Source organism: Toxorhynchites rutilus, chromosome 2, assembly GCF_029784135.1.
Source record: "Toxorhynchites rutilus septentrionalis strain SRP chromosome 2, ASM2978413v1, whole genome shotgun sequence".
In the NCBI taxonomy this organism is placed as follows: Eukaryota; Metazoa; Arthropoda; class Insecta; order Diptera; family Culicidae; genus Toxorhynchites; species Toxorhynchites rutilus.
The window spans coordinates 313821271-313965449 of record NC_073745.1 but is presented as its reverse complement, the minus strand read 5'-3'; the positions used below and the strand labels follow the sequence as shown (position 1 = coordinate 313965449).

General features: G+C 38.5%; 3 protein-coding genes across 8 annotated transcripts; 1 reads left to right on the top strand and 2 right to left on the bottom strand.

Annotated features, from left to right (window-relative positions):
* Nucleotides 1–56612: 56612 nt before the first annotated feature.
* On the bottom strand, nucleotides 56613–123264 carry LOC129765106 (calcium-binding mitochondrial carrier protein SCaMC-2). 6 transcript variants are annotated; one of them, XM_055764975.1, is made up of 7 exons: nucleotides 122614–123264; nucleotides 106811–107052; nucleotides 106641–106752; nucleotides 106081–106485; nucleotides 61872–62030; nucleotides 61232–61799; nucleotides 56613–57572 (listed from the first exon to the last, which is right to left on the bottom strand). In XM_055764975.1, the coding sequence occupies exons 1-7, from the start codon at nucleotides 122809–122811 to the stop codon at nucleotides 57361–57363; spliced, it is 1896 nt and encodes a 631-aa protein (XP_055620950.1). In that variant the 5' UTR covers nucleotides 122812–123264; the 3' UTR covers nucleotides 56613–57360. The 6 variants fall into 6 exon arrangements, with proteins under 6 accessions (XP_055620950.1, XP_055620951.1, XP_055620952.1 ...); XM_055764976.1 differs by having other exon boundaries at nucleotides 106811–107025; XM_055764977.1 differs by lacking the exon at nucleotides 106081–106485 and having other exon boundaries at nucleotides 122614–123261.
* A 3073-nt stretch (nucleotides 123265–126337) lies between these two features.
* On the bottom strand, nucleotides 126338–130537 carry LOC129767049 (uncharacterized). Its single transcript, XM_055767663.1, has one exon. It carries the CDS (start codon nucleotides 130535–130537, stop codon nucleotides 126338–126340), a length of 4200 nt encoding a protein of 1399 aa, XP_055623638.1.
* A 4044-nt stretch (nucleotides 130538–134581) lies between these two features.
* On the top strand, nucleotides 134582–136163 carry LOC129768463 (adenosine 3'-phospho 5'-phosphosulfate transporter 2). The gene is made up of 3 exons (XM_055770143.1): nucleotides 134582–135598; nucleotides 135656–135837; nucleotides 135895–136163. The coding sequence occupies exons 1-3, from the start codon at nucleotides 134807–134809 to the stop codon at nucleotides 136067–136069; spliced, it is 1149 nt and encodes a 382-aa protein (XP_055626118.1). The 5' UTR covers nucleotides 134582–134806; the 3' UTR covers nucleotides 136070–136163.
* Nucleotides 136164–144179: the final 8016 nt, after the last annotated feature.

Sequence of the window (144179 nt, the reverse complement as noted above, 5' to 3'; positions counted from 1 at the left end):
TGCTTTCAGCCACCACAGCAAAGAGGTATACTAATATTATAATTCATGCAACAATTCATCAGTTCAAACTTTTTCTAAACGAAGTTTAATGTCTTGTGAACTTATTCACAAAACAAAACGGTGCTACTAGGAATAATGGATAACGGTACTCAGTATAAACAAAAATTGCCATTCGTGCGTAAGGAAAGGACTATTCGAAAACTCCATGTATTGCGGTACTGTGTAGATGTAAAGAGCATTGTTCTGTATGTTCAAACAGAAAGATAAATGGCGAAAGACGCAAAATTGATTATTATTTTTGTGTTACACACGAAAGATATTACACGGGAAAGAATTAAAGCAAATATTTTTAAAACATAAACATAAAAATATTGCTCAGTAAATACTTATCAGAAGTTTCCAAAACATAAAGGAATCTTGTTCATACTTCATAATCTCAGCTGTGAAGCTTATTCGTGTAAAAATAATTGCGACCAGTACGACAAACATGTCGAAATTTAATACGACCGCAAAGGATTAAATTTATAAGTTCATATAAGTTATAAGTTCAATTGATTGGCATAGTTATTATGAATTTGACGACGTTGATAGTATCCACGTAAAAATTCGTATTCACTATGCTTTAATAGAAAAAATGTTATTTATTTATTGAAAGGCTAGCCGATGACGCATATTTTGGCATTTTTCGCCTTAGATTGAACATGAGAAAGCAGTACTGAACGCTTCATATGAATGATATAATGGCTCTCATTCAGACTGATTCGAATGATATGTCATTTTCATTTTCTTCACACTGTTTCGCAAAATTATTGATTTTTGGGCGAGGGGTGAGGGAGGGAGATGAAAGAAATGAGCGCTATTGTGGCAGCCATTCGTGGCTAGCTTCCACCTTTACCTTAAACTGGAGTGAATGTGTAACATCGTTACACACTAGTTGAGGTAATGTGCAAATTCGTTTATGCCGATAAATTCGCAAGAAATTTTTGATCCGACAAGGTATTTGGAGTAAATAAGACTATAGATTCGAAAATGTATAATGACAATCAAATGGACCAGCAAAGTTTTGGGTTGATTTGGCAAGCTGCCACTACAGCGAGGAAACACAACGGTAGTTTCGAGACAACGCATAGTGGTCCCTGAGAAAATTTAGTCGGTCAAAACTATTAATTTGTAACTGAAAACCCAATTTTTGGTAGACTGGGGTTTTCGGATACGCTGAGTTCATTTTTCAACTCTGTTTCACCAAAAAACCAAAAGGGGGGGATGTGGTCAAAGGGGCAAAGGTCAAAATTTTCGTTTTTGGTATCAAAATGTATGTTTTCGGAAACGCAGAGTTCATTGTTCAATTCTGTTTCACCAAAAAACCAAAAAAAAAATGGGTGGGTTATATCTATGATATAACCGCAAGGTTGACGTGGGACTACCTTAGCTTAGCAATCATTTGTTTGTATTGATTTAATTTTTGATTGAACAATTTTCTTTTCTTTTTTTTCTGAAACAATTTCCGAATTCAATTGAATTCAATATTTTTGCTTTGTGAGTAAAAAGTTGTATAATGCCATGTGAGGTCAATTCATGCATTTGGATAGATTATGTTCTTCGTTACAAGTAAATTTAATGACAGTCCATTTACTTTTGGTATGATGACATCTTTGTTTTGAAGTCTTTGTTAGACAAACACATTTCAGTCGGAACAAAAACGCCCCCGATTTGCATGTATTTGCAATTCCGAGTTCCCCAGACACCTTCGTTTAGAGGTCTGTAATAGGTAAACACATTTCAACCGGAATAAAAATGCCCTGGAATTGCATGTATTTGCAATGTCAATTTCCCCACGCTCCTTGGATTTGAAGTCTGTGTTAGAGAAACACATTTCAGACGGAAGAAAAATATACCCGACCTGCATGAATTTGCAATGCCAATTTACCCAGACACCTTGGTTCTGAAGTTTGTGTTGGGGAAACACATTTCAGTCTGAACAAAAATGCCCCCGACTTGCATTTATTTGCAATACCAATTTTCCCACGCTCCATGGATTCGAAGTCTGTATTAGGGAAACACATTTCTGTCGGAATAAAAATGCAGCCGGCTTGCATGTATTTGCAATGCCAATTTCCGCACGCTCCATGGATTTGAAATCTGTGTTAGGGAAACGAATTCCAGTCGGAACAAAAATACTCCCGACTTTCATGTATTTGCAAAGTGGATTCCCCCAGGCACATTGATTTTGAAGTCCGTGTTAGGGAAAGACAACTTGGTTGGAACGAAAATACCCCTACTTGCATGTCTATTTGCTAAGCGGATTCCCACAGGTACATTGATTTTGAAGTCTGTGTTCGGGAAACCATAAATCAGGCCAATCAGAACGAGGCAATTAGGGCGTTTAGATAACGCTTGACATTTCACAGTTATTTAATTGTTTATCTAATGAAAAATAACATTTTATTGATTGCGATAGAAGCGTAGAAATATTCCGTATCAATTGATGCAAACATCTTTCCGATCCAGTAAGAAATATTCGAGTTATAAGCATTTGGAATCTTTCATTTTTTCCTGCATGTTCTGTGTTTAGGTTTCCATTTTACCCCCCATATACTCCGGTTAGACGTAGTCCCACGTCAAAACAGGAAAAATCGATTTTTCGACCATCGGGTTAAATTTGAAAAATCATAACCCAACGAAAAACAACGCCTTTCTGGTTTCGACACATATTAAATATGTGAGAAATCCTCAGCTTTTCAGAAAAAAACATGAAAAAATATAGCGCTCTTGATCCCGCGACTATGAAAACAATAAAAAACGAATACAATCAATAATAACGAGAAGAGATTTAAAATTTTCTACAGGTATTTTTTCAAAAAAGACCATTGGGCTTTATTTTGATATGTCGATCATCTGAATCGGTTTAGTAAACACGGAATGGGGTGAAACACGTGATCCTAGATGCCTTGGACTGTAGGATTTTTTGTTTTTATGCAACTTCATTTTTTGGGTTTTGACCGTCTAAATTTTCTCAGGGACCACTGTACAACGGGGTGTATTTTTTCGGTATTCCGATAATTCTAGATCAACATGCCAAAAGGGCCTATCTTCTATGATCGATTTTCTTCATCTACATTCTCTTTCATTAATAACTCAGCATTAACAGCATTTCCTGATGTGTTCAACGACAACTAGTGTGAAAAAGAACCTCGTCTATCAAACTACATGGCAAAACTGGAGCAAAATCTGTCTGAAAGGCCGTGATTATCGAAAGAGAAAATCGATGAAGAGCATCGATCAAAAAAGATAGACCCTTTTGACATGTTGATCTAGAATTGAAAAATATTGAGCAGTTGTCTCCTGGCAGTATTCTAGTCTAGAAATTTGAAAAAAACAAAAAATTTTCCTGCATATTTCTGTAGTTTAGATTTAGTTAGTTTAGATAGTACCCTGGAAAGGACTTCCTATTATTTTCCGAGTTAAAGCCATTTTAGTGAGGCGGTATCTAACCTTTTACGGCCATAAGCAAGGATGGTTCCAATCGTATCAACGAGCGCTCGTTACATTCTCTTATTTAATTCATTCAACGCACACAATAATATGTTTTAAATCACTCATGAAATAGAAAACTGACGTGTCAACGAAAACACTGAATGAACACAGCGTGAGAGTCATCGTTTGGTATCTGTGCGCATGTTCATCGATGCTCGCTTGTATCATTTTATGATTCGTTCGTTAGTTTCTGCTGTCGCTCTACTTTCGTTTCCTGATCCGATTGGGTGCTTAGCCTCGGAGTTTTGGATCAAATCGCATTGTGATAGAGTGTTGTCGCTCTCAGAAAAGAATTGAATCGCAAGGCAAAAATGCGATGCGATGAAAATATAACTTTTCGATGTGCTAATGCTCGCAGGTGCGCACCTAACAGTTGTCGTCTAATAACTTTTAAAAGGAAAGCCAATAGGGTTCAGTTTGCTTACCAAATAGTACCTATATATAACCTTCGAAACGCAATTTATAAATACTTCGAGTTTTGCTTGTCCAATATTTATTATAATACAAATTGTCAAATGCGGACTTTTCGGCACAAATTCGCAGCCTATGGGGCAAACGATCGTACTTATTGAAATAAACTTGTATCAAAAAGAAATGATTTATCATTAGTAGCGTGTGTAGGCACCATCTAAGAGGGGATGGGTAGTAGATTACTTGCTGGCTAGACTGATTTGTTGTAAATTTCGAAAAGGCATACGATGCATCCTCATGAAGCTAGATCTCGTCCCTCTAGTTTTGTAACCTGGTTGTATCCACGCTGGACTTTGATGGCTTTCGCAAAAACACCAAATCCTCGAAGAAATCGTTTTGTCCAATGGTCTGCAATGGATGATCAGTTTCTCAGACTACTCACTCTCGACTAGAGATGAAACGGAATGTTGATTTTATTTTCACTCCGGATGATCAAATTTTCCGGATAATCGAATCATAAAAAAATTAAAAGGAAATCTCCCGGTAAACGTAAAATAACTATGATTTGCACTGACTTATTTGTATAATGCAGTATCTTAGCCACAAATTGACTAGCGCCCCATAAGGGAGCAGTAATGTTTTGAAATTCGAAAAAAAAAATCATTGCCTTGTTACAGCTCATGAACCGAAATATTATTCAAATGATCAAGTCCAAATACAAGCAAAAGCTTGGTATCCAGGAGCCAAGGAGAGTTCGATGAGATGGTTAACCGAATCAACATTAGGGATGCTATGTTTCGGGTGGCCGAGGCTTGGGACGAGGTACCGACTGATTGCATTGTGAAGTCAAGGAAAATGTTGATATCCCGTTGTTGACTGTAAAAGAACGCATGAACGCATTAACGGTGATTTTGTGGTTTTCGGAAGACTCAAACTTTGGCGTCTTTACGACAATAGTAACTAAAGTCTGAATGAGCTAAAATGTTGTATAGTGTATTTGTTCGAGGTAATCAATACTTTTCAGGAAGTCCCATTCGTAAATTTGAGATAACCATTCTCACTGGAACTCTAATGCACATCGTTACTCATGAATTTATTTTTAAACCGAAATAAATAATAATTTGCAAGAAAAAAAATTAAATTAAATTAAATCTATTCTGCGATAATATCGTAACATATGAAGATGCTAAATAGACATCTTTTGAGAATCCAATAAATCAAAGGACTATCCAAGCGGATTCAAAGATTTATCACTTATTTTGTATTCTTTGCAACAATCTCAACACTCTTACCCCAACTTTTACTTTTCTTTACTACATCCATGATTATTCGAAAGATCATATTATATATGATGCACTGTGGATAAACAAATTAAAACATACTAAACAGACCCTTCTCATCCTAACTACATCCATGTTTCTTTAAATTATCATATTAGGTATGTTTAAATATTAAATCGATGTATTCATTTAAATTTGGAATTTCCAACGTATATAAATCTACTGCAGATAATCGAAACTAGTTGTATTGACCAACCCCTTTTACAGTCCTCTCCTCTATCTAGCTTCGTACAAATTTGTTCAAATAATCATATTTATAAAGTATATTAACAAATTATTCAAAATTTTCGATAAAAAAAATCAAAACCAAAATACTCCGGATGATAGAGTCTAAAATTCCGGATAATTGAGTCCGACCTGTGCTTACTCTTTCTTAACTAATATTAAAATTATTTCAATATATCCCCAAAAAATCATAATTGTAACCTTTTCTGTTATTAAGTTCTTAACAGAAGAAAATCTGTTCAATATTCCTTGCAGAAAACGTGATACTCTATTAATATGTGTTCTTCATCTTCACTCAGTTTTTAAAGTCAATTAATTCATCCTCTTTAAAACAAAATTATTGATTGTCGGCCTGGGAGACCATTTGCGCGAGTATATTAGGGTTAAAAACAGGTTAAAAACGTTTTGTTGGGAAAAGTAATGAATACAATCTGGAACGTAACGTCATTTGATTGTGTGAAAAGTTCTTTCGGATTTACATTAGAACTTCATTTCTTTTCTGAAGAAACATTCCGCAAAAACTGAAATATGTATATTCGGAAGATTACTGTATCGTATTTATTTTCCATCGATTGGTGAAACGCTATAATCCATGCGAAAACTGATAAATATTGACCATCCGGATAACAGAAAAATTCTTGCTATCAATTTCATATCACATCTGTGTGTATATTCGCATGCACCAGACTTTTTTATTCGATGTTTTCTTCTTTACGTTAGCCATGTGGTCCTGATCTTTTGTCGTTAAAAGTTACCTACTGGCGGTTTTCCAATTTCCTTTAATGCTGCAAACAAACAAAAACAGACAACTGTACCACAAAAACAAACTACTGTACCACTAGCATTTACAAAACATAACATCTTTTATCGCATATACAATTAGCCCACATTAATCTAAAATATGTATTACACCTGATAAATTTTAAGAATGAGTAGGGGATATTCAAAAACAACTGATCGAATAAAAATCACAGCTTTGTTCCCTGCTTATAAATTTTTGTACGGTATGCATCACAATATACAGACATTTGCTGCATTGACCCCTAAAACGCTTGCTGTCGGTATGATAATTGTTCAAATGAGTGCAATCACGGGAAAATTATCGCTTGGCGGTCCTTCTCTGTCTCATCCACACACAAATCCGATCGATGGAGAGTGAATCATTGGTCGACAGAGCTGCTGTTCTTTCTACTTACGAGACAGAATGAACTTGTCTACCACATGTTTGGATTCGCTCACTCACTGAGTGGTATCGTATGATGCGAGACCAACACGTTGATTGAAGAAGCTGTTTTCAATTGCTGAAAAAAATTGGTTGCTATCGTCGATTCTCTCGTCAATCACCAACATTGGCCATAAGAATGAACTTCAAACACGTTTTTCTCGAAACTAGTTTTTTTGGCGTACACGATACACAATATCTCAAGCTCTACTGAACCGATTCATATCGAATTTATATGAATACAATCTGCATGCATCTCTCTATCGCATGAATCTTTAAAAAATCATATTGTTTGACGTAGGATTACGTCTTTCGGGAACATATTGGGGTACAAATTGAAAATCGAAAATCGAGCACATCGTGAAAATTGTCCAATTTCAAACACTTATTGCTCAGTCACTTCATAATGGATTGATGAAATTTTTACGTCAATCGATTTCGGTACTCCATAACAATTTTTTATATTAAAGAAAAGAATATATGTCATGAAACTAACTATCGAAAAGTTGAAAAATCTCAACCCCTATCCTAACGGAAATACCCACTTTTGATTGGTCGAAATTGACGACACATGCGGAGGGTCCCTAACAGAGACATCAAAACCAAGCTGCCTGGGGGAAATGGACATTTCAAAGACATGAAAGTAGGGGGAACTTTTGCTCCTACCGAAATGTGTTCCCTAACAGAGACATCAAAACCAAGCTGCCGGGGGGAAATTGGCATTGCAAATAGCCTAACGGATTCCTACGTCAACTATGCAGTCGTGTCTCGGACACAACCTTCCTGTGAATTTTATTATTTTTTAAAAATCGGGAAACCTTTTAAACCGCATTTCGTTTTTCAAATGGACGCCATTTTGTCAAAAAAGAAGATTTGGACTTGTCCGAGGTTCATGCGATAGCGGCATCCTTACTGATTCAGAATATGTTCGATTTTTTGTTTCAGATAACCAGAAGGGTTGAAATTGTGTACGCCATGGCACAACTTTTTTTTGAATCTCCTTACTTCAACAACTCTCATGAATATTTGTTCTCCGTTCATTTTTTTTTATTTTTCAAATATAGATGAACAAATAATGATATAATGGATGGTAAAAATATTCTTTGTTTTTGTGTGGATGGTGAATGTAATCCTCTCTTTTACATCTAACATATTTCGCATGAAATGCGCTGCCTACCCTTTCATACATACCGTGTCTATGCGACACAGCCTTGTCACCCATATTTCGCCTGTTTTGAGGTTCGTGCTAGCCCTGCATCATTCAACCCAATCAAGCAGCACGAGTTCTCGGCCTCTTTCGGATTCGGATTGCGGTATAGGTAAGTCGTGTTCTCTGCGACTCTCTGAAACATTTCCAAAATGGCTGGTGTCTTGGTGGCCGGAACCCCACAGTTTTATTTTTACGGAGCTCGAAAAAACGTCCGAAAATCGTGTCTCTACACTAGAACACCCCTCAAACAAGAGAGGAAAGGCGACTCGAGGATGCGACATAGATAGAAAAATGGTGGATCAAAATGGACACTTAGGTTACCCAACAGTGTGTCCAAAATATGACGAGTGGTTGTTTTGCCTTTAAAATACAATGAACTACCTTAGGTTTAAATATTAATCATTCTTATTCCAACTACGTTAGGTTCCGAGATAGATCCGTTTGTTTCGCGTTCAGGTATTAAATTACTCAAGCTTTACATACCACAGTGAAATCGAGTATTCAATTCTTCTTGATCTCAAGATTAAGCCAGAAAACCAACGTTGAGAACAATTTGAGATTAGTAAGCGTCCAACAGTCGCATTGAAATTGTTCTCTAGTGAAAGATACGCTAAACCGGCTTTCAACAAATGCTGAATTAGATTTCTAGCATTGATTTGCAACAAATTTTACTGTTAGACTCCAGACTTATCACAAATAATGGAGAAAAAAATAACCAACAGTCTAGAACAGCCTTTCACCGTTCTCTTCATTCTTCAATGATTCGATACACTGTTTTGCATAGAACTGTTGATTACTCACCGGTATATTTAACGGACAGTTCTATAGAGAGTACGTCAGACTTCGTTCACTACAATCAATGTGCCTTATGATTTATTTACGTTAGCGAAAGTAATTGATTTAATGATGGCACATCTGGGCATACATCCAATTCTTGTTCCACACCAGCGAACCTCCAGTGTGTATTGCGAATCAATCTTAGCCAAATTAAAACCGTAAGAAACATTAGATCATTCCATCTAATTTATGCAAAAAAAGCAACCACCACTCAACGACCCTTCGTTTGTTTCCTCATATCGAAATGAATATTTCACGCTCGCTAAGTCCCGATTATTCAAAATGAAATTTCCAAAAAGGTAATGGGGAAGAAAAATCAAAATAAATTACGCCCAAACCCGAAAACGAGATCCCCCATCAATCATTCCTGCTGATTCGTTTGGTTACAAATTGGTAGACGCGAGGAGACGCTCAAAGCGTAAGAAAGCATGGACTCCGGGATCATCACCGTCGTCGTCGTCGTCGATGATTCCTCCCGGGTGAAAGCGTTACCATCCAAATAATCATTCCCATTTGCTGCCGCCGTGTCTAATATCCAACATTCTAATATTCCCTAACAGGCGAAACGAATACACCCCGAGTTATTGCTGACTTTCGAAAGCGCACGAAATTAAGCGCCGAAAATTGGCTAATAACACAGCTCATGGTAGGAACCAAACAACAATAGAACTGCTATTAAGATAGGTTAATGGAAATATACTTTTCTCCGTTGTTGATCCCAGCAACTAACTGACCGGGGAAACAGGCGGCATGTCGTCTCTTCCCGTGGGGCCGGTGATTCGATCCGATGTGTAGATGGAACCGCTCGAACTCATTTGGACTTTTAATTTCAAACGCCACACGCTGACCAAACTTTCCATTTCTTCCTGACACCGCGCGGAAATCGGTTAATGAGTTAACCACCTAAGACAGTTCTCTTTCTAATCTTTCTCAGCCTAAGGTGATTGATTGAGGACTTCATCGGGCCCCACCGAATCCGAAACGGCATAGTTGAAAAATCGACCAACGGAAGAGTGTAATAATATAATCAATCCAATCCTAAGCCCAATTTGAATCTCCCGATTCGATCGGGGCCAGAGCCAGAAAAGCGAAATTCGCCAACTCATTCGCGAAATAAGTTCTGCCATCGACAGATGGCCCGATTGGTCACCAATTTCGCCTGACGTGTGCGTGTGTTTGGGTGTTCCAATGTGTGGGTTGATTAGTCTCTTTTATTGGGGACACGTTCGTGACCGCGTGACACCAGGTTCTTCAATTTTATCTTTTTGAATTTCTGGCCCCGTTATAATTCCCAATTGAGCGAACCGAACTCGGGATGAAAGGGCACAACATATTACGGAAGGAAAGTGACGGAACATTTTTGATATGCCGTCACAGGTCAATCAGTGGCTGACCACCCGTGAGGGCGCAAAAATACCGTGGAGTCTTTTCATCACCACGGCAGAGAGTGGGTCAGTTGGGAATTAAGTCATTGCCGGAAATCAGCCGTGTAAATCTAATCAAGTACCTGCGCAAAGCGTGTGGGAACTCTACGCTTGTCAATGGGTTGTACCCATATGTAATGTATGTCAATGAATACTAATGTTATTCGACGGATCATTTGCTGGACAGCCGGCAGTCGATTCAATGGGTCAAGCAGAATGAAAATATGATTACGACGACTTTTGAGTCGGTTGTCGGAAAAAGAAAGGATGTGCTTTGTATGTCATGAGCTGGAGATTTCCGCAAATGTTCATTTCCCCACAAATTAACAGCACAATATTTATTGTTCAAATTTCCTCCTCAAGTAAACAAGCTAATTTCCATACATCCATATCCGCCACACTTATTATTTAGCGCTTGTGATATATCTTCATATTTATTGGTATGAAAATAGAAGAACGGCACAGAACAACGAGTTGGTTAACCTTAATTTGAATACTGATTTACAGTGCTTTATATTGAACCAAATTTTCATATTTTATATGTTAATTCGATACCACAAAACGTTTCAAACTTTGAAAACGCTTTTCAGGGGTATCGAAAAAGATCTAAATATGTATTCGTAGGATAGAATGGAACTGAACTTATTTTTGAAAATGTGTGACAGGGCGTTGTAATGGAACTTCATATAGTTCCAGAGCCATCTGTTGACATATAATCATTCTAATCGCGTTTATGATTTCATTCAACTTTTCAATTCAACATCCTAAATTATGAAGTTTGTATGTTGTCGTTTACAAGTCGCTCAACGGATCTAACACGTTAACGACAAAAAATATTTTTAACGATGGCTTTTTAAAGCCATTGGTGTAATTTTGATTGTTGGCGCTAAAGAAATCCCAATGTTCTTCATCAGTGAGATGGCCTACAGAATCATTTCATCAATATTTTCAAAATTAATTGATACTTATAAACATTCACAATTGGAAATGCACATAAGAATTTGAAAATATACAATCTGTAGATGTAAACAATCATGAATACGTTTTGGAACTCAGATGTGATGGTTAGTATTCAGTAGAAGAAAAAGATTCTTATGATCAATGTTCGATTTTTCGACCACTTTATATCCCACTCATTTTGACGTGGGATTACGTCTAATTGAAATATATGGGGGATCAAATGTAAACCTAAACATAGAACATGCAGGAAAAAATGGAAGATTTTAAATGCTTATAACTCGAAAATTTCTTACTAGATCGGAAAGATTTTTGCATCAATTGATAGGAAATATTTCTACGCATCTATAAATAAGATGTTACTTTTCATGAAATAAACGTCAAGCGTTATCTAAACACCCTAACTGCCACGTTTTGATTGGCTCGATTTACGGTTTCACCAACACAGCCGTCAAAACCAAGGAGCCTTGGGAAATCGGCATTGGAAATACATGCAAGTTGGGAATGTTGTTGTTCACACCAAAATGTGTTTCCCTAAGAGCCCCCGCAGATTGCAGACTTTTGTCGGCCGATAGATTGGTCGGACGACTTAATCAGTATGGAGCGATATGCATATGCGCACACCCCACCGATTCTGTACCGGCCGATAAAAAAGTTTGATAGGCTTCCCGATTGCATTCAAACTATTCGGTCGGTCAACTATCGGCCGTTCGTTCAGTCAGTACTGGCTAGCATCGATCTACGCGCACACGACGATTTTTTATCGACTGATAGTTCAATTCGCTCTCAATTCGTTCTCAATTCGCTCTCAATTTTGGCATCCGACATACGTGTCGTGCGAAATCATTGAGAATGGGATGCATCCAATGCTCTCGGAATCTCTTTTTGATTTTCCTTCTCCGTTCTCTCCTCCATTGTCAAACACAAATTTAATACCGTCTTTCGAGAATATTCGGCCGACAGTCGGCTAGTGTGCGCACTCTTGACCAACCCGACTGTTTGGTTGGCTCGGTGTGAGCACTAGTAACCCAATCCGGCCAAACTATCGGCTGAAAAAAAGTCTGCAGTATGCGGGGGCTTTAAGACGAACTTCAATACCAAGGTGCCTGGGGAAATCCGCTCTGCAAATACATGCGAGCGGCGAGCACTTTTGTACTCACTTGTCGTTGTGCAGATCGGAATTTGTTTCCCTATTATCCCTAACTTCTGTTCACTGAATTTCTACGTGTATGATTATTAGACAAAATGCTGTCATCAAAATTACTTGTAACGAAGAATATATTCTATTACAATGCAGATTGGTCGAGGAGGTGCATTTAAGTGGAAATTAGAATCTAGATCTCGACAATTATTCTCTAAGCAAAAACTGTCATAGACAAAGTTGTTGCATACACAAAAGCTAGACCAATAAAGCAGTTTTTTCAATGGTGACCCTAACGCAACTTAGGAAAAAAGGGCTATATCGGTTATTCCAAGATATAGAAAAAATCTTTGTCCCACAAAGTTGTTTACAATAACTGGGCCTACAACATTGTAATACATACAACGTATAAAGATAAGAAAGTTAGATTTTTTATTTCATCGATAATTTTGATCACCCTATTTTTGACATCATAAAAATGAGCGCTCTATGATATGCAACAACTTTGTCCAAGACAGTTTTTGTCTAGAGAATAACTGTCAAGCTATAGATGCTCAGTTCCACTTAAATGCTCCTCCTGGACCATTGTGCAATGCATGAATCGTTGTTACATGGCATTTGTTCAAATTCTTTACTTACAAAGCAAATATGTTGAATTCAATTCATTTCGAAAATTGTTGCAAACAAATTAGTTCTAAGCCAACGGTAGTCCCACGTCAACCTTGCGGTTATATCATAGACAAAAGCCACCCATGAGGGTCCAAAATCAGAAAACAGGTCGCGTTTTTATTAAATAAAATTAACGTTAAGAACAATTTTTGCTTTTTATATACCAATCGAATCGGGAATGCAATGACCCATTCCAGCGTGACGTGACAACGGTTTGACTCACTAAAAACAGGTTTTTTCTCGTTTCCATGTATACATCACACGATTTCCAAATGGTAAACGATTTTAAAGTGAATTTGATTTCCTACTAGAATCTTCAGTTGGAGAATATTTTGCAGTTGAATTCGCTTGTTTGCCAGCCCAATACTTTTGTGACGTGACAACACCTGTCTTTTTGCGGATTCCGACTTTTGAAACTTAAAGTTGTATTTTCAGTTCCGTTTCAATACATACAAATAAACTTTGTTGAATTCATTATCGTTAGATTGCAAGTGGAATGTAATCCAGGACCCCAACGGTAGAGATCACTTGCCAATCAAAATTTCTATCACCATTGGGTCGAATTCTTCTGAATCTATAAAAATGGCATATGACGTCACAAGACACATTGACTGGAAAAAATATGCGGACGCAATTGCTCTAGCCGTCAATTCCAGAGATGGCTTATCTCCATTGACGGAGTATAACTTCCTTTCTCGTTTGATCTATGACAGCGCGGTTCGCGCTCAAACGAAACCCATCCCAGGTTCCACTATTCGTCGAAGGCCTCCCAATCCATGATGGGATAGCCAATGTTCCAAGCTTTATGTAGAAAAATCGAATGCATTTAAAGCTTTTCGGAAACGTGGAACCCCTGAAAATTTTCAAACGTATTTATCCCTTGAGAATCAGTTCAAAAATTTGATCAAAGGGAAAAAACGTGCTTATTGGCGAAATTTCGTGGGAGGTTTGTCACGAGAAACGTGGCTCGAAACATGAGAAATCGCTCTTCAACGAATGAAAGCGAAGAATATTCACATCGATGGTTTTTTTAATTTTGCACGGAATGTTTGTCCTGATTCCGCTCCTGTGCAAAAAATAGTTCGAGATATACCACAAGATAGGTGCGATCTTGATTCCGAGTTTTCGATGGTAGAATTCTCTCTTGCTCTCCTTTCTTGTAACAATACTGCCCCAGGATCGGATCAAATTAAGTTCAACTTGCTGAAAAACCTCCCTGACGTTGCGAGACATCGCTTGTTGAATTTATTCAATCGGTTTCTGGAGCATAATATTGTTCCAGATGACTGGAGACAAGTACGAGTTATAGCTATTCAAAATCCCGGAAAACCTGCGTCCGACTTCAATTCGTACCGCCCAATAGCAATGCTGTCTTGTATATGGAAATTGTTGGAGAAAATGATCTTGTTTCGCCTTGATCGATGGGTTGAAACGAATGCCCTACTCTCAGATACACAATATGGGTTCCGCAGGGGCAAGGGGACGAATGATTGTCTTGCGTTGCTTTCTTCAGAAATTCAAATGGCTTACGCCGAAAAAAAAACAAATGGCTTCAGTATTCTTGGACATAAAGGGGGCCTTTGATTCTGTTTCAATAGAGGTTTTGTCAGACAAATTACACTCTCGGGGTCTGCCGCCTCTATTGAATAATATGTTATATAACTTGCTTTGTGAGAAACATTTGAACTTTTCTCACGGAGATTCGGCAGTAAGTCGGTTCTCTTACATGGGCCTCCCCCAGGGCTCATGTTTAAGCCCCCCTTTGTACAACTTCTATGTAAGCGACATCGACAATTGCCTTACACAAAATTGCAGCCTAAGACAGATGATGCAGATGATGGAGTGGTGTCTGTCGTAGGATCAAACGAATACGACCTGCAAGGACCCTTACAAGATACTTTGAACAATTTTTCAACCTGGGCCATTGGGCTAGGGATCGAATTCTCCACGGAAAAAACAGAGATAGTGGTTTTTTCTAGGAAGCATAGACCAGCAAAACCAAAGCTTCAACTTTTGGGTAAACCGATCACTCATGCTATGTCATTCAAGTATCTTAGGGTCTGGTTCGACTCCAAATGTACTTGGGGGCCCATATTAGGTATCTGAGTAAAAAATGTCAACAAAGAATAAACTTTCTCCGTACAATTACCAGCACCTGGTGGGGAGCCCATCCCGAAGATCTTATAATGTTGTATCGAACAACTATTCTCTCAGTGACGGAGTATGGCAGTTTCTGTTTTCAATCAGCTGCCAAAACACATCTCATTAAACTCGAGCGAATTCAGTATCTTTGTCTCCGTATTGCGTTGGGATGTATGCCCTCAACGCATACCACGAATCTCGAGGTTTTGGCAGGCGTACTCCCACTAAAAGATCGTTTCAATTTATTATCTCTTCGGTTCCTCATCCGGTGTAAGGTTATGAACCCATTGGTGATCGGAAATTTTGAGCAGCTTATCGAGCTAAATTTTCATTCTGGATTCATGAGCTCATATCATGAATTCATCTCCATGCAGGTTGATCCTTCTTCGTATACTCCCAACCGTGTTTGTTTTCCTGACTACATCAATTCCTCTGTACATTTTGATCTGTTCATGAAGGAGAAAATCCATGGAATTCCAGATCATCAATCGGGTATCGTTCCTACGATCTTCAATGCAAAGTATGGGCGTATCAATTGTGATAATATGTACTTTACTGATGGGTCCTCTATGAATGAGTTCACAGGATTTGGAGTGTTCAACGAATTTTCTAGCACCTCCCACAGTCTTCAGAATCCTTGCTCAGTGTATATTGCTGAATTGGCAGCAATTCATTGGGCGCTGGACAGCGTCGCCTCACGTCCTGTTGAACACTATTACATTGTAACGGATAGTCTTAGCTCTGTAGAAGCTATCCGTTCAGTGAGGCCGGAAAAGCACTCGCCGTACTTCCTTGAGAGAATACGAGAAATTTTGAGTGCTTTATCCAGACGCTGTTATGTCATCACCTTTGTCTTTGTCTTCACATTGCTCGATTCCGGGTAATGAGAAGGCTGACTCATTAGCAAAGGTAGGTGCGATTGAAGGCAACATTTATCAGCGTCAAATCGCCTTCAATGAATTTTATTCTTTAGTCCGTAAAAATATCATCGCTAACTGGCAACGCAGATGGAACGAAGATGAATTGGGCCGGTGGTTTCACTCAATTATCCCTAAGGTTAGCCTCAAACCGTGGTTCAAAAGTCTGGACTTGAGTCGGGACTTTATCCGCACCTTCTCCCGACTCATGTCTAATCACTGTTCGTTAGACGCGCTACTTTTTCGTTTTAATCTTGCCAACAGCAATCTCTGCGTTTGTGGCCACGGTTACCACGACATCGAACACGTTGTTTGGTCGTTCGAGTTATATCTTGTCGCCAGATCGAATTTAGGAAACTCCCTTCGGGCTCGAGGAAAGCAGCTCAATGTGCCGGTGAGAGATGTGTTGGCTCGGTTAGACCTTGATTACACGTCCCAAATATATGTTTTCCTTAAAGCTATCGATCTTCGAGTGTGAGTGTTCATACATTCTTTTCCCCTCCTTTTTGTCCTTCACGAGCTATTCCCATCCTACTAACATTAGAATAAGTTAAATTGTAAATACATATTAGATGTAAGGATAGTTTTAAGAATTGAGTGTGAAGTGTCAGTGTGAATGAGAATGTGAATGTGAATGTGAGTGTGAGTGTTAACACATCTCCTTACATTCCATCCTTTTCCTAATGAGAATGTGTCACCCTTCTAAACTCGAGTCGACCGCGAGTAATCGGTTTCCTATTTTATTAACCATAGAATTAGGGAAACATGTTAATATATGCTAGTAGAAATATAGTCAGGAGTATGGCTCCTTGAAACTTATGTAACTGAGCCTGTAAAAATAAACGGATTAATGAAAAAAAAGACGGGTGGGTAATGTCGGGGACATAACCGGAGTGACGTAGGACTATACAAAGGGGACAGCTTTTGCTAAATATATATTTTAAATATATTGTTTTATTTTCTTCTCCTACGTGAATACCTACCTATCTACCTAAAATATGGATTAGTTTACTGATTACTCTTTATGAACATGTTGGGGGTTCTGAAAAGAACCTTTTGTGTTGTGTTTTTGCTTTTTTTTTTACAAACTTTCTCTATTTTTTCTCACTATCTCATAGTTGATTCTTGATTTTTTTCTGAAGGCTGTGTACTTATTAAATGTTCAACGCCGGGCATCTTTTGGCGTATGCACATATCTTACAATCAAAATGATGGCTGTGATAGGGAATGCATAGGTGGTCATCAGCTCATTCACTATCATATATTTCACTATTGAGCACATTACCGTACCTTACACTGTGGTTTCGGAGACGAATGAATTGTAAGATTTGTATCTCCGCAAACAAAGTAAATAGAAATGAAAAAGAACTGAGGTTTTGGAGACGAACTCTACGATCTGTCAAGAATTAAACGAGCTATAAGCGTTCTGAAAAACCAACAGTAAACAGTAAAAAACCAACAGTAAACACAGGATTAAAGTCCTTTAAAATAAGAACAGAGCAGCAGGAAATACATAGCTCATCATGTTGCTCCTTAGTTCTGTTTCTATACAATGCAGATGTAACGTCAGTCAATTTTCAACATCAGTTATCAACCAAAGAAAGCAGTTCTTGGTACCGAGAAAATTCGTTAATGCCATCCTGCATACAATGTGTTGTAATTTGAAGCCACTTTTAATTTGGAAACCATGCATGGGTTTGTGAAAACTGAATGATCAATTTAAAAGACCCCAAACCAATAAGTTCAAGAACAAGCATAAACGAAATAAATCAGTTTATATTATATGTCATATTATGTCACTTTAGAATGCATTGGTATTGTGAAAAACTTTTAATAACTCTTCTTTCAAAGGTTTAATGGCCCTGAAAAGCGCCGTGTTTTACGGTGGCTGGTTTTTCCACCAAAGCAGTCTGTATAAACAAACTTTTTCCTTCTTCTACCTGCTGCCGTTTTGCGATTGCGTTTGCCACTCGCTGAAACTAGTTGTTGCCACCGATCCGAATGTGCTCTGTTGTGTAGGCGGGTTTTCTTATTGTCGTGAGCAGCTTTGCAAGCCAACTCGAGCACTCCGGCGGCCGAAATTCTATAACCGATATTAGGTATACTGGTGCTCCGGCACCAATCCGTTGATGCGATGTGATGTGAAACGATGCCGTACAACCACACGGTTTGAAAGAGAATGATATATTTTTCAGCGGATCCGCGCGTTTTGTATTTTAGCGGTACACGGTCACAGGATAGAAACAAATCGACAGACTCAGCCAAAGGGGCGAGTCCAACGAGACGAACGAAAGAGCGTTAAAAGGCAGCGATGGCAGAAAAATACATTCATTACGATTTGTTCGCTCGTTGGATTCACATGCAGGCTAAAAAGGGTCGTTTTCTGGATCACAAAATTATCTTCAATCTAAAAAGTTTATTGTTTTGTTATTACTCGATATCCCCATCTTGTTCGGCTAAACCTTTCTGTTTAGCGATTGCGTTTACCACTCGCCACAGCTTTCACAGTTGGAAAATTTCTTCCCATCCGGCTTGTGACATGTTGTACAGTAAATTACATTTATTACCACCACTCAGTGTCGGATTGGAGGTTATTTTAACCTGTAATTGAACATTTGCGATGACAGTGGTACAGTGTCGACTTTCAATATGGGGTCATGATTTGGAACCTGCACTCTATGTTTACAAAAATGTCCAACTAAATATGTCGCATTACATGTCCGTCCAATTAGCTAAATGTGGAACTAATTGTAAATTACTGTACTTTCAATTTGGAAACAATTTAAGAATTGGTGAAAATTGAATAATCGGGAAATTCTCCAACCATCAATAAGCTCAGAACAACTGCCAAATTCTCATACTCATCATATCCTGGAAAACAAATTATGAAAAAATCAATTTGTGTTTTATTATTATTTTGGATATTGTTTTAGAAAGCATTGAACAGTATTTCGTAAACTCTTTTTTGAAAGGTTTAATGGCCCTGATAAGCGCCGTGTTTTATGGAATGGTTCCAATTTAGAAAACTTAGTACTCGTGGTTTTGAAAAAAAAACCATTTCGAACGCCCTCGATGCCGCCTTGTTCTGGATTTACCACCAAAGCAGTTTGTATGAAGAACAAACTTTTTTCTTCTGCTACCTGCTGCCGTTTTGCGATTGCGTTTGCGTCTGCCTGTTGTTGTCTTGATGTCCACCGAACCAAAGCGCGAGCAGTTTTTCCAGCCAACTCGATCACTTCGGCAGCCGAAACTCTATAACGGCGGCTAGGTGGACTGGTGCACTGGTAATAACGCGCTCGGCCTAGCTACCCAATTGCGGAGCAATTGGCGAATACACCTACGGGAAACTGCAGTTCAACACGGTTCGAGCGGGATTTTGCCTTTCCCTTCACTTTTCCTCCTTTGCCATGTCCAGACATGGCTGCTTGTGTTAGTTTGTTGATGTGATGTGATGCGAAACGATGTGGTGTACGGTTTGGATGAGAATGATCGTCTGGCTCGCCCGAGAATTACGCATGTGTGAGACTGCGACCAATGTTTCGTTTATTTTTTTATTTTTCCTTTCCAATCGTGCTTCATTGTATTTCGCTGCTGCTGTGGTTGCCCGTTTTGGTCGGTACGATTTGAGGAGCACAAAATGGACCAATGAAAAATGGGCACATAGTGCATTTGGACAACGCTTGATATTTCACAATTATTCAATTGTTTATCTCAAGAAAAATGAAATGTTGTTCGTCATGATAGATGCGTAGATATATTTCCTATCAATTGATGCAAACACCTTGCGATCTATTGAGAAATTCTCGAGTTATAAGCATTCCAAATCTTGCATTTTTTCCTACTTGTTCAGTGCCTAGATTTTCATTTCACACCCTATATCTTCCGGTTAGACGTAGTCCTACGTCAAAAAGTATAATTCTGTGACTAAATACCGGACGAGAAAATTATGAATCGTGTTCAAACTTCTGTTTTACAAATAAACAATATTGTTCCTGTTGATAACACATATTACATCAATCACCTGAATCGTGATGTACGGCAGCTTGTCTTCATGACACCGACTTAATCCGATTTCGACACGCCCGTTTGCTAAATTTACAATTCTTTAATCAGGCGGCGTGACCGACAATCGCATGTACGCGATGTCACGAATTTGGCAATTTCGCGACCGCCCATGTCACCCCAACCTGCTCGAACCAATATTAAAAATGTTTCGCGCTTATTAAAATTACAAATGCATTTGAACCTTTTTCCGTTCGGCTAGGAGCAGAAGCTCCCTGTACCTTCAGTCCGCTCTTTAATAAAGAAAGAAAAAAAACGGCTCGAAATGGGTGACATGAGCTAAGAAGTGGGCCACTTCACCTGTAGTGTCACTACCGGCGCGCTGTCAACATGATGATGTAAGGATTGCCACCAACTGGTTGTTCGACCTACAACGATTACTAATTTGCGCACAGAATTGTACAGTTTTTTAATACACTTGCAGCGTGGGTGGATTATTTAAAAACTCATCCATTTTCGGGTTGGAGTCTACAAGAGTTCATCGGTGTGCACATCGAAACTGCCGAATCGTGTCGAGTGTCTTAAAGAAGCGGAATTTTGTTGGTTTATATCCGCGTTTAATACACCTTCCCGATAAACAAATCGTCAAAAAGATCGCCAAAAATGCTAGAGTTGAACAAAAAATCAAATTCATTTTCGGGATGCCAATATTCTACTGTACGATGTATTATAATCTGAAGATTATATACTTGAAGTATTGTACGAATTTGTCATATATCCTGTTTAATTTCAAAACTTATATCCTGTCCTTTGTTTATTAGTGAAAGTTAAATACAGGGAGACCCATATATACAAAGTATAAGATAGCTAACCCAGGATCATTGAGCAAATTATAGAGGTTATTTTATGAAAAAAGTAGATAACGTTCAAGCTGACTCTAGTTAAAAAAGTACACTACTTAGAACTTATTTTCTCCCATAAATACAAATAAACTTCATTGTTTAAATCAGTCAAATTAAATTCTGAATTAATAAAAAACATATTTAGTAAGCGATCGATCGTGAGTGCAAAACTCAGGGCCCTCATTGACCATCCATGTGTTGTTATAGAATAGCTACGTCCACGCACCAATCAACAGCGATGGAGATCGATCCTCGGTCGAAATTAGATCGATTCATCCATACAACTGCTCTGCTCTGCAAGACACATCGGGCTGCTGTTCTATAAATAACTCAACAATGATCAATCAACTGTCTCCGCTGTCCGGTGGTCCAACTGGATAATGGAAGAACAGAAAGAATACTCTTACGCCTAAATGGCTACTGGTGAATTTACCATATGTAATGGTATAGAAGAAATACTGGCGAATGGCAACTTTGTAATGTGCTTATTATAGATATGGTAACCATGTGACATGTACACGATTAAAATTCGGCTCTGTTACAGCTAAAATGCTAATGAGCCTTACATAAATAAATGGGATTTAAAAAAACGTATGAAATACGCAAAATTTTCGGTTTTATTATTTTATTTCATTAATTTCAATATTTAATAACTGTATTCAATATTTAAATCAATTTAAGGAAAACAGAACTCAAAACAAGGAAAGTTCATTAACTGTAATTGTTGATATATGACCATATGCGTATAATTTTTTTCATCAAATATGATCATCTATCCCCTCCTGAAAGGTTCTGGTCAGCAATCTAACACCCTGTATATACAAAAACATCCGCAATATTATGGAAAGGTTTTCTTTAGAACTTGTTTTTCTGAATCGTTAATTTAAATACGCTATTTGTGTTTTCTGCAATTTTACACCTTTTCTTAGACAGCTATCACTCAAGTCAACTGTGCATAAATTATCAATCCACATCTGTATATTGACTCAAGTGAACCAATAATATAGTATCGAAACAAACAAACTGCAATATCGAATTCCCTATAAAACCATGAACCGTTCCATCCACAGTTATCAATCAAGCATTCTAACCTCCCACAAAGAGCAAAATGAAACTGCTGGTGATTACACTCGTTGTCTTTGTGACCTTTGCTATGGCAGAGCCTCACCGTTGGTATCGCCCCGGTTGGTGGGGTCCCGGTCCAGAAGAACCAGGAAGAGGACCTCCTCCGAGTAGCTGGAACCAACAGCAACAGCAACAACCCGTCAACATAACGGCCATTATTCGTGAAATTTGGAGAACCATTGCCCAGGAGATTCGCTCTGCTGTTGAGGCTGCAAGGAATTCTACGGCGTCAAATTCCTCCTCCGACGCTCAAGCTGTCAATGCCTCGGAAACAATCAATTAGAATCTACAGCTGTATTCTGGACGCTGTGACATAGTGCAGTTTAATGAACTCATTGAATCATAAAATTGAATTAAATAAAAATGTCGTCATAAAAAAAAGTGCTGCAATTTAATTGTAATTGAAAGGCTTGATTTAATTGTTTCGTTTTATTCAATATTACACATACAGGATATCAGGTAGCTGACCCGGGACTTACCAGGAGGTGATAGTGAATCACATTTAATGAAAAAAACTCGTTCTGAAGATATTCTCAAATCTTTATGAGAATTATTGAACTTTTCTTGTTTTGGGCTCCGTTGCCTCAAACTGGCTTGAATCTGAAAAGTGCACTCTTAAAAACGGTTCTGTTTCTTCCATTTGAAAAATAAGAAAATTTGGTACTGGATACAGTACAACATTTCAATGAGTGATGGTGTAGTTTTTGAATTATGATTAGTTTGAGGGTTCAAAGCAAAAAAGATCAATAGCTCTGTCATAGTTCCGCTATCATCTCTTGAAAGATTTCGGGTTGAAGGTAAGATGAAAATCATGAAAAGCGGTCAAAATTGAAGCGAAATACAATTGGAATACACCAATACCACTGCGAAAATAATCCACAGGATATGAATTCAGGAAATTTGCATCTAGAGCTCTACACTTATTCTCTAGACAAAAACTGTCTTCGACGCTGACAAACGACGACTGACGAAGCGCTCAATTTCTTGTTGTCAAAAAATGGGGAGACTTAAACTTTCGATGGAATCAAAAATCTAATTTTCTTATCTTCATTGATAGAAATAAACATAATCTGACAAGGTTGCAGCCCCATTTATTTGTAGCAACTTTGTAAAATCTATCGTTTGATATGACAGATATCGCTTTTTCTCTAAGTTGGATTAGGGTGACCATGAAAAACTTTTTTTTTGCTCTAACTATAAATATCTTTTGAAACTCCACTTATTGCATCAATTTGTAATCTGTATTTGGACGACTTTTAGAGCTTACCAAGACAAACACTTTGCAATAGAATTAAGAATTGATCATCAATATTTTTATAACCTCGTTATATCCCATCCTTGTCCAGATAACAAAATGTCACCCTTCTAAACTCGAGTCAACCGCGAGTAATCGGTTTTCTACCTTACTAACCATAGAACCATTTATATATAATTAGAAAAATATAGCTAAGAATTCGGCTCCTTCAAACTTATGTATCTGAGCCTGTAAAAATAAACGAATTAATAAAAAAAAAACACTTTGCAATGCAGAACCTGTCGATGGGGGTCTCCGTAGCCACATTGGTTGCGCGTTCACTTAGCAAGCGATCGATTGTGAGTGCAACACTCAGGGCCCTCATTGACTATCTTTGTGTTGTTACAGAATAACTACGTCCACGCAACAATCATCAGCGATGGAGATCGATCCACGGTCGAAATAAGATCGATTCATCCATACAACTGCTCTGCTCTGCAAAACACATCGGGCTGCTGTTCTATAAATAACTCAACAATGACCAATCAACTGTCTCCGCTGTCCGGTCTAACTGGATAATGGAAGAACAGAAGGAGAACTCTTATGCCTAAAAGGCTACTGTGGAAATGTGTACCATATGCAATGGTATAGAAGGGAATACTATAACGCCGAGAAATGGCAACTGTGAAATGTGCTAATTATAGATATGATAAACATGTGACATGTATACGATTAAAATTCGGCTCTGTTACAGCTAAAATGCTAATGAGCCTAAAATAAACAAAAGGAATAACAAAAACCTGTCGATATCTTATTGATTGATGTTTTTCCCCAAATTTTTTTCTGCATAAAATATGTTTATTGGTGGCATGAGTTTTTGGTTAAAAAACATCAAAAACATTGAGTAGGAAATAAGATATTGTTCTATATTGCAAAATGTTTGTCTTGTTAAAGTCGTTCGAAGACAGTTTTAATATAGAATTTGAAATATAAAAATTATATATAAAAATATATTTAATATTGAAATATGATTACTTTTTTCAAAAATTGCTTGAAAACAACATTGTCGAGTGATGTTAACCTCCATCTATAGAGATAAAAAAATGAATTTTTAATTTTATCCAAAATTTTGGTCACCCTATTTTTTGACAACATTAAAGCACTCCATTTGTATCCATCGTATGTAGCAACTTTGTCGCCGACAGTTGTTGTCTAAAGCAGGGATTCTCAAAATGGTCGACATCAGTTTCCCAGGGGTCGACAAGATACTGTATAAGTTGTGTTACATGAACTTTTTATAAGAATAAATAATATTTTAGTGGAAAGTATTATTGTTGAAACTTGTATTAATAATTATCAATCGCACTTCATTTTTCCAGATTTTTGTGCCTATTTATTGATGAGAAAATTATATCAAACCACAAAGTTTTTGGTGGAATCACTTCATTCTGGAAAAGGGATTTTCGAACTATTTTTGGGCAAGAGACCTGCCCAAAAAAGTTCGAGAGTCCCTGGTCTGGAGAATAACTATCGATCTCTGGATGAATATTTCCCCCATGGATACTGTGCAATCATAGCTATCAACCATGCATATCATTCAATTCAAAATAATTTTTAAAAAATAAGAAGACGAAGCTATTTGTCCCACTCTAGTCAACCCCAGTATCATATTACCGAAGCAGCCAAATGAACAACAACAGCAACAACAACAACATCAGCATCAGCTACAGCAGCAGTAAAAGAGTTTTGATTTTCCTGTCACAACCTAAACGAAAGTACAACCCGTATGTTAATGCTTCGCTCCTGTCGTAATGTGTTTTATTCCGTCGTTTAATTTATCAGTTCCTTATTTATCAAGAGTTGATTACTCAGTTCTTGACAGAACTATTTTACCAAAAGATTTGCCGCTGTGGACTTGCATGTGCAAACATCCAAAGGCACGTTTCCATCGGAGAACCGTCAGCTTCCGTTCACTTGCTATCGATCCAACATACACAGTAATGCAAGTTTGTTCGGTTGAGACACCACGTCGACTATCTGGTGGAGATGCTTCTGTATTTTTGCATCACACGCACACATTGTTGTTGTTTTCATACGTTGCCAAAGGTAGATTAACTCCTACACGTACAACATCGAGTCTCACTCGACGTGAAATGATTGTGTCAAAACGTACAACATCGAGTCTCCCTCGTGGTGCGCTTGCATATCACAAGGCGCTAAGACGCTCAGCAGAATAGGGAAATTGCCCGATGCGTGACCCATCGAAGCGTTTGCATTTGATTTGCTTTTTTTGAAAATTAAATCGTACGCGAACGGGTTAAGGTGGTTACGAAATGTAGTGGAACAAAATATAATCGCTTCATTCACTATTCATCAGTCATTTAGCTAGCGTCCGGAAAGCTACAGCAGTGACACTCCGGAATGGTCGATAGCTAAAGCCTTGGACAGACCTGTAATGCGACACGAATAATTGCACATTTTCGTTTGGGACCCAAATTATGGTCCCAAATTTAAAGTCGCCACCAGACGTCGACACTGTACCACTGTCATCGCGTATTTCCAATTACAGGTCACAGTCACCTCTAGTGTGACATTCAGTGTGCCTCGGTATGTCGGATTAGAGGTAATTTACTGTATTTCAATTCAATATTAGTAAACATTGTTTTGGGAAGAGTTTGTTGCATGCGTTACATGCGTGTTATCGCTTCACTGGTTCACTGCATCAAACACTACGCTGCCACGTTGTTATTCGCGTTGACGGCGGGATGGTGTCGACATCTGAATACGACATTAGTTTGTATGAGGCCAACTATTCGCTATCAGATGAGTCGGCGCTAAGGCAATTTTAAGTTGCTAAAATTTGTATGAAAATGTTTTGTTGGCGTTATATACCTACCAGAAGTACATTGTTCTGACCCTAATTTAAACTATTTTCTATGAATTTTAAGATATATATTTTTCTTCAAATATTTTCAATATTTAAATATTCGGGTGGAAAAGTCAGGAGAGAACACGACAATGTATGTGTTGATGTTTATTGAAAACCATTTTGAAGTGTATAAAATATATTTACAGCTTTGAAGCTGCGTAAAAACTGCTATCAAGTTGCGTTTTGTCTGCCTGAAAACTTATCCGAACAATGGTAATCTTGGAAGAGTTGGAGATGTAATGTTGCTGAGAAATACTGAGAAGCTACTTGGATATTCTATAACTTCAATGTTTCAGTGTTGTTCTAGAGTCTAGAGTCTAGACAGCCAACAATCAACAGCAGACATTAATATTTTTAATGTACATGTTGATTTGACCGTTTGTTCAAATAGTCATTCATCCATCGGTCCTTGTTAGTGCTACCATATATTTGTACTAAAGCATTCATTATTAATTTTCTATAATGTAAATTCTCATCCACAATTATTTCGTAGTCCCACATTAATAATGCGTCATGTCCTGGACACCACCCTACTAGTCTTTCTACAAAAATATAGTTAAACTCGTCGATCAAACGGTTCCATGGTCCTTCTTCGTCATCGGAATTTCATCTGAGTACTAATCTTAAAATGACGCAAGTCATACAACGTTGAAAAGGCGAAGTTGCTCTAATGAACGCTAAGTGGCATTTAAGAACAATCGATTGTGTTGCACTAATGCTCAACGAACACCTTCCTTATGGCCTGCCCCTCAAGAAGTAGGATTCGGTAGAGTTCAAACGACGGAATACAACCGAAAAAGTTCTAAAAATATTGAACGAAAAGGTTGGGATAACAGATGAAATTGACACCATTCCGAAAAAAGAGCCTAAGAAATTCGAGGTGTGTAATAAAAGCCAAACTCAGCCCTTCAATAGTATCGAGGATTTATTGCAATGATCTTCAATTTCCAGGATAGTTCCTTTCTTGTTAACGTTCAGTTACCGTTGGGTACAGACAGATCGTCACTCGTTGAGAATCTCACAACGAGCATGGCACCATGTAGTCTATTCTACCGCGGTTCCGTTGGCGGATTGATCTCCGCGATCATGATGGCCGCGACCACGGCCACGACCACGACCGCGACCACCAACAAGCCGACCGAGCCGGCCAAATGGGATACGAGGATCGGCGATGACCATAGCCATCATAGCCATAGCGAGTATGAGAACGAATAGTTTCATCGTAGTCGTAATCGTAGGTTCAAAATCCGAGTTATTCGAAAACACAGGGTAGTTGGTGGTTGTTCCGGAGATGTAATGACTTATATAGCAATATTGTTTTGTTCTGTGGCGCACTTCATCTACAGCTGAGTCAACACAGATTGCATTCTAAATAATTCAGTTATTCGCATTGGTAGCCAATATTTGCTGTACTTCATAATTCTAGCAATCAATAACGACGCAATTCGTTATATCATTACTCTAAATATTCATCACACTTTTTATATTGGTGTTGCCTTTCACAATGCATTAAAAATTGTAACGCATCAATACGGACCTGTGTGTTCGAAAACCTGGTTGAACAACTCACCCTCCCTTGAATCAAATCTGCAACATGACACGACAAACTGGTATATTGTCAGAAAAATAGGAACAATTTTTTTGTGACTCATTTCAAATCAGGTACGAAGGTAAATACCTGTGTAAACGAAATCATTTCTTGTATTTGTAAAATGTAACATTCCACACTTTAATTGTATTATATGTATACTATTGGGTGTGCAAGTTAATTAGTTCCGTTTTTTACATGAAAAATACAGTTATTTAAATAATAAAATGAATTAATTAATACCTTATTCAAAGTATTGGCTATCACTAGCCACTGCCTTTTCCCATCTTTCTGGCAATTTACAGATTACGTCGCGGAAGAAACATTCATCTTTTGCTTTCAAAAATTCGTCCAATTTCAGATACCCTGTTCTAAAGTAAAGTGTGATCCACTCAAAGCGTTCTGCATCGATCGGAACGGACGGTAGTCGGAAGGGACTCTAATTGTGACTCCCAGATAAATTAAAAACAAATTTCTACATTACTCGGGAATTAATCAAGCAAATGAAACCAAATTATGCATATTGAGGTTTTAGGGGGCAATAAATGTTCCTATGGTGGTTAGACTCTCCACCCCCCTTTTTAAGGAGAGGGCTACCATACAAATAAAAATTTCTGCATTACTCGACCAAACCAAATTTTGCATGTGAAGAATTAAGGGTGCTATGAATGTTTCTATGAGGGTTAGACTCTCCAACCACACCCCCCCCCCTTTATAAGGGAGGGACTGCCATACAAATGAAACAAAAATTTTTGCATTACTCGAGAATTAAACAAGCAAATGAAACCAAATTTGGCATATTGAGGTTTTAGGGTGCAATAAATGTTTCTATGGTGGTTAGACCCTCCACCCCCCCTCTCTAAGGGGGGCTCCCAAATTATGCATATTGAGGTTTTAGGGTGAAATAAATGTTTCTATGGTGGTTAGACTCTCCACTCCCCTCTCTAATGGGGGGCTGCCATCCAAATGAAACAGAAATTTCTGCATTACTCGAGAATTAATCAAGCAAATGAAACCAAATTTTGCATGTGAAGGTTTTGGTCCGATTTAGGGCTGTCTTTATTCTATCATATTTTCTGTATAAAAAAATTATTCCATGTAACGGAGAAACATGTTATTTGCAAATGATTGAAAAATCTTGAGCTACACCCAAAGTTACAAGTCTACAAAGTTATGTTTCAGCACATTTTCTGGCATCCCGATTTATTACATTCAATGAGCTGAAAGATAACATAAAATATTCTACTCCCCAATACATGTATATCATTTGTATAATATATATGCTAGAGCCAATATGAGGGAGCGGAACAGGAGACACATTTAAATGAAAGCTTTTCGTATAGTTTGCCAAATACACGTGGCAGACAGAGAAAAATATATTCTAGTTCATGTTCTTCTTTATCGGCTTAGAAAACACCTTCCAACTTCATTTTATGATGAGGTGTAGTATTATCACGCTCCTTTATAATAGCGCTGGCAACTATATGGATAGCGTGATCGTGTAAAGTAACTTCGCATTCCAGCCGGCCTTGGTTCGATCCCCATTGACGTCGTATGGACTTTTTTTTTGCACAATCCCAAATGAAAAGAGAAAAGAAAACAGTAAGAGATGTCTGCACGCATACATACAAACCATTTTTAAGCTTCAAAATAGCTCATTATTTGCACATTTGACTCTCATGACCAGGAAATGGCATGTTTTCTGCCAACGCTAGTTTGGGTGTAGAATTGTGTCTGAAAGTAATCTGATATTATAATGATGAGTTGAGCTCTCTAGAGCACTGCTCTCTGATGATGATGAGCTCTCTAGAGCACTGAGAGCAAAAGGCAGACAATCAGATATCCCCGTCCGGGATATCTTAGGTAGCCGTGATCCTGATCTTCTGCTTCATCTATACCTGTTCCTCAGAAACGCCGATGTCAACGATTAATGATGTTTCCTTCGTTGTGTCCCTGTTTCATATCCCTCCTATCCGATCTATAAACTTTTACTTAGTCGCGGCAATACATACACACACTTTTTACAGATACACGGGCCAAAGGTTGTGCAGTCCACTGATCATTCAACAAGAGCCAAAGGTTGTACCGCTCATGACAACTCAAAACGAGCTGATGTTTGCGCCGGCTAGTGACCATTCAATCCTGGATTCCTCGAGTCGAGAAGACGCACCACGCTAGATATGGGGTACAGACTAGGGGGGTGTTGCTGATTAACGGCCAGCTGCATCCCAATAGGAAGTATCCCGTGTCGGGCACAGGTACAGAGCATTGGAGACAACAACATCACAATTACGAAAACACTTGTAATACTAACCTCGAGCCAACCGCGAGTAACCGGTTACATATTACTAACATAGTTATTTTTTTTTCTTTTCCTTTTATTTATTTCATTTTCATCTGTAACAATTCATAATCTTTTCTCTGAATTAGCATTTTCGCTTGCTAAAAAAAAATAGAAAACCTTAACCTAACTTAATCTACTTTAACCTAATCTAAAGTTAAGATTACCAATACCGATTACCCGCGGTCACTCGGGGTTAGTACTTAAAGTATAACGAACCAGTGAAACCCTATTACTCCAAGCAAATCCTAACCGACCTTAGCAGATATTCAGAAACCTTTTGAATTGTTTTTCAAATTTTATCTTATTGTTCCACCGTACTTCTCGTATTCCCTCTTTGAACGCTGTCAAATAATCATTGCGAGTCTTACCAAAGTTGTTCAAATTGAATTTAATTGCCTCTACAGTAAGCCAGAGGGCAGCTTTCGATCTGTAACATTTTTCAGAAATTTGTGACGCAATCAACTCCTCTGGATCACTGATTTCTAATTTCATTCGCAAATGTATTATAGACTTGATCCACGACCAAACCGTCAAAGCTGAAGTACAAAGTTTTATCCTGTGTTTCAGTGTGTCGAGATTACCACAAATGCTGCAAAGAGAAGAATCTATTCCTCCTATTCGGTGATTGAACATTTTGCCACGCGTAGGAACTAAGTCGTTATACATCACAAATAAGGCCGTTTTTGCAGTGAAGCTCAGACAAAAACCCAAGGAACCGTCCCTCTCCATCAATGTTTTTTTCGTTTTCGTTGAACGTATGCTGACGGGTCGTTACGTTGCCGGTGTATGTGAATGTTTTTATAATAATTGCATGGTAGAATAACTGACGAAACGTGACGTGTACGTGACGTGGATGTTGTATGTGAATCGCACTTAATACGCCAGTGAAAAGTTTTGAAGGTGCTTTATTGTTCAACAACTCATGAAAAAGCTGAACAAATACAATTTAAGTCTCAAATATATCTTTTATTCGACTATTTACACTCTGCCCTACCGACACTAACCGATCATTAGCAGTTTAATAATGATCATTTAATAATGGTCGAACTATAGCATTAAGTGCTCAATATTACAATATTGTTGTATTAAAGCTTATTTAGACCAAATTGAAGCTTTTGTTCAACCATCGATGTTTACCTGGGTAATATGCCAGAGAAATGATTTGAAAACGTTTATTCAACTGCAAAGCAGCTTTTGTACAACACATGACGGACTACCAAAATGAGCATTCTTCGACTGCTTGGCATTACATTTTTAAGTGTTCTAACGGAACAAATAGTTTGAATTAGGATGAATGATGCAAAAGTTGTAAGTTTGAATCTTGTCCATTTTTTTTCAAAGGTTCATCACAGGAACAAGTTCTATCTAGTAGCTGTAATAGACTCTAACAAGCGGTGGTAAAAAAAATAATTCTATCTATAGAAATTTGGTAGAAGAAAATAAGCAGTCAGACAAAGATCTTCTTCGATATCGCAGTCTGAGTAGAGCTAACCAAATCTGGACATGGTCGAAAAGACGTTTCCACCACATCTTGGAGTTGGATAACCGTTTATTAATTGACTTTAAACTGCATTCAACAAACAATGTTGGCTAAAGCTTAATCATTTCTCCTAATTTGCTTTAACAAGTCTTGAATAGAGAATTTTATGACAATTAGTTCAGGCATTATTAAGTATAGAGCTGAATAAAACCATCATAAAAACGTCACAGTGATGGGGAATTGTTTGTTGAGATTCATTATCTATTCATGGTTTTGTATCCATTGTGTTACCGCGGAGTACCGTAATTGATACGCATACCACGATCAACTAGCATCTTCATTAATACTTCATCGCAATCTGTTGATCGCTAAACAATCTAGAATTGTTCATTCGATAGTTTTGAGGTTATCGTTCAGACTTTCGATAAGTGATAAAGAGTGTCCCACTTCAAGTTACATCACGGAAAAAGTGCTGTAAAAAATTACCTATTAGGTATTTTCTCTTGAAAATTTGGGTAGAAGTAGTTTAGAATATATTGTTTACATTATATTTTCATCACAGTCAATTTTTCGAAAATTGAAAAAAATGCCGTCACCCGAAAAACAGCGTTGTGAATTGATATTGCACAAGCACCTGGAAAATTTTCAACTCTGACGGTGAGTCGTGTGATTAAACGTTACTACGAACTCTGAGCATCGTACGGAAGGAGAAATGCGGTCAGAATGGATGTTCTTTTAGTGATCAGGATCACTAGCGTGCCGTGAAAGCGTTTGAGCGGAAGCCCAATTCTTCGGTCAGGGATGTGGCTAAAAAGTTGAATCTGTCCAAGTCTTTCAAGTTCAGAGAGCCAAAGACCAGGAGGGACTGCATACGTACCAAGTGCAGTCATAGCCATTGCCTCATCGTGGATAATGAGACTTACATCAAGGCGGACTTCCGGCAGCTTTCGGAGCTACTGTAGTTCACCACCCACCACAAGTTTAATGCTCCGGAGAAAGTAAGGAAGCAAAAATTTTCAAAGTTCGCCAAGAATTACATGATTTGTCAAACGGTCTGCTCATGTGGCAAACGGAGTGCGCCGTTCGTGATCACTGGCGGTGTAAACGGGCAGATCTACCGCAAAGAGTGTCTACAGAAGCGTCTGCTTCCTCTGTTAAAGCAATACAAGGGCCCTACGATCTTCTGGCCGGATCTAGCTCTGTGTCACTATTCAATATTTTATTCGTACCCAAGTACATGAGCAACATTATACAATTTTCAACATACTCATAATTGAAGAAAATTAAACAAAATCAATCAAATCCAATACGAGTATTATTTGTAGTGCAGTAATCGTTCGCTATCTTGGCCTTTTTCAACTGGACTGCTTTTCAACACGGCATACGTGAACTAGGCTGCAGCCCAATTAAGTACCAGTAATAGGCGTTATATTCAATTTAAAATTTAGCTTTGGTTTGAATTTCCAGCCCAGTTAGCGAACGAGTATTGTACTATTGTCCATAAGAAAGAAGATTTTCTGATGATACTAATTATACGATTTCATTCCTAACAATTTCCATATATGCTATAAATCAGGGGTGGCCAAACTTTTGGTCATTACGGGCGACTGATTGTTCAAATGACAGGCTTTGGGCTACCAACCTTGAATGTATTATCGAATCATAAGAAAAAGAATATAGTACGAAACGATAAAACAATTTTTCATCATTCTAGTTAAATCTATGAAAAGAAAATGATTATCGAGTACTAAAAAAAATTGATAAGTAGATGTTAGTCAATATCGTAGAATGTTTAAAGGAAATTAGCATTTTGTATGTTCATAAAGCAATTATTTTTCAAAAAAAAATACACCCAAGTAGAGTTGTTGGTACGATTTACGGATGAATAAGAAATTGAATGAAGGGGAAAACTGTTATTACATCGAGATAAAGCCTGTCCACGTCAAATTTCGGACACCAAGATGATGCCAGTAAAACAAAAAAATTCACGTAATACAACAAAACCGATTGTTTATTTCAGTAAAATAGACTTATATCTAAAACAAGGAAAGCTTACTTCGATGTTAATAACGTTGTCTGTAAAATTCACGAACTTTCTTAGGAACATCTGCCATTAGGTTCCGTACAGATATGCTGGCGGCGGCGCTTTTCCATCTCCTCCGGAAATCATTAATGCCATTCGCTTTCTTCTTAGTTTCGAATAGTTTTCGCTTAATCAGAGCCCAGTAATTTTCCACTGGGCGAAGTTCTGGACAGTTCGGTGGATTTGCTGTTTTTGTCACATATTTGACCTCATGTGCATTATACCATTCCAGGATGGATTTTGCACAGTGACAAGAAGCCAAATCTGGCCAAAACAACGCTGGAGAGTCGTGGCTTCTTATGAACGGTAGCAACCGCTTCTGGACACATTCCTTCTCGTAGACATCTTTGTTGATAGTTCCGGTAGAGACGGACGAAAGATTTGGATTTTCGGCCACAACTGCATATGGCCTGCCAAACCAAGTATTTTTTGGGGAATTTAGACTGCTTCTTGGTCCGGAAACACTCGACTACGGCATTCCTTCGCATTGCAGTATAAAAAGCGAGACCCAGAAGTTGTTTGAAGTCTTCGAGAACATAAGTTTCATCGTCCATTATGGTACATGAATATTTTTGCAAAAACTGGGTGTAGAGCACCTCAGCACGGCTTTTTGCAGTGAAGTTTTGCTTATCATCACTATTGGTCACTTTTTTCACTTTGTACGCCTTCAGTCCATGCCTCTGCTTCACTTTTTGTACAGAAGATTTTGATTTTCCAACCTTTCGAGCCACATTTCTAACTGAAAGGTTGGGATGTTTCGAAATAATGGCAACCACCTTTCGGTTCCGCTTCCAACCTTCCAATCCACAATTAAGCGCTGGTCAAACAATTTGCACACACTAAACCGGGTTTTCTTCGACAGTTTTAGCTTTTTGGCGAGATCGCGTACCGACAGTGTTGGATTTTGCTGCCGTTCGCACAAAATGCGTTTGCGTACTTCCACTTGATTCGACGCCATTTTACCAAACTGAAGAAGAATGTAAACATGTTGTACATCGAGATAAAGAGGAGGGTTTCAGCTGTCATGTAAGTGAAATATTTCATTGATTAGTGAAATATTTCATAAACTACACTGAAAGAAAAGTGTCCGAACGTGGACAGGCTTTAATCACCCGTATTCTGGAATCCGATCGATTCAAAACTAATTGAGTTGTGCGAATGGGGCAACTTTGTCACGCAATTCGACATTGTGAACTTCTGTGAAACGAAAATGGACTCGAATTTTCGGGTGGAATAAACATGCTCTCAAAATAAAAATTACGAATGACAGTTAACCTTTTTCAAATAAGTGTAACAGAGTAACTTTTTCTTCTGCAAGGAGCAACAAAATCTTGAATGAAATTTGTGTCCGATTATGATTTTATATTATTGATAAACTGATTTACAGGACATATTGTGGTAAAAGTCAGAACTACGAATTCAAAGAATTTAAAAAAGAAAGTAATAATTTTCATTCAAATTTCAGTCATTTAAAACTGCCTGCCGACCAGGTAATTTGATCAAAAAGTATATAGCTTCACAAATATGGATGAACTATTTTGACGTTTGTTTTGCGTCAAGGCAAGGTTGGAACATTCGCATATGTCGATTGGATTTGAATCGAATAGATTGCAGGAATGTAAAAGTCGATCTCGATCGAATTTTGGCATCCGGTAGTTCGGTAGTCCGGGATATCAGATCGCCTCCACACTTCTAGTTATGTGATTTATCTCGAATTTGCGTTCGTTAGGTAATGGGTAAATTTTCTATAAACGGGTAAATCTATATATATAAAAAAAAGATTTCTGTCTGTCTGTCTGTCTGTCTGTCTGTCCGTCTCTCTGTCTGTCTGATTCTTATGGATTCGGAAACTACTGAACCGATCGACGTAAAATTTTGTATGTTGGGGGTTTTGGGGAAGGTTTTTACGATAGCTAGGGGGGGGGTCTGCCATACAAATGAAACACAAATTTCAGCATAACTCGAGAATTAATCAAGCAAGCGAACCCAAATTTGGCATGTGGAGGTTTTAGATTGCAATAAATGATTCTATGTTGGATAGACACCTCTCCCCCTTTCTAAGGGGGACTGTCATGCAAATGAAACACAAATTTCAGCATAACTCGAGAATTAATCAAACAAGGGAGATGCTGCAGAACTCGAGAATCAATGAATTATAATAAAATAAGGGACAATAAATGTTTCTATCATGGTTTGACACCCCTCCCTCCTCTGGAATGGAGAGGGGGTCCCATAAAAATATTACACATATTTCAACCACACATGACAATTGAAAATTTTCGGAAAACTCTGAAGGGTAAATTCGGAAAATTCGATTCCTATATGTTCTATAATTACATAGTGACAAGCGTCATAGTCCGTTTGATGGTTGCGCCAACGAAATTGATTTGGAAATGGATTTTGAAGTGATAAAACGCACTACTATATCTTCTTCCATCTATATAAATAAAAATGAATCGCCAAATGTGTTGATAAGAGCAAAACTCGAAGAAGGAATTATCCGATTTAGGGCTATCTTCATTCTATCATATTTCTGTATCAAACATTTATTCGATGTAACGGAAAACATGTTATTTGCAAGTGATTGAAAAAACTTGAACGAGAATTGTGTCTGAAAATAATCTGATATTATAATGACGAGTTTTGATAGAAGTCCTAGGAAATTTATAATTAAAGCAAATTGTAAAGGATGAATAAGAAGATGAAGCAATGAACAGTTCTGCGATTGGACCCATGATCGTAAGTAAGAAAACGTGAATGTTTGTTGGTATTGATAACAAAAAATAATTTTTTGGCGGGACGAAGTTTGCCGGGTCAGCTAGTTTCCTATAAATCTTCTCCAGAACATATTCAAGAAATATATTAGAAAACATTTGCGCTGACATACGGTTGAATATGTTGGATTGTGAAGATATTAATTTGCTATTACTATTCAATTTTAGAATCTTCTGTCAATTCATCACTGCTGTTCTATTCATGACTATATTTCTTGATAGCAATACTGTTTTATTATGTTTATTTCAACCGGCTTAAACCCTCAGGTCATTCGCCGTCAATATAGATAGCAATACTGGTATGTCTGCTCTCAGCCACCACAGCAAGGAATCATACTAAATACTTAATCCAACCATATTTAATAGTTTACATTTCTTTTAAACGAATTTTAATATTTAATAAACTTGTTCACGAATTAATACGCAGTTTCTCCGTCAAAATTCCTCTCGCCCAAACTTTATTTTTTCGTTATTACATCCACGTTTACTTATTAAACACACGTTAATGGGTCCAATCGCAAAACTGTTCATTGATTGATCTTTTAATCTACCCTTCAAAATTACCTTCTACTATGAAATTCTTAATACTTCCACCAAAACTCGTCATTATAAATTCAGATTATTTTCAGACACAATTCTCGTTCAAGATGTTTTGGCGATCCATTTTTATTTATATATATATATATATATATATATATATATATATATATATATATATATATATATATATATATATATATATATATAGAAGACAATATAGGAGTGCGTTTCATCACATTAAAACCCATTCGCACTTTCGAACGAAGATCAATTTCGTTAGCGCAAACATCAAATGGACTAATAACGCTTGTCAATATGTAATTGTAGAACATATGCGAAGTGAATTTTCCCTCACATCCCAAATTTGGCTCAATTTGCTTGATTATTTCTCGAGTTAGGCAGAAGTTTGCGTTTCATTTGTATGGTAGCCACCCCTTACAGAGAGGGAAGAAGTGTCTTTTCACCATAGAAACATTTCGTGTTCTCTAAAACCTTCACTAAAAAATTTGGCTCCATTTACTTGATTTGTTTTCGAGTTATACATAAATTTGTGTTTCATTTGTATGGCAGCCACCCTTAGAGAGGAGGGAGGAGTGTCTAACTACCATAGAAATATTTATTGCCTCCTAAAACCTCCACATACAAAATCTGGTTTCATTTGTTTAATTAATTTCCGAGCAATGCAGAAATTTGTGTTTCATTTGTATGGCAGCCCCCCCTTAGAGAGGGGGGAGGGGTCTCCAACTATCATAAGGACCTTCTCCGACCCCAAAACCCCTACATACCAATTTTCATGTCGATCGGTTCGGTAGTTTCCGAGTCCATAAGAACCAGACAGACAGAAAGACAGACAGATATCACTCTATATATATATATTTATATATATAAGTTAACGCAAGCAACATCATTTTCCCCACAGCAACAGAACCGATCACTGTGGAACAGTTTATCGGTAGCATCAATTCGCAAACGCAAGCGAAACAACAATTTAGGACACCAACGTAAAACACTGATTCGGACTCTGTACCTGACGCGACAACGGACTGGATAGAATGTGCAGCGTAAGGGCTTTAGGTAAATGGCTAGGCTTCATGATGTAAAATTGACAATAATAAAATCAGTCTAACTTGTACTCCCGGCGAAACCGGTCTTTCCTTTCTTTTTAAAAACTCTTCGATATCCTCATGTAACTTAATTGGCGCAGTCGGTAGGATCGCTCGTTCAAGTGTTCACGCGTAGATCCAATTCGCGAAAGTGATTTCCCGCGCGAACGAATATCGAGTGGCTGACGATTGGAGAACTACAACGGACGCACGAGTGATACCTTTTTATCAAGTAAGTAATTAGATCTTAGTCAAATTAACAATCATTTAATCGGAGTGGTACAAAGCTTACCCGAAACAAAAAAAGCTGTATCCACATCCATAAAATATAACAAAAAACTACTAATTCAGAGAGACGAGCCCGGGTAACACCGTAAGCCACTCTTTTTATATCACAAAAGTGAACTACTAATCTAAAACAAAAACAAACGTTAAATCAGAAAAAAAAAACTAGCTAATCTAACAAGAGTGATTTAAGTTTTACCTTGGAGTGCTTTGTGAATAATCGCGAAAACAATGAACCCAAACAGTTTTAACATATCCCCTGAATTACCGAGGAGCAATACCTCAGCACAGGAGGAAAATTTAAATGAACACGAAGAAGCCGCCAGAATTGCTCAAACAGCGGTAATGTTCGACAAGGCGGAGAAAATCCTAAAGGCGATGCAAACGCCCCAGGCAATCCGCGAATTGCCGCACGGTAACCCCGTCAAATTACACTGCTTCATTAGAGCAGTGGAAAATCTGTTGCCCTTTTTAGAAACTCTTAAAGGGACACCCTTCGAGCAAGTATGGCTTCAATCCATACGCTCGAAAGTAACCGGAGATGCGGACCGAGTTTTAGAAACATACGGGACACCGCTAATCTGGGAAGAAATTAAAGCTAACCTGATAGCTTACTATAACGACAAGCGTGATTCTGTCACGCTTACCCGCGAATTGTTCCAACTGCAACAAGCTGGAACAATAGAAGATTTTTATAGTTCGGTTCATCAATTGCTTTCGCTTTTGATAAACCATACAAATATTTCAACATTCGATCTCAACTTGAGAACGGACAGAATCTCGACACACCAGGAGAATGCTCTTCAAGTGTTTTTAGCAGGACTAAAAGAGCCCATCGGCGGGAACGTAAGAGCCCGCCAACCAAAAAAATTAAAAGAAGCTTTCGATGCTTCTATTGAAGAGAGAAACTATCAAAATAAATGCGGTCTTAATAAGATGGAAACTACAAATCGATTCCAAAAACCGATTGTTGTAGCACCACCTCCCCCACCAAGGCAAAAGAACTGGAATAATTTTAATCATTACCAAAGAGCCCAGTATCAGCCTCAAACGAATCATTTTAATCCACAGCAAAATTTTTCGAGATTACAAATGAATCCTTTTAATCAACGGCAAAATTTTCAAAGACCTCAAATGAATCAATTCCACACACCTTACCAACAACATCAGAACCAAAGCTTTCTAAATCAACCGCAAGTTCCTCCGCGAAACGTATTCGCCCCAAGACCAGTTCAGATGCCGAAGCCTACTCCCATGGATGTAGACCCTTCAATAAGATCTAATAAAATAAACTATATGAATAGACCTCGGAGAGCAATCAATTACCACGAAGGCACAAATATGTCTGATCCTTACGGCCCGTACGAAGGACCAAATTGTGAATACGAAACCTATGATGAAGAAAATTATGAGCAGGATAATTATCACAATGAATCGATGGCTAGTACATCTTTTCAACCTGTGGTAAACAATCAGGAAGAGAGTGTCGAAGAAAATACCACTTCCACTGATGAACTGAATTTTCAGATAATTACGGCCCAAGAAACTCCTCCGTAAACAATTTTATACCGTACATACAAAATCATGCTCGGACCCACTCCGGACCCAAAAAAGCCTTTAGATTTAATACATCTAGATATATTCTTAAAACAACCTAATATATTCCTTTCCTTTTTAGATAAATTCTCGAGATACGCTACATTGATTCCCATCAAATCTAGGAACATTCAAGATGTACGTAAAGGATTAACTAAATACTTTTCCATTTATGGTACCCCAAATTTGATCGTTACTGACAACGAACCTTCAATGAAATCCATCGAAATTAAAACTCTTCTGGAAAACTTAAAAATAGACATCCATTTCACTCCTCCAAACCATAGTTCAAGTTCAAGTAAAGTGGAGAGGTTTCACTCAACTTTGGGCGAAATCTATCGTTGTACTAAGCCTAATTATCCCGACATAAACGAAAAAGAAGTTTTTAGAATAGCTTGCACCATATACAACAACACAGTCCACTCTACCACAAAAACCAAACCCCGGGAAATATTCTACGGAATAAGGGATGGAGAGGAAAGGCCTCTTGATATGGAAAAGATTTTAGAAAACAGAAACAAATTTTACAATGAAATTATTGTACAATCAGATAAAACTAAAAATAAAAATTTGGGTTACCATAATAAGAAGAGAGAACACCCACCGGTCCTTCGAGAGGAAGAAACCGTATATAATAGAAGACAAGGAATAAGGAACAAAGGAAAAGAAATGCATTTCCCAGTCAAAGTTGTCCAAGATAAAGGTAGAACGTTTCTGGACCACTCTGGCAGAGAAATACACAAAGAAAATATTCGGCGAAAATGAAACCATACAAATTATTTTTCTAAATTATAGATGTTGCGGAGCCAACTTTTAAAACTAATTACGCTGACGTTCATCACGACCTCATCATCGAGAACGATACAAATACATGACCTGACCAGAAACCCAGGACTAGTGACGTTACAGACCGGAAACGTACTAATTAAGACTGGACGTCACAGGATATATCACACAATAGACTTGGAAGACTATAGACCATTACTAAACAACATCGCTATCACTATCGACGGACTTAAAATATTCACAGACTTCAGCGACGTTTATATCATATTACAGTCCAAATTTAAGAAAGCCCAAAACACGTATATGAAATTGTTACCAAATAGAAGAAACAAGAGAGGAGCATTCAATTTTCTAGGCTCAGCCATAAAGGCGATTACAGGCAATTTAGATGAAGAAGATCGAATCCAAATAGATAACGATATAAATGACTTAAAACGAGGCAACCAAGAACTTATAAGACAAAATAATATTCAAGTAACTATCAACAAACATCTAGGAAAACGTATAAACAAATTAATAGATTCCGTTAATGAACAACAAAGAATAATCAAGCAACAAATTATATCAGCCAGACAATCTCTAATCACCAACAAACTTGTCAATCAAAATTTCACAGCAATCCGACAGGCATTTAAAATTTCTTATCATGTCGACCTAATACAAGAACACCTAGACTCAATTTTCGAAGTTATACAACTTGCAAAAATAAATATCATTTCTAAGAATTTTCTAGAAGCAGAAGAACTAAAGTTTATCTCAGATAAGTTAGAAGAACAAAATATTACCATTCTACATCCAGACCAAGCATACGATTACCTAGACATCAGAGCCCTCTTCAAGGAATCCATCCTCTACTTCATCATCGGCGTCCCGCAGATTTTACCACATCCATTCACCAGTCTTCTCCTAGAACCACTTCCAATCAACGGTCAAATCATCAAACTCCCTTGGCATAAAGCAGCAATCTACGGAAACTCCACCTATTTCATCAAAGGCAGTTGCCAAAGTATCGGCGAAAATTCCATTTGCGAAGAAGATAAATTAGACGATACCTCAGACGACAGATGCTTCTCCAAAATCATACGAGGCTCCCCAGGAAAATGCACCTTTACGAACTATCGGAATACAACCAACATAAAACGATTGACAGACAACCATATCATCATCATAATCACAACAGTCACACTATCAAGCGACTGTCTACATAACAACAGAGTTTTAACAGGAACGATGCTGTTGTTTTTCGAGAACTGTACAATCTCACTGAACAACAAAACTTTTAGCTCCATTACGTTTCCATCGAGAATTATCCCAACAATAGTGCCTCTGGATGGCGTGAAAATTGAACAAAACGAATTCGAGCAGAACCTGGACTTTCACACATTAAAGAAATTACACTTCCAAAACCGAGAACAACTGGAGATAATTAAAACCCGATATTTCATCCAAACATCAACAAGTTTGGGCCTCTCATCTATATGCTTCATTATAGGCTTGATCGTCATAGTTTACCATTGGTACCAGAAGAAAAGGACACCCAATGAAGAAAAACCAAACATCAGTTCAGCAGACAACCATCATCCCAACACAATTGTATCGGGACGATCCAAACTTGATGAGGGAGTAGTTAACGCAAGCAACATCATTTTCCCCACAGCAACAGAACCGATCACTGTGGAACAGTTTATCGGTAGCATCAATTCGCAAACGCAAGCGAAACAACAATTTAGGACACCAACGTAAAACACCGATTCGGACTCTGTACCTGGACGCGACAACGGACTGGATAGAATGTGCAGCGTAAGGGCTTTAGGTAAATGGCTAGGCTTCATGATGTAAAATTGACAATAATAAAATCAGTCTAACTTGTACTCCCGGCGAAACCGGTCTTTCCTTTCTTTTTAAAAACTCTTCGATATCCTCATGTAACTTAATTTATATATACTAGCTAACCCGGCAAACTTCGTCCCGCCCATTTACTTGATTAATTCTCGAGTAATGCAGAAATTTGTGTTTTATTTGTATGGCAGCCACCCCTAAGAGAGGGGGGAGGGGTATCTAACCACCATAGAAACATTCATTGCACCCTAAAGTTTCCATATGCCTAATTTGGTTTAATTTGCTTGATTAATTCTCGGGTAATGCAAAAATTTGTGTTTCATTTGTACGGCAGCCCCCTCTAAGAGAGGGGGAAGGAGTATCTTAACACCATAGAAACATTTATTGCATCCTAAAACCTCCACATGCCAAATTTGGTTTCATTTGCTTGATTAATTATCGAGTAATGCAGAAATTTGTGTTTCATTTGTATGGCAGCCCCCCTTAGAGAGGGGGGAGGGGTCTCAAAATATCACGAAAACCTTCCCCGGCCCCAAAAACCCCTACATACCAATTTTCCTGTCGATCGGTTCAGTAGTTTCCGAGTCTATAAGAATCAGACAGCCAGACAGACATCACTCCATTTATATATATATATATATATATATATATATATATATATATATATATATATATATATATATATATATATATATATATATATATATATATATATATATATATATATATATATATATATATATATATATATATATATATATATATATATTCGAATTTTTCTATTCATCTCAAATATTTTCCAAAGTAATCTATCATTGTGATTTGGGTGAAGACAAACTCGCAAAATATACGGATGACGCAGATCTGTTCAGCCGTTCTCCCGTGATGATGTTTTACACGTACGTGGGAAAATCCTTCTTTTATGTATAAAGATATTTTCAAAATTTAAATAACAAAGGTTTATTGAAACTGAAAAAAAATAAAATTGTGCGGTGTGATAATTTTCAGATTTAATATAAGTTATGGTTGAACATCAGGATGTGTAAAAATCAAATAACTAGCAATCAAAATTCAAAAAAACTTACTAAAAACAGAAACTTACATTAACAAATATCGCTTCTTTCTACTAATAAGCTTTATTGAGATGAATATAAACACTTTATAAAATGATCACGGCAAAATATGAAGGGTTATTTATCCCAAGACATTATCCTAGATCAGCTGGCGGGCACCGAGGAATAACTACGCGGGCGACCGGTAGATCGCGGACTACGCTTTGATCACCCATGCTATAAATCATTTTAAATTGACTGTTCGTATTCTACAAATGTGAGGAGGATTTTCACTAAAATCAATAGCTCCATCATTCTGAGATTCAAGAGATTCGCAATTGTTCGGGATAAATTTAAAAACACAGTTTTGCAATGAAATCAATAATTTATTCCAAGGATTGCCATAGAGTCACAGGGTCAATATCGCCTCGATAAGCACTATCGGTGACGTTTTACGCAGCATCTGACGAGTTCCTCGACACGAGAATCGCCTGACGGATCTCCTCCCGGATTCTTGCCCACGTGTCAGACGGAATGATTCCATCATTTACATTGGTTCCGTTAACAGTATGGTTTCCGTGGGGTCCGTGATGATGTCCGTGATGTCCGTGTCCATGATGTCCAGGACGACCGCGGGGCCCCCGAGGTCCAAAGCGCTGCGGGTCGGCCATGACTATGGCCACCATCAGAGCGAGTATGAAAACGAACAGTTTCATTTCAAGCGATTGTCAAGTTCCAAGTTACTCACAAGCACAGGATAACGATTGAGGGTGATTGCCGGAGTTGTAAGGGCTTTTATGGTGATATTTTGGTGATTCACAGTGAACTATAATTGCAGCTAAATAAACATAAACTGAGTTGCCGGATCAAATGATACAGTTATTTGGATCGCTAACAGCAAATGTTTGCTATATTTGTTTGTTCTATAGAAGAGTGATCATCCTTCAAATTTGTGTATGTTATTCAAAACATCTGCTAACGTTTAACGTTGAGCCCCGGGCCCACGTCAATTCATGCGGAACGATAGAGGACTTTTCTAAAAATTATTTTATAACTTTGTTATTGTCGTTCCCAGTACCGGCGCTTTCCAAACGAAAAGTCCAATATCGGTTCTAAGAGATCGGCGCAAACCAGATAAAAAAATCCAGTGTCAGTTCCCAGAAACCGACGTGGAACTCATCGTATTAATCAAAAAGCAAAAAAATATTGGTGTACGCTAAAAAAATAAAAAGGTATTGCGTCATGTGCACCGAATATTTTCTCTTCCGATCACCAATTACTTACCTATTGAAGATTTTTTGAGAAATTTATTGTTTAAATTTCAATTCTCTTTTTTTGTTCTCATATTTTCGCACTTATTTCAATACATGCTCAGTTTTGCATAAGCAGGATCCGACCAAATTATGGCAGTGTCATCGAATTGACAAATAAGGAACAAGATAAATGTTTTCAGGCACCGGTTAACGTAAACATCCGCCTTCATTCATTTTTTTACGATAAATGGAGTTCGGAAAGTTTGCTTATTGCCCACTTACTTACCAAAGTTTTCAGTGGAATCGATGTGTCCACCTTATCAATATCTTCCTCATGGAAGGTACACTCTCAAGGTCACAAGATTCATGATTTATACTCCAACTTAACAGCATGTCTCTTCGTCCATTATGATGTGATTTTTGGGAAGAGGTTTTGTCACACAACTTTCAACACACTCAAGAAACAAGACACTACGATACAATGCTTACAATTTTCACCCGTTAAAATTAACCTCAATCTACGGGACAATGTCCGATAACACAACTTTGGGGCTGTCCACATACCACGTGGACAGACAAAGCATGATTTTAGACTCCCCCCTCCCCCACCGTGGACAAGCGTGGACATTTACTAAACCCCTCCCCTCTTGTCCACGTGGACATTTTTTGCATTCTATCGGATCAAGGAAATAATTGAATTGCGCTTTATTAAATTTTATTTTATATAACCGGAACTGTAACGTTAATCTCGTTTTATCGTGATTGTAATATTAATTCCAACGATCGGCTTTGTAAAGAAAAAAGGAAATTGGATTCATTAGAAGTCGTGTTTTTCCTGTCCTTTGAGTTTTTTACTAACATTACCCAAGAATTAATTCGTATCGCTCTTCGGTTTCTTTCAAACTCCACATATGTAGTCTTGATTTTTCCGTTGTCGATTTCCGTATTAAAACATCACTTATAGGTTTCAAACAGATTGTTTTGAGATTTGGCACATGCTATCATTACATACGAGGGTCGTTCAAAAAATAAGTTTCAGTGCCTCAGAAATCGCGGAAAAATAAAGTTAGGACAGAAAACAAGGCGATTTTCGTAATCTACGTTTTATTTTTTTATTTTTCTACATAATCGCCGTAACGTTCGAAGCATTTTTCATAGCGTGGCACGAGTTTTTCTATTCCGAGCGCGAAGTGCGTAGCGTCCAACTTTTTGAAGTACGATGTAACTGCGTCACGAATTTCTTCAGTGTTATCGAATCGTTGACCGCCGAATGCCTGTTTCATCACCGGGAATAAGTGATAGTCGCTAGGGGCGAGGTCTGGGGAGTAAGGAGGATGCTCGAAAACAGTCCATTTGATTTTTTTCAATTGCTCTTGAGTTACGCGAGCAGAATGGGGCCGCGCATTATCGTGGATGAGGAAACTGAAACTTATTTTTTGAACGATCCTCGTATCTTATGACAAATCCTAATACAAATTCTTAGAGAATCGTATCTTGGAAGCCTGTCTGATCAAAATACGATGTTTGACAAAGTTTTTGGAGAAACCATTATATTAAAAAATATAGCAGTTTGCTGGGAAAGAATGAAACGTAATGCAGTATGAGAATATAAATTTATTATTTTAAGTGTCAAGATGAGTTTAATTGCATATATCATGCCGTCCGGGAACTAGCGCATCGCGAATCAATGAAAATCTGTTCAACTGTCTAAAACATCACGGTATTTCAAATCCTGTTACGATTTGAAGAAGGTCTAACCACCGACAGAGAACCAGGAGATCGAAGCAAAGGTAACTGATCCCAAAACTCACTCGAAAGTGGTTGCTCTTTTCAAACGGACCCCGGATTTGTCACCGATAGATGGGGAGAAAATGGTACGAGCTTCACAATCCTAAATTCAAAAAACAAATGGTGGTTTGAAAAATGTCGAGACAAAAGTTGTCGTTATGGATGATGGAATGTACTGTAAGGCCGTTGTTTCCGAAAAGACTGGACAAAAAATGTAATACCTCGTTAACATAGATCTGCAAAGTGCCCAGAAAAACACAAAATAATAAATTGTCAACTTCCAGAAAAAGCTGCATACTGAAAAATGAACCTTTCGTAACTCCTGAAACAATAAACTAGGATTCTTTTTTGAAAGAAGTCCTTTCAGAAGATGTTGTCTTTTACTGACGTGAGATTATATGCCTTTTTGACCCGTCTTGGTAAAACCGTCACTATTCAGATATGACCAAACGTTCATGAAGTACAACAAAAAATACTTGCTAATTAACGACTTACTTGACTTACTTGGATTTCGGACAGTTTCCTGTCCAAAAAATCTTACCTAGATGGTGTCCCTGGTAGATTTAAATTCACATTCATGGATAAATTTGCTCGTTAGTTCGTGATTTGGCAAGGTATTTGCCCTGGTGGAGCGAAAGTCAAGATATTTGTGACAGTCTTGTTTGTTTGATGGACTGTTCCGGTTGTTTTGGTTTGAATTTAATTGACAAGAACCTAGATCCACCCAACTGTCCTCAATTCCACCCAATAGAAAAATATTAGGTAATTTTGAAGCGGGGGATAAAGAAGATTGGAAAAATAGCCAAGAACACTGCACAGACAATAAAACTTCGGGACATACTATCGAAAGATATTGATACCACAGCTGTGCAATGTTGGATTGCGGGTATCACAAGGAAAGTACGCAGATATATCAGAAATGAAGAGAAATGCGTAATGCGTACTCTTGCTTATCTAACTCATTTGATCCCGAGTGATTTCTATCTGAGTTAGTCTCAAAGTACACATTACAGTGAAGAAATTCAACAATATGAGAAAAAGATGGATGTTCGACCGGGCATTTTTCAATTTTTTTTATTAAAAAAATACAAATTACAAAGGGTGGACAGTTTAAAAAAATCTGATCTGAAATTTGAATAAATTCTGAAGGTAGGAAGGTATTGTATTATAGAGACTTTAAACTTTTGCAGTTCATTCGTCTCTAGCCTTGAGAAAGGCCCTTTGAAAACTCTACTCTATTCTACTCCAGCGCTACCACCTCCGCCCTCTTGCCTTGAGAAAGGCACTCGATCCCTCGCCGTCCAGCCCGTCCAGCAACGATGTTGTCCAGTCGGTGTCCACACAAAGAATGTAAATTCTGAACAAATTTCAGACTTCATTTATACTATACTCATTAACCGTGTCTACGTGGACATTGTTCATAACCCCTACTCCCCTCACCATTGACAAGCGTGGCCATTCGCGTACAACCACACCCCACCCCCCCTAAAGTTGTCCACGTTGTATGTGGACAGCCCCCTTTTGTACAGCAAAAATTTGCTCAATTTTATTGTCAATTTTTCTGGGTTTTCCGTGCATTTTGAACCACGTTCCGAATTGTTTGATCATCCCAACTTCTCCGGGAGGCAACGAAAAAGTGTAACACCGCTTCGGGTCAACCATTCTAATACGCCTAGATGTAGTCCAAACAGCGGCACAGGGAAATGTGATACTGTCACAGTAAACCACCAATTTTTAGACCGTAGGATTTTTATTCAAGACGTTTTGCATTCGTTTCATTGGGTCTATTTGCTAATCTGGTCAAAGATTGGATTTGAGCAATTAACCATATAGAAGCGTGTTCGGTTGTGGATTCTTCATTCTGTAATTGTTACTGTGTGAACGATAGGTATTGAGTTTGGTTGGTTAAATATCGTTATATGTTGTGTCTGAACAAGAAGCTTTCATGTTAATAGTAAAAGTAACTGTTATAGGTGGAAATTTAATGTCTGGTAAGTAGTCAGAATAATTTTTTCTCTCATGATTGTTCGGATGATTCCTGTTGGTTTTACAATCGGTGAATTAAATTCGGATCTTCCGACCTACTTTTTAAGATGTACTTTTGGATGAAAAAAAACTTTTTAGAATTGATCGTGTATGAAATTCATTAACAACTACGACTAAATATAGTATAGTTGCAATATGAAAATATAATGAATTTCAAAGTGAAAAAAGTGATAGTAACACGTATCAGTAACATTCTTGAATTATCACATAGTTTTTTTTTCTTTTTTTATTGTTATATTTGAAAAAGTTGTGTTTGTTCTTCATGTCGGCATTATATTGGAGTTTAGATCCAATTTGCAAATGTGTTCATTTGTTTTTAATGTATCTCCTATCTAGTTCTACAAAATCTAATCATCAAAAAATAAAACCACTAAAATAACCTGCCATGTATTGCAAAACAATTACAAATCCAAAAAGAAGTAAACTGGAAAAGTAGTATTAAAAAGTAAGTCAAAAACAAATCACTACTGCAGAGATGGGAGAAACATTTCAGTAAAAAGGTTGCGTTACCAAATCATAGCATGACGTTCAATTGCTGATCGAAATATTTACATTCTCTAAACCGATTGAACTTTTCACTGTCGATGAATACAACGATGGACTCTGTTGTGAAGGGTCATTGTTAACACGTTGAGCCCCGTGTCGGTCCCTAGAGACTGACATTGAACTTTTCGCTAGAAAAACGTGGATCACTGGGACTGACAGTTACAAAATAATAAGAACATGGTTTATTTTCGGAATTTCTGACTATTTCCTTTTTCTAATAAAATAAATATCTTTGGGAGCGGGGACCGACACTGATATTGTGCAAATGCTCTCGATACGAACTGTATGAAAAGCACAGCAAGAACAATCCGGATCTCAATATGTTATGGTGAAGGTGGCGCTCATTTCTTTCATCTCCCTCCCTCACCCTTCGCCAAAAAATGAATAATTTTGCGAAACAGTGTGAAGAAAATGATCGTTTTCGCACACTTCCCATCAAGTAATATCAACCAAACTCTAATCGACTACTCACTAGATATTAAATTTTTATCTGCTGTCGCACTGTATAGTGAAAAACGTCGGCAAACTCGAGCTAGTGCTCTGAAAATTAAATTTTCATTTTTCAATTTTCGGCAATGGTTTTGTTTGTATTGATGACAACATCGTTATTTTTTCGACAATGATGCCAGACAACATCATCGAACAGCTATAAAAACCACTCAATAAAATGTTATTCCTGAGTCATAGCGTTTCATGTCATGAAAATGAATAGAATAAAATTGTGTTGATATCAATACAATTATTATTTTTTAAGTTGGTAAAACTTACATTATAGACCCATTATAATGTAAGTTTTACCAACTTTAACATTGGGTAAGAAAATTGTATTGCAGAGCTCGGAACACTGCAATGGCTGCCTATGCTTTCAAAAACAGTAAACGGAAAAGTATTACATTCAATCATGCCTCGGTTAAGGGGCGTATAATCAGAATATTACTTCCTATGCAAATGCACCTTCTATACATATTTATATTTGAAATTGTTCATCGGAACATATCGTTCATACATTTTATTTTAGTGTTGAATTGTTATTTTTTTGTATTCTAAAGACTCGTGTCAATGAAGCGCCACACAGTCTGATAAGTGAATTGTTCTATTTACGTGTGCTTTGCTCTTCTCTCACAAACACTATTACGCCATTTTTACACGTGGGCTTACCTATACTACTACAATGGTTAGCTTCCACCTTCACCTTAAGCTAAAATAAATGTTCATATCTATTTTTAGGGAAAAAAAATAAATGCATAATTATAATCAATTTCATACAATTATTAACGCCCCATTTTATTTCACAATCTTTCACCACATTTCACGCAGCTTGAAAATTTCAAGAACTTGTTTGATTCTTTGTAGAAAAACAAGTCATGGGCTTTTTGATGCTGTTCAAAGAAGCGTTTACCATTAACTCTTCGGTGTGGCAATTATAATATATCAATATTTAGAAGACTTTTAAAGGTATCTGGGAATACTCCAAATTTTTAAGGCTGCAAAAAATGTTCGATATTAATTTCAGAGTCATCTATCTAGAAAAACCGCGATTTCAGAGCGCCGGCAATGATTTATGTTTAAATTTCTTGAAAATGCAAGCAGTTCATAAATTTTTCACTGGGAACGTTCTATTTAGAATCCACTGTGAAAGATCGCGTAGTTTTTTCAATAAAATAAATAGTGTGTTTGATGAAAAAATCAATTTTTCAATTATACCTTTGTAAGGCTATCCAAAAAAAATTTGCTGCGCTAAAATATTGTTTTAGTTTTTACATAACCAAAGATGCAATAAAGTGCTTAGAGGCAAATGAACTGCAAAGTTTAAAGCCTCTCAAAAACAAAGAATGGAATGGTAATAAAGTGAGCGGCAAACAGCGCTTTTTATTTATATTGCCACCAATTTCTTCAACTGTTACAATAATTTATTTTTTATAAAAGGTAAATACGTGTTCTACCTCATGTAAGAAAAAATGTTCAGTAATAAGAAAATTTAAAGGCATATCTTCCAATTCTATTTTGAATAATTGAGCAAAAATGTTGAGTTCTGCTTTGTACCTATGTACCTGCTTTGTAGTCCGTGTTAGGATAAAACATTCCGGAGAGCAAAAATACATGTGAATACAAAAATACTCACGGCTTGCAATAGGATGGAATGAAGGTAATGAATTATAGAGCATTTAAACTTTTGCAGTTCATTCATCTCTAAACTTGAGAAAGACCCTTGGAAAACTACTATTCGTGTATTACTCCTCCACCCTCATTGCCTTGAAGAAGGCATTCGAACCCTCGCCGTCCAGCTCGTCCAACAAACGATGTTGTCCAGTCGGTGTCCTCGCGAAGAATGATGAATCAATAACTTCATCTTCAACTTTTCATACTATAGAGGCTTTAAAATTGAGAGTTCATTCGCCTCCACTATAAGAAATGATGATTTTCCGAGGCTTCTTGGTCTAGTAATCCGTGTGGAAACACATTTCGGTCTGCATACATGGATCTGTGCCACGTCATTTGTTTTCTTCTTTCTTTCTTTGTTTTGAAGAGGCTTTAAACTTTGCAGTTCATTCGCCTCTAATTTGTTTTCAAATTGTATTCCGCTTTTAAGACTTGAAACATCTGAAATCCGGTATCATTTTTCATTTTATAGCACCGGTTGTAGTGGGCATATCTGATATCTCTTGACAGCTAACTATTTGGAAAACCAGTATCTTTCGACGGTAAAAATTTAGCGTTGATCCGTTTTGTTTTGAAAAGTTGGAAAAAATAGAAACCATGAGAAGAAATTTGATTTTCGACACCCAAACTAGCATTGGCAGAAAACATTTCATCTTTGACAGAAATGATGCCATTCCGTGTGCTGGAGAGTCAAATGCGCAAATAATGAGCTGTTTTAAAAGCTTAAAAATGGTTTGTATGTATGCGAGCAGACATCTCTTTCTGGTTTCTTTTCTCATTTCATTTGTGATTGTGCCAGAAAAAAAAGTCCATACAACGTCAATGGGGATCGAACCAAGGCCGGCTGGAATTCAAAGCTTTTTCACACGACCACGCTATCCACATGACTAATGGTGCTTCAGCAGTTATTCAGCAAATACGTGATAATATTGCAAAATGCTTACCAGTATTTGTGAGTCATGACATTTTCTGTTATGTTATGTCTCATTTTATGTCATAAATCGGGATGACAAAACATGAGCTAAAAATCTATTTTAGGTGTACTATATGGTCAGTCACCTACAGTAAAATCACCCGACAAAAGTAGAAAATATTTAGTATGACTTACGTATTCGACCGTTATCTACTGGGAGAGGAAATGATGTCCAAAGTATGGCCTACTACTGCTGATACGATATAACACCAACATCACTGTTATACTGTCAACTGCGAGGTATAGGACATTGGGCCTGATTCTCGAATACACTTCAAATACACTTCACGGAGGAAACGGAATGAAACGTATCCGCGATGACAACGGTACGGTGTCGACATCTGGATACGAGATTGGTTCCCCACTAAACTTATCATTATAATATCAAATTATCTTCAGATGAAATTTTTGTATGAGATTATTATATCACATGAAGAAAACAAAGTATTCCACTCACATTGAATACCAGTTTGATACGAAGAAGTTAATTTTCATTAATGATTTTTTATTTGAAAAGTGCTCATTCTGCCTGAAAACTCATTAGTATCTTCGACTAACTCGTAAAACGTAGTTCAGTGGTGTGCCGTTTATTACGTTTCCACCTTGAAGTGTATTCGAGAATCAGGGCCATTATGTAAAGGTGGCCGTACACTGTTTGCCCGGAGGTCAAATATTTGATATTTTTTGACAGATAAGGTTTGATTTGATATTTGTACAAACACTATTTTGTTTGTCACTCTTCCATTTTCAACAGTAGTAAACAATATGAAACACCGAACATGGAAAAAATCAACTGAAATATTCAAGGTAAACTAACCATATACTGACAGGTTCGAAGAACAGACTGAAAAAATATTTTAGGCATCCAATAATTGAATATTTGCTTGTCGTGTTTTGTGTAGAATATATTTGATCAGTACACGTTGGACAAAATTTATCTGTCAAAAAGAGTCAAATATTTGGCTTCGGTCAAACAGTGTATGAGCACCCTAAGTGTAATTTTTCTTTCACGCACCTAACAGAATCAAAACTGTAAAGGCATATTTTTTTCAACAATTTTTCTGAAAATAACAAATTATCAGCTTTTTGCTATTTTTTACCTGTAACCGATCCCGAGATACAACTGGTTTTTTGATTCCGAATGCTAGTTTTACAGTCAAATTTGTGAGGGCAATTTTGATTGAATACACCCTTTATTGTGCGTCTTTGAGCGTCCCTACAGATGTGCAAACGACTTCAGGAGCCGTTTTGAATTTCATACTATACTTCATATATTTGTATGAAATTCAATGCGGCTTGTAAAGTTGAAAGAAAACAAGAAATTACTCGAAGTGATCATACCAACGTAGCTATGATGCCGTGTGTTTCACAGCAGTTTTCAATTTCATTTATTATTTATTCACAATGACACAACATCCCATTAACACGTTGAACCCCGTACTTTCCATTCAGCCCGCATCAAGAGTATTCGCACTAGATCAGTGTCGGTCCCAACTCCCAAAGATTTTTATTGTATTAAAAGAAAAAAGTTTGAAATTCGACTAGAAAGTAGTCTAATATTGTAACACATCCGATAACAAACCATATATTTTTTTTTATTTTCTCATTTTGTAACTGACAACGAATCAACGATTTTCTTGCACCACCTGGTTCATCGCCGTATATTGTTCTGAGCACTCAGCGTTCGCAAACACCAGTCTTCGACCATTGTCCATGCTTCATGCCCATAGAGTACAACCGGTCGAATCAGGGATTTGTACATGGTACACTTCGTACGGGGTTTGCTGGACCTCAAGCATTTGCGGAGCCCATAGCGCGACCTCTGTTGACTATACATCTTCGAATTTCACGGCCCTTGTTGTTGTCAGTTGTTATCAACGAGCCAAGGTAGACAAATTCCTCTATCATCTCGAACTCGTCGCCGTCGATCACAACACTTCTACCAAGAAGAATTCTGTTGGGATCAATCCCTCCTGATAGCATGTATCCAGTCATAGACGCATTGATCCCAAGCCCAATCAGCTCTGCTTCGCGTTTCAGTCGCGACCTTGAAATCAACTAATATGTGGTACGTGGGGATCTGATATTCGCAGCACTTTTGGAGGATCTGTCGCAGTGTAAAAATCTGGTACGTCGTTGAGCAACCGGTCATAAAACCGGCTGTTAAATTGGTTTACTATTGGCGATAGAAGGCGAAAGAGATTCTGAGACATAATTTTGTAGGCACCATTCAGGATCGTGATTGCACGATAGTACCCCGTCCTTCTACTGCTCCGGCAACTGTTCTGTGTCCCAGATCCTGACTGTCAACCGGTGCATACACTCTACAACCTCCCTTGAAGAGCAGCTGCTGCGTGATTCTTTGGCTGATTAATGGCCTCCTTAACTTCACCCATCCTCGGGGCTGGTACGTCGTCGTTGTTCACTGCACCGGTGTAGTCCTCATCAACACCGTCTTGGTTTCCCGTCTGCGCGCTGTTCATGTGTTCATCGTAGTGCTGCCATCACCCTTTGAACATCTCGCGTTCGTTCGTCGAGATGTCTCCTTCCTTGTTCCCGCACATTTCGGCCCGCGGTACAAAGCTTTTGTGCGAGGTGTTTAGTTTCTTGAAGAACTTCCGCGATTCTCGAGAACGATGAAGCAGAGATGTGTTTGCAGCCTTCGCTTCGATCTGTATTGTTCCTCGTTTTGTGGAATCACTCGTCGCAGCATGGCTGCACGTGCTGCGTCATTCTCGTTCAGAAGCGCTCGGCACTCGTCATCAAACCATGCGTTCCATTTTCCTCCTTGTTCTCCTGTGCTGCTAATTGCTACTTTCAAGGTGTTCCAGCACTCATCGAGGGGAACAGCATCCAGTTCGTCTACCCCCGGTAACGCAGCTTCAAGACACTGCGAGTATGTTGCAGCAACGTTCGGCTCCTGTAGTCGTAGTAGGTAATACCGTGGTGAGCGCTGGTGTCTTATGTTATTGACGACTGACAGTTTAGAACGCAGTTTGACCATCACCAGGTAGTGGTCTGAATCGATGTTAGCTCCACGATAGGTTCTGACGTCGATGATATCCGAGAAGGGCCGACCGTCGATCAAAACGTGGTCTTATTAACACTTATGGGAACGTTAGATTTCAAATATAATCTCCATAGCCAATTAACTGCAATTAAATGAAAATTTGTGTTAAACAGCAAACGATAGAATTCTTGGTTTGAATTGAGATAGTCAAAGTAAACTCAAAGCTAGATTCCGCAAAAGCCGTGTAATGCAAAAAAAAAGAACTAAGGGCAACGAAAAAGAAAATGCACATTTTCAAGAATAGTTATCTATATTTCAAAGTGGTTTTTTGTTGTTGTTGTTTTCAATCACTTAGCAGTATCCGGGTGAGGATTAGAGCTACTCTTCACTCACTCTCAATGCATGCCGTTATACTCTTTCTTTGTGCCGTTACAAAACCTGTCTTCTTCCACAAAATGACCAAAATATTAGACTCGAAACAATGGAAAGCCATTTTATCATCGCGTGTTACTTCAAATATCTGGGAAATTGGTAATGTGGTCTTTTCCTTTCCTACACATTCAAGATAAAAATCCTGAGACCAAGATGAGTCCATCACTTCATTTTACGAGTGTATTTTTCAGTCCTTTTCGTTTACTCTGTTTCACACTTGAATGCCGTAAATTTTCATCAACGAGAAAAATTTCAAAATGTTTAACTAAAGAAAGAAAACACGACCAAATTCACCCCGAAATGATCGCTTCCTAGTGTTCCTTCTGTGTTCTCCTCCTGCCTAAGCGCTTTGCTGCTGGAATACGCGCATACTGTATACTTCGATCACATCAATCACATATCTCGCGTGTTGCATGGGACTCCCTCCCTTTCTCTCACACCCTACTGTATTCCTGAGGAACCAGCCCCAGAAGATACCGCTCGCGCTCCCCAACACCCTAGCTAACAAACTATGCTGCTGCTGCTGCTGCTACTCTTGTCACACCTATTATAATTGCCCTAAAATGCAGATCCTCCCCCAATGCAGGGTCCACCAGAGAATGCCACTGTTTCTGCTGTTCCGTTTGTGAACTACCGGCAGGGTAGAACAAAAAAAATTAGAAAATTGTCTAATACATCTATGATACAGGATATTATAAAATAAAAACAATAAATAGATAAGGAAATCTCCTTTTCGCTTTGCGTGTTTCGTTTTTTTTTGCTTTGCTGCTTGCATCTTACATCTTACATACTTTGCCTATCAACGATCCGTTTCCACCCACTCACAAGTTCGCAGTTTGGATCATATCAATTTCATAGGAGTATATTTTTTTTCATTGTTCTGAGGATTATCATTAGAGAGACACATAAACGTTTTGATTTAATCACGGGCAACCGATCAAATCGGGCGGAAATGTCTCTGTGGTTTTAGATTTAAGAGCAAATTGGTTTTTCAAGTTAATGTTTTTGTTTCTGATATAAAAATGATTCAAAAAATTGTTCAAGTTGCTATACTGATAAAAAAAAAAGGGAAACAAAAGCATAATTGCGATATTTACATCTAAACAGCAACGGAAAATCACGTTTTTTTTTACGGAGAATGTATAAATCCTGCCGCAGTTGGACTGACGCTGCTTTTCACTGCTCCGCCTTTTTTCTTCTACTGTGTCACATGCGTTCGTTCCAGGAGCAGCTTAGAGCTTAGGCGTAATTCCGGAAAACAATGTGTTTAATAAATAACTGCAATGGCGCAGCCGCCTTCCCCGGGAGCAGGAGCGGCGCGGGCTGATGACGAAGGATGATGACGACGACGACGGAGATGACTTTAATAACGGCTAACTTTAGAAACACTAGCGCGGCTGGTAAGGGTAGTAGTAGTTGTGGTTGCTGTTGCGAACAGGACACTGTGGTGGGCGTAGCAAATCATGTCATGTTAACTCCCAGCGCGCGGCTCGAGTACTCGTACACCACATAGCTGATCGAGACGGCTGGCAGCACCTTGATGAAGTTGGGCGTGATGCCACGATAGAGACCAAGGGGACCCTCGGTTTGCAGAATCCGCTTGAACACGTTCGTCATGTTTGGCTCGACGGCAGCAATTCCATCCACCGGGTTCTGCGAGCCAATGGTCACCGCTAGCGAGGAGAAATTTAGGAAAAATGTTATACATGCTATTCCATTTGAATTCGAAGGTCGATTTTTTTTTTGTATTTTTTTATTTGGCTTAAATTTCGCAGACGCATTCTGCCATTCTACGCATAGTTGTCCCATGTTACTTTTAAACAGTTTTTACTTTTCATCATAAAACTATGTTTGTATGCCTTATTTTCCGGAAAAAGATAAATAAATATATTGTTTGCTCCCAGCCTTTAAAAAAACAACATGAAGCTCAATTGTCTCATGTTGATATTCTAGGCATAACTGTTCCACCATGTTTTTTGTAGATCCATAATAAATTAATCGGTTTAAGTACGAGAATTTTATGTCATGCTTTCAGCAGGGCTTATGCACTCATTTCTATCTTGAAAGAACGAACAAATTCCCAAACAAATAAAAAAAATTAACAGAACACGGGTACACCTTGTTCGAGAATGCCTAACAACAATGAGATTTATATTCTGCAAAGGTGTTGCAGATCACTCCCTTCGTCATAAAACGATGTTTCATGCATAATCTTTCGGAAAAACACAAAAAACTTAAAGCTTCTGGTAGACAAAATGGGGTACAAAACTTTGATTGCATTTTTCTCAGTTGCGTAGAACGGCAGCATTCTTTAAGATCAAAAAGGACGCATTCTTGTTTTTCCATTTTGATTCTAGCCTTACTTTTGAAAAGGGCCTAAACGAAAATTGCTTGAAAATTTTGAAAAAAAAATTAATACTCTGCTGTTCTGTAATTTTTATGATTTTATTGTTATCAAGGTAATTAAAATCATTGCACGGAGTTTAAAAAAAACAGAGTTAGTACAACAGATAAAACTATGACCATTTTCAGTAACTTTCTTATTCCCATTAGAAGTAATAAAAATTCTATAGGTGTGAGTTAACAGTAAGGTTTGAGGCCCTGAGATCCTGAGGCATATTATCAAAAACACTATATGCATCCTTCTGAGTGTAACCTTTTTGTCACATTTCGAACTGAGCGATTCGATTCGTTGATCTTATGGCTTTTTTCCGGATCTTCGCTTCCGATCAACAGTCAGACGTTCGTCGACTCGTTCTATGCTACCAGAGAATATATTTTTTGCGCGAGTGCTTCGAGAATATATCGCGAATTCCATGGTGATTCGCGATATATTCTCGAAGCACTCGCGCAAAACTTTTTCGCGCACGCACTGTTCTTTCGTCGCCATTTTGAAAACTTTTACGCGCCTGATGACGTTAACTCACAGAGTGTAAATATACATTGTATACGCGAAATTTCAATTAATTTAATCCTACGGATCAAAAGTCAAAACAATTTGAGTGTGTGCGGAATTGAAACGGTACACCGTTCACCTGACATGTTTTCAATAGTATTGAATATCATTCTTGGGGGTCTCCGTAGCCACATTGGTTGCGCGTTCGCTTAGTAAGCGATCGATCGTGAGTTAGTTCAAAACTCAGGACCCTCATTGACCATCTTTGTGTTGTTACAGAATAGCTACGTCCACGCAACAATCATCAGCGATGGAGATCGATCCACGGTCGAAATTAGATCGATTCATCCATACAACTGCTCTGCTCTGCAAGACACATCGGGCTGCTGTTCTATAAATAGCTCAACAATGATCAATCAACTTTCTCCGCTGTCCGGTGGTCTAACTGGATAATGGAAGAAAATACAATACAGAATACTCTTACGCCTAAATGGCTACTGTGTAAATGTACCATATGCAATGGTATAGAAGGAATACTGGCGAATGGCAACTATGTAATGTAATGTGCTATAATTATAGATATGATAACCATGTGACATGTACACGATTAAAATTCGGCTCTGTTACAGCTAAAATGCTAATGAGCCTGAAATAAATAAATGGGATAAAAAAAATATCATTCTTCCTGCATTTTCTCCGAAAGTTCATCCTTGGTAGAGAAAAACCGCGCTGATTGAATTGAAATTTCGAATTTTTGTTTGTTGAATTTTTCATCAACTCATTTCAAAGGGTTTCTATCAGGAGAATGGCTTGGTCAAGGAAGAACTGATACTTCATTTGCATCAAACTATGATTTTAGCCGCATCGATGTATGTTTGAGGTCGTTATTTTGCTGGAAAAGTCTATTGAGAGGCATATTTTCTTCTGCGTAAGGAATCATTACCTCCTCTATATTGGCTTGTAATCGACAGCATTCATTGTGTTCCTGATTCGGAATATAGGATCCAAACCATACGAGGAAAAACAACCCCAAACATGATATTTGCACCACCATGTTTCACTTTTTTTTTCGTGAATAAATTTATCTCAGTTTGGTCGTTCCACAAAATAATCAGCTACAACTACTCATCACGAGGATTTCTCACCAGGTCTCTTTCCTCAGAAGTGCAGTGGCGATTTCTCCTCAGTCTAGTTGTTCTGACAGTGAAATTAGAAATTATTTACGATGAAATTGAAAAAAAAAATATTGCTGCAAGATTAATCAATCCTACAAGTTGTGGAGCCGATCTGGCGTGGAGGTAACATCCATACTTCTCACGCTCAAGACCACGAGTTCAATTCTCACTCCTGACATTCTTCCAAAATGGAAGGTAAAAGAGACGAACCAGCCAGAAGCGTTGAAAGTCACTATAATAGAGAAAAAAAATCCTACCAGTTACAGGAGATCAATTGAAACCAGCTAGAATTAAACACACACCTATTTGATTGTCCAACAGTTATATCAAGTATTACAGCGGACAAGTAATGAAGTTTATTGCACAGGGCACCAACAGAAATGGACGAAAAAGTCATAATTTAAAGCAAAAAGTTGGATTTTTGAAATGTTTCTTATAATTGTCTTTAGACCTGATTTTGTGAAAATAAGTAAATTCTTCTCGAAAAATAAAAAAAAGATTTGTTACAATGTGTATTTTATTTACACTACTCAATTATTCTTTCAGCATACCGACAACTATCTACTCATTCCGGAAAACTTACTTCTAGGTTAAAAAGGCTCGAGAAACATTCAAAAACGACCAAAAGTTGAGAATTTTCGGTAAATTTTATTTTAAAATCATTGTGTCTCAAAAACGGTAGCATTTAGCAACGTTTTGCCGTACACCCACCCTATTGACTGCAAATTATGAGTACTTTCATAAAATCAGGCCTGAAAATAATTAAAAGAAACATTTCAACAATTTTCAAAAATCCAACTTTTATAAAAAAAAATCATGACTTTTTCGTCCATTATTTCGCCATGTTGGTGCCCTGTGCAACAAACTCCATTAGTTTTTCGCTGCAATATTTGATATATATAAAAAAAAAATCAATAACATCTTTTTTGAGAAATTAGAGTTTTCAGTGTTGTTCTCGATATAAAATAAAAATTAAACTTTTTTTTAACAGTGCATATTTTCTCTATATAGCCCCAAATAACCTGAAAGATTGCGGAAGACACCAAATCAATCGGTTTCTAAGCTATATTTTTTTGAAAATTTTCAAGCAATATTTTTTGGCCCTTCTCAAAAGCAACGCTAGAATCAAAATGGGAAACCGATGAATTGTCCTTTTTAGTCATAAAGAGTGCGTCTGCAAAATTTCAACCAAATTGGAAAATACAAACATAAAAGTTATTAAAAAATCGTCATTTGTGTGAGCGCAGTCGAAGTGTCTTACCTTGTGCCTGTAATCGGGTCCGCACCAGTGCCAGCGGATAGGAGCAAACCTGTCCGAGTGTGCTGGAGGCGCTACCGCACGCCAACAACAGCCAGAAACTCGGTTGTTCCGTCTCGTAGTGGCTGAGATACTTCTTCTTCAGCGTTTCGTACACGGCTAGATCGATACCGGCGTACGGTATGATGCCGAGCATGTTTGGAATGTAACCGCGGTAGAATGAGCGAAGACCCTCGCGGCGGTAGATCTTGCTCGCCGCGTCCATTATACTACTGTACTGTCCGGTTTTCCTTAACGCTAGTCGGGTTTTTAATACTTCTAGTGGATAGATTGCGGTTTGGGACACACCGCCGGCACAGGCTCCCGCCAGGAACCGCTCGTAGATGGTCATCTGGCGCTTGTCGTTACCCCGGATCAGTCGCTTGACCTGTTCGTACGCGGCAAACTTGATCGCCGACTCGGGAGCAATTTTCAGCACGTTGATGAAGTTACCCCGCCAAAGGCTGCGGACACCACCCTCCTTCAGCATGTACTGCAGACAGTCTGAGATTCGCTGTTTAGTTGATTGCACCTGTTATGAAAAAAAAACACACACATTTCGTGAAAAACTGTTTGTTACTTCCGTTGATTCAATGGGCATTACCTGCAAGAACACCTTGAGACGATCGAGTGGGGCCGTACACGTCCGGGACACCGCACCGGCGATGCCACCTGCCGCCAGGTGCCGCCACCACATGCCGCTCTGCATTTCGCTTTGCGTGAAATCATCAGGTACGTTCAGATCCTCACCGATATCCAAATACTGAAAGTGAACAGAATGATGCAAGGGGGAACGGATTAGAATAGTTTTGAATCAACTTGCTGGATAAGAGGTCCTTGTCATGTGTTGCATTCCTAGGATAATAGGGGAGGGGCTACTATTTTTGGAAGAATTTGGCTCGTGTGAAGTTAACGAAAAAACAGACTAAATAGAGATTTGCAAGGCCTACTCTATGGATGCATTTTCTTATAATGATTGATGATGGGGGGAAAACATGCCACAAGAGTAGGCTTTTGTTGATAATATGCATTCCTCTGAGGACAGCCTAGAACTGGAAAAAATCCAGCAAGAGCAACGAAAACTAGGGCCCCACCGATCGAAAAATAATAACAAAAACGTGAGTGATAACAGTGTTGTCCCCTTTGCAGCGCTGCCGCTGCTGCCCTATTCGTGCGATGATCGTTGTGTATACATACACAACAAATGGCACGCGCTAGACCTGTGCCAAGTCGATCCAAGCAGTGACGTCAGGCCAGGCTTGACGTCTGGAGAGAACCCACCAATGACTGAGTGACGCGGACACGCTTTCAAGACGTGGATGCTACTGTACCAACATCCCCATACACACGCCACTACTCCAAACAGATGATCAAAGTTCAGCACAGACAAGCGCGTGTGGCGTATTAGCGCTTTGAATGGCGCGTTTGAGCAGCGCGCGAGCGGGAGCGATAAGTGACAACGATAGGAGCTTTCATCAAACGCTTTTAGGAAAAACCTTGTGCCAAATATAACCGGATGGTTTACTTTCAAATTTTGTGGTACAATTTAAGGAGAGGTTAAGGAAGTCTGCTGCTCAAGGTTATCAACTTGTGTTATTTTTGACTCTAAAGGTTTCCTTGGCAGTGACTTATCGAATACTGCGAGTAGAAAGATTTATTTACCCGTAATGAGGTCGCACAATTGTCGTCAAATATTCCACCAGAATAATAAATAAAATAATGAATCAGTTTGATCATGTAAACCATTGAATGTCCATAGTGCTGGAATGTTTGGTATCTTTGGCCCATCTTCAACTTGAGTGTGGGCCACTGGAAGTTTACTCTTCAATACACTGTGTGTGTCAATGAATTCCAGAATTCAAACGATATCAAATTATTATCTATTTCGCATATTGCTACATAAAAAGTATTTGGATAAGGGCGAGACTGCACATGGAATACAGAACGTTCCTCGCATGAGAGCATCTTTAAATGCTGGATTTCAACTAGTTACAAGAAGATCCAAATTACCCAATTGCAACCATTTAACTTTTAATAAGTTCTTGAAACAAATAGAGTCTTGCAAAAAATGTTATTGAAGTATATAAAATATCTTGCGACGAATCTTCTGAGAATAACAACTCATTGCCTTTTTAACACCAATCAAACAAAGCAGAAAAGACGAAACTGAACCAAACTATACACGAGAAGCTCACGACACTTTTTGGGACCGTTTCAACGATGTGGCAAATGAAAATAATAGGGAGCGTCGCGTTCAGGAAAAAATCGACCATTATATGACAGTTATTCGAATCGATCGCAATCAAGATTCTTACATATGGTGGTCATTAAATTCTGAGCAGCACCCAAAATTGGCAAGATATGCTAGATTTAATCTTTCAGCTCCTTGCAGAATTGTTTACTATTGTTGATAAATTAAGGTTATGAGTTGATTTTAATTTGATTTTGAAAAAATATGATATTTCAGTAATCAAGCTTTATATTTAATCATGTATGAATGATGTTAATTAGCTCTATGTTTTTTCAAAACTTTAAAAAATTTACAAGCGTGAGAAATAGGAAGGATCCAAAACCAGTGAGTGCGTGCATGAATGCATACGTATAATTTAAGACGAAATGCATCTTTTCATCGAGCTTTTAACAAGGTTATGAGATAAAAATGTAAACAAATACGGTGACATCTATTAACCCCCTTGGATGTTGATGTATAAATTTTGACGTAGGACTACGTTTCCAGTAAAGATGACGAAGTCAGAAAAGAACAGGTCCCATTTTCGTTGAATGAAATCAACGTGAACTATTTTCACTACGAATGAATTTTGATAATTTGCATTCCAACCGAATTAGAAATTCTCTAAGATTTGTTAAAATGAACAGAAGACAGAAGCATTATCATTTTTCTATACATTCGTTTTGATCATTCGGGTGCTTCCATACCCGTGCTGACAATAACAATCAATTTGGTTCCTAGAGATTCGTCTCTAATGAGAATGTTTCTTAGACTTTTACTTATATTGTGTCGGGCTCGTGCATCTTTGGTATGCTGGCAATCCCGCAAATAGAGTCTGCATTACAGGAACATAAGATTGTTCTGTTTAGCCAATTAAGGGGGAACCCCTGTATGGAAGGCCGAAAAATAATGAAATTCCGTGATTTTTTTCGGACGTTAGGCATAAAGGGAAGTGTTCGGATATTTTGGTTATTGTTTAAGATATATTTGAAGATGTATTTTCCATTTTTTGAGTGCGTGAATAATGATTATTACGCTGATGACAGCTGGACGCGTGGGTGCTGTCTGAAAATCGGTACCTTCCTGGTGGTATCGGTTCTGAAGCAACAGGGTGTCGCAGAACGAATTCCAATGAATATTTTGAAACTAAAGACAAAACCTAAAGCGTTATGCAGAGGTTTTTGAAAACTCGAGAAATTGCCAAAATGGCGGTCATTTAGTTAAAAATGAGTTATTTTTCATGAAAAATCATAAAAAAATAAAATACAAAATCCAAAAAATAAGGCTATGTAACGTTTTATATAATTCATTTCTACATGCTGATAAAAAAAAATCAGTCAAATCAGTCGAGTAGATCCTGTGATATCGATACCACCAGTTGAATAAACATGGTTTCGAGAAAAACGCGTTTAATAATTCTTACAGCAATACTATATCCCTTGAGGTGACTACTTTTGGCTGTAACTTTTCAACGAAATCAAATATCGAAAAATCCTTTGAGGGCAACATTTCTGAGGGCATAATGTTCCCAAAAATGCAAAAAACAAAAATTAGATTTTTTCAATTTTCCAGACCGGGATCGTGGATTAGAGCTTATTTGATGACCGAATAAACGCTGCTTCCATTTCCTGATAGGTAGATCCTCTTCGCCTAATCTTCCAAGACCAGTGTTCCGACTAAATAAACAAACAAACAATGAATACGTCCCCAACATCAGCTATCGATCAGACGTAAACAGCATGCTATCGATAATAAACTGTGAGGAATATGTATAATATTTACTTCCCGGGAAGTCCATCGGGTCCCATCGAACTAAATTGATTCGTCATCGGAGCGTCACATCAACTGGAGTTTTTTTGTTGTTTTGAAACAACTTCCACCATATCTCCCCACATACCCACAACACAGATAAGTTTCATTTCGCGTGTAGTACATAAGCAAATGATCACATGACCGAGGATGACGCTTCTTTATTCGCACACTCAGCAGATATAGGCGACCGAATCCAGTCTAAACTGATCCGAGTTCGCTTACATTCAATTAGCTCAATTTGATTCGAGTATCTGTTAATTACAGCTATCGGGTCTAATTGGAGGCGGACGCTCGCCAACGGATCAGGTGGGAACGCATAACAGAACGTAACAGCAATCTGGGAAGAAAAAAAACTGGGTTGGGAACAACCACAATGATCGACACAAAAATTTCCCCAATTTAATCTGCAACGTTAACCTTTCTGACGTCCCAAAACAAATGCCAAATTCTTATCGCCAGTAGCCGCCAAGTGAAACCGGATTCATCACAACCAACTGTTACCAAGTGATTCTGAGTGGACCGCGACAACGACGACGCGAGGGAAAACCTGTCGGCTAGACGGATCCACTTTTTACCACTCCGAAGATAAGGGGGATTATTGGACGGTTAGCTTTGTTCTTGGATCACTCACTCCAAGAGTGCACTTTTGGCTCACGTGGAGGGAGGTGTGCCGACGTCACTATCGCTTCTGCAGAACATCTGTGGGATAATCAGCCGTTACCGAGACAATTTTGGCTGCCAACCTATGTGTATTATGCAAGCCCCCAACCTGATAAATGTGTGTGCAGTCTTTGTTTATGTAACCTTTACGTCACAAGTGCATCAATGAATAGTAACCTTTAGCACCACTTCTACGTAAAAGTCACTGTCCAACGTATCCATGTAAACAACGAATCGCGGCTTGCGTCAAAATTCACTTTTCAAAAAATCGATAAATTGCTGCTGCTGCTGCTTCAGCAGATGCACCTTGTCTCTTGCACTATCAACAAACTTGTATTCCCTTCGAAAGGAAACGTGTTGGATACACTACACTAAACCTAACCAGAACCAATGGGCACATGGCCAAAACCGTTGGGCAATCGATTCCACGCTGTGTAGTGACGATGACAACGCGCTAGCGAAACAATAATGCTGCTGCTGGCCACCCGATCAGTCGTGATCGGTGTCTAGAAAATTTGAACTGTTTCATGTCGCTTGCACCAACCAACTGTGTGTTTATGGCGCCGAGAGTTGCAAACATTGGTGGTGCTCACCTATCCTATTTAACAACCACCCTCCCTTACTACCCTCCTCCCAATGTTGCGTCGGATACAGTTTTTTTTTTTTTGTTTGAGAGAGTACAGCGCATTGCATATCCTTCGCCTGTTTTTCTCGTTGAATGAAATGACGACGACGAGCGGCCCGAGTTCGGGATGCACTATTTTGTATTTCAAATTGCTCTTCCGAACCTTTCTGCAAAGATCATAGCTTCACTTCCTGTGTACGGGGCCGCGGTATGCTCGTCAAAATTCTCGTGGATAAAATTAGCAGCAACTCAGCGGCAGCGGTGGCAACGAACGAGAATTTGTTGTGCACCTGTTACACTAGTTTGTACATACAGTAGAGGACATCAATTCAAGTATGTGTCCTTGTTGTCTACTATTCTCATTACTCGATATCTTTTGCGTTCCTCTGGGAAACCCATTCCAACACCCATCCCAACCCAAGTCGATCAATTTAATCAACACGAAAAACTCGGGGGCACAAGTGTGCAATCGACTGGAAGAATGGCAGTAAAAATAAATCTTTCCAGAGCTGCGACAATTACACAACTTGTTTCTACGCTCTGCTCTACATATCCGGAGACGAGCAAGGTTATGTGGCGTATTTGTCCATCATAACACATCGCTCTCCTTCACTCTGCCAACAGAAATAGAAGCACATGAAGCTGTTCAAGTTTTAATTACAATCCGACAGCGACAGGGAGGACATTCGGAAATTTCTACTGGCTGGAAGGCAATTGCATCGGTATATCTCCTTGCATGCGTGTATTTATTATAATGACCATAAAAATTTATAAGTAATAGCGTTACGACGTTGAAGCGGAGCTTTGCTATGGCTAGGAAACTCGGAGTAATACCTTGAGTAGTTGTTTTTTTTTTTCTTTTTCTTGTATTTTAGAAACGAAGAATTCTTCTTTGTTTCTTCGAACAACGTCGGATAGTTAAGCACACAACCGCACGCGGATTGGAACAATCGTAGATAACGAACTGTCCTACACGCTGCACAAGTTTCTCGATGACTACTTTCCATAATATAAAGGAGTGTGGATACAGTAGTAGATGAGGCCAACCTTGAACTTAGAAAGAATTTTTTATTTCCTTTTATCTGTTCACCATACTATTAGTTGATATCCCTGGATATCGCAGTGATCTGGTACCGAGGACTGTTATTTTTGGTGTGAATCCGTGTGTTTTTTCAAACCTACGGATTTTTTTTGTAATACATCGGAAAATGTGTTTATTTCATGCCCCTTTCTCCGTCATCCTTTTATCCTTCTATCCTCGGATATTTTAGAAGTCACTTAATTCCATCGTATATTTGAATCTTGCCGATATGTAGCTTTATATGTCTTTAAACATATAATGAAATGTTTGCTTGTTTTGAAATGTATGCAAATATGTCGAACATTATTCAAATTCTCTACTTCAAAAAATGTTACCTTAAGAACATTCCAATATACAACATACTCTGAAAACAAGAATCCGTTTAAATCTCTAGAAATTATACTAAATTCCGTATAATTTACCTACGGATATCTGTGAAAACCAACGGAGCTACAGCTTCATCGTATACCGCGATTAACCCCGATTATCTGTTGTGCGAATTATCCGCGAAAGCGAGTTCCATAGTCATTCTACAAAGCTTCCCGAAATGTGTGAGTGAGTGGTGGGCTCTTGTTCTTTTGTTTTGTTCATAGCTTTCAAATTATTACTGATATACACGACTTCAAAGAGATGGATAGTCCAATGATTTCTGTATTGCTAAAATATAGTTTTCATGCTGAAATATCTTTTTTGCAGTCGCAACTCATTATTATTACATTATAGCATTATCCGCGATTTTCGTTATCAGACTATTTAGTATTTCTTACATTGATTGAGTTGACCTTTCATCTCTGCTGAGAAGATCCTCGAATGAATGATGAATCCACGGCATTTCATCCGCATTATTGACGTGAAACTACGAAATCATTTCATTTTATTCATTTGTTCACTGCTTCGGATATCATTATATAATGCATCAAAATTGTCTAAACAACTTTTTAGTAGAAAGCCCTTTCTTGGGCCCACAACTCGGAGATGAATGAATCGAAAAATTTAAAATTTTCATCAACAAAAAATAAGAGAAAGAAAGTAAGCCTTATGTCGCAATTTGTTTACTTATTACATTGTACGCATTGCATGGTCTTCTTCGCAGTTGACACATACTCGGTCCCATTAGAATATTTTCTTGTTTCACCAGCATTATTCCACATTTCTCAACCATTTTAATCAACCTTTTGCACCGCAAAAATCAACAATAATGTGTGCATGTGAATCAAAAATACAGAAGCACTCTCCAGACCACATGAAGATCGATTACCCTTCCGTGAATATAAGTTTTTCTTTCGCATTTATCAGATGATTACGTACTGATCTAGTGCCGTACACAGTAGCAAGTACACACAAACAGAACGTAACAAATCTCAAAAAATATATAATTCAAAAGATGTGACATTCTTCCCAACATTTCCGTGTCTTGTCAACAGAGTATTAGGTTTCTTGTATACTTAAAGCAATCTGTTCTACAAACACTGTGTTTGATAGATATCGGCAATAATTGCTTCTTTTGTGTATAAAATTGTGATCAAAGGGATATCCGGATCCGGATATCCGGCAAACATCGAGAGCAGGTAATCGGATAATCGGCTCTTCATTTGTGAATACGAAACTGGGAGAAACGGCATGTGTTCATGAAATAAATAAAGGATTACATTTTGAAAGTAATAATAACATTTTTACATGAAAATAATGAACTGTGATTACATTTTTCGTATAGAATAAATGTCCTTTAACAGAGTATCAAGTTTTCTGCAAGGAATACTGAACAGATTTTTTGACGTAGGACTACGTCTTTCATTTCAATACCGGGGTGTAAAATCAAAGTTTCGAAAACGAAAGCGTTACGCCGAAGACCGAGATTTTGAGTGTTAATAGCTCCTAAACAACTGAACGAAATGGTATGATAAACACTTCATTCGAAAGATAAAATGTCTACGCGTTCTGTACTTGTTACTTTCTGATCCAAAAACTTGTTTCAATAGTCTTAAATTTGCTTTCAAAATAGGCTATTGAAATCACCAATCGGTATATAAGCGAGCGCCGCTCGGAAATCCACTCAGTTCTAATTGAACAGCGATTGGAGCATGTTGTCGCTGTTGTGGTGAAGCTCTTCATTTATCATGAAAGCGCGGATGAACGGTGTCACCAAGAGCCTGTTTGTGCACCTTAGGCCAGAAGGGAATCCATCAGGAGGAGAGTGATGCTACAAACGGGAAGATCTCGAAGCAGCCGCTACACACACACACATACACGCACGGAATTCTTTCCGTTTGGATCGAGAAAGATCCGGAAAATAATCTGCCAGTTCCTCTAGGAATTTAGAAATACATTCATGTGAAAGAGTTTATTTGAATGTTTTCTATCCATGTAACACTGTGACCAAATATGTTTCAATCAAGTGCTATTAACAGATGGTTATCTAGTTAGCATTAACCACTGGTGGGCTTCCAGTATCGAGGAAAATGTGGAAATATCTAATCGTTACTGAAAATAATCTGCCAGTTCCTCTGGGAATTTAAAATTACATTCATATGAAAGAGTTTATTTTAATGTTTTCTATCCATGTAACACTGTGACCAAATACATTAGGTTTTGTGATTTTTCAATCAATCGCAATCAACAGGATAGCTTCTGAAGATTATTCTTCCCCATCAGTAGGATATTTCCGTATCCAATATTGGATGCATAAAACCTTGTGCCTCCAACGTAACGCTCTCGTTTTCGAAGTTCTCCAAATATTCATTCATTCAGAATGAATTCAGATTCAACTTCATACAAATGATCTCTAAATCAACGATAGTCCTACGTCACCCTTGCGGTTATACCATAGATATAACCAACTTCCTGTTTTTTGGTTAAGGATTTAATAACAGAGAAGGTTACAATGATTATTTTTTATGGATATATTGAAATAATGTCGAGAAAAAGTAAGTACTACGAATTCAAACAAGCAAAAAACATTAAGGAACAACAACGAGTAGACATTTTCATTCGAGATTACAAAACATGGAACTATCTTCAGGAACATTTAGGATCGATCGCAATCAAGTTCCTTACGTTTGATGGTCAATAATCTTCGAGCAGACTCCCAATTGACAAAGTTTGCTATAGTTTATCATTCATCTCCTTGCAGTAGTGTTTATAATGAAGGACTGTTCTCTGAAGCTGGTCTGGTGTACGAAACAAAGCGTAATCGCTTGGTTAAAAAAATATAATAAAAGTCATAGTGTTAATGAATTATTGTTATGAGTTAATGCTATTTCAATTTAGAAAAAAATATGATTTATCTTGTGCTAACGAGAAATTATTGATTTTTTCTAATATCCGGTGTCCGGCCGGATACTGGATAGTTACCGGATATCCGTTTCATCTCTAGTATAAAATCAATTACTTCAATACGCGAGAGCAGACAGCTTGCCACACAAGATTTTCCCGCCCAAATTGGTTCAGGTGGAAACTTGAGTCCAATTCTCGAGATCACTAATGAATATAGCATGAAATTGTGGACTTGGAAGAATTTTTCAATATTCTTTTCGTTTCTGCGATATTTGGTTGTACATCTTCCGATGGAACAATGGAGGTGCCAGCCCAGATGATGATAATTACTCTCCGAGCCAGATCGGGGTCCTGGGTTCTTTCTTTCATCATCGAGAGAATAGAGTTACTCGAACTTGTGGATGATGGGTTTCAGACTTCCGAATGTATTGTATTGTTCGGATCCATGTGTCCTAGACTTGAACTTTAGTTTCTTCTTCAATACGCGACATTTTGGAAGAAATTAAAACACCGCCAGTAAACAATTCACTGAATGAACACAAAAAAGCTCTTAACAGATCAAGATACTGAATACAGGTAAGCACATTTGGGGTATTCCACAATAGTTCAAAATAATGGACGCAGTTGTTCACACCCAACAGAGGAAAAATACATTCATATCATAACTTTTATGGGAATTACAGCCAATTCCAAAAGTTAATAGCTGTACAGGGTAACATCGATATGACGTACATTATACTCTCGAATTGTACGTTGTATCGAAGAATAATTAAGAACTCAGAAACCTAGTTTATATTACTTTATTATGTTGCTGTTTGAGTAAGGTTAATGAATAAATTCAACTAGAAGACGAAGCCAACTTTTCTCATGATGTTTCCCTTCGTACTGTTGATTAAAATTTGATTCATTTAGAATCCGGAATCACAAAACAGTTGTTCTTCGGGATTGATTAAAAGTACAAATCAAGGTTTAGTACCAAAATACAAATAATTTATTGTTCTTTTAGAAAAACAATATTCAAAAAACTAATCCTTTGGACTTCGAAAATGTGTACGTAATGTGTAAAGTGTACGTTATATCGAGAGACATTATATCGAGGGTACGTTATATTTCCCTGTATCTGTCTAACTACTTTGATAAAGCTTATCACCTAATTCGAGAGACTGATAACAATCGAATAACCCCATCTACACAGCACTCCAAAGCGTAACCGGAAACATAAACTGTATATCGCTCCGGCGATTAGTCATTCACGCTACACTGACTCATCGATAACCAGAATCGTCAGAAGCAATATTGTTTTCAAATCGTTGGTGGATTTGGGAATTTCTGTTCCAAAGTCCGAAAGACATTTAGCACAGCAAAACATGGCATGGGGTTGTGTTAACCGGATATGTAAACGAAAACAAGCTAGTGAAGAATTTTTTATGGAAATTTACCTTGTTTAGCAACTCTTTGAAGACGAAAACAAAGTCTTCCAGGACATCCCCACTCAGGTTCATACCGCTCTGCTCCAATGCCATATTGGGTTCAATTTTGATAAGTTATATTTGATAAGCGGCGACAGCAGCAATTGTCCTCCTCTGGTGGTACTCGCCAGGAATTGAACACACTACTCACTATTATCACACAACAGTAATGTTTTCCTTGCTTCCAAACACGCACGTGTCTGTCGGTTTTTTTTCTAGCGATATTTATTACACCTTCTTCAGAAGACAAACAATGCACGCCTCCTTTGCTTCGCTTTATCAATGAAACGAACCGCTCTCGGCCAGCTGTTCGGTGGTGGTTTTAGCGCATAGCAATAGAGCGCAAAACGCGTTTCGCCCGGTCGTATCAATATCTTACTCTTCACCTTCAACTGCTAGTAGGCACTGTTGCTCGACGGCAGTAAGAAGTATCGAGAATACGCACACTTGGTTAGCTAACAATGCGAACTTGCTACACACGACTCTTTCGTCACTTGATATCACTTAACAGGCAAGAAGATAATTCGCTGCACTTTCTTCCGTTCCGCAGAATACAAAGCGATGGAAAAACTGCAGGCACTACTAATCTTCCAACTTATTTAGACATAATAATATGAAGGATCAATGCTTTTCCTGGTAAGGAAAACACGTCCAATATTGAAGGCAGCAAATTTCAGACTGATTTCAAAGTGGCAGCTCACTGATAGAATGACCTGTTGCAAATGTTGCTACCAACGAAACAACGAGAGAGAGAATGAGTGCGCTTTGCAAAGAATCTCTACTGTTGTGTTCGGCGGCACACACAATGAATTCAATAAAGAGAACACAACGAATTGCTTGCTCTTGCAGGCGTTGCGTCACGTAAAAGCACGTGAACGATTTTCTCGCTGTGTTTGGGTGTGTGTGTCTGCTGTGCGAATAGCGAGTGTATATTCCCGTATTGAATAGTGTAGTGGTTTACAGTAGAGGCCGCCTCCAATTGACACCTGTATGCTATTGTTTTAACAGCGTTCCAGAATTATCTGCATTTTCTATTAGGGGCACAAACAATTTTTGAGGACCTTCTGTGACGGAGCAATTTGATTCAGAGAAATTGGTATAATTTATTTAACTAAAAATATTGGCAATCTTCACTGTTTATATTGTATAGTTTACCAAAATAAACAATCCACTTTTTCATTAGTATCAATTTCGATTCTTTTTCACGAGATTACTTGTCATTCCCGATATTCTTCCTCCGGAATGAAAGCCAAAAGGCTGAAAGTCACTAGGACCACGAAAGAAAGCCTTTTTTTTTGCTACGCATTGTACATAATATATTACATATGCTCAACAATGAAACAAACAATGTTCAAATATATGAAAACATCTGAACGCAAAAACGTGTTCACAAAAGAACAAATTGAATGGATTCATGACGTAGTCCCACATAAATTTCATACATTGCTCAAAAAAATCAAAAATATTTCAAATAACTAATAGGATTAATATAATTGTATGTATTTGATTTTATTGAAAATATCTTCGCTATAAAAATGTAACGCACAGACATAACTTATCAGTTAATTCTAATTTTAAACAAATTTTTGGTCATTCCAAAGTCAAAAAAATCTGAAACTTCGTTGAAGCGATTGCAGCAGACGTCCAGAGGATTATTCATCCCATATAAGGTGCGATGGTTTGAACGACGGAAAAAATCCACTTGACGCGTCACCCGAAGAGGAATGTTGAAGCGTAATTTCCCAAGTAAGTCAACACAATCGACGTGGTTTGTCAGAACATCAAATATGAGCATACGTTGAAGGAGTATTCGTCTGCTTGATAGTGTCGGTAGGTCGATCAACATGCATCGGCTTTCATAAGATGGCAGGATCGTCCTATCCCTCCAGTTTAGGCGCCTTAGAGCATATCGAACAAAATGCTTTTGAATCCGTTCGATCCGGTTGATGTGAACAGCGTGATACGGAGCCCAAACCTGCACTCCATATTCTAATACACTGCGCACAAGTGAGCAGTACAACGTTTTCAAACTATACACGTCCTTTAAGTGATTTGTGGTGCGCTTCAGGAATCCAAGTATAGAATACGCTTTGGCCGCTACTGCGGCGATGTGTTCAGTGAATCTCAATTTGCTGTCGACAAGTATTCCAAGGTCCTTTACTGTGCTGGTACGTTTCAAAATTGTGTTTCCCATTTTGTAGTCGATAAAAAGCGGAATACGAGAACGGCTGAAAGAAATCACATAGCATTTGTTGGCATTGACTTCCATTCCATTTAATCGGCACCATTCCAATAGCGACTCGATGTCCATTTGAAGTGCGTAGCAATCCAGAGTCGATGTAACTACTCGGTAGAACTTTAAATCGTCAGCGTACAACAGCTTCTTAGATTTTAGCTTCGTGCAGAGGTCGTTAATGAAGAGAACAAACAGCAAGGGTCCGAGTATGCTGCCTTGAGGAACTCCGGACCGTATATGAACAGGATCAGAGCAGGAATCGCCTATCTTAACGAAGGAGATGCGGCCCGTGAGGTATGAACAGATCCATTGTGTAAGCCACTCTGGAAGTCCCATACGTCCGAGCTTCTCAACTACCAAAATGTGCGGTACCTTGTCGAAAGCTTTGGCAAAGTCCACATAGACAGCGTCAACTTGCTGTCGCTTCTCCATTTTGTCTAGAAGAGTCGATACGTAGCTTAGCAAGTTGGTAGTGGTTGAACGTTTCTTCATGAAACCATGCTGGTCATTGGAAATGATGCATTTGGTAGACTGATAAAGTACATCATGCACCATGGATTCGAAGACCTTAGGCAGACAGTTGAGAATGGAGATCCCTCGATAATTTTCGACATCATGTAGGGAGCCAGATTTATGAATTGGTTTGATTGAGGCGCACTTCCAGAGCGTAGGAAAGCTCTTCTCATTGAATGAACGGTTGAATAAAATACTTATGGGTAGGGCTAGGGAATTTGCGCAATTTTTAACGAAGAACGGAGGCAGTTGATCAGGACCAGGGCCTTTTGATCCATCGATGGATTGTAGTTTTAGCAACACCTCATGGGGCGAGAAACTCATCCGGGGTACGTTGACATTATATTGCGGAATAGTGTTCAGGTAGGTTTCAGACAAAGGTGGTGAGTTGTTACTTGACACACTTTGAAAGAAAGACGATGTATAACTGTAATATAATTGTCTTTACATCAATCAATAATATAAACAAATAGCCCATGTGTATCGTACATTTGCAATATTAACCCTCCTATACTCGCGCAAAGGTCTGTGAGGTGAGACCGAGAAATCAATAATTCGTTCATTTCTCAGAAAGAGTCAACTCTACGAATTGGCGATTCTCTCTAGCTTCGTTACTTGTCGTTCGTCATCGTTTAGCGTATCGCATGTGTTGGTACGAAGGGGACATGTATCACTTTTTTAACACTTTCGGTCTGACACACCGACACGAGTATAGGAGAAACTATTTTGGACAAGAGACTACTTTCCTTTTTTAGAATATTGTTCAATGAAATGTATAAATTAATGTTAGTGGCGTGGAATATTTATTGAATATAATAGGGTAAATGATCTTGGTTTGTCCAATTTGGGGTGTTTTTACGCAACTAGTAAATGCAAATCGATTTTTCTTCATGAAAATCACACATAATCGATACGAGTTTGGGTTTGTTGAAAAGCCCCAAGTCTCTAGTTGGTAATACTACCATAAGGTGTTGAAATTACTCAAATTTTTATGTTTTTTAACGAATTTCCTTAAAGAAGAATTATGATCATGGTTTGACCACCTCTGATCATGGTTTGCCCAAAAAAATGATCATGGTTTGTCCGGTTTTAGATATCTCCATTTTTGAATGAAAACATTCGAATTCACAATTAGATGTTGCATTTATCATTGCTTGAGTTTACTGTCATCATATTGATTCATTCATAATTTAGGCTTTCTTCAGAATATTGCCTTTTCTTGGGCATTTTAGAAGTGTTCACCTCAACACAATCAACACAGAAAAACCATACTTCTGCTATGCGCGAAGCACACCATAAACAAACATAAACAAACTGCAGCGCGCCAAGCGGTTGCCATAGAAATCATGTGGACAAAACAACATTATTGAATTGGACAACTCATGATCAGAATTGAGTTCATCAAAATGCGTTAATTTAATGGTTTAGCTATGTAAATCCGATACAAATGGTGAGCAAGCATGATGTTTACAATATTTATAAGTGTTGTAATCCAGAAAAGGTCTAAATACGTGCCAAATAATCATCTGGTGATCGATTAAAAGTTAGCTCGAATGAGGGGCGCATTGACACAAATAGAAGGTGTATTTTATAATCCTTTAAACATGTGATTTCGTAAAAATATACTATCAAACTACTATAAATCATGTAAAAGGCAATTTCATTTATATGTTTCGAAACATTCGAAGGCCTTATTTGACACAGCAGCGCTGAATTAGAGCATTCAAAAAAGTGGGCAAACCATGATCATATTTTCGACTGGACAAACCAAGATCATTTACCCTACATAAGATCTTTACCAAACTATTCTAATTTGATTTTAGTCCTCTTTGTCGCCGGATCGAACGGATTCATATATTATTCGTCGTTAGATTCATACGTGCAAAAGCAAAATACAAATGTTTGACTTTCGTATAGTTATTCGCTAAATACAATGGTCACACATATACACACTTGTGAAAGAATTGTAAACTACAAACTAAACGGTGGCTTATGGTTATGTTTTACGGTTACAGTTTCGAGAATATTTTTTTATAATATATGAGCTGAACAATATCGACAAGAAAACAAGTCGCAGAAAGTTCCTAGAAATCCTTTTATATAATCTTTTTATGCCCGATATAAAATGGAATTAATTCTTAGTTTACCAAGAACACGGAGACAAAGAATATTAGAAATACGCAAACTATATATTCCAGAACCTTTATCATCTGGTAAGTCGTTACCTATTCTTCTCTTCGAAAAAGACAAGAAAAACACGCTACAACTAAATGAAATGTAAAAAATAAGTTTGTCTCGAGCATACAGTTATGGTATATTCTGATTCTTACATCAATGAAACCATAATCGATTCATACGGTTTCATGTTATTTTATTGCTCTTTCTACTTTCATGAATTGTATTCAGTTGCTTACTTTCAATTAACAACAGGAAAAAAGTCGAGTTTCGTTAATTATGTTGGAGTATCAAAAATTATTCTGTTTTGAGCTGGCTGAATTAGATGACTAATAAAACTGAATGAAAACGAAGAAAGCATATTTTCTGGAGTTTTTTCGTTCAATTATACCCTCTTCATCGAATGAATATCAATAACGCCTAAAAAGAACACAATAGCAATGTTACAGAGATGTTCAATTTTCGGGCTGTGACACCGTGCTATACTCGCGAATTATGATTTTGCACGCGAGTACAGGAGGGTTGAATATCTCTTCGGTTAGCCTATCATACAATCGCTTGTATTTGACTTGATAAAATGTTTTATCCAGAATGGTTAGCATACAGAATACTGACTTTATGGGCTTAACACAATGTTTATGGAGCGGCCCGCTATAAATAGGTTTAATAAGATTCATATTTTTCTAACCAGAATATAGGGAAGAATCCAATAAAGGATTCTCAAATAAGAATATTGGAATTTTCCTTATTAGTAAAAAATTCCATGGATCATGAAAGCGTAGAACAGGTAGATCAATTAATAGACAGTAGGTAATAGGATAGGAAAATTCCGCCTAGTATGTCGGTAGAAAGTAAGATTATGTTTCGTATGATAAACTAGAAAAATAAAAGGGAGTCCGAATTCGGAGCGTAGAGAAAAAATATGTTTTCTAGGCTCAGATTCGTTTCATTTTGACGTAGTATTACGTCTTTCGTGAACATATTCAGGGTACAAAATGGAAAAATAAAAATTGGTGGCGTCACGAAAATTGCTCAATTTTAGACTTTTAGACAATTTATTAAAATATGAAATGAAATGACAACTTCTAAATTTCCATACATTTTGCAGAACGCAAGGTATGTCTCTATCGTGGACTAGAATACCGGTTGCCGAGATGATACAAGGAAGCTGCGGGCACTTTCATATACCAGTGAAAGATAATATTTTATCATACATTTGGACAGATGACAAGTCCGTGTTAGTGACTAGAAAATAAGGCAATAAAGCACGATACAAAACTAAAAACCTTCGTTAACTTCAATATATTATTCAGCATAGCAAATATATTTTGAACTTGTCATTTAAAAGACCTTTCTATTATGCCTCTTCTATAAAAACACTAGCCTCTAGTGAATTAAAATTGGGGTAGTCGATTTTCAAACGCTTCCCTTGAAGCGATTTCATCAAGCAGAATCATCCGTCATCTGTAATTATTTGGTGTCAAGTTCAGACAATAAGATGCTTAAGGACCTTCCAATTAAGATCTCGAAGCTCCTAGAAGGTCGCTATCGATAATTGTGGCCTGGTGCTATCCTGACGGAATACAATTCCACTTCTATTGACTAATGATGGACGCTTCTGGGTTACTGAATCCAATAGTTGGTCCAACTAGTGACAGTTTTGTTGCGATTCAATATTGATTCGCAGATCAAGATTCGGACCATGAGATGTTGATGCATTTACTTGTCTGGTAGCAATACATCGAGCTTTTGCATTCAACTTTACCGCTTTAGAAATGGGGTTTGAATTATTTTCAGTTCTTTGGCAAACAGAGTTAACATGTCGATCAATTCGATCGTTTCCGTGATTTTCTCGAAATTCAAGATGACGGGCCTTCAACATATTACCATACCAAACATTACCTGCAGAATTACTTCGAACTTGACATTTTGAGAGTTGTTTCTTGGAAATACGACCAAATGAATGCCCTCATAAAATTCATATTAGGCTGTCAAAAAAGTCCGCGGTATTTTTTTTGAATTTTCATTTGTTCATAAAATTAGTTACAATCATCTGTTTTAAGTCAAATATGCGCCGTTTTGTTCGATGACTTGTTCCCAACGAGATGCCAACTTCATAATACCCCTGTTATAGAAGCTCGCTTCTTTATTGGCAAAAAACTCGGATAGCCTATTTTCACAGGCCTGTTTTGTGGCTAACTTCTGACTACCTAACTCGTTCGCCTTGACAAAAACAGGTGGTAGTCACTTGGTGCAAGGTCCGGACTATACGGCGGATGCAAAAGAACCTCCCATCCGAGCTCCCGGAGCTTCTGGCGTTTCACCAAAGAAGTGTGTGGCCTAGCGCTGTCCTGATGGAAGACAATGCGGCCTCTGTTTATCAAAGATGGCCTCTTCTTCATGAGTGCCACCTTCAAGCGGTCCAGTTGTTGGCAGTACAGGTCCGAATTGAGCGTTTGGCCATAGGGAAGCAGCTCATAATAGATTATTCCTTGACAATCCCACCAAACACACAGCAGAACCTTCCTGACCGTTAATGAGGGCTTGGCCACCGTCTGAGCCGCTTCAGCGGGCTTCGACCACGACCGTTTGCGCTTCACGTTGTCGTAAGTGACCCACTTTTCATCGCCAGTCACCATCCGCTTAAGAAACGGGTCGATTTTGTTGCGATTCAGCATCGATTCACATGCGTCGATACGGTCAAAGATGTTTTTTTTGCGTCAACGTATGTGGCACCCATACATCGAGCTTCTTTGTGAATCCAAGCTTCTTCAAATGGTTAATAACGGTTTGATGACTTATCCCCAGCTCTTGGCCGATGCTACGGCTGCTACTATGCCGGTCTTTCTCGGCTAATTCAGCGATTTTGTCGCAATTTTCGACGACAGGCCTTCCGGAGCGTGGCGCATCTTCGACGACCTCTACACCAGAACGAAAACGTTGAAACCATCGTTGTGCGGTGGAAATGGAAACTGTATCGGGTCCATAAACTGCACAAATTTTATTGGCAGCTTGAGATGCATTTTTGCCTTTGTCATAGTAGTACTGTAAAATATGTCGAATTTTCTCTTTATTTTGCTCCATATTTGCGACACTATAACTCACGAACGACTTAACCAAACAAAACACTGTCAAGGACTATATTAAAAAATACCTTTCCAACAAGCTATAGTATGACTCGATACAATGAATACAACTAGAACTACGCGCTTACAACGACACCTCGCGGAAATACCGCAGGACTTTTTTGACAGCCTAATATATGTTTGTTGTGTTTCCCCAAGAAATAAGTTTTGTTCATTTTTACAAATGGGTATGATATGGGATGTAATTAAACACTAGAGACAGCTGAATGAAAAACATTTGTTTACCATTGAAAAATTTGAAGTTCAATCCATGCGGCCAACCGAATGTCTATTACTGTAGTGGTCGTATGCAAAACCATTTCCTTCACTGTTACCTCCACACATATACAAAATAATAGTGGGTGTGACAATAATTGTAGAAACTTCTGGCAACCGAACTGAAAACGGTGGTTCTGTCGAGAGTCGTTTACAGTCAAGATGCCAATAATGTAGTCACTTAGCTCGACCCACTCTGCCGGTAATTGGAAGAAAAACGATGTTACAGCAACGATATAGAACTGAGGGGAGAACTCGGTGGTAAAATGGCAGAATTTCGTGCCACAATTGGCCATTATCCAATTCAAGTCACCCAAAATCGGTTATGACTAGGTCTCTGTACGCTATACACCGCGCAACCAGAGATCATTGTTCGATCATTGCTACACACTGAGGGGATTCACTTTTTCGCAATGTGATGGCAATGCAATGTGAGAAAATTGTAGAAATGAATTTCACGCTCGTGCAAGACATAATCGGATCGGCACAGCGTAACGGAATCAACGCGAAACGAAACATACACGCTAGCATACGTGGGGCTTCCTATAATTCAAGTTCAAGTTCAAGTGGCCTCCGTAGTCGAATGATGCCAGTGAGCACCACAACTCATGTATGCGTTGGGATCGAACAGCGAATGATTTATTCTATATTTCAATAACAAACATTCTTCGCCGCTCTAAGCACATATAGCACATGCAATTCAATATCTAAATCTGAACTAAATACCAGTAAACAAGTGGAAAGGTGTTTTAAAAAATGTACTCGCACAAGGATGGCATGAATAGATCCTGGATGATGTGAACTAGAATCTTTTGACAGTACATTGATTACACTTCTATGAAGGACCACTGACGTATGCAGTGCGCTCAAGAGCTACGAAGAGAATCTACATGTGACATCAACTGAACTATAAAAAATGTTTTAAAGACCGAGAATTGGGATAGTATGATATGAAGGTCCGTTAAGCCAAACGCTGGTATTTCCATCTGGAAGAAGGTAGAATAGTTGTAACGGAACTAGTTCTTACGAATATTCTTGCCAGGAAAAACTTTAAAACCTACAGTGTATGTAAACATTCAAATCGACACATGAACTATGGTGGCCTGACAACGCAACTGAAATTAGCAGAATCTTACATTCTTCTTTCATCTTATCTCTTACTTTTTTCCTTCTAGTTATTTGGTATGAATCGAATAAAAACAAGGAAAAGTTTTTCCCAGCTAACAACAAATTGGATCTGGTGGAAGAATATAGTAATAAATATTAGCTGAATATTGTTCATTGCAAAAGTTCAATTTCTACGTCTAAACTACTTCGACTAAATGTTTAACGAAACAAGATAATTTTCAAACTCTAGTTTTAATGCATCGTAGTCATCGAAAGCGTTCGGTTCAAATTTGCTTTATAGCTCTAGAAATTATTGTACTGTAATTTCTGCACTGAATGTATTACGTTTTGCATGATTTTTTTAAGTAATGAACAGAGAAATTTTTGAGCATCTGTTCATAACAAAAAGCAAACTGATGACGCCAGCAAAAAAAAAATTAACATTTACAGTACAACACTATATAGTACTATATAACGGAAGTATTTGTTAGACAGACATGATAAGCACAACTCATGATAAGTCGCTAACAAAAAGAAAATAAACGGCTCCCGGTAATAAAAAGCGGACTACTTCAGAAACATTGTGCAATAGACAGATAGCCATTCGAGACGGGCTTCTGAAAATGTAAACTAACGCCAAATTAGTGAAAGCATTACATCGCCACTTTCGGTTACTCAACTGTAGGAATGCTTGAAATCGCGCAGCAGTAACAATAATAGATCGTCGTCGTCTAACGAAGGAATTCTTGCTTTCTCGGCATCACTTTGAAAGTGTGCCAAAAAATTGTAAGCTCTATTAGGGAAACGAAATCAGACGGAATACGTCGAAGAAAATTCACCGCAGATGTTTTTTTTGCATCCCGATGATGAGCCAGACACGACGAAATGAAAAATTAGCAGATGGGCGATAATGACAGCACTTCTGGACGGCGAAGTTCGGCCAAAGTCCAAGGTACAACAAATGAGCAATTGCGCAGTTTTTGTAAGTTTGAATTGAACTTGCATTTTTCATCTACCGCGCGACAGAATCTCATCTTCTTTGAAATGTTAGACCCCGCGTTGATCCCTGAGGACCGACAGTGGACTTTTCACTTGGAGACTAGCAATGACAGTAACAAAGTTGAAAATGATTTTGAGAACAAGTCACTGCTGGTTCACTGGGACCGACGCGACCCTAACGCTCTGTCCCAGTCATTGTCAGTCTACAAGCTCGGTAAGGACTCTACGTATTAAACAATCAATTTTCAAATTCGAGTACACGGAAAACTCAGATCATCCATATTATTTATCCGATTATTAGTGCTCTTATACAGTGTTTTATTACGAAGCGTGTAAGAAAAGTAGCTGACCTTTTTTAGAAAAATAAAAAATCAAAAAACAGAGTAAAAAACTCAGCCAAGTTATTGTTATTTTGTCAAAAGTTGTCGTTATCTTAAAGTTATGAAAACAGTACATTACTCGCTTGAGAATACTCTTGAATATGAATACCCATGTACCAGTGTAAATCGAAAGAAATTTCTTAGATTCTCCCAGTTTGAGCCGGAATTGGACCATAAGCTCCCACCATGATATGAGTGACGTTCTATTTTGATGTCCATCCTGTACCGACTCCCACAATATTTTCTACCAGTTGGTGTGGTTCATGATTGTAATGAAAGAGAAGTAACGAGACCAAATCAGCAGATATTACTAGAAAGGGAATTTTTCGACTCGTTTAACAAGAGTAATATGTGTGAGCTAATCATTTGTCCACACACCACAGGAACCACACTTTCCATTTCTGTTCAAAATCAGATAGTGTTCGTCGTATCCAACAAAGCTAAACAAAAAATCATACAATTTTTCATATGAACAATAACCAATGAGAGTTACAACATCTCCTTCAAGTTTCTCATTTTTCCTGTCATACTTCCACTATGCATGGGTGATAACACGATCTTCTAATTACCATATTTATCCAATACAATAAAAGTAAATATCATTTGGAACACTGTGTAACAAATAAAACTTGCATAATCTTATTCTTTCATTGTGAATTGAAGACTTTTAATTAGATATTTGCGGAAGGAATGAAATAACTACATAACATTAGGTACTGTGAGTTTATTCACCACAAAAAAAAATATAAAAAAACGATATAAAAGAATAAAACTTGTAAGTGTAAAATGTACGAGGGCGATCCGATAAGTACTGAGCCTCATCACCCGATGGTGTCAGTATCGCAAGATAGATTACTTATCGTGTAGTACATTCTCGTAAACGGCTACTGTCAAAATTTCAGCCAAATCCGACTCGTAGTTTCGTTTTGACCATGTGTGGAAGCGGGCGTGTCCGCGGATTTTAGAAAAATGAAAAAAATGCAAATTCCACCGTCGCCGGGACCAAACTGCCCCATCTACCGTATTCTCCAGATTTGGCCTCGTGTGACTATTTTTTTGTTTCCGAACTTGCCGGGGAGTCGAATGAGGAGGTCATCGCCGCCACGGAGGCCTACTTTGCAGACCTCGAGAAAACGTATTTTTCTGGTGGAATTAAGAAGTGGGAGCATCGCTGGGTCAAGTGTATCGAGCTAGAAGGAGACCATGTTGAGAAATAAATCGCCATTTTTCCCAAAATTTTCATTTTTTTTTTGTAGGCTAAGTACTTATCGGACTGCCCTCGTAAATCACAAAAAAAAGCTTTGTTCAGCGCGCTGTTCATTTTGTTACAGCTTGGGTTTGAAATGTTTTGACAGCAAATGAAAAGCTCTCATCTTTCGGTGGTAAAAGTTTGTTAGTATACATTAAATCCTAAGTAAGTTGAGACAGATAGCAGAATACTAATGTTGAGCATTCACATTGGAAATATATGTCAATGTTTAACAAGCATATAACTCTTGGACATTTTATCTTTCGAATGAAGTGATTATCATATCACTCCGTTCAGCCGACAAAGAAATATTAACGTTCAAACCCTTGCACTCCAAGTGTACCGCTCTCGTTTTCAAAACTTTGAACTTACACCCCGGTACAGAAATGGAAGACGTAATCCTACGTCAAAATTGCACAACTGTTGAATTTCACTGAATCAATCGTGTACAACGTCTTCAGTAAACTCAGTAATCGTTTCAGTAAACGAAAGAGTATTACTCGGATGAATCGAATTACACCTCTTTGTGGAACTTACGATCGACTATTGCATTGGAAGGTATTGAGAATACTCAGCACGAACTCTCGGCTGTGTTCCAAAATAAACACAATTTAATCCAAAGACCCGAATATACATTAATTAAAAGGAACACCATTTAATGGAAGAAAATTAAAATTACAAATTACTCGGTACAGAAATGATGTTTGAAGTCGAGTTGGCGCTGAACTCGTCTATAGAAAAATCGCTCAGATGGTTATAAAAAAACATGACAGTTTAGTGTTTGAATGAGTTTCTGTACACTATTTTCATCTGATAAGGACATCGAAGTACTCAGACGGCGCGTGTGCCATACTGGTATTGAACGTCGGGTATAGAAGGATAGCTTTATTGTGTGAATTGCACGATATGCTGAAAGTGTGAAGTATCTTATTAACACGACGCTAATGAATAATTAAAATCATAAGCAAGCGTATCTCAGAGCGCGTGGACGATGACTACTGCTAATTGAAATAACCGACTTAAGTCACTGCCATTGCCATGTGAGCAAAAATGACAAATGTTTACTTACCGTCATAATAATAAATAAGTAAGATTCGCTATGTAGCGAATGCAGTCATTTCAGTAACAACTAAGTTTACGGATTTTAGGTCAATATCAACATTTTGATGGACTCTTTACTAAACCTAGTACATCATTTATCCAGTAAAACATGAAATGTTTTTAAGAAATATTATTTACGTTAGTAACTATTTTCGTTGCGAGCAGGTTTAGATTATTTGTAGTATATCAATCAAATCGGAATTTCCTAGCCCGTAAATTATTCAAATTGACGAAAATTGAAAGAATTCCCATTTTGCCATACGTACGATTTTTATACTTGTCTATCCGTGTAGCCATTATCGAGCAACTAATACAGCGGCGAAGCACAAATTCTAGTTTCTTATCAGGAGGAATATAATTGTTAACACTTAAAAAAAAATGGTTATGAAGCTTAAGAATTGTAGAATTTCACTGTGCTTCTTGTCCGAAATAAATAACTGTTTTCGTGACGACACGAATTTCCCAGACAGCCCAACAGATTCAACACAGATCCTTCTGAAAGTAATATCAAAAACCAAAACATCAAACGCTCAATTTTTCAAAAAGTCTTATCTACTAATCCTGCATTGCTACAAATATTCTTGAATGATCTTGAATGATTTCTTACATCAATATTTGATCTATATCAGATTTATCTTTATGCTTTCGAAATACCAGAATTATTTAGCAAAATGTTCATAGTTTCGATAGATAATCCACTTAACACACATATTAACGGTCGCAATGCCATATTTTGTGGTTGTAGCAAATTTCGATTTATTATCTCTGGTATTTATTTCCAAAACAAACCCCTAGTTTCTTTGTTTGGGTTCGGCGGATTTTCTTCAAATCCCATTAATCGAAATCAGGCGAAAATCCTTCGCTTCTGACGCAAATATTCCCGAGGCGACGAAGCCGAAGCACATACACACATTGAGCGTGTTTTGAGACACGTTTTTTTATTTTGTTTTTTCAATACCCAAAGGCGGATCTGTGTTATTCCTGAATGTGACCGGGACTGCACGTTGATAACCAGGCGACAATTGTGTCAGTGTGTGCAAGCTTGTTGAAGCTCGTGGCCTATGACGCGCCCCCTTAATACTACCAAGATGGATTGTGAACTTCGGTATCTCATTTTAGATTGTTTGTGTTTTGCTCGCGTTACAGATAATTTATTGTTCATTTCTCATCCGTGCGTCTCTCGTTTGCGCGTCAGTGAGGATTTATAATTGTTCGAACGAATCTTTTCGACAAACAATTTTTTTTTCTCTATTATATAGTGACTTTCAACACATTTCGGCTGCTTCGTCACTTTTACTTCCATTTTTGGAAGAATGTCGGGAGTGAGAATTGAACTCATGATCTCTGCGTGAGAGGTATGGATGTTACCACTACGCCAGATCGCCTCCGACAAACAATTGTAAACACCAATCTGATAAGTCACCGCAAATGACATAATGAGAGTACACCAATGCTCTATAATTATCCCCTTCCGTATCTGCTAATTGAGGCATTTATTTTTAAACTTTGGTATTCAGAACGGGTGAACGAGTCAAACAAATTGGATGTTGACATGTATCGGAGCCACAGCACAAGTCACACGTGCTGAAGCCATAACTGACCAGAACAAATCCTTACATGTTGCAGCTAACTTCCAAGTATTGTTTTCGAATGAATGTTCACTTTATTATTTTGTCGTCAATCTCGTCGAAATATGGGGTTCACGAGCATGAGCATGAGAAGATGAGCGTGTAGACACGCGCCGCGCGACACTGATGACGCACGACATTTCTATCTATTTTGAACACGTCTATCTTTTAACTCTTTTGTTATTTTTTTTACGTGACACAAAATTTGTTGCAATGAGATTATTTGAAACTCATTTTGTTCTTGAAGCTAATGACAGCCAGCATACTTATGACGATTCATTGTAGAGTTCACTTTCTATGGACTTCTCGTAAATCTAGTAACACAGACACCAATCACACTTGTTTCGTGGTGTTGTTCCTTTGAAACGATGGTAGCATAGAAGTAGAAAATGATAGCGACATAGCGACAACGCTATGAGCAAGAGAGAAGATTTTAACATGAATGTGAATGATAAGTAAATAAGGTTATTTTAGGATGGTCAAGGACACGAATCGAATAACACACAACGATCAAATTTTTTTTATAGGTTGTTGTGTGTTGTAAGAAAAAAACAGAATGAAATATGTCCACATAAAAAGTGTTCAATTATACATACAAAAAGTCAAACCATGTACTTTACTATGGACAACGTTCAGTTTATTAACAAAATGTATTATTTACGAGTTTGATCAACTAGAAGTAGAAAAGCATAATATTTATTTTTTCAATGCATTATTCTTAAAAGTTCGCTAAATTTAACAGGGGCTTTGTCAATACTGTGAATAACAAATTCATATCAACCTATCAGTAACGGCAATGTTAGAAAGTTATTTATAGATTGAGGTGAAGAAAACAGAGGTGGAAAATAAAAAAAAACTTGCTAAATGAACCACCATTAGCTACCCCTGAAACAGGTCTTCACTCAAATAAATTTATGCTTAGTGTCTGGTGGGATCCTCAAGAAATTATGTGTTATAGGGTCCTATGAACCTGTCAACCAGGCGAGACCAGATATAAAGGGAAGCCGGAGTTTCCCAACAAATCTTTAAATGTCAGTGTAATTTTCAGCATAATGCATTATTGACAACAATGCCTTGTTTTGACATCTAGAAAAGGAATTCAATTCAAAACATAACAAGTTTCGATCTGCAGTACAGGGTTGATATGCTTTGAACATGTCGATTTTTGTGCCTGAAATATACGATTCGCGGTTAGCATGGATCTTCTGCTACCATTTAAAAGAAACTGCTGCTGAATCGTATCGATTGCTTGTTGAAGATAAGCTCTTGGAAAAATACAGTGCTTTGAGTGGTACAAAAATTTAAAAAACCATGGTTTAGACGTAAGCGACGAAGAACGTCGAAAATCTCTGTGATAGTTCGAGGACAGTACACCTTTGAAGATGACTCTCAAACGCAACAGCTCGTAGATCAATTGAATGTGACTAATGATACCATCTCTATACGTTTGAAGGCCCTGGGTCCAGAAGATCCGAAAAAGGGTTTCCATTTGCTTTTAAAAAGGAACAGTTCTTCAGTTTCTTATTTCTTACTACCCACATTCTTCCAAAAATGGAAGTGAAGTGACGAACCAGCTTCCACCGCCGCGTGTTGAAATGTGAATAAATGAACATGTTCTATGCGCGACGAATTCTCTGGGTTGCTTTTCAGATTGTCCGGAGATGTTTTCTGCAGCCGCGTTTTGAAATGTTCGATCGGTGACTAACGAATCGTGAATGGTCTGCACAATTGGTTGTTTTTTTTTCAATTTTAGAGGCTTAAAACTACAACGTTCATTAGCCTCTAGCCGTGAAAAAGGTTTTTTAGAATATTAAACAATGTTCTGTTCTGGGATCGAACACACGGTCGTTTGCCTAAGGGGGTATTCTAATAATTCTAAATAATGATTTTTGGACGTTTTTTCGAGCTTTGAACAAATAAAACAAATATTATTTTTAATATCCATTATGCATTACATACAAAAAAAAATTGCACTTTTTTATGACGATTTTATAAAAATAGCTATATGGGGAAAAAAAATTTGATTGCTTCATGCGTCAGAGACATGAATAAAGAATTTTTTCAATAATCGTTTTTTTTTTATTTTCGAGACTATTAAAGGGATACCCTTAATAAGCAAACGCGCAACCGTTGAGAATATGGAAACTCCCATCTGCACATTGATCGGTGACTGATTTTTTCTATTATTGAGGCTTCAAACTACGATGCTCATTCACATCTAGCCTTGAGAAAGGCTTTTAGAATATCAATAAATAGAGTCCAAACACACACCCGTTTGCTTAAGGGGGAAACCAGTCTGGAAAATCAAAAACATCGAATTTATGTTTTTTGCTTGTTTGGGAAGCTTATGCCCTCAGAATACCTTTTGGATATTTTATTTCGTTGGAAAGTTAAAGCACATAGTATGAAGTCACCCCAATGATATAGTTATGCTGTACGAATTTTTTAGCACGTTTTTCACGAAGCCATGTTTTTTTCAACTGGTGGTATCCATATCTCAGCATCTACTTGACCGGTTTGGCTGAAATTCAGCATGTAAAAATGGATTATCTATAGCGTTTTTGATGTCTTATTTTTTCGATTTGTTATGGGCTTCTAAACAGCGATTTTTCATAAAAAATAACTCATTTTAAACAAAAATTACCGACATTTTGGCATTTTTTTCAAAACCCCAATGTAACGCTTTAGGTATTGTCCTAAAGTTTCAAAATAATCATTCCTGTTGCTTCAGAACCGATACCACAAGAAAGGTACCGATTTTCAGACAGTCATTATTCGTGCACTTGAAAAAATCATCATTTTCCGACCTTCCTGACAGGGGTCCCCCCTTAATAAGCGGACGCGCAACCGCATTCATCTTTGTTCAGAAATTGGTGATATTATTTAGTGGGAAATTTTACCACGGAAATGTTCATGTAAAAGAATCATTCTTGGATTTTTTTTCTTTTTTGTATGAGAGGTCGCAAACTCAGTGCTCAATGTAATGTTGTGTAATCAATTTATGTGAACTACGTTGAGCTGATCACAGCCATTAATGTTTTGTGAGATCCTTCCGGATATTCGAATAGCAGATCGAGTGAGTGCATGGCTCCTTCTTCCAGCAGTTATGGTTTTCACCTTACTGTGTTATCTGTACTTCTGGTGCGATGTACTACGTGAAGTGATCTAGCGCAGAACTATTTGCAAACCGAAGTATTTCTCTGAGTAGCGTTGCGACCAGACTCAATGCACTGATAATTTTTCCTGTTGCTAGAAGGTATAGAAAAGTTTTCATTGTGAGTTACAAGAGGGATAAAAATCGTCAAAAGGAGTAGCCGAAACTTTTGAAACAATTCAAGCAAGCTATCTTCAATTAGCAGCATCTGACAATTAACTGAAAATGTTCATTTTCAATCTGTCAAATTACTACAACGAAGTTTCGGACATGGACATTTAAAGGCCGCAGGAATTATCCTGGACGAAAGGGACTTCTAAGGAATGCTTCAAAATTTTACAGTGAGCTTGAAGCTGTTACTATCGGTTTGCGATTTGACACGAGCTAAATCGGGTCGACATGTGATTTCAGCAAGACGGTGCCACATGTCACACACACGAAATGATGGATCTATACCGCAATGTATTTGGTGAGCAATTGATCTCTCTTTTTAGACCAGTGAATAGACCACCAAGATCGTGCGATTTGACACCCTTGGACTGTATTTATGAGAGTATGCCAAATCTCCAATCAAATTGGTTGGAGGGGTGACACCCGGTCACGCTACGCCACTGTATCCACCATACTGGTACCGCACTGACTCAAGCAAAAAGGTCAAGTTTGTGTATAATATATATGCCATAACAATATAAGAGCGAAATAAGAGGCACTTTGCAAATAAGCGCCCATCAAAGGTTTCACGTTAAATTTCCCTCTCACTCTCAGAAAACACTTTCGGTGTATTATTATTATTATTATTTTTTGGGAGTTAAGAATATCCAATTTCATTTTATAATGTGATGTAATATTCTCGTGCATTGGTACGGCAGCATGTTTGTGGCAGTGGCAGTGGTTGCGTAGATAGGATGGTTGTGTTGAACAGCCTTACAACCCAGCCAGCCTTGGTTCAAACCTTGCTTGGCATCGTTTGGGATTTTTTGGGTACAATTCAGAGCTGATGTTCAGTCTAAGCGAATGAGAAGTCTGCCCCATACATACGAACATTTCAACACTCTTGAAAAAAAAGGTGCTTTTAACGCCTTAACACAATAAAAGTCATATTTTCTGCCAACGCTAGTTTGGGTGCAGTAACATTTCCCCAAGTTTAAAATATGACTCACAGTGAGCGCTTTTGTTCGATATTCGTTGTACGTACCAATAGAAATAATACAAAATTGAATGATCGAAGTTATGAGCAAGTCCCGCTTTCTGAATACTCCGATATTCTGAACAACGAAATCGTTTATTTAATTTCCTATTAATGTCATTCTCAAATGTTGTTCACTCATCCCATTCTATTTGCATGAGCCTTTACATAAACCTCGGACTTGCAACTAGCAACGGATCTGGTTGAAACCAGCCCAAATAGCAGCTCTTTGTTCGACACAACTGTCCACCGAAAAAAAAAAAAGCAAAACCGGCCGCGGTCTGAAGCTCATCTTTGATTCGAACAGGTCTAAAAATAACACTTCACCCTGTGCTGATCTTTTGCAGTTGAGAATGAAAAACGATGCTGTACGCGACAAAGCAAGTATCGGCGTTAATTTTCATTCAGATTTATCTTTTGAAATTTTGATTCCTAAATCGTTGGGCGAAAAACGATTTCGCTTTTTTATCTATTGCATATGCTTTTGGGTTACCTCTCAATAATTCCTAACTGTGGTTTTGTAGACTATAATGTAATGTTTGTGCTCCGTGAGCTGAAAACTCATCAGATGTTCTTACCACAATTTGAAAGCGGTTGTGTAGACAGAACATTATAGAAATAAAATTCTACCAAAGAATCCAATTCCCCTCTGGCATTCAAGACGTTTGGCGGTGCTTCCCAGTTTAAAAATTTAAGGGATTAATTAAAAATGATTTGATTTGACATGAACTCAGATTCAATTTTCCGATCGATATTTTAGTGCCTTTAAATTTAATGATAATCACTAAACGTTCAATTTCTTATTCTCTTCAACTTGAGTCGACCAGCGCGTGCATCTAATTTCTATTCCACGAAATCAGAAGCATGCATTTGATACCCCAATGCTAATTAGATTAAGCGCATTTATCGATCGTTTCGAAAATCCCCGATGGACTTTGATTTACACGTGACAGAGAAGAATGCCACTAGACCGCATGTAAAAAAAGGCGAACGAAACACTGATGGTAATGAAATTACATTCAAATGACTTCCATTGATTGAACTTCCTTTTGGATGGGATTTTCTGCATAATAAAAATTATTTTTCTAGATATAAGTCTTCAATAATAATACACATTACAAGAAGTACGTAAACGAACATGTACAACGAAAACTTCGTGAAATATTGGAGGATGAGTTATCTCCTCAAACTAAAGCAGTCGGGTGATAATCACTGCAAGTTGTTGCCGATTCGACAATAACAAAGCAAGGCGTCATTGCTTGATAACATTTGTCCCGCCGATGTTCCGGATTTTTTTGCTTCGGCCTAACGTCATCGTTTCAGGATCATGAGTTCACTCATAAAATAAGTGCGTAGAATAAACCTTACCAAATGTCTTCTTACGCAAGCGCAAACTAAGATATTTTCGAACGAGAATAGATTTTGAAAAATACATGGACTCGAAGGAAGCTTTTATCTTCATAAGAATATTTTCTCAGAAAATTGTTCATCTCAGATTGATTGTTCTCAGACTAAATCGATCCAGCAAGTTTCGGATAAACGGGGAGAGCTAGTGCAACCGCACAATCAAAATAATGGATACCCAGATAAACTGTGATAAACGCGCCGGCTGTAATGATGCAAATTGCGATTTCCAGTTGCATCCAGTCGTGGATCAATTGGTCACATTTTCCAGTGCAAACATCCAGTGTAAACCGAGAAATTTAAACCACAATACCATACTAAAACTAGTTCCAACTGGAAACGACCATTAAATATAAATAACCCGAATGATCCAGATCTGTGGTTCCCGTTTGTCGTCCAAAGTCCAATTTCAATATAAATGTTACAATACTATCTCTTGAATCGGAGACAGATGTAGTTGTTTGCGAAATCATCATTTCGGCGCGTATTTATGGTTACGTCAAAGACTGGGTTCAGTGAGTTTAATTAATTATTTTAGCAAACAGTTGAAAAAAGTCTAGAAGTTAGCCATATAACGTTCAGTTTTGAAACACATTTGAAAGAATGCACACCAAAACGAACAATACAAATTTGGTGCTTGCTTCTATCTGTAACAGCTACGAATCAGAAGGTCAAATGCAACCGACCACATATGTGAACCAATCTGCAACACATGCAAGCAACAAAAACGAGCAGTGTATTAACGAAAATAACTGAACCGTGAAACCAACGACCAATCGACGATTACCTCAGCATGAACGAGCCTCCAAATATAAACACTCACCAACACAACATCAACCAGTTGACCGGCGCTATAGGTGTTGCTCTCGTGTGATTCTGTTTGTCTGATGCACAACAGCATCTCACATATGAACGGATGAATTTACGTAGACTATTAAAAATCGGTAATTATTTCCTTCGCCAAGTCAGCTCATACGCAAGCGAAACCTGAATACACGCAAATTAATTTTTAATCTAATTCCAGCGCATATTTCACCACCCAAGCAATGGAGCAAACGTCAGTGATGCATGCATGTGGTACATGGAAAAATAAACCAATCATCATCTTGGGTACCCCACAAACAGCGTTCGTTCGTCTGGAAGAAGCAAAACATGTTTGTGTCTGCTCTCAGACTACGTTCATTGGGTTCATTGGATGTTGTTGAACGTTCGCTAAACGTCAATTCCATCGCTTTGATCAAGTGAACAGCTACGACACGGTCGACTACCAATGATTGGGAAGACTTCACTACCAATTATCGACAGCAAGCCAATGGAAAGTACGGAGGATACACTGGGGCACGGTTCAAATTCCGTTCTTTGGTCTCAATATTTAGCCTGCCAAAGTTCTGATGATCCCAATCAACCGGTGGTGGTGGCTGAGATGAACTTTGTTCGTTGTAAACAAATTTATTGTGACGGAAAATTACAACGAAGTGTCGATTATGTCGGTTTCGATCTGCCACTCGGATGTTCTGAGGCAATGTTTACAACTACGAATAGGATGCCACCTAAACAAGTACAGGGTCTCACGCTCAAACGCTCACGCAACAAATTTTAATAACTTCTACAAAAGTGAACCGATTTTTATTTCTATAAAACGAAAATAAAGCTTATTTTAGAACATTTTTGATGTGACAACCCCTTTTTTCGATAACGCGTTTTAAACGGTGAAAAAAATTCTTCATGCACAACTCTAACATTACGACTTCGATGCTGTTGAAAATTCGAGTTATTTTTTCTTTAAGTTCGTCCAATTTTGTAGCTTATTAACATAGCAACCTTCACGTACCTTCACGTACCCCCAGAAGAAGTAATCGACGACGAGTAATGTTGAAATTCTTACCATAAGAGGACAAAGTTTCATTAAGGCTTCGGTTGCTCGAGTAATACGGTTTAACTAAAAATACATGTTCTTGTAAATTGTACATCTTGACGCCATCGGATCAGACTGAACGAGTAGCCGAATATTATCATCCCGAAGTGGGGAATGAAATGTTACCATCGACGGAGTGAAACAAAAATTTATAAGGAGCTATTCGATATTTTTGCGTAAGCGTTTAATCTGAAAAACCCTGTATTAAACAAAAGCTTGGATGCACTCCGAAGAAACTAAGCATGGTTGAATCACATCTTGTAAACAGTTACTATTGCATTTACCGATATATAACGGTCTATTTAGTCGAAACCATTTTTAACGGAAGCTTGTTTATTACTAAGCGTGTCAATAAGTTCAACAAATTACCACTTAAAATTGGTAATTCATAGTTGTTGTAATTTTTCCCCTGTATTCGTTTCACCTGAAACACATTCATCAGCATGTTGCTCACGCGAATGTAACATTTGCTCGAATGCGACGTTTATCCGAATAGCACTTTTACCAAAAAGAAAAAGAACGAAAAAATCAAAAACATAAATATTAGGCTGTCAAAAAAGTCCTGCGGTATTTCCGCGAGGTGTCGTTGTAAGCGCGTAGTTAAAGTTGTATTCATTGTATCGAGTCATACTATAGCTTGTTGGAAAGGTATTTTTGCGCGCTATAATATAGTCCTTGACAGTGTTTTGTTTGGTTAAGTCGTTCGTGAGTTATAGTGTCGCAAATATGGAGCAAAATAAAGAGAAAATCCGACATATTTTACAGTACTACTATGACAAAGGCAAAAATGCATCTCAAGCTGCCAATAAAATTTGTGCAGTTTATGGACCCGATACAGTTTCTATTTCCACCGCACAACGATGGTTTCAACGTTTTCGTTCTGGTGTAGAGGTCGTCGAAGATGCGCCACGCTCCGGAGGGCCTGTCATCGAAAATTGCGACAAAATCGCTGAATTAGCCGAGAAAGACCGGCATAAAGGGTGTGTCACATCAAATTGCATCACGGAAAAAACGCTGTAGAAATATAATTTTTAGGAATTATATCTTCAGCTTTCGCTTATAATCAGATAAGAGTGTATAGATCACGTTGGCCATGCTTCACTGTCAATTTTTCGTAAATTTGGAAAAATGTCGTCGAACGAAAAAGAGTGTCGTGAATTAATCCTGTGCACTCATTTCGAGAATCCGGAGTTGTCACATCGGGACATCGGTAAGATGCTGGGAATCGTCCAATCCATGGTCAGCAGAGTACTAAAACGATACTTCGAGAACCTAACCATCGACCGGAAGGTGAAGAACGGCAAAAATGGATGCTCCGTCAGTGAAAAAGATCACAAGCGCGTAGTTAAGCAGTTTAGACGTGATCCGAGAAGTTCGGTCCGGGATGTCGCCAATAAGCTGAATTTGTCAAGTTCATTCGTCCAGCGGACCAAGCAGCGGGAGGGCCTGCGTACATACAAGGTTCAGAAGGCTCCTAACCGCGACGAAAGGCAAAACATGGTGGGGAAGACGCGAGCCCGGAAGTTGTACACCGAAATGCTGACGAAGCCGCATTGCCTGGTAATGGACGACGAAACCTACGTCAAAGCGGACTTTCGTCAGCTGCCGGGCCTGTTGTTCTTCTCCGCAGAGGACAAATTCAGCGTTCCGGAGGAGATTCGCAAGCAGAAACTATCCAAGTTTGCCAAAAAGTACATAGTGTGGCAAGCGATCTGCTCTTGCGGAAAGCGGAGCGCCCCCTTCGTGATGTCCGGCACGGTAAACGGGCAGGTTTACCTTAAGGAGTGCCTACAGAAGCGCTTACTACCACTATTGAAGCAGCACGAGGGCCCGACCATCTTCTGGCTGGATCTCGCTTCGTGCCACTATTCAAAGGACGTGTTGGAGTGGTACGAAGCCAACGGGGTCACCTTCGTGCCAAAGGAAATGAACCCGCCTAACGCGCCGGAGCTTCGCCCAATAGAGAAATATTGGGCGATTATGAAGCAGGCCCTCCGGAAGAACCCAAAAGTTGTCAAATCGGAGGCGGACTTCAAGAGAAAATGGATTTCTGTTAAAAAAAAACTACAACCTGACGTTGTACAGAACCTTATGGACGGGGTTTTGATGTTGTTTAATAGTTTTTATTTTACTGTCTAAAATTTTCAAAAGGATCGGTCTACTGGGCGAATTTCTACAGCGTTTTTTCCGTGATGCAATTTGATGTGACACACCCTTTAGTAGCAGCCGTAGCATCGGCCAAGAGCCGTTATTGACCATTTGAAGAAGCTTGGATTCACAAAGAAGCTCGATGTATGGGTGCCACACACGTTGACGCAAAAAAACATCTTTGACCGTATCGACGCATGTGAATCGCTGCTGAATCGCAACAAAATCGACCCGTTTCTGAAGCGGATGGTGACTGGCGATGAAAAGTGGGTCACTTACGACAACGTGAAGCGCAAACGGTCGTGGTCGAAGCCCGCTGAAGCGGCTCAGACGGTGGCCAAGCCCTCATTAACGGTCAGGAAGGTTCTGCTGTGTGTTTGGTGGGATTGTCAAGGAATAATCTATTATGAGCTGCTTCCCTATGGCCAAACGCTCGATTCGGACCTGTACTGCCAACAACTGGACCGCTTGAAGGTAGCACTCATGAAGAAGAGGCCATCTTTGATAAACAGAGGCCGCATTGTCTTCCATCAGGACAACGCCGGGCCACACACTTCTTTGGTGACGCGACAGAAGCTCCGGGAGCTCGGATGGGAGGTTCTTTTGCATCCGCCGTATAGTCCGGACCTTGCACCAAGTGACTACCACCTGGTTTTGTCCATGGCGAACGAGCTAGGTAGTCAGAAGTTAGCCACAAAAGAGGCCTGTGAAAATTGGCTATCCGAGTTTTTTGCCAATAAGGAAGCGAGCTTCTATAACAGGGGTATTATGAAGTTGGCATCTCGTTGGGAACAAATAGTCGAACAAAACGGCGCATATTTGACTTAAAACAGATGATTGTAACTAATTTTATGAACAAATGAAAATTGAACTTTTTTGATAGCCTAATATAAAATCGCCTTAGGGGCTGTCCACTTAACATGTGGGCAGAAAAAGGACGTCCCCCCTCCGTATCCTCCGAAGCGGATGGAAAGTTTTCCAATGGATCAGCGATCAAATTTATCAGTTCTAATACCAAAGCGATTGCTAAAGAGGAACATCGCCTAACAATTTTGCTCGCGCAGCAAGAAAATTCAAACTTCTCGTTCGTCAAGTTGACATAATTCGAGCAGATTCCGGGACAGAAGTTTTACATGGCAACGGGAAGTAGAAAGAACATCTTCAAGATCATGAAACTATTCAATTCCTCACAAATACAGTGGAACCTCGATTATCCGCGAAACGGTAGAAGAGCTATATTCCTTTTTGCCGAATGGGTGATATTATTGAAACCTATTTCAAACAAGTTAATTTCAAGTCGTTTGCAAGGAATCGATCCTAAAAAGTGAAAAAAAGATAGCAGCTTACAATCTGTATATATAAAAATGGAGTTCTGTCTATCTTTCTGATTCTAATGGACTCGGAAACTACTGAACCGATTGACGTGAAAATATGTATGTAGGAGTTTTTGGGGCCGGGGAAGGTTTTTATGATAGTACGAGACCCCTCCTCTTTCTCTAAGGGGGGCTGACATACAAAAGAAACACAAATGTCTGCATTAATCGAGAAATCATCAAGTAAAAGGAACGAAATTTGGCATATGGAGGTTTTAGGGGGCAGTTAACAGTTTCTATGGTGGTTCGACACTTCTACCCGCTCTCCAAAGGGGACTGCGATACAAATGAAACACAAATTCATGCGTAACTCGAGAACTAATCAAACAAAAGGAAACAAAATGAGGTGAGGTGAGGTACAGCACAATAAATATTCCTATGAGGGTATGACACTTCTCCCTTCTTTGGAAGGGGAAGGGGGTTTCATAAAAATATCACACATATTTCAATCAACCATAATCAAACCAAACATGAAAATTGCAAATTTTCGGAAAACACTGAAGGAAAATTACAAAATGCAGAAAATTAAATTCCCATATGGTCTACAATTACATCGTGATAAGCATTGTACATCCATTTGATGTTTGATGTCTATATAAATAAAAATTATCGCCAAATGTGTTGGTAAGTGCAGAACTCAAGAAAGGAATCGTCCGATTTGAGCTGTCTTTATTTTATAAAATTTTTATATTAAACATGTAGTCCATGAAACGGAGAAACATGTTATTTGCAAATGATTGAAGAATCTTGAACGATAATTGTAAATATTATACTAGAAAATTTCTAGCAAAAGAAAATTGTAAAGGGTCAATTGGAACTTCCCGGGTTGGAAATTCTCTCGACATGCCACGGAATGAATAGGTCCAGATGATGATTTAAGTTGTTCTTTCGAATGGGAATCTATATCTGTGACTTAAACAGCCCGTTTTTTATAAATTTCTTCATAATAATTATCAACAAGAGAACTATCTCAGCTCAAGCTTTTGTAAGGGTACCATAATCATGATTTCATATTGTAAATTATTGTCTTCTGTGCTGTGTATTCTTTTTAAATTTAATTTTGTTTTATTTCAAGGCTTTGATGATGATGGTATTGATTGAATTTGTTTTTATTTCAGTTTAGTTTTTCAATTAATTAAAAAAAAATAATTGTGAAGTCTGCAATAGTTTGAGCCCGCGCGCTTTGACAGACATAAAAATACGAACATAATCGAACATGATCGAACATAAGCAAAAGCAGTTTTACACGAAAAAAATTAAAATATTCCAAGGGGTATAATGTGGAAACTAGAGGGAAACTAGGGATAGCTCAATCAGAATACCCGTAAATTCATCTTCTTAACAGATAAGTATATCGAGATTTTTCTGTGTTGTGGCAGACTCATTGCAGATTCTGGTTGATACGTTTCTATTCCAGGTTGAATGTAGGGCCTGAAGTATTGGTTGGAATTAGGCTTAGGTTTGGTCAGCTGTCTGGTCTCGATCACATTTGCAGAATGTTGTCGGGTATCTAGTAAAGCGGGAATTCCTTTGTAAATTCAAGGCTAATGCTGACATAGGTATTGGGTCTTATTCCTGATCGGTCAAGGATTTTTTCGGGTTGGAAATTTTCTTGACATGCTTTGAGATAATTAATGGGCCTGAAGTATCGGCTAAAGTTATGCTTGGGTTTGCTCGGCTGCTTGAACTCGGGAACGATCGCATCGTGGCCGGGGATCTAATAAAGCGGGAATTACCTTGTAAATTCTTGGCTAATAGTGACATAGGTATTGGGTTCAATTCCCGATCGGTCTAGGGTCTTCCCGGGTTCATATATTAGTAATCGATTAGTAATCTATGCCTGCGAGATAACCAGTTCGTTTTCTTTTCAATTTAGTTTGCCTACTGGTTAGTTGATGAAAAAAAATATAAATACCGTAATATAATTATTATCAATAAGATAACTCGTTCCGCTCAAACCTTTGCAGGGGAAAGAGGTGGGACCATCATCATTTTTTTAAACGTTGAACGTTCGTTTATTGAAAAAAATGGGTGGGTTATATCTATGATATAACCGCAAGGTTGACGTGGGACTACCTTAGCTTAGCAATCATTTGTTCGTATTGCTTATATTTTTGATAGAATGAAACAATTCCCGAATTCAATGAAATTCGATATATATGATTTGTGAGTAAAACGATTTTATAATGTCATGTAAGATCAATTCATGCCAATTCAGATAATGTTCTTCGTTACAAGTAAATTTAATTACAGTTTTTTTACGGTTGGTATGATGCCCAGGACAAAATATGTGAACGGAAGAATTATCACACGATTATTTTATTTTACGTTTTCATTCTGAAGTTTGCATCTCTCAAGTGTACGTACTTTTCGAACCACGAATTTGCTTGATTTGATGAACTTCAGGCACTCAGTTCCGAATTTGACATGTACGTCGAACGGATATTGTTTAATCAATAGGCGTTATCGCAGCAAATGGTTAACAACATTTTGCCTAATCATCAAATGGTATGCGTAGAAATTAAGTGAACAGAAGATATGAAGGCATATCCTTCAATGCAATAATGAATAACCCAGCCAAAGCGTTATGTTCGTACCCGTTTTTGTAATCCGTACTAGGAAAACACTTTTCGGAGTGCAAAAAAAAATGCGGGTGCAGAAGTACCCCCGGCTTGCATGAATCAAAAACTTCTACTTCTACTTTTTATATATAAAGGATTTAAATTTGAAAGTTCAGTCGTCTCTAGTGTCTACCGATTTTCCCCGGTTCCTAAGTTTAGGAGACCGTGTTAAGGAAACATATTCTAGTTTGCACAAAGGCAAGCAAGTACAAAAGTACTCGAAGTTTGCATTTATTTGCAGAGCCGATTTTCCCAGACATCTTGGTTTTGAAGTCTGTGTTAGGCAAACACATTTCAGTCGGAACAAAAATGCCACTGACTTGCATGAATTTGCAATGCCAATTTCCTCAGACACCTTGGTTCTGAAGTCTGTGTTGGGGAAACACATTTCAGTCGGAACAAAAATTCCCCCGACTTTCATGTATTTGCAATGCCGATTTCCCCACGCTACATGGATTTGAAGTCTATGTTAGGGAATCACATTTCAGTCGGAACAAAAATGCCCCCGACTTACATGTATTTGGAATACCAATTTCCCCACGCTCCTTGGATTTAAAGTCTGTGTTAGGGAAACACATTTCAGTCGGAAAAAAATACCCCCGTCTTTCATGTATTTGCAATGCTGATTTCCCTAAGGCTGCTTGGTTTTGATGGCTGTGTTAGGGAAACCGTAGATCGGGCCAATCAAAACGAGGCAGTTAGGGCGTTTAGATAACGCCTAACATTTTACAGTTATTCAATTGTTTATCTAATGAAAAATAACATTTTATTAATTGCGATAGAAGCGTAGGAATATTCCCTATCAATTGATGCTTTCCGATCCAGTAAGAAATGTTCGAGTTATAAGCATTCGAAATCTTTCATTGTTTTCTACATGTTCTGTGTTTAGGCTTTCATTTTACCCCCCCATATACTCCGGTTAGACGTAGTCCCACGTCAAAAACGTGAATGTTTGAAAGCATTCATAACAAAAAAATTCATTCGGGACGAAGTTTGTCGGGTCAGCTAATAATTGATAAATACGTGGAAAACATGATTGGATAAATTTGAGATACTTGGAGTTATGAACGCAAACTAAGCACAGAGATGAAACAGATAATGGATAGGATGATTTGCTAAATATGATGCACCCCAAAAGTCCGGACAGAAACGACGATTTATCCGATGATCAACCAGGCAAATCAGTGAAGGATTTTGTTCTCTCATTGAAAACTTCAATAATTGATGTTTTGAGTGAATTGTGGACTGTTCAAGTGAAATAAAATGCTATTTAACAGAACATGTTATATGAACAAAAACCATTGTTAGAAGTTACTAAGCTTGAGCTTGAGTATACTGTACACTTCGTAGTTTGTCTCCATGGATGACCTGAACCAGCGAAATTGCACAAACACCCTGAAATGGTGCTTGAAAAGGAAGTTAGAAGTGACTAGAAGAATAATTACCATACTGAAAATGAAAATTCCAAATCTTTAAGAGGCAACTCCTTTATCAATTGAAAAACCTTTAATGTAAAATTCACAAATTTGGATAGAGCAACTAATACATCATTGAATCACTTCAAATGGCGGAACGTCAATCGAGATTCGATGAAAAATACTTTGGGTTTTGGGCAATGATTCCTGTAAATTTTTCATACCAAACAAGGATACGAAAAATGGGTAGGTTATATCTATGATATAACCGCAAGGTTGACGTGGGACTACCTCAGCTTAGCAATCATTTGTTTGTTAGATTAAAATTTTGATTGAATGCAACAATTTCCGAATTCAATTGAATTCAATATATTTGCTTTGTGAGTAAAAATATAGTATAATGCCATGTAAGGTCAACTCATGCAATAGATTATGTTCTTCGTTACTGTCTGTGTTAAACAAACACATTTCAGTCAGAATAAAAATGACCCCAATTTGCATGTATTTGAAATGCCGATTTCTCCAGACACCTTGGTTTAGAAGTCTTTATTAGGTAAACTCATTTCAGTCGGAACAAAAATACCCCTGCCTGCATGAATATGCAATGCCAATTTCCCCACGCTCCTTGGATTTAAAGTCTGTGTTAGGGAAACACATTTCAGTCGGAAGAAAAAAACCCCAATCTGCATGAGTTTGTAATGCCAATTTCCTCAGGCACCTTAGTTCTGAAGTCTGTGCTGGGGAAATACATTTCAGTCGGAACAAAAATGACCCCGACTTGCATGTATTTGCAATGCCAATTTACCCAAGCTCCATGGATTTGAAGTCTGTGTTAGGGAAACACATTTCAGTCGGAATAAAAATATCCCCGAGGCAAGCGGGAAATAGTTAGAACAGCTTCAAATACCTCAGAATCGCTTATTCAAATAAAGCAATATTTGAATTTAAATGTTTTTCGAGTGAAAATTCGTCAAGCTTTGGTAAAAAGTCCTCACATAAAGAGGGCTTAATAGGTTAAAGTTCCTTATCTTACACCATCTCACATCGGAAGACGTCTGAGTTTTGCCAAAGCTCACATGAACCGAATGTGGGACATGCAGCCCTATTCTGTATTCCGACGGATTTATATTTCGTTCGAAACCGTTATTTCGTTCGAGTTTTAATTTCGCATTCCCTATTTCGAACGTTTTGCCCATTCAATGTTCGAAGAGAAACAGATCGAACGAAATGCAAAAACAACTCGAACGGAATACAGAATGGAATTTTATCAAGTCGTTCGAAATATTTCGACTCGATCGAAATACAGAATAGGGGTGATGGTATGTTGTGACAAAGAATGTTTCCAAAAGAATACTTTTTGCTATATACCATAACGAAAAGTTCTTCAATGTATAGATCATCTTCACTGACGACAAAAAGTTCCATTTGGATGGTCCTAATGATTCCAACGGGTACTGGCGTGATTTACGGAAGACGGAACAGTATTAAAATAGAGTCATGGTGGTCTCTTAGAAGAAAAAGACAGAGTGTATGTAACTATTGTGATTTTAAATGCCATATCAAACGAAAATGTTTCAAATTGAAGGGGAGATTCCCAAATTGTGCAAAAGACCAGGGACGAGTGCTGACAAAGGACTGAATAACTTATTCATTAAGATGCAGACAAAGAAGCAGGATAGTGACGACAACAAAAAGGTGATTTTTAATGAATTTAACGATCCTTATTTGTTGGAAACAACAGATTTGAGAAAATCTACACAAATTGTGGATCTACCGTTTTGGAGTAGAAGAACAAAGACAAATAAATGAGACGAAATAAATCCAAAATAAATTTTCATACATAAAACAAACAATGTTTGTTTGCAGTAACACAACTTTAATTCCCCTGTTATTCATTTCTATAGAAGATCAGATATGCCTTTCCAATTCAGACAACCCTAAATAACTATTTTGAAGAAGGCCTGTTTAATCTAAAACGCATCTTATGCAAAAAAAATCGGTGCTCCCGTGGTCGAGTGGTTAGCGTCAAACCTAACATGCCGGGGGTTCGGGTTCGAGTCCCGTTCTGGTCGGGGTGAGGATTTCCTCCGACTTGCGCTGTGGTCACGCGTATTCTAGAGCTTGCCACTCAGAATGCATTCAAGTCGTGTTGTTTAGGATAGAAATCTCAACTAAGTACTAATAAAAATGACGCAAGTAATACTACGTTGAGACGGCGAAGTTCCTTTAGAAACGTTAGTGCCATATAAGAAGAAGAAGATCTTATGCAAAATATTCACAAGCTGAACGACTATCCGACAATCGGATCTTATTCCGCTCATCACTCATTTGTGGAATTGTTGTTACTTACGTGTTAACACCACCGGAGCGCAATTTTCATTATGAATTTATTTTTACGTAATGAAACTTATTCTGAGGTCAATGCAATGGGGGCGAAGTCCCCAGCTGACGAGGATAATGAACCGAGGTGACACAATCCGAGTCGGCCGCCGACCCGCCGTTGGAAGTGGCGACCTCTCGCAAACAAACACGTGTTCCACCGATTGCTCGGTTAGTTTGAAATATAGGAGACAACCCTTTAGTTAGCCGAGTCGACCGAGGGTTAGCGAGCGTCGGACCGCATACGTTTGACTGGTGCATGGCAATTGCCGGTTCTATATCCTCCTTAGATTGTGACTTCGCCCCATTATATTGACCTCTGAATAAATTTCATTGCGAAAATATAATTCAATCATAAAAATTGCGCCCGGTGGCGTTTATACGTTAGTGCCGAGTTATTAATATAATTATATTTAGACACTTAGTGCAGTACATATATATAATAAAGTATAATGTGCGCACATACTACTAGCAACTACTGGAATAATCTACGTCCACCGATTATATTCAAACTACCATTAATTTTCTTCGTTTATCTATCAGATGGAACAATGTATTCTAAATGGCTTGGAATTGCATGCCTCAATCATGCTTCCTATTACATGTAGATATCAGCTATAGCTAAGCGCTAAAGCTCTTCCGGTTGGTTACATGTACAATGGAATCGCATACTTATATGTCCATGAACTTCTACAACGATTATTTGCAAATCTCTACGCCATCTATCGTATTAGCTGAGTGCATTTGGGAAATGAAATGGAGGAAAACGAAATCACTTGGTTTCCGTATTCGTACGAATGACAACTGCCCCCATGGCAAGAATCAGTTCCCTAAAGTGGGTGCAGTAGAAGACTTCATTCTTTGTTGGACAGCTGATGGCGAATGATTTGGTACAGATTAATATGAAGCAATAAGATTTCTTATGTTTTTTTTAAGATTGGATAAAATAATACAATATACCAATGATGGGTCAGAGGATTTGAAAACAGATGAGTCAGTATATAGGATTTAGACCAATTGGGACGATGGCAGATAGGATATAGAAAACCCTTAAATAAAAAGAGAGACGAATGATGGAAAACGATGAATGTGCAATTTGCCTATAACTGATGCATTCCAGCAGATTGTCGCAATCATACGAAATCATTTTCTTAACTCGATAATCAGCAAACAATGCAGAACTCAACGTCGATAAAATATAAAGTAAACAGAAGCGAATGCTGCTCTGGCATGGGAAGTGAGGGTTACTGACGAAATAAAGAAACGATTTCCACTGTACCTTACCATCCACCAGCAGATGTGTGTTGTGGAATTTGTGCACACCCGCAAAGGCGGAAGCACTGGAGGAGCCGGTCTTCAGCAGGCTCGGATTCAGTATTAGCTCAGTGATATGTTCGATCGCTTGCTCTAGATCGATCAGACTGAGCAGAGGATCGAGATTTTCGTCGGGTGTCGTTCCTAGGCTAGTAGTAGTAGTAGTAGGGATGTTGCTATTGTTAGTTGCATCAATGAGAGTCATGCTAGTCACCGGTGTTGTGCCAGTGTTTGTGGCAATGTTTTTGTTATTCAACTTTTCAAGGGCATCAACTGTTGGTGGTGAAATTTCAGAAGAAGAAGACAAAAGATTCGAGGAGGGCACTTCACGGCCAATCATCGCTAGATACGCTTCATTGTATCTTAGATTCTTCACGCAGATCCCGGTAAGAGTATAAGAGTTTTTCAGAAAGAGAAAACAGAACAAAGGTTCGGAGGGTTAGATATATCAATTGCTGGGTTCAAATCTACGACTGAGGGGATATCCAAATAATTATTCTACAAGAAAGCTTGAGTTTTACTTACGGTAGAATGCCTCCAGTACTTGACGAGCTCGTGGATATCTGAAGATGGAGCCAGAAGAAGAAAGTCTCGCCACTCGTCGAAACTGATATTGAGACTACCATCTTTATCCATCCTAAAATAAAAGCAAACATTTTAATTAGATTTAGAAACGTCATGGTAAATCATCAAACCTTTTAAGTAACTTGGCCGCCTCGTGCCGATCTATTTCGATTCCCAGCTCCTTGAAGGCGGTAATCAGCTCCTCCAAATCCACCATTCCATCTCGGTTCCTGTCCAGGTGAGTAAACTGCAGGCGTAAATTTTTCTCATGTTCTCGCACATAATGAATAAACTCGGCCAAGCCGACATCACCGCTCTGGGTCTGGTCCGACTGCTTGAGGAAACGCTGGAAAAATAATGAATGTCCGTATTCCTGTTGTGTTTTATCGATGTGTGGGAACCCCGTTGGTAATAATGCGCGCATGTTTTGTGTGATGTGTTGGCAAGCGGATGAGCGTGAACACATGGGAAACGTTGCGTGTATTTGTTATGGAGATGGGAAAATGATAGAAAAAAAAAGATAAAACAATAAATTACTATGCGATTTTAATGACATGTATGCATTTTCGTGATGGTTAGATACACAAAGAACATAAAAAATGTATATTAATGTTAAGCTAATAAAAATCTAAATTCAACGAAATTGATAATTATTCCCCATCGACTAGTGATGTCAGATATTTATCATGTACTTTGGTAGACTTTTTCCAATTCTTTTTTTTTTGGCTATATATATCGAATGAAAAGCCAAATTTCGAGTGAATTATCAAACTAACCTCTAAATATATATATATATATATATATATATATATATATATATATATATATATATATATATATATATATATATATATATATATATATATATATATATATATATATATATATATATATATATATATATATATATATATATATATATATATATATATATATATATATATATATATATATATATATATATATATATATATATATATATATATATATATTTCTTATACCACTTCCTACCAATATATTCGAGAGTTTGAAAATATGTGAAATCGTTGGCTTCAGGAAACACTCTGTTAATTGTATGAAATGGTGAGTTAAAATTACTAAAACCGAAAATTAGTTCTTTTTCATCCCATTTGTTCGAATGCTTATGGAAATCTGTTTAATGATTTGTGTAATAATCCCATTATGATAACTGCCAAAACTACTACTTCTTCAAAACGCTTTTCGAGAACATTCCAGAGAATTGTTTCCAAAGCAAAAATAAAAGCTGAAATTAGAAACATTTCTTCGGTGACTTCAAAGGACAGTACAACAGTAAAACTGCACAATCAAGCGAATATTTTTACAATTAAGCATGAAATAACATCTGAAGGAACTTATTTGACAATAAAATCGTTCGCCTGCAGATAATCTCCGAGAAACGAGTGTCCATCGTAAAGAGTTTTTTCTGAAGAATTCTGCAATTGCTATTCAAAAAAATGTGTCAAAAGCATTTAAATGAAGAAACAACCAATGGATTTAGGAATACTTCTTTACTAAACTTTGACTGCAAGATACTAGTTCATATATTGAAGCGAAAATTAGAAAAAAGAAAACAATATTTTGAATGTTTTATTCCATAAAGCGTGTTGATAGGGGATTCCTCTTGGCTGTTGTGCAGAAAATGTAATCTAATCCCGGATTCAAAGCCCCACTTTAAAAAACACGAATGTCGTAATAACATGTGCTTATTAACGGAAGTTTCATTTGTAACATCACAATCTTTCGATCGGCAGGACAAAATGATCCTTAAAAAACTGATCCCGGTGCTGAGCATACCTAACGCAGCTGTATCAATGTGTCATTAACGTCAAATAACGTCGCAAAATGGATGCTAAAAATTCGAGAAATATTTGGGAACGGGGGTACAACCCATCAGAAAAGGTGGGCTGAATCTGCTTCTTTTAGTACAGAGTTCTGCATATGAACTCTGTTTTTGAGCTGGTATTATAAAATTAGGATAGCACTCGTTTAGCTAATTCCTACTCAAATTATTTGGAAAATCCTAATAATATTCCGGTCATTTCATCATATTATTAACATCCCACATATACTCTGCAGATACAAATGTATCAGCAGTTCGCTATTTAAAATTTACTCCCACGTAGACCTGGATTTAGAACACAGAGTTCAGTTTATACTCAAATATGATGTAGCTTAGAAGTTGAAAACAAAGACTCTCCACTACCAATGGAAGCTTGATCGCTCAATGTTTATGTGACTTTCATGCAGAATACATATTTCAGTGAAGAAGTTCGATGATATGGAAAAATATTCGACATAACCAATTTATGGATAAATATGGAGTACCCAAAATGGGCGGAAAATGCAAAAAAAATGTTCATTTATTCGAACAGATCTGAATGTATTTAAAAAAACATCTTTTAACGTGTCCACGTGGACATTTTCGTACCCCGTACCACCCCTAAAGTTGTCCATGTGGTATGTGGACAGCCCCCATGTTTCCGAGATTATATCTTAAGTTTTCGTGATTGTTACACATACAAAATTCTTCCGGAGTCCGGTGAGCCGCAGGTTGAGTATAGTTGATCTACATTATTTAAGCATCTACATCTAAAATTGAGCAAATCCGTAGTTCTGCCAACTCTGCCTCCGACAAGTATGCGTAGAATCGATGTGCCGCCATCTATATGTAGTTCTTTTTTTTCTCACATTACAACTTGTATGCAATATTGTTTAAAAATATTAAATCTTTCAAGCAAGTTCATAATTACTCAATTCAAGCGAATATTTCCTCTTCATTTCACTTTCACGTCTTAATGTTTTTTCATCATATTTCAAAATTATTTTTTTAGTAATATCTCAACATATCACACAAACATTTAGGTACAATTTCGGAATTCTGTGTTGATTTGGAATGCTATTTGCCACTGTAACCAATTATTAGTTCACTAGAACACGACTGTAATACAATTCAAACCTGAATGTGTTAAAATTCCAGGAAAATACACACGAGACGGAGATTAGAAGTTGCTCATTTGTGCAAAAAAAAAATGCCTCCCGGAGACAATCCCCAGCCGCTGGGTCGACTTCGAAGGAGGAAGAAACAATAAATGTTCAGCGCTCAGTGTCGCGAAAAAAATACCACTCACTACAAATTGCCAGCTGTGTGGATGAGGGAAAACATTTTTTCAAAGCTTTCAATGTATGGAAATATGTTAAAGTGATTGATAGACATTAATGTCGAGCAGTTCTCAGAACGATTTGCTCTGAAAGCGATACCCTAGTTTGTTCGGCTATCATCGAAAGCAGAAATAAATCCGGCAATCAGACAGGTGTGATAATTGCAGTAATCCCCCCGTTGTAAATGAATTCACATTCGAGCATCCAACTCGACAGACAGCTAGTCGCGTGTCGCCTGGTTCGATGAAAGGCATTTAAAAATTGACGACCACTGATCCCGTATGATTCAAACTAGAAGCAGCAGCAGCACAGTAAATAAACCAAAGAGCAAAGGCATCATTCGTGGTCCGCTCCACGAGCCGAACCACACAAATGAAAACCGTGCTGGCAACGGGCCAAGGTCGTTTCCCTAATAAATAACGCCGAGACAAGTAGCATTTGAATTCCTTGAAAATTTGCGAAATGTGTTCCCCCTATTATCTTCGTGTGATTGTGTACGATTTTCATTTGCGTCTTATCTACGGCCTTATTGTGCGGTGGATGATAGTGATTACATCCGGTGTATCAGAAACGCAACCGAAATTATGCTGATCATCTGGTTCTGATAAGCAATGGTATGGCCGTCGTAATTTGGCCACCGATGTAAATAAACAAAATTATCCGTACCATATATTAAGTTATGCACAGTGTATAGAACGGCGGTAAGAACACGGCGATGGCGAGTCAATGTCTTATCTGCTCGTGTCTGTATATTTGTTTATGTTTATTTTATAATTTTCTGCACGAGTGAGCTTTAATGACTTATAGCTCCGCTGGCAAATGAAAAACGTTTTGCTGCAGTATTTTGTGGAATCCGATTGTGGAAATAGTAGTTAGCCCACCGTCTATATATTACGGCAGTCTTATTTTTGGTGGAGAAGAAAACTTGTGTTCCAATTAATTAGATTCAAATATACCTTTGTTCCAATGTTCCGCCGAAATTGTGTTTCCGAAATTCTTGACAAATCGAATGGAATAAAATACTTTCTTCTGCAATCAATCCACAAATACTTGTTTCATAACCCAATGATTCATTCCTCTCTGATTTTGACGTAATCCTCACGGCCACCGAACCTGTTTCTTTTATCGTTTCGTATAATTATCCTACTCTCACCCCCAGCAGTGCTCCGTAAAGTGCAAAAGTCGTTCAATCAATTCGCAACACGTCGTGGTTCCACCACAGTACCAACAACCAACCATCCAACCGGTACTACTTTCTAGCATTCATAATAAGCTTTCACGCTTTTTTCTGCCATCAAAACGCACAGCGTGTTTCGAGCAGGGCTTCACAATCAGAGAGTCGTCAAACAACAAGTTTACCTCCTAAGCCACCGATCAGCTGATTGGGAAGGAGGTGTAAAAAACCTGCTCGTCTTGGATGGATTCACCCACTCGGTCACACAAGCAAACGGTAATGGTACCCCCATAAAAGATCACGACCGATCGACCGACCGACCGTATCGTGTGACCTCGGCAGGATGTATCTATCCTGTGCGCTGTGGTGTAATACTTTAACTTGTCCAACAGACCATTTTAGCACATGTCACTTGGGAATTCTCTGTTGGTTTTGCATAACTATAATGTGTGCTGCATTTAAAGGTTGTCTCGTTTCTTTCCTATTTGCTTCAATTCCGCCGCATCGAGTGCGCATACGTGGGAACTCCAACACTCGAAGAGCCGTTCGTCCTTGGATGGTGAGAAACGGTGGCAAGAATGGCTCTATACGGAATACGGGGTCGCGTGATGGCAGTATTATCACGTTATGAGCCCCTCTTTCCCACCTGCGGGGAACGTCTTCTCGTGGGTTTCTCGTACCGGTGGAATACTCGGCATCACCAATTTCTCTTTTGTCAACTCTGTTATCAATCAGCAAAACGTTATCTGTCTGGGATCGAGATTCAGATTCAAACGTTATCTGTCGGAAAACGGGATTTCAGTTTCAAACGTCATGAGACAAATTCCCCTCGGGATTATTGGTTAAATTTCCTTTTTATTTGCCGAAATCGGTTTTATAGGGTGGTAATGCAATTCAGCAAATTGAACTGTCAATTCCATCATCACAAACTGGTTTTCGCCCGTCTTATTTTATACAAAAAAAATAAACGAATTAATTTGTGTCATTAAAAAATTCTTCTAAAAGGATCATCAGTTCGAGAATATTTTTTAACATAAAATAAAAATTATTCTTCTGCTTTTCTGATGAACTTTCGAACTTTTCGCTGAATACATACATAGTGACTTTCACTACCGTATCTGTCATCTTTTTCAGTCACATTTCCATATCAGACGGTGTTTTGATCGTTTTCTTCAATTTGCGCTTGACAATTGCCCAATATTTTTCGATGTCAGCTTAAACAGCAGCTGGCTAAGTCAGGTCAGATCTTCACGGAACCTTTGTGTGATCGAATGAACGCCAAATTTCCTTCTGAAGACACTTCTACTAGTACAGTTGTCCATTCATAGTTCGTTCGTGATCAGGCCAATATTATTGACACGGAATTGATTCAAAGTTCTTTTTTACATATGTCGCCTAGTTGCAAAACCGGCCAACTCCACAAGTTTGAGAAATACGTTTTTTCGGTTTTTTAGACCTTAGATTAATCTGACCAGACGTCCCGCATTCAAACAAAATGTCCCGCGTAAGATTTCATCCCGCGAAACATCCCGCATTTGGCAAAAGAAACGAAAATGCCCCGCAATATCAATATATTTCAATAACACAATTTGATCATGTTGATTTTCTTAAATGGATAAACCTCAAAAAAAACTTTCATTTGGCAGACTGTTCAAGAGCGCTGCTAATGCATCCAAAGATTAATACGTTAAGTTGGTTTCATCGCACCGAGATTGGGCTTTTTGTTTAGAGAGTGGCAACAAAATTGAAAAATGATTTTTATAAAAATCCCCTTTTGATCCGCAGGGACCAACGTGAGCCAGACGAAAAGTTCATTTTTGGTCCCCTAGCTCGGTCGGGGCTTAACGTTTTAAATAAGCCAGAAGAACGAGTGTATACTCGACAGGAAGAGGCAGAGTTGTTTGATGAAGTATCGTAAATGAAGCGCTGGGCGGTCTTACGGAAGTTGGCCGGAACCAGAACCATGGCCGATGAAGAGATGTATATCGGTGTGTTATATTACCTTTTCGTGGCTTTGGTGGTCGTCTGTCTCTCTATTTTGACCATTCGCCCAAAAGTTTTCTATCGGGCGCAGCTGGGGAATGTTGGGAAGGTTGGTGGTCTTCTCGACAATGTTTATCTCCAGCCGATCCATCCTCCAGTGATCTTTTGGCATAATAGGCTGATCCCAGGTTCGGCATAAAGACCACATCACCTTCCCAACTCCGGCAAGCACTTCGTACTAGATATCTCCCCGTTCACCATATGAAAGAAGAGCGGCTTGGACATTCCCTTCACGTCTGTCAGAGAATGACCTTCTTCGAGAACTTGATGTGAATGATATATTCGACGTCATCGCTTACCTGGGGAACGTAAAGTACCCGGTCCCCTGTCATTCGTTGAATTCTAGCATCAAGTACGCCTCGTCCTTCATTATGAGTACGAAAAAAAGTTTTTCACTTTTTTCGCCGGAAAGAAATTTTTCACCAGCACCTCAAACTACTCCTTCTGGGTGATTGCCTGCTGCTCAGATACGGCCGGTCTAATCTGACGCTTCCGCATAAAAATGTCCATTTTGGTCAGATTCTTCTCCACCGTTTGGCCGGTTGCTTCGATCTCCCGGCTTAAGGAGCGTCAAAGAGATGATATTGTAAATACCAGATCGGCTATATCTGGCGGACACAAAGTGCCTCAGGATGTCCAACTCGTTCGCTGTGGGGTGGAGCTTGCAGTATGGAAAAATCATCAAGTTGCTTGACAGTGCTGCTGCTGCGAATCAACAGCCTTGAATCATTTTTGTTGTAGATTCAATAAACGAAATATTTAAAGAAAATTTGTTCCTATAAATTATCTTTCATCGCCATCCGAAATTAGTCCATTTTTTTTATTGCATACGTTAACACTAAAATCGATGAAAAATGAATTGGAATTTTCGAGCATTCCATTCGGTAATTTGAAGAAAATTGTAGAATTTGAATCGTGCTTGCCAGGCGTTAACGCTATGATTGAGCGAGTGATTTTCGGGCGCAAACAAAATCTAAACCACCGAAAATCACAACTGAGTGCCGATACTCAGAAAGAAATAATACTTAACAGTTTAGACTCGCTAAACTATGGTTTATGTTCACATAACGTTTGGTTTTTTGTGTTCCGCGTTAGACCTCTGACCATCTGGTCACTTTACCGTAGATACATTTGGTAGTGAGGAACAGCACCAATATCGATCAATTCCATATAAAACACGCGTTTTAAATTCATGATGTGCTGCAAAACGGGTGACATGATGCTACAGAAAATCGTCTTTCCTGTCAAATATTTGTTTTTGGAGTAGGCCGGTTTTGCAACTAGGCGTGACAAATGTTTCTTAGTCCATCAAAATAGATCCATTGTACTTGGTCAGAACTTGGTCGTACAGTTTCTGTGCACGATTTTTGGCAACCTTGTTCTGCTTCAGGGTATCGACTCAAAATCCGAAAAAAAATCCCTGATACTCCCTGATTTTCCAGTAATTTTTTGTAAAATAGCTACTAGATTTTACTAGATCAAATTCTCAAATGGTATTTTAGCTGTAGTACCTAAGACATTTATTTAGCTTAAACAATTAAATTTATGAGCTATCGACAGACGTTTTCCAATAAATGTATAGTTTGTGATTTTTCATTGCATTAAGCGACGAAAAAGATTTTAAAAAAGGATTTACTTATACAGTTCAAAGTTATCTTGAAGGAGTCCTTAACACTAGTACAGAATGAGAATTTTCATTTTGATTTCGGATTTTAAGGAAATACTTTATCTTACAATCTTTCGGGTCCCTTCTGTGCGTTTTCCAAAATTTTCTTCGTTTTACTTCCAGAAATTTTGCTTCTTCTTCCCGTAGCCGTTTCAATAACTTTGAATCCTATGACGATAAAGAGAATGAGAATTTCGAACTAGTTGAGTTAACTAGCTCAACATGTTTATTGATGCTATCCTTCCAAAGTAGTGATGAATTACACCATTAACTTGTCGCATGGCGCTGAGACGAACCAGCCCAGGAGGCTGAAAGTCTCAAAAATAAAGAATAAAAAAAAATTGTCGCATGGCACAACCTTTTCCTCCCACATGTTTTCATAAAAACATTCGCTATTAGTTGAGAAGCTCTTTCAAAGTTGGGGAAGACCATTTTTGGCAAAAAGTTCCGTAAACCTGTCCTTTCCAAGAATTCTCAAGTCGTTCATTTTTCGTATCATAGTGAGCAAACTTGTTTATGTTGCTAGCAATATTGTTTCAGTGATAAGTCTGCTGGAGCTCTACTGATACTACCAAAACCCGTCAAATATCGAAATAGTCAAAAGATTTTCGAATCGTTTTCCCTCCAAGTTTTTATCAGATAAATGATGGAAAGATCGAGTATCGTCAACGCTTCAATGCAATATGACTAATTTACGTTTATACCGCCCATCGAGACAAGAAGTTTGTTCAAATATATAATACTCAGGCCTTCTTTGCTGAAAGTTGATCTCTGATACTTGAGAACGTCTCAAGAACATTGACTACAGACTACAGACTACAGATACTGATGCCAAATGCCAGTGAAAACACCGCGAACGTGAAGGCCGTCTACTTTTGCGCTATTTGCCCTTCGAAAGGACTAAGTTCACAAAAAAATATATCTAAAAGCATAACGGGTGTTAAATAAAAAATTAGAATTTTTTCAATACCTTTCAGTAACTCAAATAAAGAGCGTAAAATTTTCTTTCTCCAAGAAAATTGCTCTTTGGGCTCCCTAGAAACAGAAGGCGTGTTTGGTTTTGCTAGTTTGAATTTAGTCAAAGCAAAGATGGCGTCGAAACAGCACGTGCTCCGCGAACGCATTGTACGGTTCTACGAAACGCATTTCCAGCAAGGAAAAAAGTTCACGGTGGCACATTTTAAGGAAGAAAATGTACCTGTCAGTACGGTATATCGTATCCTGGGTTCCCTGAACGTAGAGCGGAAGGTCGAAAGTGGTCGTCCGGTGACGATAATGACGAAGCAGAGGAAGACATCGTTAAGGAAGCTGTTTGACAACAAGGAAGCAACCAGCCTGCGTGACGCCGGTCGGAAATATGGCTGCTCCCACGTATTGATCTATCGGACCCTCAAGATGGCAGGAATCGTCTGCAGGAAGAAGACGAGGTCGCCGGAGTACACGGAGGAGCAGATTGAGACAGTTGAATCACAGTGTCGGTGGATGACCAAAAAATACCGCGGGACGTCTTTCGTTCTGGACGACGAAAGCTATTTTCCGCTGTCCAAAACGCATATTCCAGGAAATGATAATTACTACTCCAGCGACTAGTCATCCACACCGCCTGAAGTGAAATACAAGTTCAAGCACAAGTTTGAAAAAAAGGTTATGTTGTACATCGCCATTTCCGACCGGGGCATTTCAAAGCCTTGGTTTAAGCCGAGCGGTCTGGCAATCAACCAACAAATCTATCGAGGAGAGTGCCTCGATAAAATCCTACTGCCGTTCCTGAAGAAGCATCACGCGGATGGAAAGTACGTCTTCTGGCCGGACAAGGCGTCTTCCCATTACGCCAAGAAGACGCTGGCGTATCTTGAGGAGAAAAAGATACCGTTCGTGCCGAAAGATCGTAATAGAGGATTTCTTTGGCTCACTCAGTGCCCTAGTGTATAAAAACAATTGGAGGGCCAAGGACACGAAGCAGCTGACTACAAGAATCCGGAATTGTATCCGGAAAATGGACGTAAGTGCCGTACAACGTTCTTGTGAGAGCATCGCGACAAAGTTGCGTCGAACAGCAGACCACGGCCCATACTCAAACATTCACTGACATTTTTTTGAAGAAAATACATTATGTTATTAATAAAAAATACTGAAATCGATGAAAAAAAATTTTTTTTTATATGTGATTGAAAAAATTCTCATTTTTTATTTAACACCCGTTATATTGCACATATTTTGAAAAACTTACAGAAGGTCAAACTAGTCAAATACGTATTTGCTTGGTATCATTAACTTTCTAATTACTGCAATAATGAAAATTCTAATTTCGGAATTTCATTTTTTCAGGTTGGTGACGAAATTTCTTGATATTCCCTGATACGAATAATGGTATTCCCTGATATTCCCTGATTTTCAAGGTAGTCGTTATGGATGCCAGATGATTTTTTCATATGTGTTCACATGATACGAAAAAATGTCTTCACAATCAAATTGGAAATAAAATTCATAACTTACTTTCGAACAATGTTTGATAAATTATTCAGTTTTTATTATACTAGGTCACGCCCAGCTTCCCCAGGCGATACCTGCTCTTAGATTTGGGAAAATTGTCTATCAGCTGCTCGATAACGTAACAAATGTTAGTTTTTTTCATATAGTTCGGCTCATTGTTTACCTTAAACTTCTCGCACAGATTCCATTAAACATTCTTTGCTTCATTTCAGTTCATTACGGGCGACTTATTGTTCAAGTGTTAGCCTACGGTCTACCAACGTGAACTGTATCAGAAAGACATTAAAAAATGAATGTAGTACATACTAGACAACAGGGCTCGGCATAGTCATAGTCAACTGAGGAGTCAGCTAACTATCTGACTGACTATTTGGCTGACTTTTGGCTTCTTCATGCAAATTCTCCGCCAACAGTCAGTCGGGCGTTTAGTCGCTTTCCCCCTCTACGACTCGACTATCTCATTTCATTATTCCCAGTCAAATTGTCTTCATTGCATTTTGAAGTGACTTCCCCCAGAACGAATTCGTTCCTCCCTGTCCCATGTGTCACGTATGCATGCATCGGTGTTTGAGTTCAACGTGGTTTGACATAAGCTAGATTTTTTATTTTTCACATTTTTTAAAATACTCACACGTATAAAATAGCGTGCAGTGTGTGTGCGCTATTTTGCACGCTATTTACTAATACTAACGCGAGGACCGTTATAGCATATCTGATAACTTTCTAAGTTTGATGGTTTGAGTTCACGATGGGTAGACAGTTAACCGTCCATTAATGGGGTAACTAATTTTTTGCATCAGAAATCAGGTTTTCGTTCCTCTTTATATGGACGTAAAAATAAGATTGCGTACGCAATTTGAATGAAGAGGCAGATTTGTATTCATTAGTCGCGTCAGTTTGAATAACCATTGACTGGACTAGTTCATCAGTTATCCTCGCTAGTCAACGCTAATCAATTCATTTTCTAGTCAATTCACTGTTTGTTGACGGCTACTGCCGAAGCAGTTCTAGTCGAAGCGAAGCTACTGAGAGTAGAGTCGATCTTCATTTTTCATTTTCGAAGATTTCTGGCCCTGCTAGTCAATAATTAAACCCTGTTTAACCCTCTTTTAACCCTCGTGTACAACGCGCGCAAAATCATAACTCGTATACTCGCGCACGGTGTCACAGACTGTGAGTGTCTCTGTAGTTTTGCTATTGTGTATTTTTAGGCGATATTTGTATTCATTTAAAGTAAAAAAAAATATAATTAAAAAACATCAGAGAATATTATTTCTTCAACTTCATTCCGTTTCTATTGTCATTTTGATCGCCCCGTCACCCAGATCTAGGTGACGGGTGTATTTCCTGGGAGGCCCCGTCACCCAGATATGGGTGACACTTTTCTCGTTCAATTTGAATAGGATTTTCAAACGGAATTTGATAGAATGGGCACTTAAATGTCAATATGGGTTATGAAGAATAATCAAAAAATCAAAAACATAAAAATATAGTTTTTATACTATACTTTTAAACGGTTTTATTTAGCATTACCTACTGTAAATATGTTTGTATGTTTATCAAACACAAATGTAACATATGTTCTCAATATGATATATTCACAGAATCTTCGCAATCGATTGAACAGAATATTCCATATTATCTGATGAAATTTTAGTTATTCATCGCTATCGAATATAGTATATAAAGTTAGTACGTTCGGTTGAATTTCATTTTTTATTATCATTTCCAACACTACATAATTGACTGAAAACTTATTTTTAGAAGTTTTCTAATCAGCAGTCGGTTGATTTCATTCGGATTCAACAGAAAAGTAGTCCTGAATAGAACCCGAATTCATTATTGTCGTTGCCCGCTTATTTCACTTGCGCTCCGACAGTTGAATTTGGGCCCCGCAAGAAACTCGACCGAATCGCTCTGAGCGACGAAGGTGTTAATTCATCCTCCTCAAAACTGAATTATTTATTCTCGGTCGGTAAGACGGTATGCTCGATTATAGGAGGCTCAACTAAAGGAAACCCGGTCATACTAATAAATATTCAATGATATTTTTTTCTACAAAATAAAAATGACTATCGGTTACTAAATAATAGAGATGAAACGGATATCCAGTATCAATCCTGTATCTGGCCAATATTTGCTATCCGGCCGAATACCGGATAGTAGACAAAAAAAACAATAATTTCTCATTAGCACGAGATAAAACATTCAGTTTCTACTGTAAACACTACTGCAAGAAACTGAAAGTTAAACTCTGGCAAACATAGCCAATTGAGCGTACTGCTTAGAGTTTAATGACCACCAAATGTTATTTTTTCCCTTAGATGGTGAAAGGTAGTCATGCGAAATGGAGCAATTTTCATTTCGCATTTCTTTAACTTTTTGCCAACATTTTGGAGTTGTCAGTCTTTTTAGGAAAGAACAGATAAACAAACAGAAATTTTCCCGCCAGGTGGCATTCTGAGAACTAAATCCTGACGTATTCAGAGGACATAAGTTTGTTTATTTGGATTTGCTAATTGCGCCTTGGGGTGTAATTTGGGACTAAAAATGTAGCGTTTGGAATCAGGACGATAGTTATAACGAATAAGACCATTGTTTTTTTTTCTTTTAACGTAATAGACATTTTCCACGATATTGTTTTGAAGACATACTCTGAATGAAAGAATATTCAAAATGGAAAAAATCATTGCAAAGCATTCTCAAGATACTCCGTCTGAAGAAATTCTGCATCACTTTCTGCTTGGATTTTTTGAAATCCATCAGATGTTTTATATGAAGATTCTGTTCCTGACCGACAGAGCTAACCAGTTTCTGTTTAAATAATTTAAACAAACCTCATGTCCTGTATTTCAAATAACAAGAAAAACGATTAAAATACTGAATCATATGGTAGCTCAGATTATACAGATCGTGGGGTGGATAAATTCGGGTTTATTAGGAGTTTATTAGGAGTGGGAGTATTATTATTCAATAAAATCGTAGAAATCGTTCTTACAAAATGATTCTAACCTTGACATATACTAAACGCTTCTAACTAATCAAACGAGTAAGACAGCTAAGAACAAAAATATGCGAGATGTCGATTATTATATATAAAAGTCAAGTTTTATCTTTAGGATAATTTATAGGAAGAGAAAAAATATTACATTCTCATATGTTCGACAACTACATTATTCACGAGCAACAAAGTATTCCTCCTCATATTTGAACCAGCGTTTGATTTAGCTTTTTATACCGAGTACCGATCATAGAATAACGGTGTTAATTTCTAAACAGGTTCAATAGACATTAAAATTCGTTTAGAAAAAGTGTAAACTGTTCCATGGTTGGATAAAGTAGGCAGTAAAATGCCCAGCTTTGGTGGCTGAGTGCAGACAAACGACCCCAAAGGATTAATTATACCTACATAACATTTGTACGACCGAAATTATGCAACCGACATTTCTATTATAAATGGGAATGAACACATTCATTTCACGGAGTTTTTTTTTACACTTATCATAGTTTTTCAAATTAAAATAAATATGCTTCTTTAAAACTCGCATTCGTCTTTGAAAGGAGAAGTTTTTTCCAAAAATTTAGTTTTTAAAGATTTTTGAAACCTTACGCCGGATGTTTGTAGCATATTCAATTGGTCATTTCACGTATTATTTAATACGTCACAAATCAAGTGATTTCACTAGTCTGCTGAGCGTTCCAGTGCCCAATGTTATTCAAGTACCCACGAGTGAGACTCGATGTTGTACGTGAAAGGGTTAACGAATTGTTGAAATTGTTCCTAGTGACAATTTTTTGCTTTATTACAAGTTATGATCGTACAACTGGATGTGTTAATATCAAATAACTAACAATCTGAAAAAAAAAATATTAAAACGGAAACTTTAATTAAGAAATATCTGCTTTAACAACTACAGGCCGGACTCGAATTAATACTGTTTTCACTTCATTTCACTGTATATAATCGAGTCAAAAAAAATAGTGTATTTGGTTTTATTTATATATTTTTCGTTTTAGAATATAAAAGAATAATTAAATTTTTGATTCATCCCCTTAAAGTCAAAAAATACCTTTCTAACATGAAAAAAATATTTCTACCAGAATCTCTCAGATTATGATAGATGATCATATTTGATGAAAAAATCCTTCTGCGCATATGGTCGAATTTCAACAATGACAGAGCTATTGATTTTTTTTCTGTTGCAGGCTCTTTTTACCTCAAACTGGCTCTACTTCAAAAAGTATGCTCCGTAGGACGATTCAGTTGCTTCCATTTGAAATATGAGAAAATTTAATACAGAATATAGTTGTGAAACATCTAAGTTCTTCTTCTTCTTCTTCTTCTTCAATGGCACTAACGTTCCTAGAGGAACTTCGCCGTCTCAACGTAGTATTACTTGCGTCATTTTTATTAGTACTTAGTTGAGATTTCTATGCCAAATAACACGCCTTGAATGCATTCTGAGTGGCAAGCTCTAGAATACGCGTGATCACAGTGCAAGTCGGAGGAAATTTCTTTGACGAAAAATTCCCCCGACCAGAACGGGAATCGAACCCGAACACCCGGCATGTTAGTTATGACGCTAACCACTCGGCCAAGGGAGCACCAAACATCTAAGTTAGTAGATTTAAATAACATTTTGGAAGTGAAAATTTTTCGAAAAAGTGGTTTTACGGTGTTATTAACTCACCCGCTGCCAATGACGAGTATACTCATCCTACTTTAAATATATTATAACATGCAGGCTTTTGAATAAGCAATTTTTTTGTGGCCAAACACAAATATAAATACGTAAAAAAATTGGAAAAAAACAAATATTTTTTTTTTAAATATCATACTTTATATCTTATAGATAATGATCAAAACATAACAGGGTTTTGGTAAACAATAATACTATAATACTCAAAATATAAATGGCAATGGGAATGACTTCATATAATTTAGGCTTGGCAGCGAATGGGTTAGTTTTACCCCAAAAATTCATAATAAAGTTTTCTTTCAGCCAAATTAAAGGTCTCAAACCGCTCAACAACTGTTCTTTGATACCCAAATTTTTAATTAACCCGGTAGTGGTAACCATAATACTCGTTCCAAGCTAGTCACCTCTTCCAGACAAAATGGGTTTTCTTTTTCGCCCAGTCGAACTTGGTTCGGCACAATAGTACACATAATACCGTTGGTTACAGTAAATATTTTCCCTAAAACAAAAAAAATCTCCCAAAAGAGAAGAAAAAACAGAAAAATGTCACCGAAACCAATTAAACACAAATCACAAAAGAAATGACAGAACCGTAAGCGAGCAACTCGAATGTGATGACCTTCTTTCCGTGGCAATAGATTTTTGGCGAAGAAAAAGAGAATCCCCTTTTGCAAATACCTCCGCATATTGATGGGACAGGCCGAACTCCTTCAGCGCTGAGGACAGATCATGGATGTCTATGCGGCCATTCCCGTCCCGGTCGAGCTTGTTGAAGATTTTCTCCAGTCGTTCCTCGTCCGCCTGCGGCAATTCGTGCAGATAATGCACCGGGGGTAATCCTTGCGTGTTGTCCGCTGTGCCGTTCAGATTTACCATTGTATAGAGAGAAATAACTGTCCAAAACTACCACTAGGGCTCGCAAGCCTGTTTCCACTGCTAAATCAAAATTGCTAGCTCCCAGACGAAAGCGGATGGTTTTTTTTCGTTTACTTTTTAACCAATGCCAGCGCTGTATCGAGCTGACTCACACACGGGATTGTCTCACGTTTTCGCACAATCGAGCAAAAAAAGGCTCGACACTGGTAGAACTTTTCAACTTATCGCTAGGCGGATACTTTAAACCTCTCACACTTTTTACATTTCTATACAACACAGCCTATGAGTTAAACTTGTTTGCACATTATAGAAGTAACTTTGCCCAGTTGCCACGAGAAAGAATTTCCCCGATTTCCTTTTTCAACGAGAAGAGCGTTTTTTCACAAACGGAACGCGACGACGGGGAAATATACCAACGCGACACACTTTCGCTTGCGGCCACGAACAAAAAACTACTGCTCGCCGGACTGGGGACACGAACGACTCGAACGCGCTCGTGTTGCGTGAACATTTGTCAAATGAGAGGGCTGGTGCTAGCCGGCAGTGATTCCCGGTACTGAAAATGTATTTTGTAAATTTTAGAGGTGTGATTAGTGCCAAGACGGGTCTGTGGTACTAGGTGAGGCCGTTTCGTCACTAAGTTGGGTAGGGGAGCGATATATGAAAACAGTACGGAAGAAAGCAGAAGGGGAATTATTTCCTTGAAGCGTGAAAGAGACAGACTGATCAGGAGCGAGCTTCGGCACTACCGTATTGTGTTTTTTTTACAAACAAAACACAGTAGACTTCCAAGATGGCCGAAGAATGGTTTTAGCAAGTTGGCCTACCTTAAGGCTGATTTAGACGATGCCAGTCAGCGCTCTAGTTGAAGTATCCAGTGAATAGAGAACAGACACTCTGTTCAAGTTAGAGGCCAATTACTTGTTCGATACTGGTACAAGTAACTTGGACAGAGTGTCTGTTCTCTGTTCACTGGATACTTCAACTAGAGCGCTGACTGGCATCGTCTAAATCAGCTTTTAGGATATACTTCTACGCGCCTTGATTAGTGCTTAGCATTGGACATATTGGATAATTTATAGCGAATTCGTTTTTGTTCAGTTTCAACCTCAGTGCTGCACTAACTGTTGTCAAAACGTTTTTTATTCACTCAGTCAGTTTCGTGAAACTGAAAACGTTTTTTATTACAGAGTCAGTGTGGCACTGACTCAGTTTTAAAAACGAATTCTCTATTAGAAAGTATTAATTTTTTGTTCGATTTTAGAATATTTTTGACGTTGGACTAGTTCTTTCATTTTCTATACTGGGGTGTAAGTTCAAAGTTTCGAAAACGAAAGCGTTACGCCAGAGCAACAGGATTTTGAATGTTAATACCTCTTGGACAACAAAACGAAACGGTATGATAAACACTTCATTCAGAAGATAAACTGTCTACGCGTTCTATGCTTGTTACTTTTTGATCCAAAAACTTGTTTCAATAGCCTTAAAATTGCTTTCAAAACAGGCTAATGAAATAACACCAATCGGTATATAAGCGAGTGCCGCTTGGAAATCCACTCAGTTATGATTGCACAACGATCGAGGTGTGATCGCTGGAATAAATGGATGTTTCCCTAACACAGACTTCAAAACCAAGGAGCCGGGGAAATCGGCATTGCAAAATAGATGGAAGCAGCGGATAATTTTGTACTCGCTTGCGTTTCTGCAAATCGGAATGTTTCCCTAACACAGACTTCAAAACCATGGAGCCTGGGGAAATTGACATTGCAACAAACAGGAAGTGGATTATATCTATGGTATAACCGCAAGGGTGACGTAGGACTATCGTTGATTTAGAGATCATTTGTTTGAAGTTGAATCTAAATCCATTCTGAATGAATGAATAAATGAATATTTGGGGGACTTCGAAAACGAGAGCGTTACGTTGGAGGCACAAGGTTTTATGCATCCAATATAGGATACGAAAAACCTTGTTCAGAAGAATAATCTTCAGAAGCTTTCCTGCTAACTGCACTTGATTGACAAATCACAAAACCAAATGTATTACATGGATATTTTATGGATAGAAAACATTAAAATAAGCTCTTTCACATGAATGTATTTTTAAATTCCCAGAGGACCTTACAGATTATTTTCAGTATCGATTAGATATTTCCACATTTTCCTCTATAATGGAAGCCAACCAGTGGTTAATACTAACTCGATAACCACCTGTTAATAATACTTGATTGAAAAATATTTGGTCACAGTGTTACATGGATAGAAAACATTCAAATAAACTCTTTCACATGAATGTATTTTTAAATTCCCAGAGGAACTGGCAGATTATTTTCAGTAACGATGAGATATTTCCACATTTTCCTCGATACTGGAAGCCACTGGTGGGCTAAATGCTAACTCGATAACCACCTGTTAATAGTACTTGATTGAAACATATTTGGACACAGTGTTACATGGAGAGAAAACATTAAAGTAAACTCTTTCACATGAATGTATTTTTAAATTCTCAGAGGAACTGGCAGGCTGATTATTTTCCGGATCTTTCTCGATGCTGAATGGCATCCAAACGGAAAGAATTCCGTGTGTGTATGTGTGTGTGTAGCGGCTGCTCTGTGCTCTGTGATTGAATCGAGAGAAGGCGTGGTTTACGATGGCAGTTTGGAAGGCAAACTAAAGAGGAATGAACTCTCTGAGCTCGGAACATTCGGCGACTGAGCAATAATCGATTGCGTGCGCATACAATATTTGATACGGAAATATCCTACTGATGGGGAAGAATAATCTTCAGAAACTATCTTGTTAATTGCGATTGATTGAAAACTCACAAAACCAAATGTATTTGGTCACAGTGTTACATGGATAGAAAACATTAAAATAAGCTCTTTCACATGAATGTATTTTTAAATTCCCAGAGGAACTGGCAGATTATTTTCCGGATCTTTCTCGATGCTGAATGGCACCCAAACGGAAAGAATTCCGCGCGTGTATATATATGTGTGTGTGTAGCGACTGCTTCGAGATCTTCCCGGGGAACTGTCTGTGGCATCACTCTCCTCCTGATGGATTCCCTTCTGGCCTAAGGTGCACAAACGGGCTCTTGGTGACACCGTTCATCCGCGCTTTCATGATAAACGAAGAGCTTCACTACAACAGCGACAACATGCTCCAATCGCTGTTCAATTAGAACTGAGTGGATTTCCGAGCGGCGCTCGCTTATATACCGATTGGTGATTTCAATAGCCTGTTTTGAAAGCAATTTTAAGGCTATTTGTTCGGATCACTTATAAGAAAACCGTTTTTGTAGCAGCTGTTTGTTAGCAGCTCAAAAATGAATAGTTTACTCTCGTATCTTCGTTCAGTTCAATCAATACAAATTCAATAGATCCTTTCAATCCTTTTCTCACTATTAACTACTTTTTAGAATGTTTGTTTTCTTTTCATCTATTATCCCTGTCTGACAAGTCCAAATCGGTTACTTGCAACAGGTACACTGTGTCTATGACGTCACCGGTGCCGCAACAGCCCCTCACCGTAACACTGGTGAAGGATCCTTGTCAGATTTACCAATACGAATCTCCGGCACCGCCAGCTTGGCTACCGGACGCTTATACGTTCCCTTGGCTGTACGTACCACTGCTTGCCTAATACGTCCGTCAACTCCAAGAATAACTTCTTCCACAATTGCTCTAACCCAACACTTCCGGTTGTCCTCGTCTGCCACAAACACAACTTCGCCTACTTCTAATGGCTTCTGCTCAGTGTGCCACTTGACACGTCGGTTGATGAACGGAAGATACTCGGTCAACCATCGCTTCCATATACGGTCAGCCAATAGCTGCGACCTCTTGTAGCTGTTTTTTAGAGCCTCCGCATCATTGGTCGACAGCCTGCGACACTCTGTTCCACTTGATGGTTGTCCCCTCAAGAAATGGTTTGGAGTAATAGCTCCCGAATTTTCTGGATCTTGAGGAACATAAGTCAAGGGTCTGGAATTTACTATGTCCTCTGCTTCAGTTAATGTAGTTTGGAGTATTTCATCCGTCAGTCTGCGGCCGTCATCCAATACATCCATCGTCTCTTTCACCGAACGAACGAGCCTCTCCCAAACTCCGCCAAAGTGGGGTGCTGATGGCGGATTGAAGTTCCATCGGGTCCTAGAACTCGTCAGCTCTTCGGAACAATCAGATTTGATCTCCTTCATAATCTCCTTACTGGCGCCCACAAAGTTCGTCCCATTATCAGAGAAAAACTCAACGGGAACTCCTCGTCTGCAAACAAAACGACGAATGGCCATCAGGCACGCTTGCGACGATAAACTATGTACGACTTCAAGGTGGATAGCTCTTGTTCCAAAGCAAGTAAAGAGAGCACACCAACGCTTTTCCGTGTGACGTCCAACCACCACATTGATCGGACCGAAGAAGTCTACTCCCACATAACTGAATGGCCTAACGTAAGGAGTAGTTCGTTGATTTGGAAGCGGAGCCATCCTCGGAACCACCGGTTTACATTTTCTTACTCTGCACTGCATACAGTTTTTTCCGATTTTCTCTAGCTCTCTTCGGACCCTTGGGATGTAGAAACGTTGTCTCAACTCGTTCACTACGGTTTCTCGGTTTCCATGACCAAATAGATTATGATAGTATTCTATAAGCCTGACAGTAACTGGGTGCCCTTTCGGAAGAATCACTGGGAACTGTAACTCAAATGGAATGAATTCTCCCTCTTGTACTCTACCATCCATCCGCATCACATTGTGTTCGTCCAGCACAGGCGAAAGCTTGAAAATATTGCTAGAACGATCAATGGATATTCTTTTCCCTTCTCTGCATTTCACTAACGTTTTCACTTCATCTGGAAATGATTCAACCTGCGCCATTTTCCACAGAAGGCGCTCAGCCTCTTGGTATTCCTCTGTCGACAAGGGACGTTTTACTGCTGCTACGGAACCTCTACCTAACCGTGCTATCCTACGATCAACTGGTAACGATTCGATCGGTAAGCCCTGCTGTTTACGCCGAATGTTTGACACGAACCGTACAACGTTTGCCACCGTGCGGACTATAATGTTCCACTTCGAAATACGACTACAATCGATTAGAGAGTCCGCGATCTCTACACTGTGGAACAACGCGCTGACCCGTAGCTCTTCAGTCACGTTTGGTCTGGGTGGTTCCGGATATGGCCACATATTCTCTGCTTCATATAGATACTTAGGGCCGGTGAACCAGGGGCTATGTGATTCAATTTTGTTTCCGTTCTTCCATTTAGTCAAATCATCCGCTATATTCAGCTTCGTGCAAATCCAACGCCAATTCGCTGGGTTTGTCTTACTCAGAATTTCGCCAATCCGGTAAGCCACGAACACTTTGTACTTCCGGTGATCCGATACAATCCAGGAATACACCGTACTTGAATCCGTCCAAAATTGAACACGGTTGATGCAAAAACTGTGATTTGCTTTGACGGTTTCGGCTAATTTTGCTCCCATCACCGCTGCCATCAACTCCAAACGTGGTATCGAATATTGCCTTAACGGTGCCACTTTAGATTTTGCTTGAACCAAGGTACACCGAGGAATCCCATCTACTAACAACCGAAAATATGCTACGCAGCCATATGCACCGGCACTGGCATCTACGAATACGTGTAGCTGTAACGATTCGTAGTCCAGAAATTCACCAGCACCGAAATAGTGACGGGGAATTCTTAGCCGTTCTATATCGGGCAGTAGCGCTGTCCATCTTTTCCATTTTTCGAAGCTCTCATCGTCGACCGTATCATCCCACTCACAACCTGTGCGCCATAGGTCCTGTATCAACATCTTACCATGAATGACGAACATCGTCAGCAAGCCTAACGGATCAAACAGACTCATCACTATACTCAAAACGATTCGTTTGGTCGGACGCTTGTCGCCTGTCAGACATGGTTGCAGATTCTCTCGCAGTTTCAAAGCAAACGTGAACACATCCTCTTGAGGGTCCCAGACGATTCCCAAAACCCGCTCAGAGCCCGTAGCTTTATCGGTATTGAAATAGACCATTTGGTTCGTTTTTGACTCATCTAGCTGCTGGAGTACTGCGTGAGAATTCGACACCCAGTTTCGAATCTCGAAACCGCCCCTTGAATGGATGTACTTGACCTCACTTGCCCTTTTCACCGCCTCTTTCACGGTCTCTGTACTGTCGAAGTAGTCATCCACGTAATGTCGATTTACAATAGCACTTACGGCATCTGGAAACTGCTTCAAGAACTCACTAGCGTTGCGATCCTTAACGTAGAGCGCCTGGCTTGGCGAGCATGTTGCTCCAAATATAGCGCAGTCCATCACGTAGATCTCTCCATCAAACATGAACCGCAGAGCTTGCCTGTCTTCCGGACGAATCATCAGTTGGTGGAACATCTCTCGGATGTCTCCCCCAAATCCAATACTGTACTGTCGGAACTTACACACAACCGAAGGTAACGAAGTTAAGAAATCCGGTCCCTTAAGCAGCTTCGAATTAAGCGACACACCTTCTACAGCAGCAGCGGCATCCCATACTAGCATCCGCAATGTTTCGATGATTTGCGGTACCGCTTCCGGCAACAACAGTCGACTGCAAACTGAATCCCGTGCAGGGCCCCTCAAGCTCTCCTGCAAACGAGCCAGGTTCTCTAAATTTGAAAATCCGCAAGCCTTAGTCGTGGTGTTGAAACTGCTTAAAAAGATTGGCCACTCCTCATGTCGACCGGTGAAAGTTGGCAACTTTCGCGAAAGGAACTGCCGTGCCGAAATTTGCGCCTTTGTTGGGTTCACTTCATCCTGCTTCATCTTCTGCTTACTCTTCTTCCGATCCTTGTTCTTTTGATCCTCTTCAGAACTTCCTCTGCTACTGTCCTCGCTAGAATCGCTCGACTGTTCATCTTGCGAACTCATCTTCGAATTAGCATTCTCACTGTCACATTTCTTTTTTTCTTCCATCGCTGGTTGCTTCACCACCAATATCGGTTCGATTTTCGTGATTTTCTTTTTTAATCCATCCCTTGACGTGGACGGCTTCGGATCGACAATCGGTGTAGAAGTCACTGGAAGTTTCTCTCCAGATTCCTTTTCTTTCAGACAATCGCGCTTCTTCTTCTTTTCGAGTTTCTCCACTTCCATTTCTGTTCGCTTTCTGCTTTCACTCAGTTCTTCAAGTTCCTTCTGCAGCTGTTTCTTATCCATTTCCTTTTTCTTCTGAAACTTCTTCTCTGAAACAATCTTCATCTCCAGGATCTGCTTGTCCAAAGCCCACTGCATTTCCATCTCCTCGTTCGCCAATTCTAACTTCGCTTTAGCTAATGCCAACTTCTGGTCCATTTTCCTCTTCAAACGCTTTTTCCCCTTCTTTATCGCCTCCATTGCCTCTGCAATCTCTTTATCGTCTTCCGAGGTAGATTTCGCACTGTTCTTCGATTTTCTGGCTTTGGCTTGATCTTCAATACTCTCCTCAATGGAAACAACATCATCATCTTCCGAATCACCGCCAGCCGGATCTTCTCCACGACATGCTGAACATCTCCAGTTCTCATCGTCTTTAACGGACGCTTCAACTCCGGCACAACTGAAATGGAACCATCTCTGGCAATCCTCACAGTACACCATTTCCTTCTCATCATGATCCGGACGAGTACACAACGGACAGTTATACTGTGTCACATCCGGATTGAGGTTAGATCCGTCTCCTCTGGATATATTCATTTTTGAGATTGTTCGGATCACTTATAAGAAAACCGTTTTTGTAGCAGCTGTTTGTTAGCAGCTCAAAAATGAATAGTTTACTCTCGTATCTTCGTTCAGTTCAATCAATACAAATTCAATAGATCCTTTCAATCCTTTTCTCACTATTAACTACTTTTTAGAATGTTTGTTTTCTTTTCATCTATTATCCCTGTCTGACAAGTCCAAATCGGTTACTTGCAACAGGTACACTGTGTCTATGACGTCACCGGTGCCGCAACACTATTGAAACAAGTTTTTGGATCAAAAAGTAACAAGTATAGAACGCGTAGACATTTTATCTTTCGAATGAAGTGTTTATCATACCATTTCGTTCAGTTGTTTAGGAGCTATTAACGCTCAAAATCTCGCTCTCCGGCGTAATTGAATTCGTAAATTGTTTTATTCATTCACTAGTTTAATCAATAATTTAATCAATACACACAAAAGATAGCTCTGCGCAGTGGTGATATTTATTTATTGTTAAAACTCGCTTTGAGACACAGACTACTCTATCTAATATTCCTAATACTATTTTAAAAGCAGGTTTGCTAGTCATAAAATCAAAATGTGCACTGATGTCATTGAATGCTGGTAGGCATGAGTCCAATGGATTATTGAAGCCATAACCGGTCCGATACGCAGGTACCGGGATGAGCTGTGTTTATCTCAACTGCCGTGAAGAGACGTGAATAGGAACATTTTCTAAGAGTTGTGGACAGTCAATGTTGTTGCACAGTTGGTCGAAGATCATCAGTTGCAGTACCCAATACCTAATGACGAACCCAATGAGGAACATCCGAGTTGCTATTATTGCTAATTGAAGAAACACCAATGAATACTAAGCTGACGGCAGTCCTACGTTAACCTTGCGGTAATATCATAGATATAACCCACCCATAGTTTTTTAAATGACTAGAAAGCTCTCATGTCGTCCAATGTCTTCTTCTTCTTGAATGGCGTTAACGTTCCCTGTGGAACTTTTGCCGTCTCAATGTATGCATTAACTAGCGGCATTTATTAATACTTAGTTGAGATTTCTTAAGTCAAATAACACGCCTTGAATGTATTCCGAGGGGCAGGCTCTAGAATACACGTGACCACAGTGCAAGTCGAAGGAAATATCTCTGACGAAAAATCCCCCGGCCAGAACGGGAATCGAACCCGAACACCCGGCATGATAATGTGAGACGCTAACCACTCGGCCACGGGTGTACAGTGGTCGGCCAATGTAATTCCATCAAGAAAATTCTGTAGATATCGTAGCAAATGGTAGCCAGACGGTGCAAAGTCCGGACTATACGGAGAACGCACCATAACTTCTCATACAAACTCCCACATTTTTGTCGCGTCTTTAAAGATGTGTGTGATCTCGCGTTGTGATGATGGACGATACCACCTTTTGTGTTGATCAATTTTGGTGTTTTTTTCTGGATCGTTATATGTAATCTCTGAATTAATCATAACATCTCATAACGGACGACTCCTTTCCATTTCTACCATACAACAGCATCCTTTCCTTTGGCGTCAATCCAGGCTTTGTAGCTGACTTGCACTAGTTCGGGGGAAATGTCTAGGGTGTGATGGGATGAGTATTAGACATTGATAGTATCTATGAGAGGCCACAAGCATCCGGAAACCTCCTCTATGCGAGTTGATGTCGCTATATGCGTCTGTACCCAGTCTAGGTGGTGCTCGGAACGTATAACAGCAGTATCTCGATGGTTGTTTTATTTGGTACTAGCTGACCCGGCAAACTTCGTCCCGCCCAAAATTTGTTTTTTGTTATCAATATCTTCAAACATTCACGTTTTCTTACTATGATGCTATGATGCTACTAAGTTCATGAGTCCAATCGCAGAACTATTCATTGATTGATCTTCTAATCGACCCCGTTGAATTTACCTTTTACTGTAAAATTCCTAGTATTTCTAACAAAACTCATCATTATAATATCAGATTATTTTCAGACACAATTCTCGTTCATGATTTTTCGACTACTTGCAAATAACATATTTCTCCGTTACATGGAATGAATGTTTTATACAGAAAATATGATAGAATAAAGACAGCCCTAAATCGGACAATTTCTTCCTCAAGTTCATGTTTGGTTGGAATATTTTTGGGTGAAATATGAAATATTTTTATCGGACCCTCTCTCCATTCCAGAGGAGGGAGGGGTGTCATACTATTATAGAAACATTTATTGCATCCTAAAACCTCCACATGCCAAATTTGGTTTCATTTGCTTGATTTATTCTCGAGTAATGCAGAAATTTGGGTTTCATATGTCTGGCAGTTCCCCCTTAGAGAGGGGGCGGTGGAGAGTCTAACCACCATAGAAACATTTATTGCACCCTAATACCTCAATATGCCTAATTTGGTTTCATTTGCTTGATTAATTCTCGAGTAATGCAGAAGTTTGTGTTTCATGTGTATGGCAGCTCCTCCTTAAAGAGAGGGGGTGGAGAGTCTAACCACCATAGAAACATTTATTGCACCCTGAAATTTTAATATGCTTGATTAATTTTCGTGTAATGCAGAAAATTGTGTTTCATTTGTATGGTAGCCCCAAACCACCACCCCACCCCCAACCTTAGAGAGGGGAGTGGAGGGTCTAACCACCATAGAATCATTTATTGCACCCTAAAATCTCCATATGCCAAATTTCGATTCATTTGCCTAATTAATTCCCGAGTCATGTAGAATTTGTGTTTAATTTATATGGCAGACAGATTTTTTATAGTGTCGTGCAATTCTTTTGGTTTAAGAATTTTGCACAGACGGCGTTAGCAGCACTAAAACTTATCGGGCAATGTTTTTTTTCCTATTCAAATGCCATTGTTGTTCTTCTGCTTTCATTACGTATCATTTTACGAAAGTGAAGCAATGTTTATATTTTTGATCCGAAATTGTAATCTTTTGTGCAGTTATCACATCACTGCGGAATGCGTCGAACTTCACTCTAACAAGGCGTTGCGATGTGTCATGAGCATAGCTACATTGGATTCTTTTTAACGCGATTTTTTACGTGGTTTTTCTTTACGAAATTTGCTCGAAATTGCACGAAATTTTTTGAGCGCACGCATCTGTCACTTAAAAAAAGAATTCAGTGTATATAGAAACAAAAAAATGAACGCATTTTGTGAGTCGAAGGGATAGGTTTGGAAAGATAAATGCACTGATTAAACTGTTGCCTTTAGAACGAACGGAAAAGTCTTCAAATTTCCATTAAAATATTATTAAATTATTAAAAAATATATTAAAAAGCAACTTTTTCCATCAACAGTACTCGCGCGGAGGTTTGCTATTTTGTTTTCATTAGAAGAAAAGATCATCAGAAAGCAATTAGATTCAGATATTATTTCAAATTAAAATCCCTTAAAATCTATTTGTATACCTATGTGAAAGATTATTATACCTATAATTCTATTATAATTGTTTTTCAAATAGTTTGAATAAAAGATAGGAACGAAAAAAAAATCCTGTATGAAATAACAAAACTAAATTGACGAATCTACGACTTACAACCAGATGGCGCAGGGAGTAAAATGATGATTTTGGTTTATTTTAACTTTTTAGCAAAAAAAATGGTTTCCCAAATTCCCGATTTCAGTGAGTTTCTGAAAGATGTCCGGTAGTTAGTATTCATAACCAATACGCATTATTAAATTTAAAAATTTCGAAGATAATCTGTGACTTTGACTCAATAGCATTTTGAATTCATTGTACATGTACAAAAATCTAATTTTCTTACAATTTATTGACGGTATTTAATGGTTAAAATGAATTCAAATGGAGTTTAATTTAAATAATCGCGACCGAAACTCATTTTTAGGCGCGTACAAATAAAACCATAATCCCTTTTGTGTTCCTGAGCTCAAATGCAGGTGTCGCAGGAGCTGATGCAGCTTTGCGTGAACGTGAACGAATCGGACAAATGAGTATTTATCTAAAATTAACTCATATTTACAAAATATTTTTGTGAGTGTATAAAGCCGAACTGTCAGCTATCATCAAACAAGAAAAAAAAAAGAGTTTTGACAACAATTTGTTGATAAGTTTACGATAAGCACTCAGCATTCCACGAATGCAGGCCCTTTTCTCAGTTTTTTTCCTGAGAAACTCCGTAGAAATTAAATGACGATGTTAAGTAATTAATACCGATTTTACCAGGCAGACCCGGAACGCTATGTTCCATGTGCAAAATTAAGCACACCGGATAGCAGTGAGCATCAAACCAAAATCATAATGTCGAGCGCCACTCGGAGCGGAAGCGAAGCGATATACATAGGCGACAAGGACACACACCGGCAGTCCTTTCGGAATGTAGCAAACCAAGAGGGGGATCGGAAAGAAATTAAGATTCTATTCTTCGATTTAACGTATTACAACGCTACGACTCAGTTTCTGCTATGTTGCGCTGGTGTATTCGTTCTGTATCTGCTGTATGGCTACTTGCAGGAGTTGATTTTTACGCTTGATGGATTCAAACCGTACGGATGGTTCTTGACGCTGATTCAGTTTGGTTACTACACTATTTTCGGATACATGGAACGTTCGTTCGAAAGCAAAAAGGTTCCCCGCTGCATTCCGATGAAAACGTACGTTTTGCTGGCGTTTCTCACCCTCGGCACAATGGGTCTTTCCAACTCCAGTCTCGGTTACTTGAACTATCCGACGCAGGTGATTTTCAAGTGCTGCAAGTTGGTTCCGGTACTGATCGGAAGCATTCTGATCCAGGGCAAGAAGCATGGTCCGTTGGATTTCCTTGCTGCCATTGCGATGTGCGTCGGGTTGACGCTTTTTACGCTGGCTGATTCCCGGGTTTCGCCAAATTTCAATACCTTTGGAGTGCTGCTCATTTCGCTGGCACTGGTGTGTGATGCCGCAATCGGGAATGTACAGGAAAAGGCGATGAGAGAGTACAAGGCCCCAAACAACGAAGTAGTGCTGTACTCGTATGGGCTTGGTTTCGTGTATTTGAGTGTGATCATGCTCCTGACAGGACATTTGTTCACGGGATTTGCATTTTGCTATCAGGTAAATGTTTGATAATAATCCAAAAATCTGGTCTCAATTATTTGTTTGTTTTTCCAGCATCCAACAGAGACCTACGGTTATGCCTTCCTGTTCAGCCTCTCGGGTTACCTAGGAATTCAGATAGTTTTGACGCTGGTACGGACTTGTGGAGCACCGCTGGCGGCCACTGTAACGACCGCACGGAAGGCTGTCACGATTGCCCTGTCATTCGTTTTCTTCAGCAAACCTTTTTCAATTAAGTGAGTGAAACAAATTCTATGGTTTTCACATTTATGATCATGATGATTGTTTTCCAGCTATCTATGGTCCGGATTGATCGTAGTAATAGGAATCTATCTCAACGTTTACAGCAAACGTAGTAAAATTACGTTCAGCGACATTAGCAGGTTATTGCAGCGATTGTACCGTAAAGTGGTTCCCCGCAGCAGGGGAATCTCGTCCAGTACCAAAAAAATATTGCTAGATGTTTAGAAAATATTAGGTTAATTTATACTAGATTGTGCCGCCATAATAGTATGAAAAAATATTGGAAAATATATAAGGGCTACTGTCCACATATCACGTGAACAAAATATTTATTTTTTACCGATTCGAAATATTTCGTTAGACTTGAAAAAATCCACTCGGAATCCCGTTCGAGTTGTTTTTGCATTTCGTTCGATCTGCTTTTTTTCGAGCATTAAATGGTTTACAAAAAGACGAACGAACTGAACGAATTAGTATTTCCCTAAATATAAGTCATGTTTACAAAATATTTTTATGAGTTTGTAATGCCGTAATGCCACCCTTAGAAAAATCCTCGGTCGAAAACTACTAAATACATTTGGTAATGCAAAATTAGTAGAATGTACAAATTTTTTGTACATATTGTCAACAAACCCGCATCCCTACCAGAGATTAGTATATTTTACTCGATAACATTAGTAAGCTTGGATATTGTCATATCTGAAAATTGGTGAGAAAAGCGCGTATTAACCATTTTCATTGTTCCCATAAGGCAATACGGAGGTATAATAAGGATATAATTCTGATACGTGCATTTTCGGCGAGAAAATGTAGCCGATATTGGGCTTCCGAATCATGGTTCTGCTTGACATATGTGTTTATTAGTACGGTCGAAAATGACTATAGATTGGTAGTATTTACCAAAAAATTCGTTATATTTACTAATTATTTCTCTCAGTGCAGAGACAGACATAATACCATGGACAGACATACAACTGTACTAGCGCTGTACATGTACAGCGTTGTACAGGTACCACGATAGCATGACACACATACTTTGATTGTACATTGTACCGCATGTCAGACTGACAAATAGAAGTTTGAATTTATTGTATTGTATTTTCACCAATATTTCAATGAAAAAGGTTTTTATTTAGCGTCTAAACTATCGAACACAACAAATATGTTTCCACTCTGAGTTATTAACTCAAGAGAAAGTCAATGAAAAGAATGTATACCAAATGTTTTGATTCGTTTTGTTCATGCTACCCACCACTAACCATCTATGGCGCTGCGCACAGTACAACTGTAGCCATGTACAGCGGTAAAACAGGTCGGTACAGGTACAGCGATTGTACCGAGTTGCTTGCATGGTTTTAGCGCTGTACATGGTGACAGACATACAATTTTCGAAGTACAACGGTAGTACAGCTGTATGTCTGTCATAAGTATTAATCCAACATCATCATCATCCCACTTTTTTGCTTGAAGTTACTATCCCCTGATTGTACCGCATGTCAAACTGACAATCAGAAATTCGATCAATTTTCACCACATATTTCAATGAAAAGAGTTTATTTAGTGTCTGAACTGTCAAACACAACAAACAAGTTTCTAATCTGAGTTATTAATTCAAGAGAAAGTCAATGAAAAGAATGTTTATCAAGTGTTTTGATTCAGTTTGTTCCTATCCACCACTAACCGTCTAAGGCGCTGCGCACAGTACAACTGTAGCCATGTACAACGGTACAGATCGGTACAGATACAGCGATTGTACCAAGTTTTTTGCATGGTTCTAGCGCTGTACATAGATCACATACAATTTTCGAAATACAACGCAAGTACAGTTGTATGTCTGTCATAAGTATAAAGTGCGCTGCACATACAGCGTTACCGTCACCGTCCCGTCAACTGTTCTTTTGGACTTATTCTGCCGACGACAAAGTTGCCGGTGATTGTGTATGTGAATGCTACCATACGATTTCCATGGGAGAATATTTGACATTCCATTCCTTTACGTTGACTTCACGGTGACGGGACGTTGTATGTGTAGCGCGCTTAATGGTATCGAACGAGATGCAAATCCGCCCGAGTGCAGGATCGGGGTGGTTTTCGCTTCACTACTATGCCCATCATCATCCTTGAAGGGTGAGTCGATAGTTATTGTGACATTTTCAAACTTGCGTAACTTTCTCCAGGCTTGACTTGATACCAAATTTAAAGAAATAACCAATTTCTCCTTTAGAGTGCTGCTAAGGAAATATCGGTGCTACGTCATTGATGATGAGATCTACATCAAAGCAGATTTTAAGTAGAAAATTTTATGGGTATGGACAAGTTCGCTGTGGATGACCGTCTCGAACAGAAGAAGCTGTCGCTATTCACTTAGAAGTTCCTGATTTGAAAGACCATGTGTACTTCTGACAAACTTTTGAACCAGTCGTGGCCATAGACACCACAAGCGTTTAGGTCTACAAAACTGAGTGCCTCCAAAAACCGTTGTTTGGTCCGATTTGGCTTTATGCCACTTCTTCAGAACCGTACAGAAGTAGTATTCGGGTCATTCTGTGGATTTTGTACCAGAAAACATGGACCCAACTGTCCTGAACTCCACCTGATCGACACCTTTTGGCCCATGATGAAGTGCGAATTTCGGAAGACTATCTGAGAGGAGAGGAGGCGATCTGGCGTAGTGCTAACATCCGTACCTCTCATGCTAAAGGTCACGAGTTCAAATCTCACTCCCGACATTCTTCCGAAATGGAAGTAAAGCCAGCCAAACGTGTTGAAAGTCACCATGATACAGAAAGAAGAAGAACTGAGAGGAGAAAAAGAAAGTGATAAGGATGTGGAAAAAAAACTGAGAAAAACGTGCCGGAAACGACTTTACAGCGCCATAGACGGGTACTGGTGAGTAGCATGAACAAATTTTGACAACACCGAATCAAAACACTTGGTGAACATTCTTTTCCTTGACCTTTTCTTGAGTTTATAACTCAGATTGGAAACTTATTTGTTGTGTTTGATAGTTTAGACGCTAAACAAAAACATTTTTCATTGAAATAAGTGGTCAAAATTGATCAAATTTCTGATTGTCAGTTTAACATGCGGTGCAATGTACCACCAAAGTATGTGTGTCATGTAGCATGATAAAAACAAATGGTAGTCGGAAGGGGCAAGGTCTGGGCTACAAAGCGGGTGAACCAGTATTTCCTATACGCTATTTAAAAAAAAATTAACTCGAACAGCAACTGGAGATCGATCGCTGCCTGTAGGTGTCTCTATAAATCTTTTGATCAGATTTACCAACTCATAGTGAGTCACACTCTTTTTACTCCACTAAATACTAAATACAGCCAAAGTAATGTTTTTGGCACCGTGGCTTCGACTTCGACTTCGGCGTTAATGTTCCTGCTTGCCCTGACTTCACATACGACCGCCGTTCAACATCACATTTCGCTTTTATTTCGTGTGGACATAATTCCCTAGCTTTTGAATGTATCCTGCGGCTTTGAGTCGCTTAGAAATAACTTGTCGAAATATTGCCTGGACGATTATTGCCTTGACTCTAAAATAACCACTTTTAAATCATCTACGGTGATGGGCGCAAAAAAGAAATCAAATTATTTCAATATTAAAAGTTTTTCAAACTTTTCGGTGTTCCAGCCAACACAACACGTAAAAGTAGGTAATTAGTACACTTTGCCATTTCAATATCGTTGAGTTATTTTTTAGAAAACAAAAAATGACGAAAAATGAGGGGCACTTTTAGGGTATGACATAAAAAAATCCACTTCATGGTTTATTTAAAAATAACTAGAAGTGGGTTACATCTGTGATATAACCTCAAGATGGACGTAGGACTAACGTTGGCTTACCAATCAATAAGTGACAAGCATATAACTCTTACACATTTCATCTTCCGAACAAAGTGATTATCATACTGTGGAATTCCACGCCATAGCCCGGAATCAACCAACAAACGTATCGTCAGTCATTGAGAAGCACGTCTTACCTTATCGTCGTCGACCGTGTGAAAGAGGCGGTGTGATGGCGGCACGCTCTGTGCTCGACAAAACGGGTTGTCGCTGACGCAGTCGACTACAGCTTGTCGATTGAAAGCAGTGTAACATATGCTTTGACCATTAAGCTGCAGTAACACTATTTGTGCAGTAAGCGCATACCACACACATACCACTTCGTTTAGCCGGAAAATAATTATTAACGATCAAAGGAGGAATCAATTCCTCCTCGGAAATACCCAACGCAAATAGTACCCTCTCCCCAAGCTTCGACAATTGGAATCGTCCGTTGATCCGGAGCAGAATTATCAACGCTTGAGAAGGAATGGAATTACACAGCAAAAATAATTCCAATAACTGAAACGACGATCGATTGCGGCAATCGTAAACAAACAATTTTATAACGCTGCTTTCATAAATGAGATTTCTTCGTATGGTGAAATCTACTACATTATGTGAAACATTTCGTATCCATAGTCAATGGCATAATGCATAGACGTGTGAGCGTGACCTTCCCCATCTCACATCGCAATACAATTGAATGTATTTCCAAGTGGGCGCTAGCTTATATACGGATTTGTGTGATTTCTATAGGCTGTTTTCAAAGCAATTGAAACAAGTTTTCGGGTCAATAATTAACAATCCTATAACTTTTGGACATTCTGTCTTTCGCATGAAATGATTATCATACCACTCCGTTCACCCGGCAAAGAGGTTTTGCTTCTTCGTAACGTCAGTTTTGTTCATCTTGTTGTCCAAAATCAAATGAAAAAAATTCTCTAAGATTTGTTTCATATGCTATACATTACCCTAATCCCTAAATGGTTTTAATTAATGAAAACTAGAAGCATTCCCATTTTCCCATACATTTGGTGTTACGGACAGATGAGACTTATCGCGGACCGAGTGACGAATCCATAATACCATGGACAGACATACAGCTGTACTAGCGTTGTACGAGTACAGCGTTGTACAGGTACCACAGTAGCATGACACACATACTTTGGTTCTACATTTTACCGCATGTCAAACTGACAATCACAAATTTGACCAATTTTTACCACATATTTCAATGAAAAATGTTTTTATTTGCCGTCTAAACTATCAAACACAACAAACAAGCTTCCAATCTGAGTTCTTAACTCAAGAGAAAGCCAATGAAAGGAGTGTTTACCAAGTGTTTTGATTCGGTTTGTTCATGCTACCCACCACTAACCGTCTATGGCGCTGCGCACAGTACAACTGTAACTATGTACAACGGTGAAACAGGTCGGTACAGATACAGCGATTGTACCGAGTTGCTTGCATGGTTCTAGCGCTGTACATGGTGACAGACATACAATTTTCGAAGTACAACGGTAGTACAGCTGTATGTCTGTCATAAGTATAAGATAAGCAAAACTTGAAATCATATTGTTAACCTAGGAAATAAGACCTCGGCAGAGCAGGGACTAAAATATAGGCAATAAAAGTTATAAAGTTTAGGGAATCATTCATTGCGGATGAGGGTAATAAAAAAGGATGCTCCGGCCGCTTATGGCCAAAGCAATGAAAATAGAAACAAGGGAAAACCGTAATCCTCAAGGAAGAATGTTTACGTCTCCGGATAGGATAGGGAAAGGAAAACAATGAAAAGAGTCAGGTCTGACAAGCAGGTGCCAAATAATATTTTTAGTTTTTAGTATCTGTAGTTCTAGGTAATGGAGAATTCTTTCTTTGAGTAAGAAAACCGTGTATATATTGCAAGAAAATAGAAATAAAGTATTAAGAACAGAACTCACACGGATGCGTAAAATTTTTCTTTCAATTGAAAAGATATTTTTCTTTTGTTCTGTCGATTTGTGTGCTTGCCCTACCCGTACCATCAAAAACGAGCAGCTAATATATTCGTTTCTGCCCGTTTTCCAACTTATTTGGTATAAATAAGCCATCCACGATTTAAACCCACACCAAATCGTGAGGACACCGACTGGGCAACATCGTTGCTGGACGAGCTGGACGACGAGGGATCGAGTGCCCTTCTCAATGCAATGAGGGTGGAGATGTAGTGCTGGAAGAGTAAAGTTTTCCAAGGGCCTTTTTCAAGGCTAGAGACGAATGAACTGAAAAAGATTAAAGTCTCTATAATTAATTACCTTACCTTATCTTGAACCCAAACCACTGCTCGTTTGGTGGTCATCGGAGCAACATCATTGCTGACGAGCATCGAGCGAGAATGGATTCTTTCCCTGTCGGGAAAAACAAGGATATGAGGAGTATGGAGTAGTGTTTCTTTCCACTGATGAAATGGAATGAAACCATAATTGCGAGCGGATAAGCAAGTACAACACAACGAGGGACATAACTTTTACCTAAGAAGAGGAAGCACTCTGTGATTGCATACGCGAGTAGAAATTTCGTTCCTAGGGGAATAGAAATGTGGATTGAAGTCAGTTGAATGAAGAGGCAGATTTGTATTCATTAGTCGAGTCAGTTAAAATAACCACTGACTGGACTAGTTCACCAGTCATCCTCGCTAGTCAACGCTAGTCAATTCATTTTCTAGTCAAGTCACTTTTTGTTGGCGGCGACTGCCGAAACAGTTCTAGTCGAAGCGAAGCTACTGAGAGTAGAGTCGGTCCTCATTTTTCACCTTAGATTTCGGGCCCTGGTCAGTAAGGCGTCGAGCACAAATTACGTTACGCAAGAAGGAGAGGGGAGGAGATGGAGGTTGCGTTACTTACTGTTTGTTGAAGATAGGAATTGCGCTACGTAAGGGAGAGAGGGGCTCCAGAATCCGGATTCTAGCGTTATGCAGTTGGCGCACCACGCCTTAGGATCTTAGGATTGTTGGTTTCCGTTTGTGCCATGTGCGTCCAGGATTAGGCGCACTTCTATGTGTGGTATTCGTCTTCGTCCGGTGGTTTTCACACTGCATCGTGGGAAAATGTCTCGGTCGGGAAACTAATCCCCAGATGGGGGGATATGAGTGGCCTCACAGTTTGCTTTGATAATGATAAATCGCTCATTGCCTGGACCGTTAACGATAAATACAGTGTTAGTACGATTAGAGATGTTATTCAATGGTCACATACGAAAGCAGTGGAGTGTGTACCGGAGCATTCCTTGAGTTCTAGGTTATTCTCCGATATCATCCTAAACGCGATCGTCATCCATCGAATTAAAAAAAAATGTACAGGTCATTCTGAACGTGCTCCTTTGTCTTTTTACACAATTTTTCTCTGTTCTTTTAACACTATGGCCTGATCACGAACGTCACTTCACGGTGAAAGCGAAATGAATTGTATGCAATTTGTATGCATTTTATTCCGTTTTCACCGTGAAGTGACGTTCGTAATCAGGCCCTATTTCTCAATCTTTTCTGACTGTTTCATTTCCAATATTTGAAGAAGTTCCTGTATTTTTCCATAGTGTCAAGCACAAGAAGGACTTTCGGTTCATATTTTGCTGTATTACTATTCACCTATTTTTGTCAAAGTTTTTCCTTTTTATTGTTTTTGCTTATCATACAACAAACCACTAAACATAGAACTGGGTTTTCTCACCAGTTGTGTGTGTGTGTCATTCTTCTTGATTTCTTCTTGACTTGTCTTACACAAATAGCTTACGACTACTTTCTTGTTACTCGTTACTTTAAACATGCTTAGTTATTACATTACCTTTGTGTATTCCCCCCCATTGCTCTTGTGCTACACGCACACACACGGAGCGATGTTAGAATTTCGTCAAAGTGTGACCCCGTTTATGCTTCCAAACTTCCGGTTCGCTCTAGTCTACACCACTCTGATTCCGGTAAAACGGTATATGTGTGCTGTCCCCGATCAGGCTAAGAAGAAGATCGGGAATAGTTTGCTGTTGTGTGTCTTTCGTATCGTTTCGTCTGGTCGGTCTATTCTATCAGCGGAGAAGCTGCTAGCTCTCTCTCCATTTTTCCGGGTGTATATAAAATTCAGCAGATTTCAGTTTTTTTTTTTGTAAAAATTTGGTATGTTTATCATAAACTTCGCCTCTAGCAGGGAAATAGATTAAAAGTTTGATTTTTATATTATATGCACTCGAGTTGTGGTAATATTTTGGGACGTTTCGTTTTAAAAATATCAAATGCGCCTTGCATTAATAGTGTTTTTAGTAGTGTATGTCTGTAAGTGAGAGCGGGGTGTGAGATGATTTCTTCTAGAGGAAGTTTGCGCGGTTGACGGTTGAAATGCTTCCGGTTCTGGTTTGCCCACTCAATATATTATCTCTGATGTTCGATATACTTACTAGTTTTTTTTCTCATAGTTCGTTTCCGTTGGGTAAAGATATAGAATAGAGAGTAAAAAGTATTGTTTCCT

Bases quoted from the DNA above. Each gene is read 5' to 3' on its own strand.
- LOC129765106 (XM_055764975.1), bottom strand. From the start codon at position 122,811: ATGGTAAATCTGAACGGCACAGCGGACAACACGCAAGGATTACCCCCG. The intron at 61,800-61,871 runs GTAATGCCCATT...TTTTCATAACAG, and splicing joins GTCTCAAGGTGTTCTTGCAG to GTGCAATCAACTAAACAGCG. The intron at 57,573-61,231 runs GTAAGACACTTC...TCTCCTCGCTAG, and splicing joins GACCCGATTACAGGCACAAG to CGGTGACCATTGGCTCGCAG.
- LOC129767049 (XM_055767663.1), bottom strand. From the start codon at position 130,537: ATGAATATATCCAGAGGAGACGGATCTAACCTCAATCCGGATGTGACA.
- LOC129768463 (XM_055770143.1), top strand. From the start codon at position 134,807: ATGTCGAGCGCCACTCGGAGCGGAAGCGAAGCGATATACATAGGCGAC. The intron at 135,599-135,655 runs GTAAATGTTTGA...TTGTTTTTCCAG, and splicing joins GATTTGCATTTTGCTATCAG to CATCCAACAGAGACCTACGG. The intron at 135,838-135,894 runs GTGAGTGAAACA...ATTGTTTTCCAG, and splicing joins AGCAAACCTTTTTCAATTAA to CTATCTATGGTCCGGATTGA.